General features: G+C 39.3%; 3 protein-coding genes and 2 long non-coding RNA genes across 14 annotated transcripts in view; 2 read left to right on the top strand and 3 right to left on the bottom strand.

Annotated features, from left to right (window-relative positions):
• FGF14 (fibroblast growth factor 14) overlaps positions 1–10,022 on the bottom strand; it is a 384,458-nt gene extending 374,436 nt beyond the window's left edge. The window contains exon 1 of one of the 2 annotated variants that reach the window (XM_085057036.1): positions 9,340–10,022. In XM_085057036.1, coding sequence (XP_084913162.1) covers positions 9,340–9,547 — 208 coding nt within the window. In that variant the 5' untranslated portion in view covers positions 9,548–10,022. The remainder of the gene's footprint in view (positions 1–9,339) is intronic. The other variant, XM_085057016.1, reaches the window with a different exon arrangement.
• A 49,278-nt stretch (positions 10,023–59,300) lies between these two features.
• On the top strand, positions 59,301–74,393 carry LOC146444548 (uncharacterized). 2 transcript variants are annotated; one of them, XR_014851119.1, is made up of 4 exons: positions 59,301–59,453; positions 60,737–60,865; positions 65,091–65,358; positions 73,285–74,393. It is a non-coding gene; the product is annotated as an uncharacterized LOC146444548 (long non-coding RNA). The 2 variants fall into 2 exon arrangements; XR_014851121.1 differs by lacking the exon at positions 65,091–65,358.
• LOC146444547 (uncharacterized) lies at positions 69,326–80,431 on the bottom strand. The gene is made up of 3 exons (XR_014851124.1): positions 79,805–80,431; positions 73,251–73,352; positions 69,326–69,586 (listed from the first exon to the last, which is right to left on the bottom strand). It is a non-coding gene; the product is annotated as an uncharacterized LOC146444547 (long non-coding RNA).
• Positions 80,432–80,443: 12 nt separating this feature from the next.
• TPP2 (tripeptidyl peptidase 2) lies at positions 80,444–132,445 on the top strand. 4 transcript variants are annotated; one of them, XR_014851110.1, is made up of 31 exons: positions 80,446–80,697; positions 86,912–87,040; positions 88,761–88,856; positions 89,264–89,368; positions 90,016–90,140; positions 90,844–91,007; positions 92,247–92,401; positions 93,521–93,597; positions 94,160–94,287; positions 96,123–96,222; positions 98,191–98,339; positions 98,468–98,583; positions 100,169–100,337; positions 101,994–102,151; positions 103,661–103,737; positions 104,553–104,659; positions 105,464–105,618; positions 106,751–106,867; positions 108,384–108,484; positions 110,428–110,524; positions 110,823–110,960; positions 112,756–113,000; positions 113,197–113,275; positions 115,165–115,203; positions 121,537–121,688; positions 121,782–121,878; positions 122,758–122,888; positions 124,194–124,401; positions 128,946–129,036; positions 130,810–130,929; positions 131,548–132,445. XR_014851110.1 is itself a non-coding variant. In XM_085056887.1 (30 exons), the coding sequence occupies exons 1-30, from the start codon at positions 80,536–80,538 to the stop codon at positions 131,635–131,637; spliced, it is 3,786 nt and encodes a 1,261-aa protein (XP_084913013.1). In that variant the 5' UTR covers positions 80,444–80,535; the 3' UTR covers positions 131,638–132,445. The 4 variants fall into 4 exon arrangements, 3 of the variants coding, with proteins under 3 accessions (XP_084913013.1, XP_084913021.1, XP_084913000.1); XM_085056887.1 differs by lacking the exon at positions 128,946–129,036 and having other exon boundaries at positions 80,444–80,697; XM_085056874.1 differs by lacking the exons at positions 115,165–115,203; positions 128,946–129,036 and having other exon boundaries at positions 80,448–80,697.
• METTL21C (methyltransferase 21C, AARS1 lysine) lies at positions 132,088–141,715 on the bottom strand. 5 transcript variants are annotated; one of them, XM_085056944.1, is made up of 5 exons: positions 141,189–141,715; positions 136,827–136,978; positions 135,389–135,531; positions 133,749–133,866; positions 132,088–133,203 (listed from the first exon to the last, which is right to left on the bottom strand). In XM_085056944.1, exons 2-5 carry the CDS (start codon positions 136,966–136,968, stop codon positions 132,809–132,811), a joined length of 798 nt encoding a protein of 265 aa, XP_084913070.1. In that variant the 5' UTR covers positions 136,969–136,978; positions 141,189–141,715; the 3' UTR covers positions 132,088–132,808. The 5 variants fall into 5 exon arrangements, with proteins under 5 accessions (XP_084913070.1, XP_084913044.1, XP_084913052.1 ...); XM_085056918.1 differs by having other exon boundaries at positions 141,111–141,712; XM_085056926.1 differs by lacking the exon at positions 141,189–141,715 and adding an exon at positions 140,952–141,047.
• Positions 141,716–144,179: the final 2,464 nt, after the last annotated feature.

The following is a 144,179-nucleotide window of genomic DNA, read 5'->3' as shown; positions in this document are numbered from 1 at the left end:
TGCCGAATAATGTCCCTGGTCAGCAGAAACCCTGGAGCACATTGCCATGAAGTGGCATGTTAGAGTCCTCTCATACAATAATGTCTCAAAACCAGACTATCAAAAGCAAGCTCAAAGGTTTTGCAGTTCTCTGGAATCTCTTCCACAGGGTGCCATGGCCACAAGATTCAAGGAGATACATAGAACCCACATGGACAGGCAAAGCCAGGAATGAACTCCCTACCAACTCAAATAAGAAATGCTCAGCAATATTATCCACAAAATTTCCCTGGAAGCTGAGGAGTCCTGCTTTCACAGCAGAATCTCACAGAAATCATTTTATCCTCAAGCAAGTATTATCCTCAAATGATCCTCAAAACAAATTAAAAGTATAACATTTGTTCTTGGGTCTTCTAAATGCTTTTGATGATTTTACTGTCTTTTCCCAATCAATCACAGTTGCTTTATGGCCTCTGCATTTCTCTACATCTGATATTGTTCTGCTACTGTAAATTAGCAGAAAGTGGGACAACAATAATGTATACAGCTCATGCCCAATAAAACAAAGGTAATCCAGCAGCCTACCCTTAATCCATCCTAAATACCTGTTATAACTTCAATAAAATAAGCCTGTGCAGTCGTTCTGTTCATGGTCACTAGCTAATTATTCAAAGTGGTGGAACGGACTTAAAAATATCTGAAAGAAATACAGTTAAGGGCCAATTTTCCTCAAAGACCCTATCCAAAGTAAAAAGGTGAGATACTTGTGCAAGGAGAAGTTGAAAGAAACTCAAAGACATGTAAGAGACCATAATGGAAATTACAGTTTGAGATGGAACAAAGTCATATTCATAGAGATAATAAACATCTGAGTAAAGCAGGAGACTAGCAAACGGTAATGTAACTGCATAACCAGATTTTTGATGCAGAAAGTCTCCTTCACATGGGGACAAACAGAAAGAAAAAAAAAAAGTATTTAAAGCCACAAGGGGCTAGGAAGAAATCTCTCAGGGGTCCAAACCTTTACAAACTTTAATCCCCCTGCTAATGCTACTTTAAAATATGGATTTTAGAGAAAGAGTCCAAGCCACAAAATTGCACCTGGGTTTTAGACATCCTAAAGGTAGTTCACATCTGAGATCTTGGGTTGATCTCCTAGTGGGATAATCTGCCTACACAACATTTATGTTCCGTTTCGCAGGAACTATTAGCTGTCTGGGTCTGACTTGTAATTTCCAGTTCCAAGAAAATCAGAACTGTAAAGTGGCTTTTTGTGTCATGAGTAGTACAAATTAATAGGGACTACTATTAATTTAATCCTCATTAAGATATTCCTGATATGTTACTCTATAAGATACTACTGTATTAATGATTTAACTGATTTTTTAAAAGCATTTCCCTGTTCTATAATTCTTCCACATCTTTTTCCACTTTTTTTTTATGTATTTTCCACTATGTTTTGCACCAGTTGTTCCTCTTCATCTTGCTCAATGTCAATAAATGTACCCACACAGCAATGAGTGATATGTGTGGAAACTACTGAGCAATGGTAATGCTCCATAGCACACTTCTCTAATGAGAGGCATGAACTGTTTAATCTGGACATTTTGTTTGATTGTAGCAGGACATGCTTAGTAATACATTTACTGAAAGAGTAACAAGTCTGGCAAACTTGCCTTCTTTAAATTAACATTTTCAGCTCAAACTTCATTAAAGGGCAATGAAATTCCTGTATATTTCCTTTGCTAGCATTGGTGAGAAGCAAGAGATTTATATGTAAACAGAAGTCTTTGCTTTTATATGCAAGCTCTCTCTCCTGTTCAAACTATTCAACAATGGTACAAAATTCTGGTTTTCAGTCACGCTAGAGCTTAATTCTTTAAAAACTTCTTCAAGAGAGTAATATTCCACTTCTTCCCTCAAGAGAAAGGACATTGTGAAAACATGCCCTTTCCAGGAGATACTTCCTTATCCCATAGGCCTAGAAAATCCATAGATATTAACTTCTTTTAGCTGGACGAAGGCAGTGTGTGCAAAGGGATGTGTCAGATGCTGCCTTATTTTTGTCCCCCAAAGCCAAAGATATCCTATACCCTCAGCAAAGGCAAGGAAGCACAGGAACCAAGATGATAGAAATGCCCAGGCTTTCAGGACAGTTCAAGGAAGGAGAAAGCTCCATGAACGAAATGCTTTTCACCTGAAAAGCTCTCCATAATCAGTAACCACGAACATGGAACAGGAAGAGCAGTGTTAGCTTCTGGTTTTCAGCAGAAGAACCAAGGAGTACCCACAGCAAGTGCAAACCCCTCCACATCCTTTCCACACAGCATGTGGTTATGTGGAGCTTGCTGCCATGCAAAGGTTTTTGATGCCCAAAATAGAAATGCTGTTTGATAACTAAAGGTGTGTCGCTCTTTCAGAAGCTACTACCCACAATGACCTGAATACAAGCTCTGACTTCAGACAGTCCAGTGACAGCTGAAAATGGAGAGGACAGATTAGGGAAGGATCAAACCCAATGATTTGCTCATGTCTTGCAATTTTTCTTACACCACCTAATGCCCAGAGATGGAGACAGGACATGCTCAACAGCTAAGGCACAAGTCCTATGCATTCTGTATCCTCACTATGTTATTATCTTTCCCGATGACAAAAGCCATACACAAAAAAATCATCGATGACACAATGAATTTTCAGTGAATAGTAAACTCTATTCCTCTCTCAGCTCAGTAAAATGCAAGCCTTTCGGGAATCTCCTTAGAACTTTTTTTTTCATAGAGGATTACAGTTTATTTGTATCATTGTCCTCGAGCAAAAGCCAAAACAATTCCAAAAGAATTAAAATGCTTAACCTTGGCTTGATTTTACTGTCTGAGAGGACCAGGTCCATTTTAGTGCCACAAAAAGATTAGGCCAAGTAATTTCCAAGACAGTGCCTTCTGTACACAATTGTTAAACTTGTTCAGCTCAATTCCTCACGCTGTTTCCAGTTAAAAGTCAAATAAGAAGGTGTCAGAACAAAAAGACGAAATACAGACATTAAAATTAGACTATCCATTTCTGCCAGCAACTGTGTGCTACCTATTGTCATTTGACCCAAACAGCCACTCAATATTAACTCAAAAACTATTAAAATGTTGATTATGTTCACCACAGTATGTTACCTAAACGAGTGCATTGAATCTTACTGCTGAAGGTGTTATTAATCTAGCTTGTCCATTGAATATTACTACAGATATTATTATTCTGACTTCTCAGTGTGGTTTCATCAGCAACTGTTTACTTTCCTTGCAACTATTTAATGTGAGTGCTTCTAACAGCATATGCTACAAATACACCAAGCCTGCATTCCATGCAGGCTTTCACTTAATGATTGTTGAGGTTTGGCGCTTAAAAAGTTCTTCTTCGGAGTCAGTGTGCTCCTGTTTTGGATAACAACTTTTTTAACTATTCACACACTATTTATCTTTGCTGCAGAGTATATTAAAAAGAATGCATCTCTTGCATTTTGCTTGCTGTGTGCTCAGTCCATCATGGTGCCAAGCACCATCAGTTCCCTCTGCAATTACTATTTTCAGTACTTCTGGGTGGATGCACTCTAAGGATCCACTTCAAGAACACGTTGGTTTTTTTTTTAATAGCCAGTCTGAAGATGAATATATTCTTTTGAGAACTTTGTTATATGGTTTCCAATAAAAAGATTTCCTTCCCAGCTTCATTTGCTATGACTATAAGTACACTCTGTGCAAAAAGTGGGTTCTTTCTGAACTGAACTCGGGTGCAGTCCTGCAAAGTTTACTTCCACATAAACTGTTCTTCTACTTTATACACATACACACTCTTTTTGCACAGTGGTAAGTAGCTCCTGGATACATTAATTGTATATCAAGCCTCGTGCTACACCTCAGCAATTCTTTTTCACAACAGAGACTGTAAAATTTTATGATTGTTCAATGTTTTGTTACTCAGTAAGCTGTTCAGTAAACTAGTAATTTATCTTTGAAAAGCTATCATTCACTGAAATGTGAAAAACAAACATAAGGGCCAACAGCACACTTATGCAATGTTCCGACATTGCCTGAAATTTCTAACAAGCAAGAAGGGAAGGCACAGGTAAGTAATAGTGTGTCCAAAACCACAAAAGCAATCTAAACCAGAACTAGGTACAGAAACAAATCACTGCTCCCAAAGTAACAAGATCATCCTTGACTGAATGAGACATGCTCCAGCAGGACTCACTGTTTACAGGCATATTTGGTAAACATCTGTAAATATTCAGAGTTTAATTTGTACACAACCACTTCATTTGTCCATCTGCAATCCAGACGCAGAGCATTTTATCCTACATCTTGATTGTTCATATGAAAACTTCAGTATTGACCCCAGTGTAATGGCCTGATTCCCACTTTAGATTTATGAAGTCCTCTTGAAAAACTGGTTTCCAATTTCAAGCAACCTTCTCATCTCCAGAGTATATTTTTGCAGGCATTTACTGGACAGAAAATCTTTACAAAAGGACAAATTCTGAATGTCTAAATCACTTCTTATCTAGATTTGAAGTCAATAGGAATTTTAGCTTAAAATTAATATGCTTAATGTAATCCAAGAAGGTTAAGTAGAATAAATATCAAGCTCAAACGAAAAATGCATACACATAAATATTTAAACCAATGATATCTGTAAATAGATTTATTGTATTTTCCTTAAGCCTAAGTCATTCTTTTTATATTTGAATTCATTTATAAATGGCCTGTCATTAGCAGACATTGAACTAGGTGCAAACATTTTATTACAGTAGAGAGATACATGAGCAGGCATAAATTTCACCCCTTAATAAGTAGAGAATGCAATTTAATTTGATCAAGAATAATTAAATTTATATAAATTCAGGAAATGTATTCCATAGAGGACAAAACTTCAATAGGTGAAATACATGTAAATAGGCAGTTTTACATTTGAGCAAGAGAAACAGACCATGGCTCAATTCCCCTTATAGGAATTACAGCATTTACGCAGTTAGAGCTGCTTTTTGGACCTACGTGGAAGAAAGTTCAAGGACCTGATCTGACAGCTCTTACTGCCTTTGTCTTTTGGTGGGAGGTTTGTTTTCTATGAGTAACAAAAGCAGTGGGGAGGCCAATTTTTTTCAGAATTCAGAAAAAGGCACATACATACTATACATTTTATGGGCAGGACACAAGCTTCCATTTCAAACAGATCCTTGTATGGCTGTGCTGAGAAACTTTTTCAAAATTATTAGCAACCATGAAATACCAGCTGAGCTATTTTATGGAGAAGGAAATTAACATGGGACTATGCAGAGATTCCAGTTCAGCCACAACATGGATTTCAGATGTATTGCTTTTTAAATAGGTTTTGTATTTGAAATTGATGTGAGATTGATACTAATTTCCTAAACTAAATTCCTCCATCAGTAATATGTTTATAGTAATGCCAATTGCAATCTACTCTCCTGTCAGCATCCCTGACTGTTGGAGAGATGCTTCTCCTTGGAAGTGAATGGAGAGGAAACCTGATCCATCCTCTGTGTGTTGGGTTGCCACCAGGAGTGAAATGTGATAGCAATTCCCACCATGGGGCATCTAGTACTCCAGCCAACACACCTCCCATGGGCACCCAAACAGTTGTCATTTGGTTAAAAAAAAATCTATTCACTTGCTGGACTTGCTTCAAAAAGCAACCAGAGATAATCTCCTTCCCCACTTCTCCTCAAGCCCCAAATCCTCCCCATGACTTTGCCATTCCCTAGCTGAAGATACCCAGTTTGGAGCCTGGGGATGATAGTGGGAAAGCCATGAGGACAGTATTGTATTATAACAAACCCTGCCTCAGAGCTTATGGTTTGGAGCAGCTTTTAACTGTTTGTAAAGAAAAGTCCCTTTGGTCTTGCACTTTTTAAAGTCCTCTCTGTGTGTCTGATAAGCAGGAAGGGCAGAGTTAGACAGCAATAATTGCAAAAGCAAGTGAGGCCCAGGAAACCTGACGCACTGCAAACATTTTCTTGCTGTACAGGACACTGCAGATATGTGGGGCTTCACTGGTTTTGGTACCATTAAACTCAGGAACACTCAAAAAAAATTCAGTAGCTGAAAACACAGCCCTACCTATGGATCCCCAAAGTTTTTCTCCTTATGAAGAAATGTGGAGAGGTAAATAATTGCAGCAATCAAGCACAGCTCCTCTATCGAGGATATCAAATTTGAAACCAAGGGGTTTCAGCCAACCATAAACCAAAGCCTCCTGATGCAACCCTCCCTGAGACTTGCAGACAGGCCTTCCAACAGACTCGCCATCCCTCCCTGCCCCACTCGCCCCCCTCTCTGGAGCTCCGACCGGGGCCGGTGACCGGGACTGGTTACCGGGGCTGGCAGGGGAGCCCGGCAGGGGGTTTGCCCATGGAGGGGGGCTGCCGCCAGCGATGCGGAGGAAACGCAGAGAACATTTGGAAAGGAGCCACCCAGTCCCGTTTCTGGAAACAGACCAGCTCCTGAAAGGGACAAAAAAAGTGCAGCAGGCCGAAAATAGCTAAATAAACTGCAATTACAGCCAGCGTTAGCTGCCTAACCTGCTGGATTTTCCGCACTGTTGGATCAGCGGCAGCTGCTCGCTCATTTGATGCCTTTTGAGACTAAAAAGCCCCGCGGCTGCCGAAAAGTTTGGCGGGCAAAGGGGGACGGGGGCAGTAGCGGCGCCCGGTGCCGCAGCGGGGATGGGGGTCCCCGAGCTGCCGCAGAGAGGGAGCCCCGCGGCCCGGGGGCACCAGGGGAGGCCGGGCATCACGGCAGCGGCTCTCTGCGCTCCCGCAGGCGACCCCAGCCTGAACGGAGATGATCTGCCGTCAGAGCAACAGCGCCTGTGACCGAGCTACCAGCTAATCCGGCCAAGCGGATTATTAGCCTCCTCAGAGAGAGATCCGCAGTTCGGCGCTGCCGAGAAGGGGGTGCCAGGACGGGGCGTGCAGCTCGGTTGGGCTCGGCGTGCCCGCTGCTCTGACGGGATCAAGTCGGAGCGGAGCAGATCAGCGCAAGCTGTGCGGGCGTGGAGCGAGGCCGCGGACCTGGCCGGAGCGCTGGCATCCGCCAGACCCCACTCCGAGCCCCAGCCCACTCTCCTCCCCACGTCCACTTCTCTTGCTTAGACGTGCTCCCCCCACTCCTTCAGAAGAGGTGTCAGCCCTCCTTGGGTCAGCCCAGCCCTTGGCGGGGTGTAGTGTCGCTCCTGCCACCCAAACCCACTCGTCCCGTGCCGAGGGAGTAGGTAAGTGCGGCAAAGTCCCCGGGGAGGTGCAAAGCTGTGCTGCGGTTGCCGGGCGCTCCGAGGGACGCAACTCGGCTTCAAGGGCCGATGTCTTGACAGCCTGCCCTCCGCAAGGAAAGGACATGAATCTTTAGGGGAGGACGAGGGGGTGTTCGTGTGTGGAGGGGTATACGCCTCACCTCCCGGTATGCAAACTGGAAGGTCCAAAAACCACCAGCCCTCTCCTCCCCTCCCCCCCTAAATCCCTTCCTCAGGAGCATCGCCTCTTGCCCAGAGCACCGCGGCCCTGGAGCCTAAGCCCCGGGGGCTGGTGGGCCACGGCAGCGGGCAGGGCAGGCAGGGCCAAGCCGCCGCTCTGCTCTGTCCCCGCGGTCACTGCCCCTGCTTGCGCCGCCCGGGCAGGCGGAGAGGGGCGTCCCCAGGGGCTGCGAGAAGGTGGTCGGCCGTCCTGATCCTGTTTGCCCCATCCCGCCCGGGGGGGATACACGGCTGGGAAGTGGCCCCCGGCTGGCCGCAGTGCTTAGGAGGGAATGAAGCAAAGGGCACTATGCAGGAGGCTGAGCCCAGCCTCCGGCGGGGCATTTCAGCCTCTTTGGTATGCTAAGTGGCTGCTTTTCACTGCTGCGGCAGCGGCGGGGGGGAAAGGGGCGAGACGATCTGGCAAACGGAAGCCGGGGGCGGGGAAGGGTAAATCCGCCGAGGTGCCCACCTCGACTCTGCACCGGACCTGGGCTGGGCAAAGCAGGAGCCGGCACCCCGGCTGCCCTTAAGGAGAAGGGTGCCGGCTGCCAGGGCTGCTGCTTGTTGATGTTGGGGTGTCAGAGAGGCAACGAGAGCCTATGATCTACTACACTGCAGTGCCAGCGTCAGGAGCCTCCTGCTCGGGAGCTGCCACTGCAGGGCGGCCGGCACACACACACCGGCGCTCACACACGGCATCCCTCCCCTCAGAGCCCGGGCTCCGGCGGCTCTCGCCTCCCCAGGCACGCAAGTGCTTGCAGACAACCTGCCGGCCGGGGTGAGCGTGAGGGACCAGAGGCGGGCGGAGAGGGCCGGTATTTCCCCTGGAAAGCTCCCGGCTCCCCCGCCCACCGAGCATCCCTTCTCGCCCACCTTGCTCGCCAAGCCGCGGGCTTGGCCGCGCGGACGCCCCGAGCAAGAGGGATGCAACAGCAGCAGCGTGACCCCCAGGGACCAGGCGGCCCAGAGCACCTGCATTTGCATTTCTTATGTAATGTACTGCAAGTTTCCCCCTCGGAGCCGAGCTGAACCGAAGCGCATGATCCCGGCTGCCAGGCAGACATAGAGCCGGACGCAGAGACACCAGCGTGTGGCACAGAGTGGTCATCCCGGCAGCGAGAGGCGTAGGAGCGGCGCAGCCAACCCGGAGGTGCTGCTGCTGCCACTCGGCATAGCTGCCTGAGTTGCCGTCTGGGCACAAGCCCCAAGAAAGTGTCCACCCCCTTTCCTCATCCCCCTCCACCCTCCCGGCCTAGAGTGCCGGGGGGGTAAGTGATAACGGAGAGCCCCCAGGCCGGGGGAGGGGGGTGTCTGCCTTGACTTTAGAAAGCCGAGCGAGGCGGTGGGTGGGTGTGCGTGCGTGTGGGGTGACATACTGCAAGCTATTCAGAAAGTGCTGTGCAGGACCCGAGCCCCGGCACACTCACCCACCGCAGGCAGGGCCGGCTAACACCAGCACAGGAGAGCCACTCTCCCCAGAACTGACTGGGGGTCTCCACGGGGGGCTTGCGCTGGGGTCGGGAGTGGGGGGCTCCACCGTCTTATCCTCAATATGGGTAGTGATATAAAAGTTTCCTCCTTGGAAATAGCTCATAGGAACTGGGAGATGCCGTCTGGGCTAGGGTCGCCTTTGATTTTATTTTTTTACCCTTTTTCGGTGGTGACAGGGGCTGAAGCTAACACAAACCGCTCCTTGCTTATTCATACACGTATGCACATGCATGTCCGTGCTGGCCTCGATATAACCCCCCTTCTCCCCTCAGCAGGATTGCAGATCTACCTCGGCGAGCAACAGACAGGGTAGCATTAAAGAAAAACAACGCATTGCAATGGATTGCTTACCAGTTGGGTTCTTGTTTTTCTTAAGACTCTTGCCACAAAGACACTGCAGCATATGCGATCCTTTGCTGAAAATGTTCCAAAGAAACCACATTGATTTGGGCGAAAAGCAATCCAGCAGCTTATACACCCTGAGAAAGAAGAGATCCTTGTGGTTGCATAATAATAAATTGAGATCAGTTCTCCTGAAGAGGGGCACCAGTTTTATCATAGAAAAAACGATTATATTCCGATCTTCTCCCAGTTTTTTTTCCTCACGTGGTATATTTCTTTGAGACTTTTCAACGGATGCTTTTTTTTCAGCCAGGCTGAACGGTTGTTCCCTCTAGACCAACACCGGATTATAACCAAAAGCGTGGAGAGCAAATACAAGAAATCCCTTTTTTCAGCGTGAAGCCAAACGAAAAGTAAGGTAGTGAAATCCCAGCCGAGGCCAAAACCTCATCGGAGACACCGGCAAAACGCGGAAGAAAGATCCCCAGAGAGAAAACCATAGCCTGGTACTTGACTGCTAGGAGGATGGGTGGATCTGCAGAACAAAAGCCACGGCAGGATCCATCCTACTGAACGACTGCCATTGTGCAGCCCCGCGGCGGGAGAGCGCACCGCCAGCACCCGGCGAAGCCCGGCTGAGGCGCAGAGAGCGCTGCCGGCCGCGGGCGCGGACCCCGCCCGCAGCCCCCGCCGATGCCCCGCAGCCCCCGCCGCCGCCCCGCGACGCCGCCCGCCCTCGCCCGCGCGGGCCGCTCGCCTCCGGCCCCGGCTGCCGCTGCGCCCGCTCCGCCGCGCAGGAGGCAGCACCCCCGCCCCGCGCCGCCCGCCGCAGCCTCGGCGCCCAGTCGCCGGCGGGCGCCGGGGGAGGAGGAGCCGCCGAGCCCCGCCGGCCCCGATCGCCGTCACGTAGCCACGTGCGGCCCGGCCCGGCCCGGCCCGGCACCGCCCGCGGGCTGCCCCGGGGCTGGCCGCCGAGAGCGCACCCCTGGCCCCTCCACCCGAAGTGCTCCGGCCCCTGAAACCTGTCCCTCCGCCGAGAGTGGCTCTTGCCCGTCTCGGCCGTGCCACGGTCTCAACGGCCACGAATGACCAACGCAGTCGCGAACTGAATAAACCAGCCCGAGAGGGGTGTTTCTTTCTGAAACCCACTGGCATCAGACCTAAAGAGTGTTCTGGTGAGGTTTGGGGTTTGCCCCAGCAGAGGCTAGCACCGTGTGGCTCATAGTGTGATGATGCCATGCATGGTGGAGTCCTGGGCCGGGACTGGGGTTCCCAAGTACCACAAATCCCCAGAGAGGCGGTGCTAACACAGCCCCTCAAAGCACCTGCTGCACAGCCGAGCAGACACGGCCACGGGCAGACGGACCTGCTGCTGAGCAGCGCCAGTCTCTGCTCTCCATAGGCCCACCCAGGGAGCGCTGCCCTCCCGCCAGTCCTGCCTAGCCTCTGCCGGAGGGCTGCACCAGCCGAGCCCAGAGCGGTTGCACCCACGCGTGGCAGTGGTGGCACTGGAAGAGCTGGAAGCTTATGCTCATGTGCTCACTCTCCCCTTTAGAAGCTGCCTGGACTGCTTGGATACTGGAAGATATTGGAAGATAGGACAGAGAGCATAAATAAATGAGGGAAAATACTATGAGGTAGTAGCAGAAAGGAGCTGCTGAGAAGGTGGAAGGAGAAAACAGGTGGGAGAAATCAGAAGGACAGCAAACAGCTCCCTCTCCTCTCCTCTCCTCTCCTCGCGAAAGTAATCTATGTCCACCTTTATGATCATCTTTACCTCTTTGAACAAAGGTTTGCTCTTTGAACATTCATGTTTTCCTGCATCAGAGTACAAACTGAAAGTACAAGGACACTGTTTTCATCTGTGGAATCTAATAATATTCACATTCCTTTAGACATTGTCAGATATTGGTGTTTTCTCCTGAACCTGTGGAAGCTGTCATTGCTCAAGGAAGTGGAAGACTAAATGCAGAGGTTTATGTGTGTGCTTTTTCTGTCTCACTAGGATCTGTTGTTTACCAACATTGGGAAATGCTTACAGTAAACATTTGGTCAGCACACTGAAAAAACCCACCAGGAAACAGAAAATTTCCAATAGTTTTAATTTCAGTAAGATTCTGGATTTATACTTATAGATCAGCTTCTTGGTTACTATATCTTCATCTACACTGTATTTAAGCATCATTGCCCTGTTTTACAAAGATGAAGAATTACACACAGGAATGATGTGCTATATTGTGAGAAATAGCCCATGGAGTTTGCAGAACTTTGGAGAATTCCTACCTCTGAGCACCCAAGTTTGTAAAAATAAAAAGAAGCAAAGCATGATTAAATGTGAGAAGAGTTAGAAAGAGAGTGAGGCCAAGGCCACAGAGGTGATATTGTTTATTGTTAAGAAGTGGCTTGGTCCCTTGTTCCATCAGCTAGCCTGTTGAGCTAATGCACTGTCCTGCCTGGTGTGTGAATGTTCCACAGGCTGCCAGGAAGACAAGCTGGCTAGGCCACCTTGCAGCCAGCTGGCTGGGAGTTCACAACAGCCCTAGTGCTATTCATGGCAGCTCATATGTCACAACTCCCTACAAACATAAAACTGATCGAGAGTATTCCCAAAATATCTGAGGTCTGTGTCTATCTTCTCTTGACCACAAGAGCCAACAATATATAGCTGGGAACAGTCTGTGATCTGTAGAAAACAAAAGGTTGTTTACCAGCTTTCCACCCAAGTAATTGCTATGTATGTCCCTCAGGCTAGCATGTAACTCCCTACTTTCTAAATGAAAGTAAAACTTCTCTTTAGCTTCTCATCATCATTCACTTGTCAGGAATTGTGGCTGTGGAACCCAAGGGGGCTGGTTCTGATGGTAGTAATATGTTTTTTTAAGGTTAACTAGAATTATAATGGAAGCAGGAATTTAGTATCTCAGTAGAGAAAACAAATATACACCTTGTCTGTCTGATAGCTTAATGCCCTTGAAAGGGTCCCCAAAGCATGGTAAGACTGTAAAGAAATACTTCAGCAAGAGCAGGAATTTATTCAGGATTCCTCTTTATGCAAAGTCAAAGTCATGGAAAGGTGAGCATTTTGAAAGAAGAGCTGACCTAACGTGAAAGAAAAAAAATAACACAAAAAACCCCACAAACCCAAAAGAACTTAAACCACTTAGACATCTAGAGCCATCTGGGATGTCCTAGGCTATCTTGCAACAAAAGGCATGGAAGATACGATTCTGGATCTATGGGAGACCAAGGCCCTTATGGAGCTTCAGGTGGAGACCACACAGTGCATCCTAGAGAATCTCAAAAGGACAGTGATTGCTCCCTATGCATAAACTATTGTATAGAGCTTCTAAATCTTTATTGATTGCACTGGAGATTGGATACTCAGCCCATACACAGACACAGACAGTTCAGTTTAGGTGTCTTGCCTGCAAGCACTACCCCAAACTTAATGTTCATACCTGTAGACTCTTGCTATGCTTGAAACCCTTCATCTCTTCCTTTTCTCTGCCAGGGGCAGTGTCTGGAGCAGAAAGGGAGGATGAACCCTTCATCATGCTTTGTAGTAGAGTTTTTTTACTATTCCACAGAGAGAACATCAGAAAAAAGTTTCCAGCTACCAGGAGCAAAGGAGATAAATGTATTGAGCCTTTTTGGAGACTTCACCTTGTTCCTAGAAGGAAAAGGAAGAAGGAGGGATTGTCAAGCACCCTTGATTCAGCATACAGGTGCATTTGCCCTGAGTAAATGAAGAGTATGGGTTTGAATATCAGATGATCTCAGAAATTTGAACATGCTGATCCACCAGTTACAGCCCAGTACCAATTTCTGTAGGACTAGAAGGGTGACATTTCTTACCTGAGAAAGGAAGAGACACAATGGGGAATAGACCATATTCTTACAATCAAATGTTGGCCAAATCCATTGTTACATATATACAAAAAGAAGTTACCAAATATCAGTATTTTCCTGTTGTTCCACTGATGAAAGTGCTGCAGGGAGTTCTTGTGGTAACTCAGGTGAACAGTGTCCTAAACTGGTGTTGCACTGGTGTCCTGTAGAGGTGATGCCTGGTTGAATAGCGTGGGTAAAGGTGAATATACACAGAGGACATGGGATTATTTCAGTTTACTAAAGCAAATGGATATTTTCATGTGCATGAGTGCTGTCCTCAATTGTCTGACTCTGTCCTACCAGCCTTGTTTCGCATGACAGCATTGCTTGTTTGGGAAAGAATGAACTAAGTGAACGGGAGAAAAAGAGTCTGGAGCTGTCTGCTCAGTAGAGGGCTAAGGTCCTGATGTTCAGCAGGAACAACTGTGGGAGGAATCCTACTGTTTCCATAGAGTATAGTAAGATTTTATGAGACGTTAACTGGGTGGTGGATGGGATAGGAGTGTGATGTGGATCTTGTGATACATGAAATGGTCAGTAATCTGGATCAGAAACCCCAGCCTCATACCCTGTTTCAGACTGGAAGCCCCATGAGAGACTTTACAAGGAGGTGCCAAGTTTGCTTTGCTGAGCAGTTTGTTGATTTTGACGTAGCAATGTGAAAGATGAGATTTATTCGAGGGTCAAGACTCTGGCATGCTGGGTTTGGTAAAACATAAAGACTGTGCGTGGACTACATCTGTTTTTGCAGGGAAGAATAAAAGACCTAAATTGGAAGCAGCAGCTGGATTGAGACAGTTCAGATACTGTCCCACATGAGACAAAATACAATCCATTCATTAGTCTGTTAAAAACTTGAGCCATGCTCACTGAAATGGAAATGCTCCTGCATGCCTTCACTGTATGAACCTCTTCCCTGGAAAATATAAGATCCAGTGGCCATGACCATGTATCAGTCCACTTGTGTGTACCACTCCTGCTTTCCCCAAGGGAGAGGCTAAATGCAGGTGAGCTCACAGAGCAGAGCCAGCAAACAGGGTAGTATATGATGCAGGAGGGACCCATGTATGTTTGCATGTAGGATTTGTCTTCAGAAAGCCTATTAAAATTCTTTCCATCAGACATGGAGCAGACTTGCCCAAGGAGATTGTGGTAGCCATACTTGCCTCTGCTTAACCTACGGCACCCACAGGGTAGTGACTGCCTTTAGGGCACAGGGCAGGGGCTAGAGAGTGGTGAGGGATTTACAGATTGAGTTTTCAGCCTGCAGACATGTCCTGGCTGTGCTGCTGGGGGCTGCCCTGGTACCAACTCCAGCTGGCTTCAGCACAGAGCCTCCTCAGTGGACTGAATCTTTGGGAGCAGAGCTCTGGCTACTCTGTGACACACAAGCAGCTGTAAAGCCCTCTGGTTATGGCAGGAGGCTGGGCAGCATCCCTGTTAAAATTGTGAGGCTAATTCTTCATTGTTTTGCTCTGTGGAAACACAAATCTGTCATTGCAGAGACCATACACTGCAGGAAATCTGAGATCGTTGTGGTCATTCAAACAAAATACATCTATGGGTAGTAGAGCAGAAGGAATTAATTTTTAAACAAACCTGGTTGAGGCACTGCTTTCAAAGGCAGATTGAGCCTCTTTTCCTTCAATAACAGCAATTTCATAAAGTGCAAGAGCATGTAGTACAGGGCAGAGGAGAGTAATTTGAGAAATCTAAAAACATTGAGGAAGCAGGTACAGTTAAGATAAATATGCTGCAAGAAATGTCTCATGGACTTAAGGACAATGACATTGAAGAAGCAATTTATTGTGAAAATAAGCAAATATTGCAGGTTTTAGGACAAAGGAAAGATTTAAAATAGCTAATTTGTTTAGATGATACAATGGTTTGGTATCTGTAGTTGCTTGATTTAATTTCAGATATGTGTAACAGCTATGAAGACTAACTAGTGAAACTTTTATAGTTCTTAAAGGACAAGAGTTATTTGTGTTACACCTCTGTGGCCAAATTAAAAATGGTGTCAGTGAAGGACAGCAAAATGCTTTAAGTGGTTAAGTGGAAGAAAATAATTCTGCTTCAGCAGAGCTTTTGTGTCTCAGTTTATTGTATTTGAAAGATGTGAAGAAATCAAACTGTTTGGGAAAGGAGAAGATACTGCAGGGATTTTTTCAGTGACCTGAGCAGTAGAAGCAACAAGGTCTCTGAAAGATCCTTAGAAGAGATAAACAGCAAACACTGATGAAAACATAAGGATAGCATGATACCTTGAACTTCATGCTATGATTCAACAAGGAAGCATAAAGTACATGTCAATCTGAATGAGAGTGTAATTGATACAGAAAGCAGAGGCTCGGTTCCTGTAGAGATACAGAGCAGTGCAGTGGTGACAAGCTCGAACACGTTTGCAGACTGTTTATCTTTGCTTTGGCACCATTTAGTAGAGCACCCTAAGGCAGCAGCTGCGCCAATTAAAGCAGTGGGCATGAAAGGTGGGCTGCCAGGCTATTAAAACAGATCACAGTGAAGTGTGCAGACAATGCAGCACTGTGACTGTGGGAAAGGGTCACCAAAGAAAAGAAGAAATCTGTTTGCTATCAAATAGAGGAGTGAAATTTGCAAACCTGTACCTGCTGGACACAGAGGACTTTTTTCCTGAAGTGTTTTAATCTGCAGTGTTTTCATATCCACACATGTTCTCAGAAACAATAATCATCATCCACAAGAGGAAATCACAGCCCCCTAAAGGAATAGAATTCAAACTGTTCAAAACCTAAATCAACTACATGTGTCTTTTCTTAGAATAAATTATTTTCCAGGCTTGACTTGATTATGTAGTGCATCAAACTCAGACAGCAATATCAAACTACCGTAAGATAAAGGATGCCCTTCAAGTAGACAAGTAAGAAATACTTGGAAATAGAAGTCAACTCACATATAAAGTTGCCTGACGTAGAAACTTGTCTCACTGAAAAATCAGAGTCTTGGCCATGAGAGACAAGAGGGAAAATTTTACCTGAGTATCTTTATCTTCCACTGATTATGCAGAGAACTGAATCCAGCCCACGTCCAAAATTAACCAGTGGCCAGAGTTGTAGACCTGGAAGCAAGGGGCTCTTTTCAGGATAAAGAGAGTGATTATCTAACCCCTATGTTCTGTCATTGCTATAATCTGTAACAGCAGTCCAATATAGCAAAGCACACAAAGCCAGGTATTACATCTCTCCACCTATCTCATGGTCTTCAAGCCCTACAGTAGATTCCGGCATTCTCTTCCCAGACATGTTCACAGTCGTGTCAAGCTCAGAAGAGAGCTGGGGCAGGTTTCTGGTTCTGCTTTCGGTTGTTTTGGGTTTATTTTCTGCCGCTCTGCAGGAACATCTAGGTTGTCCTAAGCTGAGCACAAATGAGAAGCATGTTTAAGCAGTCTGATGGAGAACTACGTGCCTGCATTTCTCAGAGTGAACCTTAAAGGGATGCAGTTGCAATAGCACTGTGTCTACAGATGTAAAGGAAGGGGGAGTTGTGTGAAGCATAGGTAAATGGATGAAATACCAGTGGGCAAAGGAAGGCATAGTATTAAACATAACTGAGGGAGGCAGTGAGGAGCCTTCCCTTTCATTTCCCAGGTCGTGACAAAGACTAATACCTTCAGCCAGCACCATTTACAAATGCAGAACTCTGCTGGAGCTCCCTCATTTAGAAGACGCTCCCTCATTTAGAAGAAGGAATCATAGAAATTGTGAGTGTTCCATAAAAACCTTTCATTGTATGGGAGAAAAAGGAGTTCCCTTTGTCCCCTTCCCAGCGTAGCCTCTGATGTCAACCTCCCTGGCATAATCAGCATAAAGACAGACTAGAAATTTCTATGAGTGTGTATTCATGAGTGGTAGGACAAAAAGTAGAAGAACTATCCACTAAACTGCTTGCTGGAAGAAGTTATTGACACTACTCCTCATTGTTCTTTTCATGTCCAAAATCAGGGGCTGCAGCCCTACCATTACATATATTTAGGTATTTCCCACTGAAAGAAGTACTTTGAGGACTTGATCCAAGGTCATAATGCTAAGGTCATTGACTGGAGTTTTTTCTTTGTTGTACATAATGTATATATCTGATGCCATGACAAAAAAAATTGTGAATTGCCCAGGTAAATAAGACCAAAAAAACCCACAAAGCAGATAAAGGAATTAAAGAGCTTAGTAAGCAGAAATAGTGTCAAGAATTGTCATTTGGGTTTTTTTCAGTCAGAACTCTCTACATGCCAGATTTTATTATCACTAATCTTTTCCAGAGCTGAAGTGATCAGGAGGAATAAAGATACTTATTCACCTTTTTTTTTTTTTTCCTCACCATAAAAGGTTCCAAGGATTACCCGAGACAGAACTAATTCAGATTTGGCTTGAATACCTTGATAGGCAATTTTGCTGTGCCACTGAGACACAACTGAAATTTGGAAATCTGTCCCCCCAGCTGACCCATTTCTCACTTTTGCATTTTCTTCCTGCATAAATAAAGAAAAATCTTTTCTTGGTAAAGACTTCAACACGAAATTTATCCATTCTTTGCCTCCAAAGTCATGCCTTCTACTGTGTGAGTTTTCTACATGCTCTGGTTCTGAAAGCGCATTCTGAACATATGATCATTGCTGAAGACAGCTGTAATAGGATTTTTTTTTTTTAATTTTTTTTTTTACATCTAGGAATGCAATTATTCTACAGTGGTTGTATAAAGAGACTATTCAAGACAGAATTAAAATTTTTACGCCTGATGGTAGTGATAGTGAGTGGATTTCAGCTCCCAGTTTAAAATACCTAAATGTAAGAGGTCTGCATGTATTTACCCATAATCTATATAAATATCTATGTGTGAGATAGCTGTCTCTGTTCTCAAAGTAGTCAATGAGATTTCCTCAGCACAGTGAATGGACTGTCTAGAATTTAGAGTAGACTGTAGTTGAGTGTTTTTCTGCTCCCCTCAAAACAGACACTAGGTCAGCTTTGCACTGCATCAGCTGAAAACCACTATTGATTTCCCTGACCCTACTGACTAGCTTTCCATAATAGAGATTATGTTTAAGAGCTTTAATCTGCAAGTTGAATCCAGTCCTTTGTTACATATAGGTGATATGCCAATGAACAGAGCATGAAAACAAGTTTGGTTAATTTTGAAAATTATCATACAGGCAATCAAGTGTATAAAATAGTAGGCAGTCAGACATCCACTCATGAAAAATATCCTCTGTATGGACATGCTGGTTTCTGCACGTGCAAGTTAAGCCACATCAGCTTCACTTTCTACTATGATCACCTCCCACATAAACAGCTTGATCTTCTGAGGTGCTGAGAATTCATGCTTTCTGAAGCCAAGAAAAGCTGCAACAGTACACCAAATCTGAAAATTGGGACATTTATTTAGATTGCTGTGTGGCAATGTTGATTTAAATACCCAGCTTGAAAATGTTAGCACAGCTTCTTCAGTGAGAAAAGAAAGCAAGTCCTACAATTATTATTCCTTGTTCTTCCAGTCAACATCTTCCAGTTAGCATCTTTTCTTTTTTCTGGTTGTTTTTCTTCCCCCTACAGATTCTGCCATTACATTCTACTGATTGATATCAGTGATGGTCCTTCTTTGACACTTTTGTCATTTCCAGATCTTTTCTCAATACTGTTATTGTTGAAGGTAGAAATTTGCAACACACATCCTCCCCTGCTTTTTTCCTTGTGCTATCACATACAGAGAGAATTGTAAATGATTGGGTAAGTCCAGACCTCTGATTGGCCATTACATTACGTTTATTGTGCTTAGGTACAAGTGGCTATACAAGTGGTGTACATTAGTGACCACAGAGCATTGGAAAGCAAGGTTTTTCAAAAGTCATTTGCTATCCTGATTTACATTCAGTCACTCTCACTTGTCTCTCTAGTGTATGAAAGGTTTTAATCTGGAAAGAATTCACTCTAACATTTTCTATTTTGCAAGAATAAAGTAGCAAGGCCCATCTATAAATTAGAATTATGACTCAAGGTTTTTTGGGGATTTTTTGCAAGATGTATTTCACGGGAAAAGAAAAGGGTCTAGAATGGATTTAATTTTGTTATTCCAATAAAAAATAGTAATTCCAATAAAAATTATGAAGGCAAAATAAACTCAATCTTACCTTAGAATGGAAGGAACCAAATAAAGCACATATAACTTCTTTCTTCATGTCTTTCTCTTCATATCATTATTTAGTAGATGTTTGTGCTGAACAAGCTGTTAATCTAGAACATCTTTCTAAAGAACTTTTAATTTTTTTTTCCCAAAGGAAAAATATTTAATTTGAGTTTTTAACTTACTTTTCATATTTTTTCCCCACCAAATTATTAGTTTTGAGTCTGATCTGGGCAGCTCACCAGCTTTTCAGCTACATTAACACTAATTTTTTGAGTAGCACTTGTACTGCACAGAGTTTGCACAGAAAGCACCCAAATTTTTTCACTTAAAAGCTTTACTTTGTACTTGGAGCATGGGCCTTAGAGGTAACAGTCTCCTCTTTAATAAATTAAAGTGCATAGTGATGTACTTTTGTACTGCAAATGAATGAGAACATATTGTAAATAATAAATTACAAGAGAGACTGACAACTTATCTACCGCATGTCTTAGATCTTGCATTTATGTTGCACTAAATGACTGCTCTGTGCCTTTGTCATGGAACTGTGGAACAAAGTACCTCAAAATGAGGTGTGTTGAAATGAGAGTGTTGTTGGAAAACAAACCCCAGGTTTGATTCCTGTATGCATCCTTGGTGATCTGGAATCATTGTTGAATCACTTGAGTTGTTATTCCTTATCAGGGATACAAGTTAAGAGCAGAAGGTGGCTTAGAATAATGGTTAACCAAAATTAATAAAGGTTCGGATGTTGCAGCAGCTGCAAAAATTCTGCTATTAGTTCTTCAGCTAAGGCTCATTTTCACATTGAATGGTGGCAAGATAAGGCATGCAGAAGTCATTTAAGAGTGAATAGATTACTGATTATATTTATTAATCCCACCTCCAACATGTATTAGGTTTCAATGGAGTTCTAGAAAGAATCCAACTTAAGTGACAGATGGCAAGAATGAAAATACTGCTGTGGAAAACTAGGCAAAGCAAAAAACAGTTGTGCTCTTTAATAAATAACCTAGGGTCCCATATTTTTTTTAATATATTCCTAATGCATTCTGAATCCCATTTCAGGACTGCCTGAATCTGGCCAGGAAAGAACATTTTCCATACTTTCCATTCTGCAGGGGTAGAGGCTGGAGAAGTATCTTCTGAGAATAAGACCATAGGAAGTAACAGACTTGCTTAGACATCTAGGATCTAACTATCTCTGGAATGTATTGGAATGACACAGAGGAAAGTACACAGTCAGTACAGGCTGGTTAATTTCCTACTCTGGTTTAAACTCATCTCTCTTTACACCACTCATAAACTCGTATGGAAACACAGAGCAGTGTAGAGAGCACTACATGTATGGGAAAATTTGAATATGCTTCATTTATAAGTATCTTCATAAATCCTTTATTAAAAAGAAATAAAATTACATTAGAACTGATGAGAGACCAAGGACCAAAAAACAGGCAGAGCCCTGCTGCAGTGTGCCCAGAGCTGGTATAGGCATATTGCCATTTGAAAATGGAAGGGGTTTGGTTTAGGAATGAGGGTCCTATTTCTTCCTTCTTAAAACATGCTTTCTAAGGAAGCTGAGTTAAGCAAGCACAAGAAATATGGTTCGATAAAAAGAATGTTTAGGTCATCCTAGATCTAAGCATAGAAATGTCTCTTTGTATTTCATTTGGAAAGGACAGGAGGTTAAAAAGTATTAGACAAGTGAAAACATGTTAGATCTGAAAATCTTTAACTAAACTACTAAAATTATAATATCTTAATTTTTTTTCACTATTTAGGCAGCAAATTTAGGTGTCATGGTGTTATTGAGGTTATTTCCATGTTAGTTGCCATAAAAGATACCATAAAATTGGAAGACTTCATTGCTTTTCTGCAGTAAGCCTATTTATCAGGCATCAACTGACAAAGAGAGCTAAAATATGGAGAGAAGATGAAAAACAGAACAAACCTTTCAGTTCCTCCCTCTCGTCACGCTCAATTCTGGATGCACTGCTTTTTGTCATTGTCCATCAACAGGAGTAAAAGATAACGTTCCACACAGCATTAAAAAAGGACACCATCAGCCTAGCTTTAATAAATTAAATCAAAATCTAATAAAGCTACTTTCGCAAAAGGGCACCTGCCTGTGAGATCATCTCCTCTATATCCTTTCTCATTATTTAAACTAATTTTATCTAATTTAATTTTTTTATTACTTCTGCATTGTCTGCTGCTGTGAGACCACTTCTTCCCCGTACACAGATGCAAGCAGCTTGAAAAGATTCATCTCAGGATGCCTGCAAGTGGGACCAAAATCTCAGGGTCCCCTTATGCACCCACCAGTTCATTGTTTCTCCTCTTCCTTAGCTTCAAGCTGAATGAGGCAATATTGGAAAAACCACACAACAAAAGATGAACTTGGGCATATAGCATTCCCATCTTGACTCTGACCTCACAACCCTGCACTCAATAGCTCAACCTCAGGCATGTTTATCTTCAATGTGATAATTATTTGGATCCCATACAAAGATCTGCTTCAATTACCACCTTCTTTACAAGATCTAAGTTACTTTTTTATATGTGTTTAATTTTTTAATCTGAGTTATCCTAAGAATGCATTAAACATCTTATTCCCAGACCTACATCATTCAGAACCTAGCCCACCGGATCAAGTATTTAATTTTCCATGGCAGCTTGGCAGTTATTCTGTGGGTTCCCCTTATGCCCTTTAAGTAGGTACAAAAGGAAAGCCCCTCCTCACATCCATTGGAATAGTGATGTCTCCAGTGTGATATTGTCTGTTCTGCTTCTTTCTCGGGGCATCACGAAGTCTGACCATGTGCTTCTGAGACAGGGACCAGCTTCTTAGATAAACAGTCCTTTCCCTAGCATCTGCAGGAGTTCAGATGAGAGAAATAGTACTACTCACCAGCTGTTACATGGACCTACACATTTTCTGAACACTTAGAAAACATTTACAGATTAACGAATCTTAGTGAATAATATTTTCCTACTATCGTCCTGCTAAGCTCTGCAATTAAAGTTCAGATGCTTTACATTTAAGTAGTCTTAAACCTATTTAGGTTTTTATCCTAGAGGAGACATGACTATTGAATTCTCATTTCTCTTTGGTTAAACTAGGGCATGACACTAACCGAAGTGACACTCATTTCATAGGCAAAGAAACAAATTGGAAATATTTTCTCTCCAACTGAGCAGTTCTGGTAGCACAGACCATATTTTCTGAAAGTGGTGCTTCAAAGAACATAGGCAGGACTCTGCAGAAAGCTGGACAGTGCCACTTGTGGCAGCAGTACTTGTCTCCAGATCTAAATCTCATCAAAAAAGCTAAATACCCTTTTGGCATAATTTCCTAATATTATTATATCTTCCATGTAAAGGATTTTGTGTCATAGCCATAAAAAGTAAAGGCTTTGGAAAATGGCCCTGCAGTGTTCCAAGCCATGATTCAGACAGCCACATTTCCTAATTCTCACTGTTTCAGTGTTTCTCTATTCCTTGCTGTCTGATCTTGGCCAGCTAGCCCAAGCAGGCTACACTACCAGTCTCTACTTCTGTCCGGAGATAGCTGATGTCATCTGCATGTACAGGCGCAATTAAGCCACTGAGCAGGTCAGTCTGAGTACCACACAGTGCTGACCCTCACACAACTCTCAGCCTTCCACTTTTTCTCCTAGGAAAGAGGCCAGCTTTCATGGGCCTTGCAGGTGCTCGCACCTCTCCTTTGTTGTTTCTGTTGCCTTCCCCTCTGGTCTGGAATCTTGGGAGCCATTTTGCTTTTCTGCCTTTCTGTCCAGTTTTCATTTCTAAAGAAGAGAACATTGTTTTATATTTGATCTGCTCCTCATCTTGTATCCTAGAAAATTGACACACCTTTCCTTTGTACAGTGCCTCCTGACTTGAAAATGTGAGTTTAATCTGCTTCCAGCGTAGCAACACCAGGAGCACCATCAACTATAGATCCGTGCTCAATTCTAATTTAGTTATTGTTGTGGTTTAACCATCAAAACCAAGACAGTTCACATATTCACAGAGAAAGCTGAGTTGGAAGGGACCCACAAGGATCATCAAATCCAACTCCTGGCCCTGCACAGCACCATCCCCAAGAGTCACACAATGTGGCCAAGAGCATTGTCCAAATGCTTCTTGAACTCTGTCAGGCTAGTGCTGTGACCACTGCCCAGGGGAGCCTGTTCCAGTGCTCAGTCACCCTTTGGGTGAAGGACTTTCTTTTATTATCCAACCTAATCCAACCCCGACACAAGTTCAGGTCATTCCCTTGGGTCCTGTCACTGGTCACCAGAGAGAAGGGATCAGTGCCTGCCCCTCCTCTTCCAGCTCTTGAGGAAGTTGCAGACTGCAATGAGATCTCCCAGAATAATCTTCACCGTAACTTTACCAGGCACTGAGGTGAGGCTGACAGGCCAGTAATTTCCAGTGTGTTCCTTCTTGTCCTGGTTGAAAACTGGGACAACGTTCACCAGGTTCCAGTCAGCTGGGACATCTCCAGATTCCCAAGACCACTCAAAAATCATCAAGAGAGGTTTTGTGGTGACATCAGCAGCTCTTTCAGGATTCTCTGATGTATCTCATCAGGCCCCATAGATTTGTAGGGATCTTGCTGGCGCAGCAGGTCCCTCACAAGTTCAGGGTCAGCTGAGAGTTGATCATTCTTGCAGTCATCATTCTCTAGCTCAGGACACTGAGATCCCCTTGGTCTGTCATCCGTGTTGAAGATGGAGGTAAAGAATGTGTTAAACTCCTCTGCCTTGTCCATGTTGCTGATTATGAGGTGACCATCCTCATCCTGTAATGGGCCTTACATAAAGCCATCAGATCAAAAGGGAGTGATCAAAACTCTCTGCTGGGGTTAGCAATGCGGGAGGCCAGGTGTGACCACAAAGCAACAAAGCCCTTTTACCAGTTTTAATCTACTGGCAGTTTAGAAGACAATTCAGTGGCATCCAGGAACATCTAAAGAAGTCAATGAAATTGAAACAAAATTTGTCTTTGATGGAGCTTGTTTCCCAAGTTGTCTCTATATACCTAAGAAACATAGCATATGCTCCCACACTTACATTTGCATAGCTGGCAAGCACACTGTGGTTATAAAGTAACACATGTGGAATAAAACCATTAAAGAACAATAAAAATTAGAATCCCATGAAGCCAGTGTACATGATGATCACTTATCAGAACATGGTTCTATTTTAACATATGGCCTGTAAAAAATGTTACTCAGTATATTTTAAAATCTAAAAGAATGACCTTTTTAATTGCTGATGAAATTGGCTTGCTCCCCAGGCAGTCCAGTCTTGATGAAGCTACAAAGGAATTAACTGTTGTGTGACAAAAAAATTAAAAATGTGTAACTTATATTTCCAGGAAATACCACAGATTAAAAAAGAAACTTAGAAATATGGTGTGTCTTTTAATTAGAATTTTTTTAATATTCATAGTGAAAAGAAGTAGAAATCAAAGTTACCACAAGCCACCATTATAAGCATTAATTCAACTGATTAAAAATTATATTAATAATTTAACCAATTTTAATAATAGAATAACAGACTAGGTTTGATGAGCTAATAATACAAAGATTTATCTACAGACAGAAACACATTATGCATAGGGTACATAATTTCTCATATTCATAGAAGATCCATTTCTCTTATAATGAAAAAATTGTAAGATTTGATCTATTGAAGCATCATAGGATACCCCAGTGTGACTGCTGTAAACCTATCAGGGGAGCTATACCAGACATGTTGATTCTTATCTTATTTTAACCCTGCTACTTTTCAAATAGTCATTTGTACAGCATGACATGGGGTTCAATGCTGCTTTTCTAAAACCTTTTTTCTTTTATTAAATGCCATAAAAGCATTTTCTTGGGAAGAAATCATAGCTCATTTTACATTTCTCTTAACAGCATTTACTTAACGACTTCACCACTTCGGAGTTACAGCTGGGACTGACTCATAAGATATTTATATAAAGGACTATTTTATCTTGTAGCTAAATTCCCATATACAGACAAACTCTAACCATAGATAGAGCAGGGCAAGATTGGTACCAAGCAATGTGGATTTATATTTAGGATTGCTGAAGACTCAATTTTACAAAAAAGCCTCTGAAGAGATCTCACTATTTATTCATTTCCTAATAGACTAACCTGAGCTTATTTGCAGGCAGAAAGTGCCTGTGAATCTTGAGGAAACAAGAACCTTTTGCAGTCCATCTGCTGCCCTCTTCTACCCAGAACATGTGGGCAGTGCACAGCTGTATGGATTCGTTCTATCACAGTATGATCATACTGTGTTCTATCACAGTATGATCAAGGAGGCCTCTCAGTTAGTTCCTAACAGAGCTAACTGACAAATGCTGTTTCTTTTCAGATATGCTCTCTGTTTAAATTGAAACAACATTTTTTATTTATCCCTGAAAAAAACAAAATAAAAACATTTAATGTTTTGACAAGACATATTTTCTTCCCCTCATCTACATTTTTTCCAGTGTGGTAAATAAAAAAAAGTTAAGAATAAGTATAAATTACTGAAAACCCCAAACTATTGTCAAAAGAGCCTTAAATATGAAATACTAAGGGGAAAAAAAAAAGTAATTTTGGGAGAAAAAAAAGGATGATTTTTGATATAAAATAGGCTGGACATTTTGAAAATTCCTTTTCCCTGCAGCCAAGTCAGGGGAGACAGACACCCCTGCTAGTATCTGATATTCAGCATTACTGAAGCCATTACTCTTAACAGAGACAGACTACTGCAATCATCCATTGACTGCCCAAGCCACACACTCGCTCTGAGGGCTCTGGGGTCAGCCTGGCTTGGCACCCTCCGAGGCTCCCAGCCCCATGGAGCAGGTGTGTGCCTGATCACAGCCTTTGCAGAGAGGCAGCCTGATCCTTTGAGGTACATCGCTGACTGCTGAGGATGCTGCCCACAGGTAACCACTCTCCAGTTTGACTGACTTGTGGGTTTATCCATTCTCATGGGCTTGGAGGAGGATTGGGATTTCCTCAGCTCTTGGGAGACCCTCACATCCTCCCTCTGAGCTCCATTGCCCACCTTCAGATGGCTGTTTTCAGTAACTCTTTCTCCATCCATGTCCACATATCCCTGTAGAGCCCATTAATGCAAACCCACACACAGGAGACTTTTATGACAAACTAGGTTCTATTTTTGACAGCAGGAGAAGGAAGGGAGGAATGACCCTCCTAACCTACAATCTGAAAATGATAGTTATATTTTTCTACTTTGCAAAAATAGCTCTGATTCTCTGCTTGATCTTGTTCATCACTGAGTTGCTGTGGAAAATGTTGTTTTATACACACCTCGGATATTATGATACATATTTCCTTGTATTCCTAATAGTCAGAAAGGCTTGAAAAGAGCCAGCTGATAAACTTGCAGCCAGCACATCACTACAAAGGGAAGAACAGCAGTCCCCATGGGGTAAGTTAGCTACCTCTGTTAGTGGCTAAAGATCAGGGATTATGTTTTACTCTATATATTATGTGCATTGTGCCCTCCTCCACCCTGGTGCTGTAGACCATTCATACATATTGGCAACTTATGGATGTGGCTGATCACACAAATAGCTGTTAAGCTATTTTTTGCAAGTTGGAAAGGGAGAAGTCTCAGTCACCTGGCATATCTGTGTTATTTCCAGGAAAAGAGGTGGGAAAGCATACCAAAAATGATGGAATTTACACTCAGAAATCCCTGGATAACAGTGTCCAAAGTACAAAACCCCATGACTGTCCTTTTTCACCTAGTACCTTTCCACATTACAACAACGAGAGGAAATATTCTCCTCTATCTAGTGCACCAGAACTTGTTAGGAGATCCTCCTTGGAAAAATGAAGACAAACTTCCCTGGGTTTATGAGGGTGCACAGCCAAGGCTGTCCCACTCTGGAGCAAACATTTATGCTCTGTTAGTATCTATGTGATAGAAAAGTGGGACACCATGGTTATCACTTTATTTTTCAAAAAGAGCTGGTCATGCTTTATTAGGTTGATATCTTCAAAGAGGACTATGTGGAGTGGATTCTAAATAGGCAAAGTCATCCAACATTTTAGTCTCTGTGCAATTAATGAAGAAAGATAAAGATGTGACTCGGTGAGGCTGCATTTCCCTTTCACTGTCTTCAGAGACACCTACCCAGCACCATTAACTCTAAATGAAATGTAGGCACTCTCCTTTCTCCTGCCAGGCCAAATACCTCAAATTTGTGCAGATTTTCTTAGATCAGTTAGACATATTGTGTCTTGCTTGCACAGACTCCCCTTCCACAGAACTTATTATGATAAGTACTTTAAAACTCCCAATGTAAAAGCATTTTGTGTCACATCAGATGGTATACATGGTTTCAGGATACATTGAAATGATTCACTGACTTCCAAGAAATCAAGGAACCAACCTGACTGTCCACTCCCTGCACTTTCTTTGGTCTGTTTGTAAAGCGCAAAGTGAATATAAAACACTATCTACCAGACTCCCTGGCTTTTTTAAGCTAATGCTCAAAGAATTATAAGTGCCTATGACATGGCAGTATTTTATTCAGTGCTCTACCTGCTCTAGCTCAAAGGAGTCTTGGGCAGGGAGTGAAGTTCTGGGATGCTATGACTAATGGGATTGCATATGAGGGGCTGTTTTTTAATCTCAAGATGTCGGTGGTTTTTTCCTCTGCCTGAAAAGTCTGTTCCAAGAGGATTTTAGTAAAAGCTTGGAGTCAAGTTTTGAAGGCATGACCAAAAACAAGGAGTAGGATTTTGGTCTGCCAGGGAAAGGGATGGAAAGAAATGCCTCCAGTTAGGGTGTGGATCATCCAGGTAAAACAGGTCTTGATAGAGGACTGGTAGGAATCTGAGGAGTTGGACAAATGTACAAGTTCTGGGCAGAAGTGGTAAAGCAGATATCCTTATGGATTGTTTAGCTTTCTGATACAGGCATGCTAAAGGTGCCAGACGCCTCTCCCCTGTATAAGAAGGATTGTTCCTGTGATTGCTTGTAGCTTCTCCATTTATCTTTGGCTTTTGAATGTATTTATAGCTTCTGGAAGGAAGCTCCTTTTCTTGGAACCATGCAGACAGGTACTTACAGCCTATTAGCTACTGGGGTCTTCCTGTTTTTTGTAGAATCATAGAATATGGTGAGTTAAAAGGGACCCACAAGGATCACTGAGTCCAGCTTCTGGCCCTGCACAGGACAGCCCCAAGATCCACACCATGTGCCTGAGAGCATTGTTCAAACACTCCTTGAACTCTGTAAGGCTTGGGGAGCCTGTTCCAATACCCAACCACTCCCTGTGTGAGAAACCTTTCCTTAATATCCAACCTAAACCTCCCCTGACACAGCTTCTTGCCAGTCCTTTGGGTCCTGTCACTGGTCACCACAGAGAAAAGATTAGTGTTCTCCCCTCCTCTTCCCCTCTCAAGGAAGTTGTGGACTGCAGTGAGGTCTCCCCTCAGTCTCCTCCAAGTTGAACAGACTGCTCCTCATATGGCTTCTCCTCTAGACTCTTCACCATCTCTGGAGCCCTCCTTTGGGTGCTCTCTCATAGTTTAATATCTTTACTATATTTTGATACCCAAAAGTGTACACAATATTCAAGGTTAGGCTGCCCCAGGGCAGGGCAGAGCAGGACACTCCCCTCCATTGCTGGCTGGTGATGCTGTGCCTGATGCACCCCAGGATATAGCTGCCCCTCCTGGCTGCCAGGTCACAATGACTCATATTCAATTTGTCATTGACCACGGCCCCCAGGCCTGTCCCATTCCAGGTGCAGAATCTGGTACTTGTTTTGATAAACTTCATACAATTGGTGATTTCCCAACTCTCAGATTTTTCAAGGTCTCTCTTCAGAGCCCCTCTGCCTTTGACGGAGTCAGCAGTTCCTCCCAATTTAATATCATAGGCAAGTCAAGTGAGTCCCATAAGATGTGACACCTTTCTCTGGGTGATAGCTATAAGTCTAAACCCTTTGGCTCCTGGTGGAGACACCAGCTCCCAGTTTTGGAGGGTGATTCTGGGATCTCGTACGCTACTCTCCAGATGTGGGAGTCACATTTGGTTCAGTGTACCAGTTTCCTGCTCCTGGCTGAGACACCGACAGATTCCCCTGTGAGGAGGCAGAGAGGAGCCAGTGCAGGCAAAGGTGGGCTGCCCATCCATGCTGGCAGGGTGCACACATCGTAGAAGAAACTGAAAGGAGATGGGGTTAAGAAGGGCCCAAAAGACTCAGTAATCAAAAACCTTTAGGGTAACAAATGACACCAGATGCCGAGATTTGATGCTGTATTTATGGGGGAGATCAATTAAGAGAAGTAGTCATTTCACCATTTTGTGGAGTATGTCATCTTCAGAGGCCAGAGATGACTGCTAAATTACTTTAACTGACTTCTCATGTATTAAAGGCTTGTAAATGTCACCCACACATTCCGTTCTGAACACAATGACTTTAATTAGACTTAAATATTTCAATCCTCAAGCAACTAAACCTTTTTGTACCATGGAGTGGGAACAGACAAGATTGAGGCATCAGTCTACAGTGAAGGGAATCTACTATATCTGAAAGGACCTGTTTTACTGAAATTGCAAAAAGCGCTGTGACTCCTTCCAGTATGGATATATTTTTCTTCCCTGAAGCATTTCTTTATCATCCCAAATCTGATGTTCAATTTGACTTTGAGTAAATGTCAATCATCAGTTCTTTGACAGGTGCATTTCAAAATACCAGTTCATCTGTTGTCCTGCTCCAGTCAAAGTCTGATGTCTTAGAATAAGGGAGAAAAATACAGAAAATAAAATTTGGCCAGTTGTTGTTCTTATTGAAATGAGGAGCCTTGGGAACATATTACAGTCATTTATTGCAGAACTGCCAGTTCTGTGGCACTGTACAGGCAAGACTGTCGTACCTTCCTCACCCTTTGGAATGTGTGGCTGGAAGGGGATGGCAGGGTGTTATTTTGAGCCACAAGATCCAAGGCAAGAAGGACCACAACCTCTTTGCCTTACTTTGGTACCTGCCTGTGCAGTCTTCATGCTCTCAGAAGCTGGATCAAATCCTATCTTTAGGATGGCAACTAACGTCACCTTCCAATTATAGTGACTGCACCACCCTCCGAAATCAGTGTTAATTTATCATCTTCCCTGTTAGAAAACTGCATCATATGTCAAGGTGAATTTTCCTGACTTCTGCTCATTGGATCTGGTTGTCTCATTCTCATGTTATATAATACTGAATAGACTTCCAGTTTTACTTTCTTTCCTGAAAGCCAGAACTACACACTCGTAAGATCTTTTTTCCCCTACATGTATGAGTAGCTACGCAAGATCTTATCTCAGCCTCCTTTTTATAAGCTGAATAGGAATAGCTTCTCATCTGAAGAGTTATTTTTAGCAATTTCATTTTATGACTCTTCCTCTGGAAGTGAGGATAGCAGAGCTGCTATGGTAGTCCAGCATATTACAGTAGCACAGCACATTACTGCAGCGCAGAAGTACAGCTATTGCAGAACTATTTCAGTGGCGTGTTGCTCCTATGTGCAAAAGAAATATTGAATCTCTCCCCTGCACTTTGATACTCCCTCTTTTTTCCTCAGTCAAGGAGCAACATCACCTTGATCAAGGGTGATGCTGATATCTCTAAGTACAATGTAATACTGAAAGCTGACAGTAAGGTGATGAAGATGGCCATCGAGTGAGAAAAAAAAAAATTAGTTTCTGAGATCTGGAAAAAGATCTTCCCACCTCTGGAAAAAGAGGTGGGAAGAAATTCCATTTGTAGTCATTATAAAAGTGGAGAGCAAGGGTGTCTTTACATCATAGTTCAAAAAGAAACCAGAATGGACTACTTAGCTGTTACATGTCATTGTGGAGCTAATACAGCTTGTCTAAAAAGAAATTACAACATTTTGAGATTCAAGGACAGGACAAGGAGAAAATCAAACAGAGAAGAAATATTGACTGCTTCACTCTTCTTCTTAGAGTGAGGCTCGGATCCAAAAGGAAGAAAAAAAGCTGAATACAGGCCATGTTTGATAGCAAAGATTTTGCCAGAGATAGTATTGAAAACACATTTCAAACCTGCAAAGTGCACAGCTTACAGGGAAATGTGTTTACCTGATGAAGCAGGGGACTTAAAATTTAGATGCAAGGCTCAAAAAAGTTCCAGTGTGTCCAAAATATATCACTTCAGAATGGTTTGAAGAAAAAAGAGATTTATGTTGGTAGAGATATTTCTCAAGATAATTTATAAAATAATAGTTTTATTAATAACAGTTATATCAGAATAGAATAAAATATTTTTAAATGCATATAGTTAACAAAGCTAGCTCATTGGAGATATGTGATAAAATGGATATATTTTACCATCATGAAAAACACAGAAAGTAATTGGATATTGCTATTCCAGAGAAGAAAAATAAAAACTCAAAGACAGCCATTTATGATAGATTTTTCAGAGCATATTTACTATCAGTTCTGAACATGGAAAGAACATCTCTCTTCTTTTATATTCAGCAGCAGCTACATGAAAGGACTATTTCTAGATTTAAAAAATAAAGTAGCCATATATATAGTTTATAACCATTTCAGGTTTCAGTACAGTATGTTGGCCTAAGTAGATCATGAAAATTGTTCATTTTTGCTGGCAAATTGCATAACCGAATATTTACTGAAGAGGAAAATTTCAGAAGATACAAATGCTAGGTAGACACATGATTTCCACCATATCTCTACAGAAAGTAGGTCCTTAACTGAGTTTTGCATGTTAAAAATCTTTCCTGCAATCATATGATCTAAAAAGCGGAAGTTTAGGATGTTTTTCTTTTAGAAGAATCAGTATTCTTTCTACCAAATTATCAGTGGAGAGTGTAGATCCACAGGATTTTACACTTCTGATGACATTTTCAGTTATAAAGGACGGGTCTCTATCAGGAAACTTTCAGAATGAAAGCTTATTATCTCAAAAGGATCTGATCTCTGAAACCAAATAAAAGCAAGACAAACCAAAATGATAGAGTTGCCTCTACCATTTAAATTTGAAGCTGAAGTATTGTAAGTGTATTGTGACTTTACTTGAGGAGGTAAAACCAGAATTCATGGAATTGCAGAATCATGGAATTGTCTGGGTTGGAAAGAACTTTCAAAGATCATCGAGTCCAACCCCACTGCCATGGGCAGGGACCCTTTCCAGTAGATCTGGTGCTCAAAGCCTCATCCAGACTGGCCCCAAAGGTTGTGACTAAGCTGGATCTGGATGAAACATGGAATTGATCAGGAACACAGTTCTTTCCCCTGTGACTTCAGTGTTCTGAGCTTGTTGAGTATGCTCCTCTAAAGCAGAGGGTTTCCCATTGAAATTTTCCAGTCTGTAAAGCACTATTACTCTTGATTCTTTCTGTTTTGCCCCCCACAGAAGCACCTGTCACAGGCTCTGTCAACCTACTGACACTACAGCCATTCACATAAATTGAGTTTCTTATTATTATGTAGGAATCTAAAAACTGGTGGAGAACTAGACTGTATAATTAAATATATTTATTCTTATGACGAATCTTAACACCATTTAGCCACACATTTTTCCAACCACATGAATTTTGTGCAGTTCTACTTCAGAGAAACTAAATTGATTTTTTCTTCATGGTCACTTGGATAAGCAGCAAGAAGATATATGACAGCAGCCTGTGTTTTAGCCATGGAGACGATCTCCTGTGATAGCAGCAAATCTGACAAGCCTGACCCTGAAGGTTACTCCAGTCCCAGCAGACCCTGGAGAAGGTCGATGTGCTATCTTTGGCCTTCAGCTAGTGCCAGGGCGACAAGCTACATTTACTGTTTACCAATCTGGTATCTTACAGAAGAAGAGATAGGTCAGAAACTCCATTTTTTCTGTCTATTTTTGTCTCATTGATGAATGCCATTCTCCTCTCCTTTATCGTCTCCTTGCTTTTGTGCAGGGGCTTCTCTGTGTCTCAGCCAGTTCTGACACAGTAGGGACCTGTACAAGAGCAACTAAAAATAAGCATCTTCAGTATTCCTTCAGCTACAAAATTTTCCTCTAGTTTGACTTTCTAAAAAGCTCAAGAAGTAGAATCAAATTTTAATTTTTAAATGGCTAAGATATATACTTTTGTGCAATGGCTCCTTTATAAGTTGAGCTCAGAGATAAATCCAGAAAGCCCTTAGTATTAATTCTGGTTCAAACCTGTCTTTCCTCTGGTCATCTTTCCGCTGAGGAAGTGTGTATTTCAGTGGAGGAATCTGCTGTGGCTGCCTGCAGCTTCTTGCTTCTTTCACTGCCAGATCTCTACTCCTGACCCTCTGCCTCTACTCAAAAGATCTTTTTCCCTTGAACAGATTTACAGATTCTTTCTGAAAACTGAGTTTGTTTCTGATACATGCTGCTGTGCCATATGGACACCAGGAAATGTTCAGAGTAGCTGTGTTTCTAAGAGCCTAAAGGTATTCTGGCTTATGCTGGTAAATCATCTGCTGGTAATGTCTAGGATTTGCTTGGGGAAAACTGTATGTACAGTCCCAAAAGATGAAACTCATGCACCATTTGTTCCTCTGCTACTGGTGCTGAAGTGCATTTTAGGAAACTAAAGGCCACAGAACTTTTGAATCTATTCTGGAAGGTTTTGGACCTCTTCAGCCCTTCACCACCTTCCAAGGAGTGAGTGAAAATTGATGTCAATAAAATGAGGTAATGGTGCTGTTGCAAGAAGTCTCACTTGATCATGTGGATTTTCCATTTTTCTTGCAGGACCCTTGGCTTGAATTGACTGACAGAGGTAGGTATAGTAAATTGCCAAGTGTCACTGCAGCTGGGTACTATTTGATCCTTTCCATTCTTAGCTGCTCAGACAGCCAGTTCAACAAACATCAGCAAGACGTAAAATTAGTAGAATCAAAACTGTGAATATTTTCATATTTTCAGGTCTTTCTATATTTAAACAGTAGTTGAAAAAAACCCAATTAGGAAGGCTGGAGCTCAAACAAAATACGATGAAGAAGTTATAAATGGCTTAAATGAAACCATGCTTAAGTGAAACTAATGGCATTCATGAACGGTAGGAAATCACGTTTTCTATGAATGAATGAATTTTGACTGCTTCACAGTTTTTGCCTTTGCTCTCAATGTGTGTGTATGTGTGTGTATTTGGGAATGAGACCATCCCTGTGGTAGTTACTTGCAGGAGCACCAAGTCATGCCTCTCTGTGAATTTAACAGAAATAAAAACACCAATTGCCACACGACATTGCCAAGGTGGATGGTGGGTAGGAGAAGGCCAAGTAGTAGGACACAAGTTAGTGGTTTGCCTTATTTTGCTAATTAAAACTACATTTCCTTCTTCATGGATGCCCTTTATCCAGGGGAGTACAGGAAATTCACAATTTTCAAATGTGACTATCATTCACCTCTAGTGGAATTAACGCAGAGAGCTGAGTCTTCCAGTCACTGTGGGTAACAATAGTTCTTTTCTAATTTGTTCTTATATTGAGTATTCATTCATTCTCCTTTTGTTTATTCTTTGAAAAATAAACAAGTCTGCAAATGTTTGAGTCAGTTTGATATTGATGTTGGGTCAGACTTCAGGTTTTGATATTTATCATTTGTTCAATGAAATGGAACTTTTTAAAGACAGTTAATAAATCACTTTGTCAGCTGAAAAGTGAACCACCAGAAAAAGAATGGAAGTAGTAAAAAGACTTTAAAAAAATCTTACACATATTCTGTGACTTCCTGTGAAAACTGGAAAGAGCATTTTCAGTATCCTTCAATCCGTTCCTGATTGTCCCCTGAAAATTTTTATGCAGGTTCTAGAATGAAATATATGTGTACATGCCAAGGTGAAAGATAAATGTAGCTCTTGGTCCTCACTCTTTCCTCTGGATAAATACAATATATTGTAATGGAAATACCTGCAGGACCTGCAGCTCACCTCTACAGGCTGGTGTGAAAAGACATATATACCAGAAACTAACAGAACCAACGTGGTTTCCAACAATAAGCTAACACCAACAATTGGCAAGTGACATTCTCCATGAAGTAATTAAATGCCCACTTCACCTGAAAATTTTTCTGCATGACAGAAGGTTCAAAGCATTAAATTACATGATTTGTGCAGTATGAAGAAAGGAAGCTTCCCTGGGATGGGCAGAGCTCATCTGGGGCATGTGGGCCGATGATGGAATGCCACCATGGCAAGGACAGGCCAGGACCCCTGAGCTGAGGGTACAGCTGCATCCTTTCATCTGGGAACACCCTCATTCTTGCATGGTCAACTCTGAGGATTTCTACACTATCAGAGTGTGAACTGAACCTTTGCTTAAAGCTTAAATACAAACTCCGCTACCTCAGGTGTGAATTTGCTCAGTTTCTGCTTACAAAATAATTATACAGTAATACAATAGTGTATCATGAAAATCTTGAAACCTTACTTCTAAATTTGCATCTCTTCTTCATGTAAAAGACCTCATCTGTGAAAGGGTTTAGTATGAACTCAGTATTATTGGTTAAATTTCCATATATAATAAAAAAAATGAAAGTTCAACAGATGTAAAAAACTCAAGCCTGGAATGTCTTTAATGACTGTTATTAACAGAAATAATTATATTCTGCAGCAAAGTCAATTTATTCAACATTTGCTGTATTGGACGACAGGCATCTTTTGTGCATGTTGGTGGGTAACAAAGTATAGCACCTTTAGTAGGAATTTTTTTTATATCGGTGACTGTTTTGGAGCATGTGATTGAGTGTGTGATATTCATGTCATCATTTTCAGCAATTTTATCTGAACTCTGGTGATTGTTATTTTGTAACAGCTGAAAAAGCAATTTCACTTTACTGGAATCTGTCATTGGACTGCTTTGACAATTACAGGATGTCCAACACACACAGGACAAATACAGAACAAAATCAGAACTGCTGCTCTTCTTTCAATTGTGCTGCTATCAATATTCATTCTATCGGGTGGTGGGACGTTGTGGTTTACATGATTCTTGTATTTCAATGCCTTCATAAAGCCAGAACTGAACGTTTAAAACTTAAGGGAGAGATGATATACAGAACCAACACGAGCAACCTTTTAAGATGTTATCAAGGCTCTCTTGACTGATGATGTTACCTTAATTAGAGCAGGTTAACTCTACTTTTATGTGCTGCTTCAAGAAGCTGTTTGTGACCATAACAAGCAGCAATGGGTCAGCTAGTCTTCTTGAAATATGGGGCCTTAAGCCATCCTGGCAGGGGTGTGCATGTGTCCTTAATGCCTTTGAGGAAAGTACTGCAGAAGAATGTAGAAGCTTACAGTCTAGTTCTCATTTACAACAGTTCTCACACTGTTCTCATTTACAACAGTTCTCACACTGACCCAACTGTTAATACAGGGACTTTAGAGCTTGATGAAGGTACAGCCACACTTATTATTTCTACTCTGTTATACAGTGAAAATGGAATTTCCAGATTCTTGCCCTGATGGGTTAATGTGGGCAAATATTATTCACCTCACTTGCACAACTAGCCTCATCATCTCTATACAGCTTCATCCCATGACTAAAGGGAAAGGATAGGTTTTAAATTTCACTGAACTCAATATAAAGGACTTTGGAAAACCAAGGTCCTGATCCTGTAAACATTTTCTTCTTTGGGACATTTTACTTTATTTTTCCCCTTGTATTCCTCCTTTGCCAAACCATTTAAGAAGATGGGTTTTGTCAAACATTGACCTCTCATGGGAAGTGCAGCATCCCTGCCAGGACCTTGGTTTTGGGGTTGCCCATCTCTCACATCCTCACATATAATAAGTCTTGACAGACATCTAGCTTTTTACACACCATCTTTCTCAGAGGTGCTCGAGAAAGAAAAGTAATGAGCATTTCTGCTCACTTATATAATATGGTTCTTACTCTCCACATTTTATTCTTTCTCTCCATGTTCCCCCCTATTTGTTACCAGTGAAGTTCATTGATTAGTTATGTCAAGTTAGGATGTAAGCTCTCCCAAGCACATGCCATCCTTCGTGTTTGTATAACACCTGATTCCAGGATGCTAAATGCAATGGATGCCAAATCCACATTTGGGCCACTCCTAGGTGCCACTGCCTTACAGACAAAAACAACATTCACATTAGTCATAAGAACATATGATTAGTGCTACATTTTTGTTTGTATAACCATGAATTACATGACTGTGTTTTTCTATGAAAAAAGCCCTGTGATTTCAGCAGCAGTGTAGGCTGATTTCATAAGCAGGTAGTACAAGACAAATTTATCCCCTAGTCCTGATCATCCAGCAAACCTTTTCCTTTTGATTCTCATGACATGATTCCTTTGTGTGGATATGAATTCTCTGAATACTTATTTTCAAGGAATAACTCCTTTTACTGGGTTGCAGGTGAAAATATAATAATATATTATTCAAACACAAAGCCTCAGTTAGGTTTTCAAGAGAACTATATAACCTTGATTTCAGTTGCTTCAGCTCATTCCATATTTCTTGAAGCTCTGTGTTCTCCAAAATGCTTCCTCCAACCAAAGAAGAATAAAACCATTTCCATTTGGCATTAGTTATTCTACTTCTTTTCAAAAAACAGCAGCAGCCTTGGTAGTGTTCATGCTCTGCTATTAAGGTCTAAGAAACCTTTTCCTTAATTATATTTTGCAGACAATGCCTTCATTTCACATTTCCCAAGGCAGATAATGCCATGCTGCAACACATCAAGTCCTGGTACACCAGCCATACACCTCATTATCCCAGGTCATGGGATGAAATACAACAAGCCTGGTATAAGTGGATGTCATGAAGCACAATGTAGGATGTCAGGGATGAGTCCTTGGCATGCAGTACTTCTCTGCAAATTGCAGCATGATAAAAGAATGCCTTCTCTTAACTCTCCAGCAGCTAAAGGCAACAAACTGAAAGTGTGTGCAAGCCTGTAAGGAACTCCAGAGCTTGCTAAAATGCTCCTTTTAAAAATCTTCTAAGTAGAAGTAATTATCTAGTTAAAGTTGCAAGCAAAAATGTTTCAATATAATAGGATATCATACAATAGGAGTCTCTTCCTGCTTCTCATCACTCAGGATCCAGGCCATTCAGCTCTGAGAGACAGCAGCTCTCTCTCCTTCTGGAAATCATAAAAGTCAAGGATGCACCTTAATTGTCTATACAGGAAAATTTGGCACTTACTTGAGAAGGATTGCCTTTGTTAGACACCCAAGATGTATGTACAAGCAAATTGCTAAATTACACTGACTTGATACAATCCTCCCTTTTATTTCTTATGTTAGAAGTATATTGGCCTCATTAATGACTAATTTATTAAATGTATGGAAATAGTTTACAGTTAAAAAAAATAATGAGAACCTCTAAAAATCATTTTTATTATGTAAGAACAGAATCCAATGATTTTAACAGACTAATCAGGGTATCTGCGTCAATCATTTATTAAAAAATGTAGCTAAAACTTCCTGTAATCTGAATGAAAACAGGAATTAATTTTGCAACCAGAATCCATTTTAAGCACTCACACATCCTGTAACCAGTATGGGCATGGTAAGCATAACAGAGGGACTGAACTGTAATAAATGAAAATAGCTTATACTTTGGGGGGGGGGGAAGGAAAATATATCAGCTTTCCCAGGGGGAAAAAAAAAGAAAAAAAGTACAAGAAATCGACAGAGCAGGGCTCCTCCATCTCATGTTCTATTCATCAGCCTTTCATTACCTCTGGCATTCTTGGGGCATATTACTATGGTGTTGTTTCCAGACTTGAAATGCATTGTAATATTTTGATGGCATGTGTAGTGTTCTGAATCCTGTAAGCAGCATTCATTCTCTCAAGGTGATGCAGCTTGGAGGCAGGAGAGTTTGCTATCTGTAGCAACAAAATTGAGGAAGGAAAGGATCACTCAGAGCAGACTACTCTGAAAATAAAAGTATTTTGTGCAAAAGCCCCCAAAATTGTCTTCTTTTGGCTTGAATGGGCTTGTATTTTTAAGCTGTTTCACTGAAGCCTGAAGTACACAAATGGAAGCAAATTTTAAAAGACTTTTGCTTTCTTGGATTTTTTGTAGCTGTTACATGAATTATTTAAATCTATCAGATAAAATGTAGTAGAGTGAAGAGAGTTCGCTTGCTGTTCAATGCTCTTCACTGAAAGGAGTTGAAATTCCCTCCCAAAACAAAAGCACAGTTCTTTTGCAGATGCATGACAGAGTGCAAAGCTCAGTAAAAGCTGTAGTTACGTGCTCATTTGCACAGTTTTCTCCTGAAAGGAAAATGTTTGGGCTACAATTCTCTGCTTCATTTCTCAAGGCCAGAATCCACATATCCACTGATGCTCTTACAAAACACTGTACATAGGCTGGTGCCACTCTCTCCTCCTCCCCCGCAAGCAAGAAGGGCTCTTGCCTTGTGCTCTGCTCCTCCCAGGCTCCTTCCTGGGGGCTGACCTGTGGTCAAAGGAGCTGTGAGAGCATCCCTGAGCACTAGAAGGCTCCTGAGCTCTCTGTGCAGCACTGAGTCAGGCACTTGGGGATTACCAAGTATTATATCAATAGAAGAGGTCTGTGTGCACACAGTATGAGTCTGTTTGTCTTCCCTAAAATTTACTGGTGTGACTCATGACTGGCTTGCTCGTTGCTGTTAATGGCATAATTGAAATACTTTTACAGTGGTCAATTTAACATGCTTTAAACCCAACAGTAAAATGAGAGGAATGGCAATTACACTCCCACACACATTTTGTAATTTTTAATATCCATGCACTGAGTGGAATATACTCTTGTTTTCTAAAGGTATGGCAGATTGCTGGTGTGCACCACATCACTACACTCTCCTCATGGCTCAGGCAGGATTTCAGTGGGCTGTGGGCTGTGGCTGGAATGGGATCAAGTCTGCCTGTGTGTTGATCAAGACAAGATGGAAGAAAGGGAAGGTTAAAGTAAGGTAAAGGTGAGGTAAAGGTGAGGAAAAGGTGAGGTAAAGGTGAGGTGAGGTGAGGTGAGGTGAGGTGAGGTGAGGTGAGGTGAGGTAAGGTAAGGTAAGGTAAATGTAAGATAAGGTAAGGTAAGGTAAAGTAAGGTAAGGTAAGGTATGGTAAGGTGGTAAGAAACAGCAGCAAAGTAATATGAAGGGACACATGGAAAGGAAATGTGATTAATGACAAAGCAAGAGAAAAATTCTTAGGGAAAGTGCAGTATGACATTCTACTGATAGGTGGAAAAGAGCTGATCCTGTGCAGAGGGATAAATGAGGAGGACAGACAGCTGAAGTGAGAGAGTGAAGTAAACGATGCAGGTTGGTACAGAGGAGGAATACAGGAGTGTTGCGAAGGATGTGCTGTATGGAAATGAGAGGCTGACGGTGTCCCACTGCCTTTCCTTTCATTACATGACAGCATTTGCTGGTTGCAGAGGAGCAGCCTCACAGAGAGTGCAAGTATTAGTCTTCTCTCCAGAGCTGGCCAGCCCCAGGCAGAGCTACAGGCATTTCACACTGCAGAACTGTACTTGCTGTATTCATCAGACATCTTAGCAGTCAGGTTTGTGGTGGTGACAACACACCTGGAGGTCGGTCAGCCTTGTCACACAGACAATGCTTCTGATGATTCAGATGTTGGTTTTGGGCTCGGCTAGGAATGGAATAATTGGAAACTGTTGCATTGATCATCTGAAGAGTAACTCTCTTTTAGGCAATAGCCTCTGTTTCTGCAGCAGGGACATGTCTGTGACACCATCTATGGCTGAAGACATTTAGAATATACATATTTCAGGGGTGAATTCCCTCCCTGGGACTGACTGACTAAGTTACAACAAATGCTGCAGTATATAAAGTATTTTATGCAAGACTGCAAAATGAGAGACTTGAATTGCACCTTATTCCTTAATGTTGCTGGAGAATTAGCCAGATCTGGGCTTCCCTTTTTCTGCAGTATTTCAGCATTCCTCGGTGCAATCACAACACAAATGCTTAGACTCCTCTCAAACTGTTATTTGGGTGCAGAAAATGGTAGTTTATGCTAGTGGGTGACGTGCTTTTATAGTCATACACCTTTTGTTTACATGTAAGTCCATTCAGACCCAGATCCAGAGTCTGTGGAGGATAAACTTTTTGACTCCCAAAATTTCCTTCTGTGTCAGCAGGGTTCACATGAAGGACGGATGCTAATGGGAGCTTTATAGAGGAGCTTTGCTGGGTAAAGAACTTCACCTAGTGATATTATGGTAGCTTTTTGGTTAGATATTAAAATAAGGATGGAAGACATATTTTAAAAAGTGAATATTAATATACTTTGAAATATATTAGAAAGTATTTTTTTATAGCTAGATGGAGTGATTATAGCACTTTAAAAATCAATCACTGTTCCCCATTTAAAAGGTTCTTTGCATTTACCAAACTGATGAATAGCCTAATTAAATTCAAAGGAGTTAAAAAAAACAAGTTCATAAACTGAAGCTTGCTGAAGTGCTATTTTGGGGAACACAAAATATGACTATGTCAAAACCCTGTTTGGTGAAGCAGCATGTGATGCAAACTGTCTTACTCAATTGCTCCCTTTCTGTCTCTGATAAGGCTTTTGAATGAAGAATGGCAGTGATGCACTTTGAGGATCAGAGTTCCTGTTTCAAACTCACGTTTTTCACTTCCAGTAGTGATGTAAAGCAGGAGGAAATTAGAAATGCAGTACTGTAAATTACTGCTCTCCATTTTTATTCTTTGTGGAATTATGGGTGTATAATCATTTTATGTCTTATTTCAGTGTCCAGGGGGAGCAGAATTCTGCTGCATGAGGCACTGTGAAAGCATAAAGTGGGACAAGTTACTTTAGTGTAAAACAGCCACAAAAAAAGTTTAAAAAAAATTCTCCTCTCTTGAATTGGGAGATTTAAGGGATAGGACTGCATTGCTAAAACGAAAAAATTTAAAATTTTATATCTTTAGTTATATAACTAATATATCGCTTTATTATGTATTTATGCATGCTTATTATTTTATCCATTTATGATCTACATTGAATTTATGTCTTCCTTCTTCATAAAATTTCAGGACAGTGAAACTACAGAAGGCTGCTACAGACATTTATGTTTGCTTGTTCTACATTTCTACTGAAGCCTTTTTAGTTTCCCAGGCTAGTTTGATTTTCAAATACAACAGCAGGAGTTAAAATTTCCTTAAAAATGGTCAGCGGATCTCCTATATGAGAATTTAGCTAATCTGGCACTTGGCGACTGAAGAAAAAACCTCTCTTTTCTGCACATGGATTAGTTGCTTCCCACCTTCCATGCAACACTTTTAGGAACCTGCTGTCTTCAAAATTTTGAAGTTATCTCAATTTAAATTAGGTGAAAGAAACAGATGGGAGAAAGAGCATTAGGGGTATTATTTTTTATCCCAAATTCAAAGACTGGCTGCAAAAGAAGAGCTTGGGTAGAGAAAATGATAGAGAAGAAAATATGATTGTGAATTGGAAAAAATGTACCATGCAGGAAATAGAGATAAGGTCCAGAAAGAAACTCAATGGGTAGGTGAGAGATGAAGTTGAACTAGGGCTGGGACTGAAACACAGCACAAAAAACAGAAAGAGTGCAGCAAGGGAGGAAAGTCAAAGGACTGGAAAAAATGAGAACTGCAGACTAAGTGCCAAGTCTAAGCAACACAGAGAAAGAAATGTTAGCAAAGAGCTTATTAGACCAGTCTAGTGAGAGAGAAAGGAACAAATAGTAGGCATGAAAGAGTAACATACAGCTCCGTGTTGGCCTCAAGTGTGGAGCACCACAGCTCAAAGCAAGGGTCAGGTGTCAGCTAATGTGAGGGAAAGGACAAAGCACTTTGTTACAGTGATAGATCTGTGGGTTTTAAACACTGTACTCAGTGAAATGTCAGTTGGCTTTTCTTCAAACTGTCAGCTTTTGAGGCACTTTCAGGATTACTCTTTACCTTGGAGGAGAGAGAACAAGAGTTTACTCTGATTTTCTAGTCATAGCTCGATGATTTAGCAAAATAAATAGAACTTCAAGCAAAAGGAAAACTACCAGCAGCTTCTTTTCTTGTTTGGATTTCTTTTTGCTAGCACATACTGGAGTTTGACATTACTTTCTCTTTGCTTCCAGATGCATTAGCACATACTATTCTACAAGAATAGTGTCACTGTCAGGTTTGGACTGACTTCTGCCACTGACTGACTTAGAAAGTGAGGCTTTCTGGAGGAGATAAGCTTATAAGTAGCTCCACAAAATTTCTACTTGTCTCGTTTTTTACATTGTGCAGAGGTTATCAGGCAGCCAAAGTTCAGTCACTCTCAAGTGCAGTTCATAGCTCAGGAATATACAGGTGCCAGAAGAATTTATTGCAGAGTGGCAGTCTGATTTCAGCGTGTGAATGGTGCCTCTGATGAAAGCACATACCATTTGGAGTTTCCAAGAAACATCTCATGATGAATAGCTGAAACCTGCTATAAACTTAGTAGTGTTTGTTAATTTTTTGGTTTTTTAAAATTCATGTGTCTGAGGGAAAAAAATCAATCTCCTAACGATTTTATTTAGACATTGAAGCTTTTAGTCAAAGCCTCATTTTTCTTCTTGTTTCTCTTCTTCTTTTCCTCTTTATTTACACTTGCACTTCAGTAGACAATGATCTAGGGCTAGTACGAACAATACCTGCTACCATAAATCCTGGCAAATGGATGATGTGTCTCCTTTGAGTCACAAGAACTGTTGCACATTTGGTCAGCTGAATTTTGGGAATTTATAAAGTCTTTTTTCTCTCCCATATGCTATACAATGTTTGCAAAGCTGTGTGAGGGTAACCACATTAACAGAATGATTATCATTCCCTGCTGCTGCTTTGTGCTGATCCCACAGGGTGTCCTGGTAATATCTATGTGCAAACAAGGCAGACATTGTTGTTGAGATCTGAATAGTGAAAGATGCCTCTGCCTGAATTAAGGTGCAAAGGAGACCATATGCCAAAGTCAGTACCAGAGATCTTATTTAACAATAGATGTGAGGTAGAGAGCTAGAGAGAAATAGAAAAGAGAGAGGAAGCTGGGGGAGAGAGAGAGAGAAAAGAAGAAGAAGAGGGAGAAGGAGAAGGAGAAGGAGAAGGAGAAGGAGAAGGAGAAGGAGAAGGAGAAGGAGAAGGAGAAGGAGAAGGAGAAGGAGAAGGAGAAGGAGAAGAAGGAGAAGGAGAAGGAGCAGAAGGAGAAGGAGAAGGAGAAGGAGAAGGAGAAGGAGAAGGAGAAGGAGAAGGAGAAGGAGAAGGAGAAGGAGAAGGAGTGAAGGAGAGAAGTAGTCACCACCTGTGAATCTAGCAGCATCCCATTGGTTCTTCTTCACCCTGGGCTTCTTGCTGGTGGGCCTGCCAGTGTCATTCAAAATTTTTCACTATTTATATGTTTTAGCAAACAGAGGAATTAATTCCCATTGGTTGCACAGTTCTCTTATTCTACTTATTAAATTATTCCCTCACTTCTAATGCTAATTCTCACATTCTAATGCTAATTACTCTGCACACTCACTGTCTCTCTTCTTTTGGGTTGTTTCTTGGGTTGATGTGCTGTGAGTCACTGGTCACAATCTCCCCCTGCCCGAATTACCTTTAACCCATCAGAACTGAATTTAGCACAGTTGTTGAGTTGGCTTTCCTTGTTTCCCATAAATTCTGAATTCTCTGTGTCCACCGTCAGTGACAGATTCTTCTTTCCAAGCCTTGTGAACCTCCCCCTAAGTCTGAGACAATACCTGGACAACAGCACCACCTTTTTTTTAATCTTAGATTCTTGCTGTGGCTTAACTTGCACTCTGAGTTCCAGGTATCCGCAGAGGCATACTCTGGGGGGCTTTGGCACTCATTGGTGGTGGCAGATGTCATCTATCTGTCCCAAAACTTGTGGGGATCTTTGTTTGACAGGTGATCCACTTATGAGCAGTTGCTTCTTTACACACTTTGCCACAGCGGGAATTTTTGTTGGGATGTGCTAACCAGGATGAGCTAACCAGATCTCACCTCTACTACGCCTGGAGTGAGCACCATCTTGTCACTCCATTCTGTGCTTATCTCATGGCAAAGTCCTTCTGTGGCCTTAATAGTGTTTAACTATTTAACAGGCAGCTGTACTGTTTAAGTCCTTACAATTAGTGCTTTTTGACACTTAATTTTAAAAGGTATGTACTGGTTGACAAAACTGCTTCTCTGTTCGTGTATTTTTCTTTTGGCTTGCTTCACTTGTAAAGTCTATGCTCTTTCTGTGTAAATAAGTTTTAAGTGATCTCTAACTTTAGTTTCAGATGTCTGAAGATCCCCTGCAAGGCACCCAGTTTCATCACAGCACTTTCATTATTCAGCTATTGTGTGAAAAGATCCTCAATCCCTCTTGAATCTCCCAAACTCCATGAGAAACAATTCTGGGAGAAACAGCAGAGAACTGCAAGGCCATCTAGCAGTGGTAAGTTTCACTGGATACTTGTCTGGATGTTTGGACTTCTGGTATGTTTGGTACTACCTTCATACCTTTGGTATGAATGTAATCTTTATTTTTTTTAATCTAGATTATTCTTAAAGATCATTATGGCTGCCGACCACCATCTCACTGTGGGTGGGAGAGTATATGTGCTAATGGTATGTACTGCTGTTTACATCAGAGCAGGATCTGTGCCAGGCAATAAGCAGGACAGGTAGGCAAAAGGTGGCAGCAAGGCAGAACCCTGACCCACCTGGTGGAGACCCACAGTGCACATAGAGGAGCAGAGCAAGTCCAGGAATAGTCACCTGGGTCAGACAGGAGCTCAGACGGCCAGGACAGTTCACTGCAGCAAGGCAGGTCAAAGTCAATCTAGGAAGATAAGCTAGCCCAGCAAGGTCAGGCCTTACGTGGTACCAGACTGAGCACTGCCTTTCTTGTTGTGTAGCTCAGTCTGGAACAGGGGGATAAGCATATAGCTCTGTTAACCCTCGTCTTAAAAGCAGATACCAAGTTAAGGGGTGGGTAGGACCACTGTCTGTGACCACCTCCTTCCCAGCCATCTGCTCCCAGGTGACAGAGCTGGGCAACGCCAGAACCTGTTTGAGCCTGTAGAGTCAAACCCAAGGGAGATGAGAAGAGAAAGTGGAAGAGGTTTCAGAGTCTATTTGTGCATGCAGGGACACGAAGCAGTTAATCATTAAGAGAAGGTCCCAGTTGTGCTTCCCAATCATCACACCAAACTACTGAGGTATCCTATGGCTCCTACCCTGCCTTTTCTTCTGCAGAAAATGACCCTGCGGAAAGGGAATGGAGGAAACACAGACAGAGATCTTATCTTAATTTAAAGGCCAGACACGGCTGGATATGGATCTGCCACTTAAAGCTGGAGGGAAATCTGGCCTTTATTATTTAGGCATCCGGGGGTAAAGTGGTATAAGTGACCACTGATTTTGGTGCTCAGTCTGAGAAAATCAGATTATGGTATTTCAAAGTTGTTACAGTTTTGCAGCCCATGGCATGCAGGCATTGGGGCCAGCTTCATTAAATGTGAGAGGCTATTGAAACAAGTTTGGGGTGCTAGTCAGAGAGTATTTTTCATAAAAGCATCACAGTGCTTGTTTTGGGTTCTCAATCCAGCATCTGTTTCAAAAGCGAAGCCACAACACTCATTTTGTGGGATGCAGAGAACCCTGCAGATCCATCTATCCAGTGCATTGTACAGGTAACATCTTCAGCCACTGCAATGCTAAAATTCTAATGCCTTACTACCCAACTGAGCATGTTTGGTAATTTTCTAAATTGTTTAAAATTTTTTAGATCCTTATAGGACAGAAAACAAACTCTGCCAACAAACTTGAATGTTCCTCTTTATAGTGTGGGAGCATTAATAAACTCTTCACAAATATATATTTCATTGCAGAAAGACAAAGAACTTGTCCCTAGGGTCATTCTTACTAAAATCTTGTAGGAAACTACAAATTCACAGCCTGGGGAAAGAAATAGTCCAGAACTTTTGTTAATCTTTAGCAACATTTTTAAATAACTGGAAACAGAGTCTTCTAAAGGAATGTGTCAGGAAAATTGAACTGTAGGAGGGACTGTCAGCTATGCCTACAATTTCTTATACACATCTCCTGTTGGAGATATCCCTGTATAAAAATCTTAAAATGTTTAGCATGAGCACTGCACTTTCCTAATAATTTTCTTTATTTGACTCTGGTAATTGTCCATTATATCACTGACTTTCTTAGCAAGGTTTGCTTTCTTTGTAGTTAAGTTTTACCTCAAGTCACAGCTCTTTTTAGTATCACCTTTAAGGTCTGGGAACAGCCTACTCTTCATTTCTGGTATCTTGGTACATGCACATCTATGACCCAAACTAAATCCAGGAGGAAATGTGATTGAGACCTTTTACCACTACCCAAGTGACATTCTGCACATATCTAGATTCTGAGTGCCTGAATTCAGGCAAAATTAATCCCGTCCCATGTAGAGTTATTCACTATTACCCTCCTCATTATCAGAAGAAGGGCAAAGAAACATGACCAATTCCAAAAATCTTCAGCTTCATGTCCAAGTGTCATCTGACACTTTAATATCATTTTACAAGAATAGTGAGGATACTATGCTGAATCTGAATTCATAGTAGGCAAACAAATAAATTAAAGGTTAATAGTCCATTCATATCCACCAATTCTGGACTAGCCTAAAATTTTCTCTTTTTTATCACTTCATATAAAACTGATTCAAAACAAAAGCTCTTATTGGTCTGAGGGAATATCAGGTCTCCCCTCCATAACATGTAGCACATGGATTCTTAAGAAGCTGTTGGCTTTTGTCACTGCTGGAGAAACCCTTCATTTGCATTTTTCAGTAAGAGTCTGATAAATAACAGAAAGCCCTTTCCCTCAGCTCTTCCAACTGCTTCAAGCCAGATGGAACGTTCTCTTTCTGCTTCTCCCACCTTTGGTTTTGGAAATGCAAAACTATTTATTGTTCAGCAGGAAGCCACAGCTTGTCTTTCTCTTCTCATCCTATTTTGTATTTCCTGCTGCTGTAAATAGTTCCAGACTGTGACTCTTCTTCAAAGCTCCTCCAAGCTTATGGAGGATGATTCTGACCCAAGTTCCCTCAGTTGCTCAGTTGTCCCCAAGGATCCCAGCATTGCCACTGTCCACAGCAATCCTGGCAGTACCAATTCATCTATTCTAAAATAGACATCTAGATAAAAGTGTCAAAGGACCTCATCCAGCCATAACACTTGGGAAAGCTGGAAGCTGCAGCAGAACACAGGCAGCTGTGTGCCTGTAACCTCAAGGAGGACAGCATTGCTTTGGTCATTCCTCCTTCATATAAAGAGGGTTTTCATCTAAACCACACAGGCTTGAGCCTGTTTATTTCCATACTGATATTTAAATAAAGTTAAATTGTGCAGAATTTGATAGCACTTGTTTGGAAGAATTGAGGTTAGAGAGGAGCTGTTTCGTCAAGTCTTACATATTTAGTAGCTGACATCTTCTACTATATTTAGCTTGTGTACTGAAGAGCAGATAGCTGATTATGCAACAAATTGAACTTTTTCTGGCCTCTTTGCAATGAGCAGGGCATTTAGCAACCTGATTACAACTGTAAACAGTTAATAATTATTGTAATAAGGACTGTTAGCATTCATTTAGCATTAAACTTCCGGTATTTTCAAAGCATTTTACAAAATACTAGAGACTTGTATCATTCCTGTGAGTTAATTAAGACCTGACATGCTGTTTCGAGAGAGATCTGAGGATTAAGGGTCCCATCTGGAAAGAAATGGAGATGATATTGACTCAGGTTTCAGTTTTAACATTAATAATAGTGATAACATTTAATTGAGTGTTTAAGCTCATGTAACTTATGTACCTTAATACAGAAACTGCAAAGTTGTATATACTAAGCTACCACTGGCCCAACTTTTCCAGAAGTTTCTCTTGTTATTTATAATGAAGGCACAATTAAGCTCTCTGTTAATGAACTTATAAATCCTGCTAGTGTAACATTTGTTAAATGTGTGAGGAAAAAGAGGAAGTCTGGAAGAAAATTCATGCAGAAGAAAACCATTCAGGTTTTTTTAATCCCCAGCTAATGGTGAATCAACTATGTAAGTATCAGACATAAGGAATTTTTTTTAAGAACAGTATTTTTGTCAGTGTTTAATTTCATGTAGTTGGCACTTTCCAAAGATTACTGAGGAAATGGGTGGCATCAGAACTTTGAGATATGAAGAAATTTCCCCAAATATCCAGGCCTTTCATCTCTCAGTACTCTCCTCTAAAAATTAAACCCTCATCCTTCAATGAAAGAATGAAACAAATTTCTGAAGCATCATTATTGTGCTTTATAACTCCACAAGTAAATCAGGAAAGATGCGTCACAAGAAACAAACAACTTAAACACTTTGGTTTCTCACAAAGTCCTAATGATTAGTACTGTACTGTATTATTATTCTTTTTGTGATCAATTTTTTAATTATTTAATAAAATACCATGGTAAAAGAATGACTTTGACAGGTTAACTTTGCAGTAAATTGGTTGTTATTAGTCAGCAACATTTCATAATATTTTGTTTGTGTATATAGCTGCAGGTGAATTGTCAAAGTAATATAACGTCCATAAGGAAACCTACAGTTCTTCTTCCTAATTTCACCAAAAAAAAGAGTATTCACTTTTGAAATAGAAAAAAAAATAAACAAAGCCTCTGTAGCTTATTTTATTGACTTACTTGATTCATTCATACCTATGCAAGGTGTGGGCAAAGCCACGGTAAGCCTTCTGATATTCACTCATTTAAAGATCGCAAAAGTTATTGTTGATTAAGTAATGTACATTTCATCATCTGCTAAAGTGTCAGCCCTGGGGAGATGGATGAATTCATATTCTGTATTCCCTAAGGAACCACACATTACCTGTGCATTAGCACACATTGGAGACAGCAAGGCAGAATGGTTTTATCTGAAACAAGCTGTACCTCCCATGACAGCAGCATTTTGTGTTTGAATTAATGTATGCTTGTGTATTACCACATGAAAAATTAATAGATTACTTTTGTTTTCCTTCTAATAAAGCCACAAAGTCTCACTTTCCTTCTCTGATTTATTGACATTTTGATGAATATTTTAATATTATCTTATATGTTCTTTCCCCTTTTATTAAACCAACTGCCATTATATTTTGACATTCTGTTTAACCATGACAAAAAGTAACAGCAGATTCAGTAGAACCTCAATTTTCTTCTTTAAACAGTGATATTCCATGATTTTGTGCAAGCCACTCTTCCAAAGGAAAATATATCAGACCTAGAGTGGCAAATAGAATAACCCATTTTTTATGTGATACCATCCCACCTTAACTATCCTACCTACAGGATCACCTATCAGGCTGTAAGGAAGCAAAAATTCAGCCCTCCAAATTAATGATAAAACACTACAGAACTTCTGTCCCCATTTCCAGTCTCATTCAGCCTCAAAGGAAGTTTTTTGCTTTTTTCTTTTTCCATCCATAGATGTTTTTAGATTTTTGTGTGTTTATTTGGGGTATTTTTCTCCTCATAGCAACTCTTGGGGTTTGGAGAGTAATGGACTAGTTTGCTGATAAGTTTCCTCAACTCTAATATCTGTGATTTTTCTGACTAGGCAAGAGAAGGCCTCAGATACAATGACTGAAGTCCTGAGTGTGTTGTGACATTAGTTGGGAAGCTGACACAAATATCAGCTCAGTGTCAGTGTCCAAGCTCAGACACAGCCACTGTAACAGCCAGATAGCTGAGCCACAGTCGCTGCCAAAAAACGTGTCTCAGCTCAAGAGAAGAGTGATGCAACACCATTTCATGGAGCCCACTTTGAAGGAGGACAGCAACAAGTGGATTCCTGCACATTGCTGTGGTCTAGGTATGTGTGCACCAGTGTCTCTTGCTTCTCAGCAGACATATACTAACACTGTAGCCTCCAGCAATCTGGTCATGTATCTGAGTCTAGCGCAGGAGGCACTGAACAAATCGCCAACTTAGAAGAGCTCAGCTACAGGTTGCTGGCAAAGCAAGAGAGAATATTTTGTCATAGTCACAATGTGATTGAAGCATTGTTAGAGGTTGTTTGTCATACCACATTTGGTTTCTGATGCGCACCTTTACCTTCCCAATTGTGTTCAAAGGCTCAAAAGTTTTGATTAAAGACTTTTATTTAAATTACTGAGCACTGGGAGCATTCAGAATTTTTTGGGTGACAGCTCTATTACTTATGTCAAACTGCTTAGTTATTGGTTAGTGAAAACTTTAAATTTATATGACACCAATGTATAAATTAGCTAGAAAACCACAGATCCACTTGGGAAGTCACTATCTCAAGAGTTTTGCTGAGATTAAAACTCAGCTTTGCATTATCATCTGAAACATAAACACCAACAGATCCAGAAACTTTACTCCTTTCAAGTTTATTGTTACTAGACAACTTTTGGTCTGTTACAAGCACCTCAACACACGTTAACCAGCACAGATTACCCCACGTTAGTATCTACTTGCTCATCATTCCATTTTTCAGCCAGTACATCTGTTATGAAAAGCTTTATATTACTTTTAATCTTTTGTGCTATTTTAACCTAGCACAACCCACTGCCTTTTGTTCACGTATGTGGCAGAATGTCACTATGGTAATAACTATGCTATTTTTTTCAGCTGTTTTAATGGTATGATAACATTTGTTGGAAGCTAGAGATTTGCTGGGGTGCTGTTTCTCACATCTGGAGCATATTGCCTACTGAGGTTTGTTCTGTTGATTCAATTTCTGATTATAAATCTAGCCCTAAATTTTATTTGTTCTCCTTGGCTTTCACTCAGTGATATAAATTTGTGGGTTTTTACTCTTTATGTGTAATTTTCCTTAAGACACCCTGTGAAAATCACTATGCGACCACAATTTGTGCGGCATGGTGTTATTAAGTATTCTCTTTTGAGCTGTACAGTGAAAGAACTGTATAATTCATTTTGTTGGAGCTTCCCAAAGAAATATATTTAGCTAAAATATTTTTGATTAAAAATTCATGTGTCATTTAGCTACTTCCCACTGATTTTAAGTGAACACAAATGGGATAGACTGGAGGTTTTTTGAAAGGTGTGTTCGTCTCATGTATTTTCTTCAGGTTGAATCTAGAAAGGCTTCCACTGGTAAAATACTAACTCAAAGCTATCACACCTAATTTCTTATGACAATGTTCATATGGAGGTCAAGATTTTAGAGTAAAATAATCAATAACAAAATGTGTACTTCATAGCTGAGGCATGTGAATCAATCTCCTGTTCTTACACTTTGAAGTTTAGTATTACAGATTATAGCATGGAGCACCCTGGTATGCAGTACTGCTTAAAATATTCTGCTGGTGAGAAGGCAATGTGAGAACTGCTATTTTAAATAAAAAATCCCATTTTTACGTCAGAGCAGGATGTGATTATGCACTGCTACTTTGCAGTTCACCATAATAGTAGTGAATAGTGGAAAATGCTGTAAAAACATGGTTGACTGAGTTTCTTGACAGATTTTAACCAAACTTCACTTCCCCAGGTGCCACCTCTGGTGCATTAGACTTGTAACAGGTTTTCTCGTGGAGTAAAAAAATTTGGTTTCTTTGGAGAACAGTTTTTAGAGAAGTTGTCTTTGATGCTTTGCAGAGGGATAGCTTTGTCTACAGAACTGCAGCCAAATTTTACTCTCTAATCTATATGATCAGCTTTCATTTTTCTTCATAGTATTGACCAATATATACACAAGCTGATCTAATTTTACTGTGCTATAGTTTACATCAACAAAAGAAGTTCAAATTCAAAAAAATCCTATACATTCCCTTCTTTAATGAGCACTAAATTTGAATGAAATTAGGAATATCTCAGATTAGGAATTAGGAGAAATTAGGAATATCTCCAGATCTCAATATGCACTGGAGTTTCACTAAAATTAATAATGTCACTGAATCAAATCCAAATGGAAATACCAGTGGGCAAGGGAAATTTAGAATTGAATCTGAGTTTATGTGACTCAAACCTGTCTTTAACAGTTTAATTATGAAGTTACAACTATTCCTTGCTTAACTGATATATCCAGGGCACAGAAAAACTTGGGATCCTCTGCTAAACTCTACTGTAGTCCAATTTTGACTTGTTTTTGAAGGAATTTTCATCTTTCTGAGCAATGGAGGTACAATAGTATCTCTTCTGCTCTTGTCACTCTTTTCATCAGCTTCTCTCTGTTTCACCACTCCTCAATGTCACATCCTGTCTGCTCTGCAGTATTTCCATTCCTCAGCCAGCATATTGCTGACATATATTTTTAATTCTCCTTCTTTTGTGGAATCTTGCTCCATAGACCTATGTCTACTCCTCTGCCCAAATATTGAGGAGAAGGGGAAAGGGGTGAGGTGCACAGATCTAGGCTTAATAACCCAGAAACCAGATTTTTGCCTCAATTTTCTGTTCCTAGCTCATCAGTTCTTGTAAATTGTATGTCTCCTGTATATCTAATGGAGTGAAGAGTGTACTTTTAAAACCCTTCAGGAGGAGGCCATATCTGCCTAAATTTTAAGTGCAAGTTAAAAGCCTGCATTAGCCTGCACTGTTTGTCATGATCTGTGACTCTCTGGATCGAGACATGGGAATATTGTTTAGACCTGTACTTCCTTAGCTTAAGATGACTAAAATTGAATGTTCTTTCTTCCTGTCCCTCTTTTATGTAATTGTCATTGACATTTCAGATGTACTTCCAGTAATTCAAATTTCCAGCTGTGCAGTTCTCTGGCCAGTCTTAGGCTTCTCATTGTCAACTTTACTTTTTCAACATCCTTCAAAATCCATCCTTTTCTTTACATCTCCACCAGCAAAACTTCATGTTGTTTTTTTCTTCTCTTGTTTCTTTCCAAGTTTACAGTCTCTAGTCTCTCTCACTGAACATTTTCTTCTTACAGTTTTTCAGCTTGAAACATTCATTCAGTTCTGCTCTAAACTACATTTAAAATCTGAGATCCTTGACTGAGTCCTTACCTCTTGCAAGATAAAGCATTAACTCTGCTCTCTCCTATTGAGAGAAGCAAAACTATGCTGCTGTATAACTGTGGGTCTTCTCCTCATTCAAGTGCCATTCTGGCTTGTACTCCCTCTCTGTTCTCCATCCATTTTCTTACTTTGTTTATTTCTTTGCCTTTCTCCCCCTTTCTGAAGTTTTTCATGTAGCTCTAGCTTAAGGCAGTAGAGGTGCTGACAATGCAAAATACATGATGGCAGTTTCCTGTTCTCAGCTGGTCTGGCAGGACCCTCTTCCTCTCTCCATTGACTATGGAAGGAAGCAAAGACAGCAAAGTACTGTTGGGAGAGCCGCCTACTGTGTTTCTTTCTATACTCTTCCCTCTGATAGTGATTTCCTTTGAGTGCATTAAGGAACATGGCTCCCTGTAACTCCAGCCTTCCAATCCAATAATGATTCCCTGGGTCATTGCCTAGTGGAGAGGGGCCACAGTATTTTCAAGCTGTATGGCTATGGAGAGCAATTTATCCTTTTAAATCTGAAGGATATTCTTAATTCTAGCACTTGTACAAGATGTTCTATGTGTTTGCTTCACATTTGTTTTTTCAAATTGTGTTTTTCATATAGCTTTTATTTCTACAAGTAAGATTGGTTTTTAATATCAAAGCATTCATGTAATGAGATGGTTTTTAACCTTCCTTGGTCCTATGTTTAAACTTCACTGAGAATAATATTTTTATTAAAATATTTGTCTTAGACTTGAATGACAGAGCAAATATTAATGAGTGATTCTGCAGCACAAGAGCTGCAGAGAATGAAACAATCTTTACAAAACACATTTTTCCTCCTGCTCACTTGAACACTAAATGACTATTCTACCTTCCTGGGAACAGCATTTTTATCCTAATTGTACTTCTAGTTTGCAGGAGAGAACACGGGATAGAAGACACCCATCCATTTTAGCATTTGTCTGTTCTAGTGGATTTCTGCTCCACGTGAAATAGCTTGAGCTGATCAGTCATTTTCCCCCACAAAATCATTGCACTTCCATGCATTGACTACCATGTCTCACTGACCAAAAATTCTGCCCTTGTTCAATTTGTATTCTGTCTGGAATACTGTTGACAGGAAAAACCATTCGAAGACTTTAGTTACCCACATCTTCCTTTTCATTCACAAAAAATCACCTCTCTCTCTTCACTAGCTTAATATGGGGAGAGGGATCCATCTAGTATTTATGATCAAGGTTAAGAATGAATTAAGAATTACAAGATGTAACTATACTATCTTTTTAGCTTATTTTTCTGCCACAACAGAACTTTATTGCTGCCACACCAAACTTGTGATGCTTGCACTGTCTGACTTCATATGATGGATTACTGAGAATGAAAAATTACTCAGTGGTAACACCTCACATCACTCCAGTGCAATCTCACATGATAAATGCTTCAAGTGCTCCGAGCTCAGACTTGTAGAAAGGAGAGATTGAGGATGTTCAACAAAAACAAAAGCCAACACGAATGGGCTTTCAAGGAAAGATGAGAGCAGAAGTACAAAATAAGATGTTATAGCGCTCTGACAGAGGGTACAAAGCCTCATTTGTGTCTGATCAGTAGTCTTTGCAGTCTGGTAATGAAGGGAGAAGAAACTTGACTATTTGACAATTTTATTTGAGGAGTGAGGTAAAGTAAAGCTAAATACTAGATATCCAGTTCCCTGGCAGAGACTAACAGGACTGACATAAATCAGCTTCCTTAAGATCTCCTCAGCAGTGGAAGTTTCCTTTACATGGATAGTTTCCAATAGGGAGTTTTTGTTTGCTCCACTGGTGTCAAAAGTCTTGGCCTCACAAACAAGTATCTGAGCCTAGGATTTACAATGTTTCCTGTGGTACCTTCTACTTCACCAACTGGTCTGGGACATCTCAACGGTAGAAGTGGCATAACCAGTAAATTTGGATCAGTTTTCTGCAGTGCTTCCACACTGAATTCAGGTCATAGCCTAGAGATATCTCTCAGAAATGCAGTAACAAAGGTGGGAAGTATGTTGCAGAAGTCAAGAAACTATATACCCCAAAAAGCTGTCTAAAGCTAACACTCAGAAGTAGTTTCTTCTCCAGACATCTATTTGCACACAGAATGTGCCTAAAATGAACTAGAATTTGGCACAGGCTGTGAGCACTTATAGACACAGAAGCATCTGAACACTGAGAGTGTGGTGGGCCCTGAGCTACATCAGACCCCAAAAGGCCATAAAGACACCCTGTGGATGCAGGGAGCTCCATGAAATGAAGTTGTTGAGAAGACTTGAGGGAGGGCCAGAGATCAGATGCCCAACTGTGCAAAAGCAGCCACTCTTCAACACTCACCTCAACACAAATCAGTCTCTAGTCCAACACAAGCTGCATGCAGTCATGTCCTGAAGATCATCTTGGAAATTCTCCCACCAGATGCCACAGACATAGCCCATTCAGTCCACCTCCAGCATTTCACATTTAGATAAACGTCTTTCTCACCAGAAGTAAAATCTGAAAAGCAGGTCTTTGTCTACAGTCAAGCAAAAAAAAAAAAAGGCAAGTAATAAAGAACTTCAATTCTGGCCCATGCAGGATTGTTTCAGGTGTGAAACAGCAATCAGTTACTGCTCTCCAGTTAGAGTACTTGTGGTTGAAGAAATTTTAACCTTAGACTTTGTACTTAAAAGAAATAATAAGCTGACATTGCTATCTGAATTTAGTTTCACAACAAGTAAATTTTAGAATATTTAAACTGACAGTCAAAATTTATTATATAGGCAACTGATGTCAGATCCAGCTATATTCAAAATCTAAAACTGACAGAAAAGTTTGTTATATTTGGATCTTATGACATGCTAGAGTAAACAGGATTTTGCCTGACAGCTTCTCAGGGGGGCAATCTTAACCATTCTTGTATTGTGAAAAGTATGCTAACAGTAGAGCACTGTAAGTGGTATATGCCAATATACAACAAAACCTGTTCAGAATTTTTGATGCCACTTGAAAATATATGATGTAAAGACAGCTTCAGCTTTGTTTATCTTGATGGACTTACAAGAGCATTAGAAAAATCAGACAGACCTGCTTAGAGTATCTAAATTCCTGAAATTACAATAACATTTTCCAAAGTGTTATATTTTCATTATTTTTGCTAATTTTCAGGTTAGTATATCTTTGACTTTGCAACATTTTTTTGTCATAGAAGCATCATTCTTTTTTTCCTGCTTTGTTGTCATTCTTTGAACTGTTTGTACTTCAGATATATCTAACAGTATATCTTAGTTACAATGAGGAGGCCAGAATTCATCCCAGTATTTATGTTAGGGACTTCCTAATATTCAATAGAATGCACTTTTTAATATATATATTCCGATTTTCCCATAAAGACTGGCACTTATAGCTCTACACAGGTAAGCTAGGCTTGTCCCAGTACTGTACTCTGCAAAATGACAAATTGTTGGATATCTCTATTCATCACCAAAGTGTCACCACTCTAATACATAGGTTCTGTAATTGAATGTAATTAAAGTATGCATTATTGATGTGTCTCTGCAAGAAAAGATGCTGCTAAAATGTACTTTTGTCATTGGTATAATTCTGAATACAATGGCAGCTGTGGTTATCAGTTTTACCTAGTATCTTACAGCAGCAGTACTGTTTTAATTAACTGTCTGAGGTAGTTCTTTCTTCTGTTCATTAAACAGCTTTCTCTGATTTCCCTATCACAATAACTCTGTTCACTTTTCTCATTAATCTCCCTCCACATAACCTGATAGCAACTTTATTTTTTTTTCTGTTACCCCAGTCTTTTCTCTCTTCATTTAAACTTAGCTCTGCTCACTATTTCTTCCCCTTTATCTATTCTTCTCCTATGAACTAATCATCATTTCCTTAAAACCATGCCTCTGTTTTTCCAACTGCTACAACTTAGACATTTCTAAGATCTCTTCCTTGTGATATATCTGGAACATTTGGTCATTCTGTATTTGAGGACCCTCATCTGTGAATGCTTTCTCTGCATTCTCAAGTGCTTCAGGACGACTTAGGAGACTCTGCTGGGCTCAAGGCTCATTGCAATGCATGATCCATTCTACAGGAAATATAAATGTCACAGTGTTGAGGAGTATTGCTTTTCACTGAAGAACTGGGGTGCAGAGATGACAGCCTGCCCAGGCAAGTTCATGGCAGAACTTGGACATAGTGGGCAATTTAATGTCTTTATTGCCAAACCACTTCATCCTCGTCACTGGTAAAACTGAGTCATGGTTATCAGTCACAGATGAGTACAGATGATTCAGAGGTTCATTAATGAAGCACTCTTTGATGTCGTTGGAGGCTGAACTAATTAGGTTCGGAGATACAGCCAGAATATTCAAGAATCTTGTTGTTTCCCTTTGTTTGCTTGTAATTGCTGTTCTGCAGTACAGCAGTTTTCTGCGCTAGGGGATTTATTTCTAATTTCTACAGAGTATTACATTACCCTTTAATGTAACTCCCTGGTGACATTTTTAAATGATTCATGCACACTTCATATGTACCAACTTTTTTTTAAATGGAAGGTGCAGAGGAAAATCTCAAAAGACACACATCTGTACAGGGAGCCTTGCTGAAAACTTTGCATTCAAGAAACCAGTGATCTTGGATAGGTCTCATCTGCTCTGTTGTGGCTCATACTTAGCTCTTGAGGAGCCCCCGTGTTATTAATATCATATGCAACTTATAATATAGATTTGGGAAAGGCAAACTCGACATGGATCAAGGGGTGGTGTGCATTGATCCTGACCAGGAGAGCACTGCTCATTGAGGAGGGAGTGAGCCACACCACAGATCACCTGAGCAGGCACAGGGCAGTAAGCACTGGGCTGAATGTCCAGCATGGCCTTCAGGCCCTGTTGTGCCACCTACATCCACTGTCTGCAGGATGAGCTCCACCAGCTCATGGTACCAGGGGAGCCTGCAGGCACCTCCCACCTGACACTGCTGATCACAGCACTTGTCTGGCCTTGACTTCATCTAAAGGAAGAGTAGCAAGAATTTAATGTGTGAGCACTGTAACACTGTAGGAATACAATAGTTTTCTTGCATACAGTACAATTATTGTATTATACAATTGTTCAAATGGCCAAAAAGGGAGACCTTCCCTCCACAGACATGATCTGCTCTGCATAGCATGACAGGGAAATTCTACTCAGTCTTAGCTCTGATGCTGAATGAACAGCTGTGCCCTGCATCTGAAAGAACGTAACATCTACTCACTACCTATATGTCCCTTTCTAGTCTGTCTTATTAAAGCAGTCATATTGTTGAGGCTTTTGTTGCCAGGCCCTTTTTATTGAGGTCCAGGAAGAGCCCTGCATGGGCTTGTTCCCTCTCTTGCCCTCCCCCAGAACAACATCTCCATCACTCCTACTGCTTAGTACAAAGTCACTAAGGACCTTAAATAAACACCATTCTGATTTTAAAATACAGCTGAAGAGGGAAAGCTGAGAGAAAAAGAAACATGAGGCAGAACCGAATTCAGGATTTGTCTCTGACTTATGAATTGTTTTGTGTGGTCACTCTCTATTAACAGAATGTTTTCATTCATGCAAGTTAGTAATAGGGGATAAATCATCATAGGGGAGGAAATAAAATCCATGGTATATATATTTCTAAAATATTATTCTCAGCCAGCACCTGAGGACTTTTGATTCCCAGGCAAGAAACTTAGTGAGATCTCTCTACACTTAGAATAATAGTTATATTTCTCAGTCAGAAAGTCAGATGATGATATGATTAAATCATGGGAGCATAAATCAAGACTCTCATCCAGGTGACTTTCATGAGAAACTTTAATTAAAATTTGATTAGGTGTAGATTGGAGAGGAGAGGTATTTTTGTCTTGCCTATCCACCTCTGTGTTCACCTCTCCATTTGTTCACTCTCTAATAATTTTTGAAGCTACCAGTCAATTTTAATTCATTATGACAGACTAGTTGAAGTCCTAAATATATCAGACACCAGGCAAACCAGAACCCAACAGTACTGCTGCTTGGAGACTATTTGTTTTTTCCTCTTTTCCTCTTCCTTTTTTTTTTTTTTTTTTTTAATCTTTATGTTGTATAAGGGATGGAAATTTTTCTGTCCTTTTTGATCAGCCCATAAAATCAGTTAACCTGTATCCTATTTCTAGCAGTGACTGGAAAAAGAAAAGAATTTGTGCAAGTTCAGAATTGCCTGTCCACAATAGAGTGGTCCCTCACAGTGGGATCTCTATTCCCATGCCCTCTAAGTTAATAGCTGTATCTTGGCCTGAATATGATTTTATATCCCTTCTCTTTCCTAGGTTGGCTTTCTGAAGGCAAAAGAAGTTCGCGGTTTCTCTGCCTACCTGCTTGCGCATCTAAGTGTGTCTGACACCCACTGAAAACCATTGAACCTACTGGGAATTTTTAGCAAAATCTGAAAAAATAAGGTAAGTCTGGTAAACCATATGAAAATTGGTGGATCTGTAAAGGAGATTATATTAATGTTCCTACTTGAAAGAGATCTGGCAAAATTTGGCTGCAATACACAGTTTGGTGATAGCTTGGGAGCCAGCCTGCAGATAGAGAACTACAGTAGTGCTGCCTCTGGCAAATGAGCATCGAGGGCTGGGGAACGAGAACTAGGACATACAGGGGAAAAGCATATGAGGGGATGAGGCATACAATAAATCAGTTGGATTACTGTTTACAGACAACTTGCTTCAGTCACTGTTACTTCTGTAATAAGAAAAAAATGGGACAAAAATATGACAATTTTTGTGTCTGTCTCTTCATGCTATTCTGGAGGAAAGGAAAAAAAGCCTCCCTGCCACCATGAGAAAGTTACACAGAGTATGTGCTCAGAGTGACTCCATTGTACTAGGAAATTTAACTGAGTGAAGTGTTTATGAATTTTTTAATCCATGTAAACCAGAGTAGTTTAATTACATATAAAAAAAGGATTGCATAACCTCTGTGAGGTGTTGAATATTTTATCTCAGCCTAAGGATGCAGCGTGTTCCATTAGTTGAAAAAGCCCTTGAGAATGTATGAAAGCACTGGATGAGAGTGTCTCTATGTTAGATAGGAAAGCATGCATACATGTATGTGTGTATCCATAGGGGAGAAGAGAAAATAGCTATGGGCAATGTAATATTGTGAGCAGTAGGTTGTACCTCATTGAGAGGAAGTAGGTATTATATAGAAAGATACAAGCATCTTTCATTACAAAATCCTATTTTATTAGTACAATAATTTTGACTTGAAGCATTGTTTTGCTTTGAGATGTGCCTTTGATTTCCTTCAAAGGGAAAAGAGAATGCTTATGTAAAGTCTGAATCACATTCATATACTCTTATCTGAATATCAGGATGTTAAATAATACCTTGTTTGTAATATATTTGGCATTTGTTGAGGTTGTCTTTGTTTTCATGCAATCAGCTTGTGCTGAATGTTCACGCTCCTTGTGGCTATTTGAAGAAAATAAGATTTAATTTAGCAAGGTATTTATTGTTAATTTGTTAGATAATTTGGTCTCCGCTGACATAAAGACACTTTACTCATTCAGCCATTTCTTTTGCTCGTGGCTTCAGCAGAAGCACACTATAAAACATATGAATTCCCCAAACTGTAGTTCAGAGATGGTATATAATACATTCCCTGCAGCTCAGGTTCACACCTTCCAAAAAGCAGGGATCTGAAATGCGTTCAGTGTCCATAGTGGATAAATGTAAGTTTGGCTATGCAGCCATGCTTGGTTAAACAAGAACATCCCTCTCCAAGTAGGTACAGAAAATTGATGCTAAAACTTTAGTTTTATCCATCTGTCCTTGCTATGTCTCCTGGATTAACCCATTAATAGCATGTAACAGTTTAGTAATTTAAAGCTGTTCCATATTTAGCTCATAAAATATAAAATTTGGCTTTTCTTGTCTGTCACAGACTTGGAGCCCAGGTCAGCTCTGGGTTAGACAGCCGCAATTTAGCAAGGTCCAGAAACAGGGACAACATTGATCTGTAGGTTCCTGGTCCGGAAGATGAGGGACACCTTGCCCAGACACACAAGGATCACTGCTGTGATGCAGCTGATGAGAGCGGGAGAGGAAGAAGCTGAGCAAGTGCTGTTGGTGCTTACAAGGCATGTTTAGCTAAGGCCTGTAAATGTCCAGGGTAAGGGTTAGGGTAATAAACAGCTGGTCTTCACCCATTTCCTTGTGAACGTAAAGAGATCTGAAAAGCAGTCACTCCCTTCCACTGCCGCCAAAGCAGATTGTTGGGCAAACCAGATCACTGCTTTGCTGTCTCCTCTTTGATTTAGTCCAAGCTGTCCACAAGGAGCCTTGGCCCATGTTTCATTCTACTCTGCCATGGTTTAACCTCAGCCAGCAGCTCAGCCCCATGCAACTGCTGCTCACTCTCCCCCAGAAGGAAGGGATTGGGAGATCATCAGAGGAGTAGAAGTGAGAAAAGACACAGGCTGAAATAAAGATAGTTTAACAGGTAAAAGAGCAGCCACCCATACAAGCAAAGCAAAACAAGAAATCCATTCATTGCCCATTGCGTGGGCAGGCAGGTGTTTAGCCATACCCAGGAAAGACGGGCTCCATCATGTGCAACAGTGACTTGGAAATACAAACATAATCTCTCCAAACTTCCCCCTTTCCTTCGTGCCCCAGTTTTATATCCTGGGCATGACACCATATGGTATGGGATATCCCTGTGGTCAGTTGGGGTCAGATGTCCTGGCTGTGTCCCCTCCCAATTCCTTGTGCACCCCCTACCTACTCCCTGGTGGCATGAGAGGCAGAAAAGGCCTTCACTCTGTGCAAATGCTGCTCAGCAACAGCTGAAACATCCTGTGCTGTCAACACTTTCCAGCACAAATCAAAACCAGCCCATAGCAGACACTGTGAAGAACACTATTGCAGCCAAAACTAGCACACAGTGCCACAAGATAAAGGTTACACTGGGCTGTTTACCAAGAAGACCTGGGCAGACCAATCCACTTCGTGTCCATGTGACCCTTCCTCCAGGCCAGGCAAGGTGACCAGCAAACCCCACTGAGCCCACCAAGCCCATACCTTTTGTGCTGCATGGAAGGCAAAGCCCACACTTAGGGGCTGCAGGGGCCTGGGCTTTCCCCTTTTACATGCCCCAAAGCTGCTTAAAACCCTGAGCCTTCAAGTCATGTTGGGTTGTTGCAGGTGCCAGACAGGCTCGGGTCCAAAAGGATGAGGGCCTTAAGCGTCAACTTGATTTTTTTTGACCAGTATGACCTCATGGTTTTATTATATTTGACAAGTTTAAACAAAGTTTTTAATGAACTTTGGCACAGGAATCAATCACAGAGGCAAGCTTGTCTGACGTAACCCTGGGAAATGGCATCAGCATGCCCACATGACAGAAACTCTCTTTTCCCTCTTCGTGAGGGGTTGGGAGTTTTAGCTCTCAGTGCTCCCAGTCAGCACCTGCCATTTAAACACACCCAGCAACAACTATGTCCAAACACTGCATTTCAAGGGTATATCCCCCCTCACAGACAGCTGCCCTCATTAATAGTTTCTCACCACCAAAAAGGAGAGGATTTGCTGCCCTGTCCTGCTCCCTTCTCATAACAAAACAGAACAAAACCAACCAAACAAACAAGCAAACAAACAAAAGCTTTGTGCTGCTGTAGCAAACCGAATTAGTTTCCGAAAGCTCAGCAGGAGTAGCACACATGCTGGAGAAGGCAGCAAGACAGACTGAAAAGAAGCAAGACCTCTCAGTCAGCAGTGGGGATTTTACATCTGTTCACCCCATCCTGTGAAAACTAAGTTGAGAGTGTAGACAGTGACTGGCTCCTAGCCCAGTGGCTTTAATACCTAACTGAAATCCAAGTTTAATGGCAATTTAACCACAAAAATTCAGTGCACTCATTTAAAAAAAAACTAATTGCAGAAAGTTGTTTCTTGAAATTGCTCAAGGCAAAGTGCATCCCTGTTTTAGGATTGCTCTGTCAGAGCCTCACCCAGCACACATAAGGAACACCCCAAATCCCATTTCTCCAAAATGGGTGATTTTAGCTTTCATTTTTGTCTTTGAAAAATGTCTATATCACTCCTGGTTATCACCTGGAAGATAAAATTTCACTCGATGGATTTTCACTGTTCCCATAACTCCTCTAGGCATGTTTCAAGAGATGTCTCAGCTTTAATTCTCTCACTGTCCTCTTTCCCCTAATCCTTTTCTTTAATGCCACATAATCAGGCAGAACACTATCAGTTAGTCAAATTACAGCGCAGATGACATGCCATCAGCCAGAAGGAAGAAGAGGGATTAGAGGCTGGTCCAGACACATGGCAATATCTAATTAGTTGACATCTTGTGAAATCCTGGGAGATTTTTGCAGAGTGGTGGTAGGGAGTAGAAGAAGGGTTGCCAATAGGTGGTGGTGATAATTTTTTCCCATAGTCTCCAAAGGAAGCGATTGATTATTCTGAGTATTTTGAAAATCAGCATGGGTAGAGCATTTTTCTATGTCTAAACAATTCATTTGGGCCTTTTAATACTGTTCACAGATGGGAAGGTGCACTGGGTCACATCATGTACAGTAGGACTTCAAAGAGTTTAGTCACAGGACTGAGAAAAACTGTTGGGAGGTGCTGAGATTTTAGCCATTGCTCTTGCTGGCAGGAAAGACAAACATTCCAAACTGGTGACGGAGCAGACTTCACAGCACACAAGGTTGGAAGATCCTCAGTGAGACACTTGGAGCTTTAAGCTTCCCAAAGGGAGATAAAAGGTACCCTTCTCTGCAAGACGTCAGACTACAGGCTTACAAACATGTCAGAAGCAGAACCCAGTATTTTGCTCTTCAAAGCCCAGGGCCTGCCAATAGAGTTTGAAACTTGTATTGAAGCTGTAGCGAAACTGGCACAGAGAATGTTCATCTCCCATAGAGGTGAGAAAAATTAGATCTGTTTGTTTTATGTATTCCCCCTTCTTCATTAACTTACCTGTTACACTAACAATTACTAACCTGTCACTAACACTAGCCTGTCACAAACTGTTACAGTAATCTATACTTGAAGTACTAATAACACACTGAGCCATGTAAATTTTTTATTTTGTGACAAAACTCCAGTTGTTCCCCATTTTATATCAAATTACATAACTGACAAAAAAATTCTTTCTGTTTGGACATCAGGAAGAATTTCTTTGCTGAAAGGCTTGTCAAGCATTAAAATGGACTGTCCAGGAAAGTGGTGGAGTCACCATCCCTGGAAGTGTTCAAGAAACAACTGGACATGGCACTTTGTGTTATGGTTTACATGACAAAGTGATGTTCAGTCCAAGGTTGAACCCTGGGATCTTGCAGGTCTTTTCCAACTTTAACGATTTTATGATTCTATTCTATTCTGCACTAGCATAGTTTTATAACAGGCATGAACAACAAACATGCCTGTTTGTAGCTTAAAGTAAAAACTGGGGCAAACATGAGAATGTCTCATTAAAAAAAAGATTCTTTGTTGATAAAATATCATAGGATTTGATATTTGGTTTCTATTTCATCTGAAATACAAGAAGATTATGAGACAAAAAAATCCAATAAAGATAACATCTCACAAAAATCTGAAAAGGAGTGACTCCCTTAGGACAGCAGACAATAAGAGTTCTGAAATCTGAGGGCATGCAGAGGTACAGATTAGTAAACACTGCAAAAAACTGAAGACAAAGAAACAAACATAATGGGAACATGTGGAATATTTCTTTCTAAATGACAAATTGAACCTTCTAAGAAAAATATGTATTTTTTTTACTGCAGTCAAAATGCTAAAAGGGAAGAATTGGATCAAAGAGTCATTTCCAACTGACAGACCAAACCTCTTCTTTTTTGGTGGAGAACCCGTAGAATTACATAAAGGGTTTTGCAAACCATCTTGGAAGCCATGTTCTAGTACATAGTCTGTATTCATAATCTTAAGGCAGCCAGTAGCTGATCTGCACTTAGTACTTTGAAAATTATTGAGAAATATAATTTTTGTTAAATTATATTTTTATTTATAAAGACAAGTAATTACTTGTCTTTATGACACTCTATTAGATCCTACTTTTAAAATGGATTTTTATTGTACAATCTTGTTAGAATTTCTTTTTCTTATAATGCCATTTTATAGGGACTTCAATAGTCAGGTAAGAAATAAACTTCTAAATTTGCATGAAGCAGTCTTTATAGAAATCCATCTTCATTCCTTCATATTATACATTTTTGTTAAAATGATGACATAAGAGTAGCCATACTGGCTCACACTGGAGGTCCCTTTAGCTCAGTACTTTGACCTTGGCAGTTAAAAAGGGAGGATGCTCAAGAAAATATGAAAGAACAGCACAAACACGTAGGATGTATCTCCTGTACCGTAAACTGCTCCAAATTTTTGTGGCCTGTTCACTTAGTGGTTTATAAGCATTAATAACTGCTACTTAACTAAGAACCATGAGGTCTCTGATCCCATAAATTTTTAATAGCCACAACATCCCATGAAAATGGTTTCTGCAGCTCAGTTGTACTGTGTGCAAAGATATAAATCCAGTTTTATTTGCTGCATGCTAGGTTTTGTACTTGGTGATACAGAGAAGAACCTATTCCAATTCACTTTCAGCACTCTACTCATCTGTTTAAACTTCTGCCATATGCCCCCCATTTCTCTCTTCTCTAGACTACTTCCAGCATCTCCATTTACTGAGAAATTCATGCACTTGATCATCTCTGTAGCTCTTCTCTGAAGTGTCTTCCACTTCTGTCTTCTTATTTCTCCTATCTGGACATTTTATTGTACTCTTCCCTTTCTGAGATGAAGCAAACAGAGCTGTATGTAATGAACCATACAGCTATGGCATACTGACATTCTGCCTTACTCTATGTACCTTCTAGAGTACATTTAGGTTTTTGACCTCTATCATGCACTGATTTGATGTTTTCATCAATGCATCCAGAACATTTAAAAATGGCACTTGCAGAACTTTTCAAAATGGCACTTCTGAGTAGATATTCATACACATATGTATAATCCTGCATTTTATATATAATATACACTCTTTCTTTGCCCTTATTTCCCTGAAGGATTTATATATGATGCACTCTTACTTCATTTCCCTCAAGAATCAAGTATTATCTGAAAACTCTTACTTTGCCACTTCCCCTTTCCAGGCACATACACATGTTTCACACAGATCCATGCACAACTCACTTACAAATTCCTTGTATCTAAACAGCTGAGAACTTATTCCTGTGCTGTGTTTCTTATTCCAACCAATTACTTGAACCAGCATCCCCTGGCAACAGAGACTGCCAAAGGCATATGGGGCTGCATCCCTGGAGCACAGCCAGGAGATCAGGGAGGCATTGGTTATCCCCTTCTGCTCAGCACTCACCGGCTTCATCTAGATACTGTTCCCAAACACAGGAAAGACATCAATAAACTTCAGCAAGTTCAGTGATGGTCAGGGCTGGAGCAGTGTCCCTGGGGCAGGAAGCTTGTCCAGCCTGAGGCACAGATGGCTTTGGGAACCCTGCACAGTTACCCCAGTACCTATAGGAAGCTTGAGGCGATGGGAGTCAGACTATACAATGTGATGTGTGGTAGGAGGATAGAAGACAATAACAAAAAATATTTAAAATCTGTGGACTGTGTTCACTGACTTAAAAATCAACATGTAATGCCCATTTCTCACACTGTCTTAAAGCTCATGGAAAGTAGATCCTTTATTTTTGAGGATTCTGAAGTTTTGGAGTCCCATTCTGAACTATTTTTTACCTCACAATGATTTGCAATTTCACTTTGTGATTCCACTTTGCTGACCATATATGTGTTCCTCACTAATTCATGGGCAGGGATAAATAGAAGATGAATAGATAAACAGAAGATAAATAGAAGATAAATGAGCAGGACAAATAGGCACCTCATTGGTGTGATGTGGAAAAAAAAATTAAAAATTATTGAATGTACTGTTAATTAGCCCTGAGGGTTATTTTGGAGTCAGAGGAAACAAATTAGCATGTGCAGAGACATGTTTTCCAATCTTCAGTTCTGTATGAACCATAAAATATATTGAGCATCTAATTAAACCAAGGAATGAAAAAAATATAACAGATCTTCCAGGCAAAAATCTACTAATTTACTTTTTCTATTTTTCTAGAAATAGTGTTTCTCTTCTAATATAGAGATCTAATGGTTAAGACTTCAAAATAATGAAATAATTTATTTTCATTGCTTTACAAATTTTAAGGTGTAATTTTTAAGAGAAACGCTGAATATTCAATGTACAGCATTAAGGACACACCACTAGGAAGCTATAGAGTTATCCCACAGCTGTTTTTTTAGGGGACTACTACCTAGAGCAGTAAATTATACTTCAGTCATGTATACATAGAGCAATAGTATCATCTAGTGGCCATAAAGTTAATTATTTCTATAGACATTGAATGGCTAATCTGAGATACATTTCTTATATTGAGTATCAAATGCTATTATTTTCTGTTTACATTGTATGCATATTAATAAAATATGAAATACCCATATAAGAAAGGCACACATATATCTATGCAAAAATCAATACTTAATAATTCTGAGTTATGTTAGAGGAAAAAATGCTTACCTCCCACTAATGGAGGTAGGGAGGAAAAAATGAGAAAGCACTTAATGATACTCATATGGGTACAGAAAACATTTTGATTTTGGCATGGTATAATGCCATTTATTAATCTAGTCAAATATAACATGTAAAATAGTAGAATAGCCAAAACAATCAAAGATTTGAGGTTTTTATATCCTTGAAAGCAGAGGCTTGCCATATATTACAGTAAGCAGACACATAAAACATTTCATTAAACTAAACATTCAACATGGGTGAAGAATTCATATATATGTAAACAACTTGGGGATTTGAGGTATTGAATTTGGATAATGCACATGGAATATATATTCTTGCCACAAGATTACGAGTAAGTACTCCTTGAGAGTGTGATTTGGTACAAACCAGATGTACCACACCACAGATAGGATGGTATCCAACTCTCCTGGGAGCTGGAAGTAAGCCGAAGAACAAGCAGAGGACAATCAAACTCCTTCCATAGTTCCCAGGATCTCTGCACCACTCTCCAAGTTTGAAGGCATTATGTTTTCTAGTACCTGAAGTAAATTCAAGGGAAGCAGGTCATTCCTGGGTCAGGCATACTTTCTGGGTCAAAAGCAAAGAGAAAAATCCTGAAAAACTAAGTTTCTATTAATAAAATCTAGGCAATGGTAAAATGAGACGTTTCAATGTGCATTTATAGCATTGCTAGTATTAAAGGTTACACTTACACTTGTCTAATTTAATCTTTTATCTAGCTTTGTCCAAAGACTACACAGAAGTCATAGTTATTTTCAGTAGCAAATATAGCACTACTTCAAACTTGTTCTTTTAATTAATGAATGAGGAAAGAAATACTGTTTCTTTACATTTGCATTGAATTTGCTAATGACAATGGAGTTTGCACAATGACATTGGTGCAGCATATTGACCAGCACCAGTAACTGATGTGGCAGGCTGACGGAGGGTGGCAGGAGCCGGCAGCCCCCTGAAATTAGGTCCCTGGACTGCTTATCTCCACCGGGTTCGGGGTGAGCAACTCCCGGGGTGCTCTCAGCGTGGCCTGAATCTTGGAGCCACAGAAATTCTGCAGGAAATGCTGTGAGATGAAGGAACGAACTGGACCCATCTCTGTTCTGCCAGGGAGGTTTATTTGGGGTAAGGGAGGAGGGTTGCAGGGAAAGGAGGGCGAGAGGAAAGCAAGGATGGGATAGGGGCTGCCAGCTCAGAGATGAGACCTCAAGCTGACGCAGACATTGGCTTATAAGGGAAAGGAAGGGGGCGGGGCTGGCTCTCTCAGAGCCAGTCCAGGAAGGAGGAAGGCAAGACTGGCAAGGGGTACACACCAATAGGTTTCAGCTACAGCAACATGCATATTTCAAAATGAACCAATAGCATACAGGGCAGGGGAACAAAGGAAGCCACATGGAATCCTAAAGAACCACATTGCTACAAGTAACCGTGACAATTGTTGCACTGAGGTGCAGAAATACTTCCTGAAGCCTGTCACAGGCCTACTGACTGCTGCAATAATTTTCATTTACTTGTTTTGCAGCATGAAACCTCACTGAATGAAGTCACATGGGAGACATACAAGCAATAAATAGGCAGACCCAGCACATATGCTAGTAGTTCTTGCTATCTGGTTCGCAGTTGTTTCCTTTTCTTTGTTTGGAGATATTGCACTACTTCCATGACTAAGACACAGTAGACAGAACATAGCCACAGGTGTCATTCTTCTTGGCTGGGCATGTGTGAATATGCTCATGAATCATCAGAGATGTCTAAGGCACCTGAGCTTCTCACACAGACTTTAATTGAGCATCGTTACTACAAAGCCATTTTTAAAAAGCTCATTTTAAACTTTAAGACAATGACTGTTGAATAGCTATAAGCTTTTCAGAAGAGGCAGGTGAAGCTAAAGAGGAGTACATTACAGAGTGTCTTACTGTACATTACTGTCCATTACAGAGTACTTTGATTGTATTGAAATGGGTAATGATGAAGATGACAAGGCTGAGTGCCTCTAGGTAAAGATCATGGGAGAAGTTCAGCAGGGCATATGTCATGGGGGTAGTCTGTTATAGACCACCCAACCAGAATGAACAGGCTGATGAAGCATTCTACAAGAAGCTGGCAGAAGTCTCACGATTGCCAGCCCTGATACTTGTGGGTGACTTGCACATCTGCCAGATCTCTACTGGAAATACAAAACAGCAGAAAGGAAGCAGCTCTAAGAGGTACCTGGAGTGTGTGAGACAAATTCCCAAGACAACTGGTGAATGAGCCTACCAGAGGAGGAGCTCTGCTAGACCTTTGTTTCTGAACAAGGAAGGACTAGTGGGTGGTGTGGTGGTCAGTGTGCATCTTGGGCATAATGACCATGAAATGTTAGTGTTTTCTATACTGGGGGAAATAAGGAGGGGAACCAGCGAAACTTCCACTTTGGATATCCAGCAGGCAGACTTTGCCCTGGTTAGGACATTGTTTGACAGAGTCTTTTGGGAGTACTGCCTTTTGGGCAAAAGAGTTCAGGAAGGCTGGATATAATTTTACAAGGAATTGTTTAATATTCAGGAGCAGATAGTCCCCATGTATGGAAAGATAAGTCATTGGAGAAAAGGGCTGATCTGATTTAACAGAGAACTTAGGCTGGATCTTAGGGATGGCAGTGATAGGTTGACAGTTGGACTTGATGATCTTAAAGGTCTCTTCCAACCTTGATGATTCTATGATTCTATATGTTTCTCCTTCTTGGTTACTCTTTTCTCAGTTGGTTTACAAGGTGAAGCCTTGATTTCATACGCTGTGCTTTTCACTTAAGCTTTCAGGCCTTGTCCTTTAGTACAAGAATTGTAGGGCTGTAAATGAAGCTTACTCTAAACCATGAGGGGCAAGGGACAAGCTAACTCTGTTATATTTCAAATCTAGGATATTCTTTATCACACCATTAAGAAGCATGAACGACCTTTAGTTCTGAATGTTTGCTGCCCTCAAGAGGAGAACTTTAAGAAATATCCAATTCCTGACATTACTCAAAAGCAATGACTGAGGGGTGTTATTTTTATGTTTTGCAAAACAGAAGCACATCCAGCCATTAAATATCCAGATTACTATGTTGTTTAAGAGATTGCAGTCTGAAACATTTAGCATTAGAGTTATTCATATCTTTTTAATCAGATACAAATTAAAAGCACATACTAGATAGCTGTCACCTCACCACTGTCAACATTGCATTTCAAGTCACAGACTTGATTACATACATATTTAGAAGACAGATCCATGTTAGGTTACTAAATAGACAAGTCCTGTCAGGTTCAGAAGTCCCCTGAGCTGAAAGTAGTTCGAGATTATTCACAAATATTTATGTCTGACAGATCTTATTCTTCCCTTGGTGTTTGCTAATGGGCTTTACTGGGAAATTATGTTGGATCAGATGGAGCCATCAGCCCCTCTCAAGTTCTGAAATATAGCCTGCAATTATTAGGTAAATAACCTAGGAAATGGCTCTGAGGAGTCCAGTGTCCTTATTATCTCCTGCAAGGAGCTCTGCACTTCTTCTTCCTGGAAGCAGTCAAAAACTTTCCAGGAGATTCCCCATGGTTTTCCTTTTAGCAAAACTCCACTAGTGGATCTATGAATTTCTTTGAAATTTCTGTTTAGCCACATCTTTGTTTTTCTGGGAAAAATGAAGAGTGACAAAAAAATGGAATTGGAAAACAACTTAAGAAAAACAACCCCCCAAAAAATAGTTTAAGTATCTAAGCTCAAACCAATAATAATAGCTCCAAGTGTCATTCAAGACTTCTTTAGTGAAATGCTTTCCGTAAATTCTATATATTCTTTTAGCCTTGTGCTGCCCAAGAAATTATGTTAAAGATTCATATGCCATATACAGTTAGCCCAGAGAGGGTGCTTGTAGGGGACGTCAATAGAAAACCTTTTACTTGCATATAACACACTGGAGAAAGACAACAATACCCTAAAAGTTAAGAATAGCATAAGTTATTCTGTTCTTTGTCTCTCACTGGAAAACAGAAAACAAAAGGCCACACCCGGAACAGGACCTTGTAATTTTTTTATTTGCTTGCTTTTCTCTTGTCAGTCCAGGCTGTCACATAATTGTCCCTATGACCCTGAAGAGAAATAGCAATATCCCACCGAAGGCTAGTAATGTGTTCAAGTATCCATTAAAAAAAAATTAGGGATATTACTTGCCACATTGACACAGATTTTTTTTTTTTTTTTATTTCAGGGTATGCTGGTCCTTAAAGCACATTCCTTAATCCTGACTACTGAAATCCAATAGCTGCTGCCCATTTCCTATTTGAGTAAGCCAAAGAAAGATTCTTGAGGTTCAAATTTATGCCTAAGAGATAAGAACTAGAACTTTAAATCTCAGATGATGTCTCCATTTCAGTGCAGGCTCACCAACTGAAAAAAAACCCCAAAACATTGCTGAAAAATATGGTAAAAGTGCTTACAGAAAAATCTGGAAATATTCCTAGTTGCCATATTGAGTATTTTCTGACTAAGAAAACATAATTTCAAATGTCTCCTATATTTACTTCCAAATGTATAAAGCATTTCTCAAACAAAAGCTCCTGAGTTCCATTATAGGGAATATGTAAATATTTCATACATTTATGCAGATACATGATGCATTTTTCAGCCTTTCTTAGGGGGGGCTTTAGAGTTTAAAAATATGTAGGAAATCTTCAGAAACAGCTCGTAAGGATTCCTATTCCATCATAAATAAGCATTAATTGTTGTACTCAAATTTGTAAAAGTGTGGTTTTGGCCAGGGTACAGTTAATTTTCTTTCTAGTAGCTGCCATGGGGCTGTATTTTGGATTTGTGCTGAACAGAGTGTTGATAACACAAGGATATATTAGTTACTGCTGAGCAGTGGTTACACTGAGTCAAGCCTTTTTTGGGGGGGTGTCTTGTGCAGCGTCAGAAGTTCGACTTGATGATACTTGTGGATTCCTTCCAATTCAGGAGATTCCTGTCTGTGACGAATCTGTGATTTGAGAAGGCCTTTTCTGCCTCTCACCCTGCCAGCAAGCAGGCTGGGGGTGCACAAGAAGATGAGAGGAAATACAGCCAGGACAGCTGATCCCAACTGACCACAGGGATATCCCATATTGCCTGGTGTCATGCTCAGCATACAAAGCCATAAGAAGGAGGAAGGGGACAACATTAGGAGTGATGTTTGTTTTCCCAAGTCCTTGTTATGTGCGATGCCTGCCTTTCCTGGAGATGGCTGAACACCTGCTTGCCCATAGGAAGTGGTGAATGAATGCCTTGTTCTGCTTTGTTTGTGTGCATGGCTTTTGCTTTACCTATTAAACAGTCTTTATCTCAACCCACCAGTTTTCTCAGTTTTATCCTTCTGATTCTTTCCCCTACCTCAGCAGTGGGGAATGACTGAGTTTCTGCTTATGGCTTAGCTGTCAGCTGGGGTTAAACAATGACATAGCGTTGTCAGCACAAGTGTATTTGTATTTCATAAATTTAAAAAGAAACAAAGTTGTGGTGTCTTGCAAAATTCAACTAATTAAAAGCTTAAAAACTTCAAAGTGACTTTTATGTAACAGAATAGCACTTGCAATACCAACTGCTTTGGCAATCACCCTATTAGTACAGCATTCTTGACACTGCAAAAACTTAAAACAACAAAAATCAGTGTGAAAACACCTGGAGGAAGAAGAAGATAGCTATATTAAACACAGCAAATTTTGATCATTTATATTCATTATCTCATATATTGTTCTGCATTCTCATGTTCACTTGCACCAAGATGTGTGTGTCCCAGTGGTGTGGTTAATTTCACTTATACATGACACAGGGACAGGGGATGTCAGCTATCAACTTCTAATTAAACCTCAGATTCCTCTTGCTGGGTTTAGACATAGGTTTAATTCACTTTGTGAGTTAATCACTATGGCATAAACTTATGCTTCAGAATCTTGTCTAAAGATTCCTCCATAAACTTTTTGTAAGATTGATACCCATGGACAGTGCATCCTCATTTGGGCATCTCTGTGGCTGCAACCTTGCTGTCATCCTGTTAGCACAGTTCAAGTCTTCTACCTAAGCATCGTCATGCTGTGGCCCCATGAGAACTTGGGCCTTCTGGTCTTGCTGTAAACAATGGATTCCTTGGTGTTCACCCCTTGGACTGACGTTAACTGTGTCCTTGGTTATCAGTACATGATGTTCTTTAACCTTTGTTTGATACTGTTTCTTTTGGTGCATTTGTATGTATATACAATTCCATCCGTAATTCATTCTCCTAATCTTTGTATTTCTATCACAAATCTCTGCAAGTTATATAAGGCCAAGTCTGGGAAAAAGACTGAACTCTGTTTTAAGCTTCAGAGAAACATGCAAAATGGATATGCATGTTCAGCTCTCAAAATAACAAGTATGTATTTATAGTCAGTAATTTCTTTGCTCATTTCTGCAGCATAGTTAAAGAAGTGCCTCTGTTCCCACAGAAATATCTTTTTAAAAAGCAACCCTACTAACAACCTTGCCACAGAAGACCACTAAATATTGGAGGCTCAACTGGTACTAAACTGCAGCTGCAGTTTTTTGCTGAGGCCAGTGCTAAGTGAACCCTATCTTCTTGAATTTTCAGGACTAGCAATTTCTTTGAGCAGCATTATTGAGAAAGTGTTTAAAGCAGTATATGAACAGCTCTCCATATGGATATAATTTCAGACAATTTCAAAGAAGTTTGTAAAAGAAAATACACCCTAAAACCATTAGCTGGGCCCCAAGAGTCTGTGACAAAGAACAACATGAATTCATTCTGGTAACTCTGAGACATATTTGAAATATGATTGCGTTGGAGAGTAATGCCAGCTGTTGTTCACTAATGATCTCATCATTTTACATGTATGAAATTATCTTCTTATTTTATATTTATCAAGTGAACAACATGGCAAATTGATCCAACCAAGTAACTAACTTCCTGAAGACAAAGCTGAAGATACATTGTCCATTAAGGAAGATTAGTTATGAAAACTAAAAGATTAGTAAATGTTTTCCTCTCTGTAAAGAAAGAATGTCAAACTGTTCACTCTGTGGATTTGATATCCTTGTCAATGCTGAACTATTTGCTAGTAAACAAAGAAAAAATAACTGGGATAGAGCTTTCTCTGAAAATCCTTATTAAATAGATATACACAAAAAAACTTACACAGGCTCATGGCTATTCAGGCACTTTGTAGAAGTCTCAATAGAGGACCTGGAAAACAAACCCCAAATCCTGTAAATCCAGCTTCCCTGACAGAGTGTGCTGTGGGCCACATGCAGTGGCCAAGTTCCCTCATGCAGTGCCTTAGTCCCATGGTCTGTTTAACTGTGGAGTACTGTGCTGGATCATCTCCACTCTGCACCAGCACAAGCATGGAAGTGGTGGTACAGGAACCTGTCTCACATATCAGCTCCCAACTACTTATGTGGGATAGTTTTCAGACATATTTATTCCTTTATCAGTTCCATCACAAAGCCACACCAGCACAATTGACAGTGGAAGCAGAAGAATGAGAGTGAATGGCCAAGAATCAGGCTGGGAGGGAGTGGGAAACTGTTTCTTCTGGAAGATTGTTGTTCTTTCATGCTTACATGGGAATAACAAGAGTCAATGTGAAAGGAAGGGAGACAGAAGGCAACGGCAGGAATTAAGTCACATCTTGACATCCAGCTCATTCATGGATCATCTATCCCCATTATTCCCTGAAGCCAGGCCTCTCTCATAAAGGGAGACGAGTCTCTACTTAGCACCTTGGTAATTAATGAACTCACTGAGAACACTGAAGTGCCGCCCTGCCCAATGCAATTTCATCAAACACATCCTCTCATAGTCTAACTGGTAGGATGATTCCTCCTCTCCACATATTGTAACTGAGGCAGGGTTGAAAGAAGGAGTGGGTGAAATCTGAAACACAGCAACTAAAGTAATTGCCTGCTACTGAAATTTAAAGAATTCATGCGCAACTCCAATTGACACTTTGAATAGAATAATTTCATATTAATTAGAGAAAGAATGAACAGCCCAGTACTACGTTCATGTCAATGCCTGTACTGGAAAGATATTAGGTCATGTTTTTTCGGGTTCACCTTCTGATGTTTCCATGCAAAACAGAACCACCTGACTCAGAGAGAACCCTGCAGCAGCTAGAGAATTTAGTTTGCAGAAAGATGCATGCTCAGACAGAAAAGAGATTTGAAGCCCAGCATGGAACTTCTGGGTGTAACATAAGGTGGAAGATGCAACAAATGTCCTCAGCCTTCTCATCCGCAGTGCATTAGGCTGCCCATGAAATCAAAGATGATTGCTGGCCGGCTCCACATCCTGAAGGGTCTGACACGTGAGCAATGCGGGAATCACTCAGGGCTGTCAAGACCGGACAGTTTTGCCAGGTCTCAGACACAGACCTAGAAGCACATCCATTCTGGGAGTACTCAGAGCAGAATCTGTGTGGAGCACCACATGCCCATGCAAATCTAGCTAACTGGAGACATTCCGATGTTGATAGAATCATAGAATGGTTTGGGTTGGAAGGGACCTTGAAAGGTCATCTAGCCCAACCCCCTGCAATGAGCAGGGACATCTTCAACTAGATCAGATTGCTCAGAGCCCCATCCAATCTGACCATCAGTGTTTCCAAGGGTCAGGTATGCACCACCTCTCTAGGCAACTTGTTCCAGTGTTTCCCCACCCTCACTGTAAAACAAAATTTTCATTATATCTAGTCTGAATTTACTCTCTTTTACTTGCCCTATTGCTATAGGTCCTGCCAAAAAGTCTTTCTGAATCTGAAAGAGGCTGCCCATGGAAGTGGTTTAGTCACCATCCCAGGAAGTATTTGAATAGATGTAGATGTAGTGCTTAAGGACATGTTTTAGTGGAGGACTTGGGAGTGTTAGTCCAACCATTAACCTAGCACACAACGCATAAGAAATCTGAAAAGCTCAAGATTACTTTTAAAATTGAAAAATTCTCAGTATGCTCAGGATCTGTAGAGTCTCAATAAGATGCACACTTTTAGGCTTAAGCTCATGTCCAAACACTGCATTTGTACTCATACAATTAACAAAACAATTACATTTTAAAGATTGTCACTGAAATTAGGTTTTTTCTTTTCACGGCAAAACTTTCAAGACTGTTAAAAGGTGATTGGCACACCTTCCTTAAATCCTGGGTTTTCCTGCAGAACCTGCCCTGCTACTTGGCAGTGCACATAATTTATACATACCTGAACAGTATGTTCCTGCTAATTAGATGAGTTGTTTTTGGTATAACTTTGAAACCAAGGCAACAGAACAGGGCAGAAATTCTCAGGATTAGTAATAAATGTTTCCAAACTATAACATACATCTTTTTCCTTGAATGGGATGTGAAATATTTTGAGAATTTGTTGTAGTTTAATGTCTCAAAGTATCCTAGGAACAGGATATGAGACGTGTGTTGGTTTCAACATGCTGCCAGAAATACAAGCTTCTCCCATTGAGATGCACTAGCAATGATACACAGAAGAAAAACTAAACTCAAGTGGGCAGTCAAATAGGTATTAAACAAGTGAGCAACCATCCTGTCAGAATAATTCTCTGCACTGTGGTAAGATCAGTCAAAGTTTTACATAATTTAAAAAAAATATCTGATTATGGCTGTCAAATGCCATCAGCATTCTAAGAATGTCAAGCACATGGTCTTCAGACATCAAAATGTAAAATTCTGATTTATGATTGAAAACCAAAGTGGGAAACAGATTGTGTTACACACTACGTTCATATGGTACAGCTTTGGCTTTTTTTTTTTTTTTAATAATGTGTATTTTTAAGGCAGTGCTCTTCAGGTTTATTTTAGTACTTGCATAAAAATCACGTGGATCTCTAAAGCCAATAGTAAACTGGAAGGCAATGATGATGGTAGCTCAGAAAATGGGAAAAATAAATGCAGGACTACGATTTGCTAGCAACCCTCTCCCACTTCTGCTAGAGAAAGAACAAGTGCCAGCTCTATTTCAATGAATATTAATGTCTGACAAACATTCCATGATAATCTCATCAGACCCACAAAACAAAAAATACACAAACAGAAAAATTCTCAAGAGTCAAAATCCCCTTTGCTATACAGTGAACATGTTAATTCACCTTTGTCCCTCAAGGTGACTCTAAACAGAAACTTGCCTGAAGAAAGCAAAGTGATCCCCCAGAAATCAACCAGGTTTACGCTTATTACCAGCCAAAATGGCTGAAGAGCCACATGTCAGACACTACAAACAAGACATCTTGTCAAAAGACATTCTGTATGTTTTCAGATATTCCACAGTTCAGGATTTTTTGCAAGTTTGTGTGTGAGAGTAAAAGCTAGAAAAATACCTCTGTTCAAAGTTGAGATTTTTCCCTTAAAAAATTCACAAAAGAAATTATTTTGAGTTCTCCATGGCCTTTAGGTAGTCATTTTGGCTTGGGTTGGGTTCTGTTGTTCTCCTTTTAGGTAGTCTTTTGGGTTTGGGGTTTTCTTTGTTTGTTTGTTTTGTTTGGGGTTTTCGGGCTTGTTTGTTTGGAGCTTTTTTGTTTTGTTCTAGGTTTGTTTGGTTTGGTTTTTCTTCTCCTCTCTGCTAAGCAGTTGCACTGGCACTGCTACTGCGGGACCTATTTATCCTGAACAATGAATCAGCAGAATAAGGAAAAAAAAATTCATTAAGTAAAGGTTTGCACATCAGTTAATTTAGTACAGGAGGCTCAGGGGTGACCTTAGTGCGCGCTGCAAGCACCTGACAGGGGGCTGTACCAGGTGGAGGCTGGCCCGTGCTCCCAGGCAAACAGCGATAGGAGAGAAAACGGCCTCAAGATGCGTGCCAGAGGAGGCTCAGGCTGGACATCCGGAAGACATTCGTCACAGAAAGCACGATTAGATAGTGGAGTAGGCTGCCCAGGGAGGTGGTGCAGTCACCGTCCCTGCGGGTGTTTAAGCAAAGGCTGGACTTGGCACTCAGTGCCATGGTCTGGTTGACACGGTGGCGTTCGGTCATAGGTTACACTTGATAATCTCGGCAGTCTTTTCCAACCTAAGTGATTGTGTTTCCAATTCAGAGGACCCCGCGCACCCCCGCACTGCCGCGTCCAGGGCCCGCAGCCGGCCGGGAGCCCCGGGGCGGGAGCGGCCCTGAGGCGGGAGCGGCCCCGCCCGCGGGAAGCGGAGCTGGAAGGTGCCCTCGGCTCCCGCCGCTGCCGTACGTGGCCGCCACAGCCCCGGCGCGTGCAGCACGTCCCTCCCGCGATTGGCTGCCTCCACGGCAGGCCCCGCCCGCCTCGGTGCCGTATTGGTCAGTTCGGCTCCGGCGCCCCTCGCGCCGCGGGCCGCGAGGGGGTGCGCGTCCCCCACGGGCCGGTGGGGAGGCACCGCGCATGCGCCTCGCTGCCGTGGCCTCTCAGCCTCTCTTTTCGCCCCGCCGCCGCCGGCCCCGCGCCCCGGTCTCGCGCCATGGCGGCTGCTGCCGAGGAGCCGTTCCCGTTCCACGGGCTCCTGCCCAAGAAGGAGACCGGCGCCGCCGCCTTCCTCGCCCGCTTCCCCGACTTCGACGGGCGGGGGGTGCTGCTGGCCGTGCTGGACACCGGCGTGGACCCCGGGGCGCCGGGCATGCAGGTATAGCGGGGCGGCGGCGGCCCTGGGTCACGGCGGCGGCCCGCGAGGGCCAACCCGGGGGGACGAGCACGAGTACGGGGGTGGCCGTGGCGTCTGGTCGGCCAGAGGCTGTGGTGGCGACAGCAGGGGAGGCCGCGGAGGTCTGTCCCGGGGACTGTCCCTGTGCTGGGGACTGTCCCTGGCCCGGGGAGTCGCGGCGGTGTGTTCGCTCGCGGTTCCCGCCCAGCACGCGTGAGCGGGGCTCGGTGCGGGAGGGCGGGGAGATGCCGTAGCCAGGGGCTCCGCTCCGGTCACTCCGGGTGCTGCTGCGAGGATCCTCCTCCCTAAGCCATCCGCAGGCGTGTTATGGCCCTTAAATCTCTTGGGCTGCCTTCTCGCACGCAGAGCTCATTATAAATGAACGCTTTGTGTTTTTGTTAAACCTTAGCGTTGCTTGGGCAGTAGGTAGCTCGAGGCTACACACAGCCGCTTAGGTCTTTTACATGAAAAGTATATATCTGGCACGATTTGCATACCCATCTTTCTCAGTGTATTTTTCGTGCGTTGTATTGCAATAACAGTCTGTATCAAATTGGATTCTGCCAGCTTTGTTTTGGATCTGCCAGCTTTGTATCTCCACCAAAATTTTGTAAATTTCTCTGTGTGATGTCAATTTGAACATTTCTCAGTACTTATTTCTTGTAACCCCTGTCTCTTAACATTTCTTTATCGTGTAAGTTTGCATGCTGCCTTTTGTGTCACTGCTGCTTTTGATTTCTTGTCAACATGTTTTCTCTGAGTGCTGGCAGAAGAGTCCGTGAAAGAATGGTTAGGAGTTGTATGCAACTCACTTGGATGCTGAATCATTTGTTTTGTTTTGACTAAGCAGGGCTTTTCTTGGTTTCTGCCTTTTCTTTGGTGTAACTTTTACTCCTAACTGACCTCGGTCAGGGACTTGATCCTAGCAGGTCTTAGTTCTGTGTTCTGAAATGACTTCTTATGGGATTTAGTTAAACAAAAAGATGAGTTAAGAGGGCATGTCGGGTGGAAAGAAGGGCTGGACAGCTGTAGCTTTGATTGATTTAAGCTGAAATAAAGCTGATGCTTTTGGCAAGAAGTTGTGGGTAAGTGGAATAGTAATTGGAAAGCTTAATGAAAGCTAGCCAAAAAGCAAGCAAGATAATACCATGGGCAGAGCAGAAGGTAGCCGTTAGTAAGATGTGAATATAAATTGGATGATACACATAGTTCTGAAGTTTCATATATAAAAGCAAAAAACCCCAAGATTAGTCTAGAGGTTATGAATGAGGAGTGGCCAACAACAACAGCAGAACCCCAATATGAATTTATGAGCAGTAGGGGGAAGCTTTGGGAAGCAGGTAACCCAAAGCTCATAAGGGTTATTTATGAACCATTGTGATCTCAGTGTTGACCAGATCAGTTTTCTCCAATTTATTTTCTCTATGCACAGGATAAAACTTCAGGTAGTGTGGTAAAAGATTTGTAAAAGAAGTAAAAGATTTGGAGGGTGGGGTGTGGAATTCATGTTGCAGTGGGTGAGAGTAAGTTTGCAGATTTGGTAGAAAAAACACGTGAAAAAGTTGTGTGATCTTTCCACACTGCCCACTTAACAGACTTGACTAAAGCCCCTTGCTCTACAGTCTGGGGAGACTTATTGCACAGGGAGTTAGAAAGGAGGCATAGGCAGCACACAGTCTAGAATAGCTTTGTTGGTGTTTCTTCAACAGGAGAATGCCCTCACTCTCTGGAGTCTTTGGCAGTTTACTTTTTGCCTCCGTGCAATGAATCAGTGTTGTAGGCACAGGCAGTGACACAGCAGAGCTGTACTGCAAGTAGTTTCTAACCTTGGGCCAATTTTGGGGATTTTTTTTTTTTTTACACCTCTGTCTTTGCTGCTGCTGCTGCTTTTTCTTACTGTCAGTGTTATTGTTAGTTCTTGGCCTGGCATAGAGTTAGATCAATGAGAGTTGAACCAGCTGCTGAGAGAGAAGAGGAGACATTATGTGTAGCTAGGGTAATAGGTAATACAACTTTGAGTTCAGGTTAATGACAATAATTATTACAAGGGGAATGAGCTGCCCTGTTTTGAATATAGTGGAGTTCATAGTCAAAACAAAACAGCTCATTTCTTTGCTGCTCCCTAGTGTTTCATTCCTGGGTAGGGTTCCATTGCTTTTTGATTCTGTGGCTTGATTTGTAAACACTGAAAGCAATTTTTGTTCCCTTTCTGAGGGACAGGAAGATTTGGGGACAGAGTTTAATAGGGAAATACCATTATGTTTATTTTCTTCCCTGGATTCTTGCTGCTATAGAGGGAATAGTTGTCAAGCTTAACAAACCTTAAGTCTTTTTCCTGTTGGTTGGCTTTCTTTGACACATAAAATGTTAATCTAGCTTCTACCTATTTTCCTTTTCTTTATGAATCTTTTGTAGTCAGTTCCCTCTAGGAAATTCCTTTCACCTTGTCTTACTTTGCTTTTCCACCTGTGGACTCCAACTGTAAAGTTTAGTTTGTCTGCTTCTTTCATATGAGTTTTTTCCCTTTTCAGTCTTCTTGGTAGAATATATTTCGTATTGTTGTCTGCCAAGTTGTGGTGTGTAATTCTTCATTAAGGCACAGTGACTGATGAAATTTCAGGTGGGCAGATAAGGTGTGTTTAGTGGAGTGTTGTGATTGTATATGTATAGTTTTGTTCAACCCCACCCTGTCCTTTCCCTGTTCCTGTTGTGGCTTCTTATGTTTAATGATACATAAGTCAGTTCATTTCACTTCTTGCGAATTTATTTATTTTATGAAGTGGCCTTTGGAATTATTACTTACTAACATTAAGTGGTACTTTTATGTGACACTTTTTTAGCAGTAGCATCTAGTTTGGTTTTACTTGCTTTTCAGCACTGAGTTAAAACAAATTGCTTGGAACTTGTTCATCTCTTGTTGCTGCAGTAGCTGTCAGTTGGAGTCAGTAATTGTATGGACTGGCAAAAATAAGCTCAAATGCATCTGACTTTCCCTTTTTCATTGGGATTGTCATAGATACTGGTGCTTCTCTACTTCGGTTATAACTGATCAGGTGCCAGGATTATGCACATAGATTAATTTCAGTGTTCTCAGTTCACTAATTTATCTGTTCTGCAAAGTCAGGACTAACGCAGAATTTTCAGACTTCAAACAGAAATGTATAAATAACAAAGCAATTTCCAGTTTTAAACCACTATTTTGTTTTTCAAATGCCTATAGACAAGCCATGATAATTAAGGTAGGATTTGGGGTATTTTTCTAAATACAATGTATGTATAAAAGTTCTTTTTTTTTTATTTTAATGCAAAAGCTACCAAAATGAACCCTCTGACTGTAATCAATTAATTACTCCAGAACTCTTCTGTTCACATAAGGGAATCAATCAAGTTCCCTTGGTTATTTTTTGTTTTCATTTTCAACTCAGAATTATAAGATTTGCAAAGGAAAACTGAGCTGAACTCTTGAGTTTCACTCTGGCGTTGCTGCTGGTGGGCAGTGCGCCGAACAGTGTTCATGGCATCGGGAGCCACCATATCGGTTACTGCTCTAAATTGCTGTGAGCCTGTCTGGATTTCTGCTCTTAGGAATTGAACCTTGGACCAGCTGAAATTCTGAGTTTCTTGTGTCTGACTGAAAGACTCTGATTTGGTGGTTCTGACAGTACAAACTCACGTGCATGTGCTGACCTGCTGGCTTTCAGCTAGGAGGCAAAGACCTGTAGAGTGTAGGAGTTGAACCTTGTCTTTCTGGCTAGGGAACAACTTCTGAAACTACACAAACTTGCTGCAGCATAAATCTGTGTTCTGGCCACCTGTTGCTATATAACTTCTCTCCTTCAAACAAGTCGCCTTGGATTACATTTTCATTCTTGGTTTCTTGTACTTTGATCGCTGAATAGTTCACTTTGAGTAGAGGCATACTGAAAAATGTCCAGTGCTGCTAATCTCAGGTTTGGCTTGCAGTCTCTTTAGTATTAGAGCAGCTCCTGAGGTCACCATTGAAGACATTAATTACAAGCACTCAAGAATTATATATGTTAGTGCCTCCAAACTGTTCCCCAAGTAAATTTTCACTACTGTGTGACATGTTAACATGTTCTAAAGATATTCTTCAGTGAACTTCAATTTCTATGAACAGAGTATCACTGTTGGTTTCTGTAATGAAAGTTCTTCCCTAGCAAACCTCTTCAAAAGCAGTATTTGTTACCTTCTGGGAAATGAAATTGATGCTCTTTTTATGGTTGCTATGGGTTTGGAATATTTGGGGTTGGGTTGTTTATTGGGTTTTTGGTTTTTTTAAATCTGTTTAAGCCTGTTTTCACTGGGGATGTTGCTTGTTATTTGTCTGGATTGTTTCTTTGATGTTGAGTTTTTGGGAGTTTCTTTTTTGGGTTGTGTGGGTTTTGCTTGGGTTTTGTTTATTGCTTGTTTTTTTTAAGCAATGAGAATTTGAGACCATGGAAGTATCTATCCTTGTTTGTTGAGATGTGATAAGAGCCTGACTCTTGTCCTTTTGGCAGCATCACAGTGACTTTTATGAAACAGTTTGAATGTGTTGTCAACTTCCAGTAGGTGGATTCACCATTCCAGAGCATTATTGGAACAAAACTACCTTCCATATGTTATGTTTAACATCAAAGCTATTAACAGAGAATAAAGACAACAATACCTAATATTTAAAAGGTAGAAAACAGCAAATATTGCTGCTTTTCTGAGTGTGAAACTTTTTTCACTTTCAGTGTAGCTAATGTATAGGAAATACTAGGAAGATTTTTTTTTTTTTTAAGATTTTTTTTTTTTTTAAATCAGCCTTTGATGTAGAACTGTAAAAATATGTACATATGATCAGTTCACATAATCATAGAATGGTTTGGGTTGAAAGGGACCTTAAAATGCCATCTAGTCCAACCCCGTGCAGTGAGCAGGAACATCTTCCAACTAGATCAGATTGCTCAGAGCCACATCCAACTTGGCCTTGAATGTTTCCGGGGGATGAGGCAACCTGGGCAACCTGTTCCAGTGTTTCACTGTTCTCATAGTGAAAAATTTCTTCTTTAGACTTATTCCATTAGTCTCCTTTAGTTTAAAATCATTCTTCCATGTCCTGTCACCGCCTGTGCCATTGTAAAGAGTTCCTTTCCAGCTTTCTTACAGGCACCCTTTAGGTCCTGGGAGGTCTTTCCAGAGCCTTCTTTTCTCCAGGCTGAAGAGCCCCAGCTCTCTCAGCCTGTCCTGATAAAAGAGGTGCTCCAGCCCTCTGAATTAATATTCAAGCAAATACTACTGTATCTGAAGTATCGTTTATGTGCTGTATAAACTCGTTTAGTCGCTACTAGATGAAGCATGTTAATGCAAGAAAGTAGCTTTGAGTGTTTTTGCTAAATGTTAAATAAATAAGAAATTCTTAATTGTACTATTGGTAACTGTGTAGAAGGCTCCTCTAGGTGAAAGGAACCTTAGATAGCTTCTTTTGTCATGTTTAGTTACCTGCAACTACTTTAAAGTCCATCAGGATTTCAGTTTTCTTTTAATGTGAGGAGGCTTTAAATTTATGCTTATAAACTGTTCATAGGTAGCTCTTCTTCTCCTCACCCTGGCAAAAATACTCCTTATATAAGTATTAGGTGTATACAGCCATAGGTACTAACAGTTCAGATAGATTTAAACACAAAGCAAAATCTTTGAAACAGGAAAAATAAGGTAATAGTAACTTGTATTCCTTTTTGGTTCCTTTAAGCTCAGTTAAGAGACTCCAGCTTGTGAGAGCTTGCACTTCATCACCTTTCATTTTCTTAGTTGTGCACTCATTACTATAAAATTTGTCCAGAATGAGGGGTCAAAAGCAACGCAGCAAATTATATGAAAACAAGCAGTAGTTCTTGCAAAATATGGTTTTTGCAAATTTAGGCTTTATTTTAAATTGAGGCTGGTTGTGCTTTGTTGATACAGTGGTTTTGCTTTTTTCTCTTCTAAATTCTTATAAGAAATAAGTGGATCTGTATGAATCAGAAAGATGGACATGTTGGTCTTAGTTCTTTAAAAATTTATCTGAGTTCAAGTTAGTTTTCTGTCCTTCAGTTAAAGGTTGGGTGTCTAAGAAAATTAGTTGATATTTCTAACAATGAAACTTTCGTGGTTTGTGTGGTAAAAAGGGTAATCAAGTACATTTTCAATTTTTCTGTGCTCGTATTTTCAGATTACAACTGATGGGAAACCGAAGATAATAGATATAATTGACACAACAGGCAGTGGTGATGTAACTACATGTACCATTGCAGAACCTAAAGATGGAGAAATTATTGGTCTTTCTGGAAGAGCTTTAAAGGTGAGTATTTGATGGTACAGAAACACCACTGGACATGTTGCTTGCTTAACAGCAAGTTTAGCGCTTGTTTGCTTTTTACAAAACTTACTTCCTTTTAACCAGATGTTGTGGTTTAAGCCCAGCTGGCACCATAGAGCTTCTCACTTAGCTTTCCCCCAGCACTATGGGGAGAAGAGAATCAGAAGGGTGCAATTGCGAAAACTCGTGTGTTGAGATTAAGATGGTTTAATAGGTAAAACAAAAGCCTTGCAAGCAAAGAAAAACAAGGAATTCATTCACCACTTCCCATGGGCAGGCAGGTGTTCAGCCATCTCCAAGAAGGCTGGGCTCCACACATGACAACTTGAGAAGATAGATGCTATCACTCTGAATGGCACACCTTCTTCATTCTTTGCCCAGCTTTATATGCCGACCATTATGCCATGTGGTATGGGATGTCCCTGTGGTCAGTTGGGATCAGTTGTCCCAGCTGTGTCACCTCCCAAATCCTTGTGCATCTCCAGCCTGCTCACTGCTGGCGTGGAAGAGAGAAAAAGCCTTGACTCTGTGCAAGCCCTGCCCAGTAACAGCTAAAACATCCCTGAGTTAAGAGTGTTCAGCACAAATCCAAAACACAGCCTCAAATCAGCTGCTGTGAAGATCAACCCTAGCCCAACCAGAACCAGCAAACCAGATCTTACATAAAACTAGTGCTGCACTTGTTCATCTTCATGCAGATTGCTTAGTGTTTCTTATACTTTTGATATGTCTTTATTTCTAATATTTTCTGTAAATAAATGAGGGTGTGTACAGTGCTTTTGGGGGGGACTTGATAATTAATTATTTGTTCAAAACAGTATCTGATACAGCTTTGGGAACTGGCTAAAGAAAATATGCTAATATTCTTCAAAAATGTCAGACACAGTTGTGTCTTTAAAACTGCTAGTATTTTCCACATTTGCATAAACTGCAAGAGGAATTGTGTTTAGCTCATGGTGAATAGTTTTAGAGACTGAAAAATCTGTGAGGACCTAATTGAAGACTCACTGAATTCTCAGTGAGTATAGGACAGAAATTGTGTAGGGTTTTCAGAAAGGACACAATGCCATCTAGTAGAGGTCTCAGGTACACAGAACTGCTGATGTTACTAACATTCTTTGTTTCCTTGTTGGATTGATGAGGTGATATGGGGGCATCACATCTTTGGATCTCTCCGTGTTGTCAGCTTTATTCTTAATTTTGCACAGAAGATGATTGCAAGAGTGAGCTGTTGTTCTTTTACTGTTATTGCTAGGATTAGTGGATCCTGATATACTGAGTTTAAATTGCATCAAGATGTGAAATGAGACATTCAGATGTTTGCATGACTTCCAGCCATACTCCCACATGTTAGGGTGTGTCTTTTCATTTATAGTACTATTATTTCCACAGACCTCTGCCCAGTAAAGTCAGTAAAGCTGGGGCTTTGTGTTTTAGAAGTAGACTATCAGGGCAATTGGTACTTAAAGATGTTGAATGGCAGTATCACATGAACTGTACTGATTCTTTCAGAACTGGATTGAAAATGCCATGTCATGTTGTTGAAACAGTGCAGTAGTTACTGTTATGGAGACAGGAAATTAAATTTACAGTATTTACGAGTTTGTTCTGCTAAGCTCTCTTACACAGTGTTAGGAGTTTTTGTTTGTGAGATTTTTTTATTGCCATTAATTAACCTATTTCTAAATTCACTTTTCTGTAGATTCCAGCGAACTGGGTAAATCCTTCAGGCAAATATCACATTGGCATAAAAAATGGCTATGATATCTATCCTAAAGCTCTTAAGGAGAGGATTCAGGTAAGGAATTATCTTTTGTTTCTGGTTTATAGTCATACTCCACTATTCGGTTTCTTAATTTGGTTAGAAAACCACAGCAAGTCATTTGGTAACACATTAAGCTGCTAACCAGCACTTGAGAGCTATTCTCTCTAATTTTCGTTACTTACATGATCCATTTCTTGTGTGATTTTTTTTTTTTTTTTCAGAGCAACAGGAGGTGGCTCAGTGGTCCATTGAGGCAAAAATTATAGAAATTACTGATAACTCTTTTTTTTTAAATGTGTGGCAATTTATTCTTATTTATACTATTGTATGGAACATTTTTAGCCATTGTCACAAATCAGGATTTTCAAATTATTTTTGTAGACTTTGTACTTTGACATATATATCTTAAAATATTGAGGAACCTCTGCTTTATTTTACAGAAAGAGCGCAAGGAAAAGCTCTGGGATCCTGTTCACAGACTGGCTCTAGCAGAAGCCTGTAGGAAACAAGAAGAATTTGATGCTGCTCATAGCTCTCCCTCACAGGTTTGCATTAAGGCTAAATATATAAACTTGTTCTTTGCAACTATTTTTTACTGGTTGACAGGATTAAAATGCTTCATTAGATGAGTGAAGGAAAGGTACTTGTGAGTATTTTGGCAGATAACTTACCAGTGTATCTTCTGATTAACTTTAGAAGTCTTTATGTGGATGCTTGTTTGGTTTGCTTAGTGTCGTTCATTTTCAAAAGTTGGTGTCAAATATGAAAATGGTATTACTTACTGAAAATAGCCTACACATTTTTTGAAGTTTAATGTGCTATTTTTTGAGGCCACCATCCTTGTTGTGTTCAAAGATGGGATTTTCTGAACATATTCTTTCTTTTGTAAACCGTGTACTATTTCAGTGAAGTACCAGAAATGCCTCAGGTTACTGCTTTAACAGTCTTTAAGAAAATGATGGCTTTAAATGTTATGATTACAGAAATCAGAAGTAGTTTTGTGTAATAGACCAAAAATAAACAGTGCACTGTTGAAAGCCATTGAAGTTCTAGATGTTTGGGAACTCGTAGGATAGTCTAACATTTCTAAAAAAGTAATGGAACAAACATACAGCATTAGAAAAGAATGTAGATTTACCAGTCTTGTAATAATTTTATAAATACTTTAACTGAATTTTGTTTGCCTTACTAGGTAAATAAGCTAATAAAGGAAGAACTTCAAAATCAAGTGGAGTTGTTGAATTCTTTTGAGAAAAAATACAGTGATCCTGGCCCAGTATACGATTGTCTAGTGTGGTATGATGGTGAGACCTGGAGGTAAATGACTAAACTTTTCTAAAATGTCCTGTTGGCTGCGTAAGACAACAGCTTGCATTGAACACTTGCTAACTTTTATATCTGCCTTCTTTACGGAGGTTTTAAATATTTTTTTGCTTTAAAATAATCCTGCTGTATCAATTGAGTTTCTTGACAAAATTCTGATTCCAAAATAAAGATGGGGTAGAATAAAGTCTTACTGAAGACAGTATGATATGAGTGTAAGCTTATAGGATTTTTCTTCTGAAGCGGAATAAAACTGTTTTGACTATCCATTGGTGATATGAAAAAATCCAAAACAAAACACAGGTGTCTGCACAGACTTCAGGATGTAACATGGCACATTTCTTGACTGAATGTGCATTATACAAAAGAGTAAAATTTCAGATGTTTGTGTACAAGCACTGAGCATCTAACTTTAGTAAAATTTCTTCCTTGAACTTGCCGGAATTTTCATATGCTTGCTTTTCAAATACAGATTTATATGATTTTAGTAGTGTTTGAAAATCAGTTTATTTTGATAACTTTGTAGTTTCTGAATCTGAAGTGTGAACAATCAAGCTTTAAAATAGTTTCTTAAAGAACTGTTTAAAGATACTGTAAACACAGGACCAAACTTTTTTGGTATGTTCAGCTGGAGGGACAGATAACTGAAAGTTTGTAGCAGCTGGGAAATTGCCCTTTTGTTTGTTTTTGTCAACAGAGCCTGCATAGATACAAGTGAGAGTGGTGACTTAACTAACTGTACAGTTCTGAGAACCTACAAAGAGGCTCAGGAATATGGATCTTTTGGAACATCTGAGATGTTGAATTATTCTGTGAATATATATGATGATGGAAACCTCCTTTCCATTGTGACAAGTGGAGGTAAATGAAAGTAATCTTAAAAACATTTTGCTGCTAAGTAGGTATCATAAGAAGCAGTAATTTGTATTAGGTCCTGATTCTGATACATGGGATGGCTCGAGGCAGCTGTCTTAATACAGTTTGTTATTATGGCTTTTAAGATCAATACACATTTCCTGAACTAAACCTGCAGTGACAGCTCTTTACCAAACTTGCTTGCATTTTTTTGTATGAAATATTGTCAACTTTATGTACATAAGCATGTATACATAGAACGTGCATGCTTAGGTACTCTGTAAAATGTTCCTGCATCTTGAAGCCCAAACTAGAGAGAGCCTTCTTTCAAAAAAACTTTTTTTTTTGTTTGTTTATTAAATACAGTGTGATGATTGATTTTAGGTGCTGTCCTTTGTGCTTGTATATTTTAAGAATCTTACATATACTATCCATGAGCAAAATGGGTATTGATCTTCATTTAGGTTTATACAAACTTTCTTATGTCAGGTGTCATTATAGCTGTACCTCCAACCACTCTGAGCACATTTTAGTGTATTCTTTAAATAATCATGGTTTGTTTTGAAGGCAAACAGAGTGGTTAGGATGGTATGGATGCATTTGCTTTGAAAAATGCTCTTAATTCCTCCTGAGACTATCCCATCTCAGTAGAACTACATAAGCATTTTAAATAGATGGTAACATTTTTGAGATGGTCCATTCTGTGTTTCTGTGCAGTTCTGTTTTCTGTTTTTTTTTCTTAATCCCTGCTGAGTTGTCTTAGGTGTAATATTCATAACTTTGAGTAGGAAGTATTGAGCATTCAAAGTAACTTTTGTTAGTGGGATTAAGTTAATACTTTGTTCCTCTCTGCCTGCTGCCTCCTTTCTCTCCTCAAAAAGCTGTTTGCTTTGTTGAATCTCGCACAATTGGCCTCAGCCTATTGGTCCAGCCTGTCCAGCTCCCTCTTTGGAGCCCTCTTATCCTACAGCTGATCAACACTCTTGCTCACCTTGTTGTCTGCAAGCTGACTGAGGATGCCCTCGATCCCCTTGTCAAGATCATCAACAAAAATATTAAACAGGGCTGGCTCCACTGCTGACCCCTGGTGAGCACTGTCACCCTTTTGGTATCAACTCCACTGGTGACTGGCCACTGTCTGGATTTATGTGCTTATAGCTCAATAAGCAAAAATTAATTGAGCTGTAGTGTATTAAATAGGTATAAATGAAGTCAACTAAAAATACATACTTTTCACTTGCACAGGAGCACATGGAACACATGTGGCTAGTATTGCAGCTGGATACTTTCCAGAAGAACCAGAACGAAATGGTGTGGCTCCTGGAGCTCAGATTCTTGCAATCAAGATTGGTGATACAAGACTAAGTACAATGGAAACTGGCACTGGTCTAATAAGAGCTGTGAGTATTTCATGAAATAAATTATTCATCTCAGCAGTGTAGAATGTTGTGAAACTTCATGCTCTACTTGTTTATAGGCTTTGTTTTTATGGTTGTACAATATTTCTGACAAAAATGGCAGTAATAAAAACAACCAAGCCACTCCCCCAAAAAAACCCCAAACAAAAATAAGCCAGCCAAAATCCTAAAACCAACTAGAATGTATTTTAAAGCATAATTGAAGATTAGTGTTTTAATAGAAAACAAGACTTCTGTTTCTTTAGTACAGAATTTAGTATAGAGCACTTAGAGAGTTTTTTCAGGCTAACAGACTTGCAGTAAGTCTGATTAGCTTGACTCATTAGAGAAGTTACTTGCATGCTTGCTTAAAGTTCTTTGGGTTGTGAGTATATTTTTATAGTTACTAAGATAACTGTAGAAGACTTAAATCTAGAATTGAAACTAGTATCTACTTATGTTGCTGTATTTGTGTTAACTCTTTTTCTTAAGAGGCAGGAAAAATATTCCCTTTAATGATGAAAGACCCAAGAGCTTTTCTGTGTAGTGATTTGATAGGGAAAAATTTTACACAAGAAAAGGATCTGAAAATAAAAAATTATATTTGTGCCACCACACACAAAAAACACCCACAAAAAAACCAACACACAAAACCAAAACACCAACAAACCCCACCACCACCCACCCCAACACACCAAAACACCAAACACAACAAAACACAAAAAACCCAAAAAACCACCACAGTCCATAGGATATTTTGATATAGCAACATGAACAATATTTTTTTTGCAACCTTTTGGAGTTCAACCAAACTGTACAGGAAAGAAGAATTTTATGTTATTGAGGACAGACATTAGAGACAACACTGATGTCTGCTGTCTGCAGTTTTCTCCTAGGGTAATGTCTTAATTTATGGCTTGGAATATGGCAAGAATAAGGCTGTTAATGGAGTAGGTTTTTTAAATTCTCTTTGTTCATTGGGGAAATAGTACTTATTTTCTAGAGTGAAAAGATTTATTTCTTAGGTAGCAGATCAGTTTAAGCAGATGTTTTCTGTCATTCTGTTAGTCACTTAGATTCTATGACTAGTACATATTTTGACTTTCATTTTTACTTTATCAGATGATAGAAACAATAAAATACAAATGTGATCTTGTCAACTATAGCTATGGGGAAGCAACACACTGGCCAAATTCTGGGTGAGTAGCACTGTGGTTAAAGTATTTTAATTTTACAGAGGTGGAATTGTCTTTGTTGGACTTTGTGTAAGTCAGCTGTAACTAAGTAGAATTATCCAGGTTTATATGATTCATGTTAGAAATTGCAGTTTAAATTTTAAACTTTCTTTGAAAGGAGTACACCCATAAAAAAGCTTTTAATTTATAATTATATATAAATAATATATAATATATATTTATAATAATATATATGCACACTAATATATAATACACAGATTTATAATACATATACAAATAATATTTTAGAATGATAAAGAACTTCAGTCCTTGCAGCACCACATGATCTCTGGGTTATTTTTTGAAGACCTAAGATCACTACATAGTTGTTACTCCTTTTTGAAACCAGCAGATATTTTTGTTCTCAGCTTCTATACTGGAACCGCCTCTGCTAGGTGTGGGAAGCAGGCTGCATAATATTCCTTGTTTGGTGAATGGTCAGAGGTTCTATTAGAAATGGGAGCTTTGTCCTGTGGAAGAAAGCAATATTGTTGAGTAACTTATTTATTTCTCTCTCTTATTTCAGGAGAATTTGTGAAGTGATTAATGAAGCAGTGTGGAAACACAATGTTATCTATGTTTCAAGTGCAGGAAATAATGGTCCTTGCCTGTCTACAGTAGGGTGTCCTGGTGGAACTACATCTAGTGTAATAGGTAAATAATTTGTTCTGAAAAAAAAATTTGACAGTATTCAGCTTCTGTCTTTTCAAACTTTGTACTTTGTTACATGTTTGCTGAACTAAATCTAAAAAATAGTCTGCTGGGCTACAAGGTTATTTCTGAGTGAGGCATTTGCTCTATGCGTAGATATACAAATTTAGATTGCTATCTTACAATTCAAGACCTTATTTATGTAGAAAAGAGGAGGCAAATGGTCTGGATTTGATGTGGCATTGTATAAAATTTGCAAAGGAAGTCTTTGGTCTGACTTACTTGAAGATTTCACGATGACTTTTTAAACTGTAACTGTCTAAGCATACCACTTTGCTCAAATCAATAGCTGCTGGTAAATGCAACTTACAAAAATACGATTCTGAGTTGGATTCTGATTAATCTTATGGAAAGTCTTGCAATGCATTCTGAATTGTCAGAACTACAGTTTTGGATCATTTGTCTTCATCAGATACTCTAATTTTCATTTTTAGTGAAACAGATGTTTTCAATTTGTATATAAAATTATCCCATGTCAGGACCTAGACAAGTTCTTGTAGGGGAGAAGTTCTTCCAGCTGCAGTGCCACTTCTGTGCAAGTCTATTACTGACATAAAAATTTTTCTTCTGATGGGCTACTATGGTTTTGATATTTTAGTGAAAAATTGAGTTGTAAGACTTAACAAAATGTCTGGCTTTCAAGGGTAACTTCCTTAGTCTTAATTTTTAAATAAATCCTCTGTGTCCTCACTAGTGCATTACACAATATGTTTTTAAAGTCTCAGAATTCTTATGCAAGGAGACCAGCATGAAGTCTTGAAAGCTGGAGAGCTGCTATTCCAGGACAGCTAGTAGAATTAATGCTGATTACTTTCTGAAAGTTAATCTGCTGTTAATTCACTACTGAGACCGGGGGTTGGAACTGGAACTAACAAGCTCTTTTCAGGTCTGCGCTGGCTTTGCTCTTACGGTGCCTCTACTCTGTCAATTCAACTTAGTTGTATCACTCTAGAGATGTGGGTGATTATTCATTCCGCATGCCAAGTAGCTTGCTCCTGTCCTCCATCTGGAGAGAACCAGATAGGGTTTTTATGTTTTTTAAGGGTAAAGCAAAATGCAGCTGACAGGTTGGCTTATTTCACGCAGACATGAGCCTCCCCAAAATTGTCAGCTTGGTGTGGTAGTTTTCTACCACCCTGGTAGTGCTTGTGCTGTTAACAAAGTGGAGTGTACCATTTTGAACAGGTAAATGAAATAGTTGCCATGTGCATCCTTGGCATTCTCTTCTAAAAATGCAACTTTACCAGGCTTTAACGTAGTCATTTACATACTTTATGCACTTGAAATTGATACCAGTAAAGACTGTGTCCTGTCTGAGATGTGTGGATGTGGCCATTTGCTCTGGGGGGTGTAGCTGTGAGCCACATGAACATGAACCAATTCCCATGGATTGCTCCAAAGTACAGTCGTAGTTCGTAGCAGAGCAGTGTAAACACAGGGAAGGGGTGCAGGAGAGAGTGAAGACATGTAAAATTACCTGTTGTGAAAGAAATGTAGAAGGTGAATACATTATATTCCAGCTAAATAAAAGTGAAACTTGGAAGTTTGCGTGGTATTTTAATATCATACAGTGTGGCCATCATCATTGTTCCTGCATAGCATGATGTTTTACACTTGCCTTGCAAAAATATCCGAATTTAATGAGATGGAAAATGTGTTTCCACTTCAAATGTCAAGCAAGAATTCTTCTCGTAATGAATTTAAACTGCAGAAATATTTTATTTTAGCTTTTAATAAATACTCATATTACATCTAAAATGCTTCAATGTTTTTTACAGGTGTTGGTGCCTACGTGTCACCTGACATGATGGTTGCTGAATACTCCTTAAGAGAAAAACTGCCAGCAAATCAGTACACTTGGTCATCCAGAGGGCCTAGGTAGGTTATATTCCAAGAACAAATTGATTACTTTGGGGTTCAGATTATGTAACTCAAAATCTAAAATTGGTCACTAATCCCAAAATAAAAATATTTCTTTCCTGTGGAAAGAGCATAGCTAGCCTACTCTTCTGGAACACCTTTGTACATTGGGCTCTAGAACTCCGGGGGGAGACGGAATAGCACTGAACTGCCAAAGACAGCCTGTATTTTTCAGGAAAGCATTTGGGTGCAGACCTCTTCAGAGATGATAAAAGCTGCTGAAAGGTTGTTTGGAAATTTGTTTGGGTTTTTTTTAATGTACTTTTTCTGTAGCATTTATTTCATTAAGTTAGTGTGGTGAAGTTAAACATTCTGCAAGTGTTAAAGATTAATGAAAGTACTGTTACTGCAGTGGTGTTACTTCTGGCTTCAGTGACATTGCAGTGATGGCATAACATACTCAAGGATTTTGAATGACTGCAGTAGTGGTGTGAGTAGGCAGACAAAGTTGCTTTCTGCCTCACACTACAGAAAATTTTCTGAAAAATCTATAAAAGAAAACTAAAACACAGTGTAAACTTGAATTTTTATTTCATGTCTCAGAAGAATTTGATATTAATGTGGTAGACAAAAGAAGAGAAAAATAGTAATATCTCTTCCTGCGTTCTTACCTGTAATTAGACTTTGAAATTGTTCTCTAGTTGTCACGGTGTTTGTATATTTACAGGCAAGTATATTGTTTCAAAAATCTTACTGTGAAGAATTGTCATGTCTCATGTAGGGAAAGGAGAAATGTGCTCTCTGCCTTCAGATGAGAAAGGGAGAGGGATTTATATTTAATTTTGATATATGTATACGCACACATATCTATAAATCACATTTTGTGTGCTTAGTTGCTGTGGCCTGTGAAATCGCCAGAATGAGCACATGTCAGATGCAAGGCCAAGTCTGGCCAAAGCAGGATTCTCCTTGAGTAGGGTGTGACATGCAGCTGACTGGAGAGTTCCTGGAGTTTTCTAGAGCAGTCTTGTTGCAGGGATCAGTCTGTGCCAGTTAGCAGAAGAGCCTTTCAGGCAGCTGTGCTGTGCCTTGTTTGTCCAGAAGTGTTGGGATACTGAACCTTTTTATGGGCTTATATACAGCTGTCATAAAATATGTCCAAACATCATATTGCTGTATCCTACTTGGAATATTCTGATTTCAGACAGATTTTAGACATATGAAGCTGTTAGTGTGACATATAAGTACCCTAAAATACCCTGCCTCTCCACAGAGCTTAATAGCTCAGGCACAGGGCTGTCCCTTATTCAAGCAGTGCAATATTTGTCTATCCAGAGCAAGAAAGATGGGATCCTAGTTGAGCTGTGCCATAGGCACACAGTTGCTCTGTTCTTAAATATGCTCATGAAACAAAAAAAATGTGGTTTTGGCCCAGCTGATCCTGATCTAACTCTTGAAATTACTTTTTGTGTATTCTGCCCTTGCCCTCTTATCTCAGGCTTATGATTCAGAACATGATCTGTTAGTGAACGGTCAACATGCAAAACTGGAAGTCTAGGTTTTGGATCTTTTCTAGCCTTCCTTTTCCTTTTACTATTTTTCTTTAAAAGTAATAACTATTGAAAATGCTATGTAGACTACTAATTTATTTATTGAGGTATTTAATAGGTTGGTTTGTGTGCAGGAAATCCCAGAAAGTACTCTGTTAGCTAAACTGATGCCTGGTGGAGAATAATGAAGGAATAAAAATTTAGAAACCTCTCACTGTAAAAATAGGCATATCTGGTGATTTATGTGCCATTTTAAATTGTTACTTGGTGGCATGCTTTTTCTTGGGTTTAGTGGGTTAATGGATGTAGTGAAGTAATAATGTTGTAAATGTTCTCTAAAGCTAACTTTTTTTTTTAATGTGCTGATAACCTTATGTTAAAATGTGCAAAAAAAAAAAAAAAAGTTGGTGTTTTAACCACTGCTTTTTAACACTAGCACTGATGGAGCCCTTGGAGTGAGTATCAGTGCCCCAGGAGGTGCTATTGCTTCTGTTCCAAACTGGACCCTGCGAGGAACACAACTCATGAATGGCACATCCATGTCTTCTCCCAATGCATGTGGAGGCATTGCATTAGTATTGTCAGGTAATGTGCTGCAATGTTAAACACAGATGCATCATCTAAAAGAGGTTAGATACTTTTTCCTCTTAAAATAAATGCTGTAGCTTTCAGATTTTTTGTTATATCCAGTAACACCTTTTTTTTAATTTCAGGACTCAAAGCTAATAAAGTTCATTACACTGTTCATTCTGTCAGAAGAGCTTTAGAAAATACTGCAGTGAAAGCTGAAAACATAGAAGTATTTGCACAAGGACATGGTATTATTCAGGTACTTAATAGCAAAAAAGCCAGTATGATATAAAAAACTGGCAATGAAAAACTAGCCCACCAAAAGAAAGCAGATTTGAGGTGATCTCACTCAGTTTGTTCCATGCTACTTGTTTATAAAATCTCACTGGGGGAGAGGAAGGAATGTAGTGGGAGGGGAGGATGAATGAGAAGGTTCTTCCAGTTTCAGCATGCAGTTACTCTGGAATAAATGTGATAACTGGACAGATTCTTAGACTGATCAGAAAGATATACGGACATAAAAGTGGGATGTAGGTTTTTATCACCCACATGTGGATTTGGGTGCCTAAATTCTGTTCTAATGTCTGAAATTGTTTTGATGTATTGTCAGAGAGAGCTGAACTTTTTCTGTCCAGACAAAAGCTGGAACTGAAAGTTCTGGGCAGTGAAAATAGATACCCACGCTGGTTCACAAAAGGAGTACAGCTGCAATTGTACAGTGACTTTGCTGCTGGCCTGCACTAAACAGTCTGAGTGTTCATTGTTTCCTGTGCACTTCAGAGTATCTTGGAAATCTGTGATGTGATCTGTTGTATGATGAAGGCATACTGACTATCTCCCTGTGCATAAGCTTACGTTCTTACAGAGTTTGGGCTATTTTTTGCCTACAGTCACTCCTGTCCTAGTCAAATAGAAGTACTAAGATTTTTCTCTTATGCTTCAAGATGCCAGATATTAAATGTGCCCTAGACTCACATTCTGGAGATGCTAGAACCTAGTAGGTAAATGTCTGCTAAGCACATCTGTAATGCTGAGTTCGAAGACAGCGGTAGTGGTGGCCATATCAAATGAAAAATTAAATGCGCCTGTCATACTTGGTGTTTTGGTAGCCTGTGATTAAATAATGTGTAAAATGTGATTAGAATTTATCTGGGAGACAAGGCTGTTGTATGTCCACTTGTCTCAAAGGAGAGTGCCTTAATCTTCCCTGGTGAAGGCACCTTGCTGTCAAGTGGAAGAGAATTTAAGATTTTTGTACTCTGTAAAATAGCAAGTGAGGTAGAAAGGTGTCTTTTAAAACAAACAGGTGAATTTGTCATGTGAGTTTCTTGTGACAGCTCATGAACTTAGACCCAGGGCTGGATTTCATTATCTGATTCTTTTACTTGATATCAGTATATAAAACTTGTAGAGGTATTCTCTTGCTTATCTCTCTTGAATTGCTCAACTTCTTATCGTGTAAGTTTTGAGTGTTTTAACTTGTGTTCTTTCACCTATGAAAAGGTCACCTAAATTAGAATAGTAGGTTTGGGCCTTGAAATCCTCTTCTTCAAATTTATTTCTAAATAGGAATCTTTTGATGGATTTATAGCAGAGGAGACTTGGCCTTCTTTTTTTTGTTTTAAATGTTCTCGGCTTTCTGGGCTCTCTGTGGCCATTGCAGACTGCAAAAGTTGCCTCATTTTCTGTGTTGAGTATCGTGCAAGTGCATTTGGCTCAGGTAGCATGTGAGGTACTTCACTGTTTGTTGCTGTGCTTGCTGAACACTTCATCATGAAGAGAATATACATAAATTGCTTATTGAGTTGAAATTTGCTAATTTAGAACTTGTTCCTTTCTAACAGGTTGATAAAGCCTATGACTACCTCATTCAGAATTCATCATTCACAAATAACATTGGCTTCACGGTTACTGTCGGCAGCAACCGCGGAATCTACCTCAGAGATCCGGCCCAGATAGCGGCACCATCTGATCATGGGGTTGGCATAGAACCTGTCTTTCCTGAGAATACAGGTAGAAAAGAGCTCTTATAGGTAGTGGTGGAGGGAAATAAAAGTGTGAACTTGAAACAAAAAGTTGTGATAATGAAGATAGGAATCTACTGTAAAGAGTCAGTGTAACCCGAAGTTTCATGGTGAATGAAAGCATGCAGCTAAACAACTTTTCCGTTCCAACCTCACACCTATAAGTGCAGGGCTTTCATGTTTTTTTGGGGAGTGTTGCTTCATGCTTTCTCTCACTGAAAAAAGAGATTTCTCTTTGTTCTGTAGAAATTTAAAGTAAAATTCAACTTCCGTTCAGTATGTAATAATTAATAAATATATGTAAGGGCAATACTGGAATTTATACAGATTTTATTACTAACAGGGTAAAAATAACTAGTGCAGATCAAAATAAGGTTTGACTTTTTTTCCACAAACCCTTTTGCCCTGCTTTACATTATTTAATAAAACTTGAAACTTCCTGAGAGACTGAATTATACTGTATTTAAAAAGTGAGCCATGTGAGAGCTTGTTACTGAGATTGTTCCTTTCCCAAAACCAGTGATCATCAAGAAGGTTGGCATGTGACAAAGGGATGAGTTTATTTGGAGGCAGAAAGGGTATGAATTTGGGGTAGATTAGACTCAGAATAACTTAATTGCTTCACAGCTTGCATTGCAATTGTTGCATTTTAAATTTAACATGTGACACAAAGTAATTATTCAGTAGACTTCTGCAGGAAATAAGCAATCTAAAAACAATTAGGCATTTGCGGTGGATGACTGGGACATAGTAACTGTAGATGGTGTTTCCGTAGTACCTGTCCTGTACTGTTTGGTGTCTTCAACAGGACTGAGTTTGAGAAACTGTAGTAAGAGCTTAAGAGAAGCTGATTGCTCAGTCTGTTGAAGCTCTCTTTGACCTTTTATTGCTTCTCATGTATCTATTATAGTGTGGTTTTTTTCTCTGCTGAATCAAGGTGTGATGAAATGTCTGAAAATTAGCGAAGTTTAATTAGGACTATGAAACTGGGAAAAACATTCAAGGGCTCATTAATCTTTGGAGCAGGAGAAGACTGTTAATAACTAAAACATTTCAATTGTGTTGGATGCTTTTTTGGAAGCTGTGCTTTAATACATAGCATTTTTGGCATAAAAGCTAACTTGCAGAATCTGCCAGATTGCCTGTTTGCAAAGTCTGACTAGATTATCATAGTAATTTTTAATAGACTTTACCTCTTGCTTAGTATGCTTTATAATGTAGTTTAGTAATTAGCATAGCCTTCAGAATCAATGTGATTTCTTTTTATTGCATTTCTCTGCATTAGACAACACTTTATCTATAGAAGGAAGTTTATATCTGCTTCCAGACTTGTGGGTAATTGAAGCATTGCTTCCCAGCCTGCCTTTGACTTTGTCAGGTTTGACTGGGAGGTTTCAGGGGACAGGAATTTCACAGTTGGGTACCACTGTTACTTTACTGCCTACTGCTGCTATTCTGTTCTTGTTAAATTAAAAGTAATACAGAACATTCTCCTTTGTGCAGACTCTGACATCCAGGGGCCCTAAGGAATTGATTTCTATTACATTTTACCAGTGTGTATATTTTAATGTCATATACTGTTTTACAGGGGACTATGTGCACATATTTGTTATTGAATTTTTTTTTTAAATTTGTTTCCTGCCAGAAAACACTGAAAGAATATCTCTCCAGCTTCATTTAGCTTTAACTTCAAATGCACCATGGGTCCAGTGTCCTAGTCATTTAGAACTCATGAACCAGTGTCGACACATAAATATTCGTGTGGATCCACGTGGCCTGAGAGGAGGAGTACATTATACAGAGGTATGGAAGTATTGGAGTTCTAAGCAAGATTGTGTTGCCCTTATGTGGTCTCTTGTCAACTTTTTATAGAAGTAATTTTTAAGAAAATAAAATCTGTGTGCTGTACAGACCAGAAAATAGTGCCATGATGCATTTCACTGTGCAGACTGAAGCCAGGGTTCAGCAACAGTTGTGCTATACTATGTTGTATAGCACATACTTGTAGAACTTCGAGTATCAGTATTTAAAATATAAAAGCAAATAGAAAACATAAGCCAAAAAAATAATCATTGACTAAAGTTCTTACCCTCTGGATATATCTTAATCTTTGACTATGTATCTCAATGCTGTATTATTGTTGAGGATAGAGATTTGTGGGTTTATGAGGTTTTAAATACTTATCTATTTTGTGGTGGCTTAAGGACGGGCTTGGCTTTTGTGGTGTTGCCAGGCAGTCTTGTATGGACCAGAGATTTTCCTTTACCTAGAGGAGTTGCTTGGGTACGGTGATGTAACAGATATTGTCTGGTTTCCTCACCTCTACTCCATCCCATTTTGGAAGGCAAAGGAGAAAAATGCGTGGTAATGGCTGTGTACAATAGAAGATTTTGCTGACTTTAGGCTTCTACATTCAAATTTGGTTACATGTAGTAAGGAAGCCATTAAATTTCTCATTTTCTCTCCCAGCCATCCTCTTTCAGTCCAGCAAAAGAAATCCACTGACAAAAAATATTTTTCAGCCCACTGTCTTCTCATCACAAGCCCTTATTTTAACACTGAAATGTTTCCATTGCATTGTGGTTGGCCATAATGAAGGTGACACCAGCTTGCTCCTTAAAAGTGCTTGCTTGAGATGTTCAGAATTGCAAGTCTTCTGTGGTACAACTGAGGACATTTTAGCAAAGTAACTGTGGGTGGGGTGAGGCACTTGAACAGGTTGCCCAGAGGAGGTGTGGATGGCCCATCCCTGGCAGTGTTCAGGGCCAGGCTTCATGGGGCTTTGAGCAACCTGGTCTAGGGGAAGGTGTCCTTGCCCGTGGCAGGGGTGTTGGAACTGTGTAATTGATAAAGGTCCCTTCCAGACTAAACAATTCTCTGACTGAACAAGTTTTCAGAGATAGATTTGAAGCTTGACCATGAAAATCATGGTAAATCAAACTGTATTTTTTCAAACGTAATTCTGGGACAGAAGGATAAAAGTATTCTTTCTGCAGCAATGGAAATGGCTGAACAAAAGTAAGTCTTTTTGGAACAAATTCTGAGTTGAAACAAGGTTGAGCTTTTGATACAGGGTTTAAAGCTTGAAAACTTTTGGGGAAAGACTGAAATTAGTCAAAATGAGATTTTTTTTTTTTTCTCAGTGATTGTTGGTGTTTTACTGTTTCTAGGGTGACAGCGGTCAAATGCCCTTTTCTCCTCATTGATCATACAAAGATACAAAATACTCTGCAACTTGTTTAAGCTGAATGTTGTCTTCTATAGTTTTAATTTTGACCAAAGGTTTTAAGTGGTTGTATTTTATTCTGTTAGGTGTGTGGATATGATACAGCAACGCCTAATGCAGGCCCTTTGTTCAGAGTCCCAATCACTGTTGTTATACCAACAAGGTCAGTAAATGCAGAACTCTGAGAGTTCCTGAACTTCCTACAAACACCTGGAAAGATTCTTATAGCAGACTTACGCAGCTGTGACTTTTTTTTACAATTTTGGTCATGACAGCAGTGTGTCCTGGTGGGCTTAGCCACAGCAGCAGCTTCCTGGTCCATCAGCATATGGATGCCTTGTGGCTTGTTGATCAAAGTATCAATCAATGTAATATTCATATGTGATGGTCAACTGGAGTTTGGTTTTTCATTTCTGCCTGGTGAACTAGAGTACATAGAGGCAGAGGGTATTATTTGGCCATTGTACATTGGGATAAGCTTAGATCTTGACTTTAATACAGTGAATTTAGAGTTGGTATTACACCTGTCAGTGGTTTAAACATAAGGCTTAAGTGATGTTGATAAGGAAGGAAAGTATTTTATTAAACCTGTTTTGTGGACAGTCTGCCCTGAGGGGGAAAGAAAAAGTAACTGCTCTCTAACTCATTCATGGAAATACTGCTACTTCCATACTTAGCTCACTTCAGTGGCAATTCACTCAGCTAGGAAAAGCAGGTCCCCTGAAAATGAGAATTCTGTGATACTTCTGTTTAAGCACTGTAACTTCAGGGAGGTGGGGAAGATGTTTATATAGTGTAGTGGAGCTCACATTTTAAGTCTTCTGTATACATTATGTTGTCAGATTCTGTACTAGTGGAATTAAAATAATTGGTGTTGAGGACTAACTATCCTCATTGTACACATTTTTAGAGTATTTTTGCATTTAAAAATACTTCCAAAATTAGCTTTACAGCTTGTGTTTTCCTTTTGACATACAGAGTAGATGAATCATCAAGCTATGACCTGACGTACACAGATGTTCATTTTAAACCTGGTCAGATCCGAAGACACTTCATTGATGTTCCACAGGGAGCTACATGGGCTGGTAAGGAAAATAACCACATTAAATAAATAAAAAATTGCATCTGTCAGACTTGACAAAGTTGGTTTTAAATAATTTTTAGTTCTGTCTGAATAGGTACTGAAGGTTTTGGCTCATTTATACATAAATATTTGTTTGATTTTTTTTTTTTTTTTTAAGCTTTTAGAGGAGTGATTTTGAGTTATTTCACAGTTTTCCATGTAGTAGAATCTTCTTTCTAAGTCGTAATGAACCCAGTCAATAACAATCTGAGGTGATTGTGTATACCTGGAGGAATACCATGGAAAAATATTATTGTCTGAGACTTACCTAGTTTCTAAGGTGTATGGATGTAGTGTTGAAAGAAGTCATGACTGAAGAAAATGTGATTTTCACAATGGATAAAAAGCTCATAATTTTGCAAGAGGGCAAAAAAAGGGCTTTTTTTCCTTGACTTTCTTTGTGAGATTACTAAACTATAATCCTTTCCAAGATCTTTTGTTTAGACTGAAGATAGTGATAAGACTCATAATTTCGAATTCAGCAGTCTGTCCTATACAAATTATACAGATTATCTGATTAATTTCAACCACGTAATCAAAACATGTTGCTCTTTAACCATCCTCTGAACTTAGGTGGTTTTCCTTTAACCTGAAAGGGCTTTTGAAATTAACTGATATATAAGCATTTTTCACATATGGAGCCACTTGGTACTGCATAATTTCTTAAATTACAAATTACTTGGAAAAGTAGTGTTTCTCTGATGAATCTATGCTTTTCTTCTAACATTCTTGTGTCTTCAATTAAATTTCTTTTTCTTTAATCTAGAAGTGACAGTGTGTTCGTGTTCAGCTGATGTGACTGCCAAATTTGTGCTTCATGCTGTTCAGCTTGTGAAACAAAAAGCGTACAGAAGTCATGAGTTCTACAAGTTTTCATCCTTACCAGAAAAAGGCTCAATCACTGAAGCATTTCCTGTCTTAGTAAGTTACCTTAGAGCGGGGAAAATAAAGTAATGCATCAGTGCAATATAACATAACTTATTTGGGATTTTTTTTTCCCGAAAGAACCCCAAACCCAAGACATCATGTGTTTGTTATGGTAGTGAACGCATCTGATTTTCAGTTTTGACAAGATTTCTGATAGCTTGCTAGTGTTTCTGAGCTATTTAGTGATATAATTCATGTTAATATCTTCAGTTTGTTTGTGCTTGTTTATACAAAGCAGTTTGTTTCCCTTTCAAGTAGGAGCTAGGACTTGTTGGGTAGTTCAGCATATTGTGCCTTTAGTGGTTAATGTGGTAATCTGGGGCATCTCCTTGATCTTGAAGCCAGGTGATAACTGGCTGGCTCACATTCATACATCCTAGGTACAGCAGTCTTCTTAGCTTGGATGATGCTAGCTCAAGAGTCCAGAACAAGCAGGGAATGAGCTAACAGTTCAGGGGTGTGGATAACAGCCTCCTTCTCAAGTTTGTCCCCTACTTTGCTCAGTCTAGTCGCATAGCTCTGATACCTAAGAGTAGTTATAATTTCTGTGCAATTCAGTCCCTTACCTTCTGTGAAAATGTCAGATGGAGGACCATAAGCTATATTGGGCCCATTGACATATTACAGATTTCAGCATGTTATTTAAAAAATGAAACTAAAAAAAAAAAAAAGAAAAATCACCAACCAGGCAAACCTAACTCAAACCTCTCAAGCTTTGTGTAATCTTACTTAGGCAGAGAGCAACATCTTCTTTTCTGATACACATTTTTTAGGAGACACACATTAAACTTATCTGTGAACTAGCATGTCTGCCTAGTTTGAAGGATAGTAATGAAAGACAGAACATTTAAAAGCTGTACTTTTTTGTGTAGGGTATACCCTGGCACTCTTTGTTTTGAAGCATTCATCAGTCATCCTGTTTGGTTGGAGCTGTCATGTGTTTTCTGAACCAAGTATAATGTCTTACTTGGTACTGTACAAATCCATACAATTGGAGTAAACTGGCCGTAAGAGGTCTTTTTTGAGCTGTACTATGATCTTTCCATTGGTTTTGGTTGAGGGAGGCTGGGGTCAATAGAAGAGGAGGATGGAAGCTTGAGTCTAACTTTGTGCTTTTGTTATCCAGGCTGGAAAAACCATTGAATTTTGTGTTGCTCGGTGGTGGGCAAGCCTTAGCGATGTTAGCATTAATTACACAATTTCTTTCCATGGTGTACTTTGTGCTGCTCCTCAGCTAAACATGGTAAGTTTTCCTGAGTGCTTGTATTGAATTATTGTACAGTCCTATGATATTGCAGAAAAAAATAGCTTTTCTTCCTTCTTAACTGTATTTAGAAACAGTAGAAGTATTTTTGTATATGAGACTTTCATATTCTGTCTTAAAAATTGTTCAATAGGAGTTCAGTCCCAGAGAAATGCCATTTACCATTATTTATTTTTTTCTATGCCTTTTCATTATAAACCAGTAGTGAAAAAATAAAGGGAATAAAAAACCAAACTCAGCACCAGCAGAAAAAAAGACACTAAAATGCTGAAAATGTAAATATACATTACTAAGTGTTTTATGTAAAGAAACTTTACTGGGACCACAGTTCTTGAACTTGAATATCTAGACTACCTTTGCTAAAACAACGGCATTCTCAATACCATATCCAGAGTAAAATTTCATTAAAATTGGTTTTCTGTTTAGTGTTTTGTTGAGGTGTGGTGATTGGTTGAGATTCATCACTTATGGCAGTTAAAGGTACAGTGGGTGGGGCAGTGTTGTGATTCCTAATGCTCTGTGATACTAAAGGATTGAAGAAGTTGCTTAAAATGTTTAAATTGTATTATTTACAGTACTCTCTCTTGGTCAGTGTGGCTTGACTTGACACTATCTCCCTCAGAGGAGCTCTTTGAGAGCAGATACCTACATGAGGCAACACGATACTCATCTGTCTTGGCTCCTGCCTTTTTTCAGCTGAAAGCCAGAACAAATTATAGCTGACCCATAGGTGAATTTGGATGTATTCAGGCTCTAAATGCTGAATAAATTGAGGAAGAAAGAGTGGGTACAGTGGGCTAAGATACCAGGTCTTGAACTGGTAGAACAGGAAAAGAAAGAGCTGCTGATGGTGGTGTGCACAGCAGCTGCCCCCAGCCCAGCAGGATTACACCAAATGAATAATGGAGAGTTAAAAATAAGAGAATACAAACAGTTTTGCCCTTCCTTTTTGAGCACCAGTAGCTTTCATAAAATAAATTTTGATAGTGCTCATATACCAGTGTCTCTGTCATGGGATGTTGCTAGAAATAGAGTTTTCAAATTATTTTTCCCATCACCAAGTCTATGTATTGTTTCTCTTTTGCAGAGTTAATCTGTTCTGTGATAATAGTCCTAGGAAGCACCATAAAATACTTGTTTTAATATTCCATATTGTATATATTGAACTACATATTGAAAGAAAATCATCCCAAATGCACAAACTAATCCAGTCCTGCATGAAGTATGACTTACCAGTTCTGTACAAAGTATTTAAATTAGGAAGGAAAAAAAAGGAAATAAAACTTTAACTCCAATTGCTAAAGTTTTGCAAGTCCCAGTATTATCTGCTGTTGTAAAATAGAGATGCACTTATGATACTTTCATAATCATGCAGTATAGCTTGTTAAAGTATGTATACTTACAGCTTACATTGTATTTTTGAGGGACATAATGGGTGGTCCCCATCTGATGCTGTAAGTGCACAGAACATAATCGTTCTATACTCTTCTTCTAGCATGCTTCAGAAGGCATCGTACGGTTTGATGTTCAGTCCCTGTTGAAATATGAAGATATTGCTCCATGCATAAATCTGAAAAGCTGGGTTCAAACACTCAGGTAGAGTTTCTGGGGAACTGTTTTGGGAGACTGGGAAAACTCCTCAGATGCAGAGTTAAAACAGTAATGTGTTAGCAGTGAAATTCAGGATTACAAAAATATTCCTGTCAAATTCAAAGTAGCTTTGGAAGCTTCAATTAATTTGTCAGCATTCTCTTTTTCTTAACGGTGGCTTTTTCAGTACAAATTACTTTCCTTAAGCTAATTTGGGAGAAGAAAAACTTAGAGATAAAAGGCACTTCAATATCTAGAGAAAGAAATCGTAGCATTACTAGAGTTATTACGTGCTACTGTTTGTTGTTTTGGGTTTTTTTGGGTTTTTTTTTTTTTCCTTTTTTTTTGGGTTGGGTTTTTTGGGTTTTGGTTGGTGGTTTTTTTTTCCTAAGCAACTGCTTGGGATCCTGCCAAGTTTTGACCTGGGAAGACTGTCCTCTCTCTCTCTCTCTCTCTCTTGCTTGATTAAAAGTGTTTTGTAGAATCTGGTGCATATTTTTTTGTGGAAAGCTGTGTTTACCTTGTCAGTTTGACACATGCTGATTTGAAGGAAAAACTTTGCTGGAAAACTTCTAACCAGTGCAGCAGTTATTAAAGTTGGTCACTTCAGAAGGATAAAGAAATACATGTGGTTTAAATGGTACTTTTGAGATGTGGGACAGACAATTTCACAGTGCTCAGTAATCCAAAGTTTTCCATAATTTGGGCTTGTCAGTGGAGACCTTGTGCTCTTTTTGGGGCTTTTGGCTACTTGTAACTGGAATTGATGTTGCCAGGAGTTTACTGTTTAATGAACGTATCACCTAATGTTAGATTCAGAAACAATCCATTTGATGTGCCCTACATGAGGAAATAAAACAGTCCCTTAATACAGCTTTGCCTAATTCTTGCTTTGAAAAATGGAATTAAATGCTCTTTACTCCGTGTATTATTTAAGGCACTCATCTGACAGTAAATTAACTGCAATTAAGTAAACAATGGAGAATTACTTATATATTTGCATTAAGGCATGAATATGTCTCTTGAATGGAGTAATGAGTCGTAACAGGAAAAAGTACTGAGTGCATTCTGCCTCTTGTTTCAAATGCTTGGAGGCAGGGTGAATGTTAGGAGAGCATATCACATGTGGTATTACTCAGTTCTTAAATCTTCTGTCAGCAGTCTGTCTAATGTCTGCCAGACTAGGAAACCTGGGTTAAATGGACATGTGGTCTGACCCAGCACCCATATCTTACTGGGTGACAAGTCTGTGCTCTTGGCAATGAAAGAGCTGAGAGAATCTTAGAGAAAAATTCTGATCATGTAGTAAAAGGTTGTCTGATTTAATGAATGAAATGTAAACTTAAATTATGCCAGAGCACCCTGATTCTACTATTCTTTATTTCTGGAGCTCAGATTTTCATATATCATTATTATTTTATTTCTATTCTTTGATGTTCGGGGTGTAAAATGTTTGGCTGCTGTGAACAATGGCTTTCCCCAACTGTATCTGTTAACATACACTCTATGTAGTGTACATTCCTCTGTGTTACTACTCAGATTTCTGTAAAACTACTTACACATTCTCTTAAGATATAACCTTCCACAATAAGAAATTATCAGTTGTTCTGTCTTCTAATTGCTGTGCCATTAATCTTTCAGTTATGAATACAAGTGCTGATTTCAGCATGGATACTAAAAACATAACTTGATTTTTTTTCCTTAAACCTTTAATGGCCTTTTTTTTTTTTTTTGGCAGTGTCTGTATTGTCACTAAACCTTGGTTTGGGACTGATATTATTTTTAACTGAGGAATTTAAGCTGCCTGGATAGTTACAATATATGAGATGTTATGGCATGTCCTGAATTCAATTGTACATCAGAATGTGCTTCTACTTAAGCAAGATGAATTTTGATAGAGGTGCATGTTTCTCAAGAGTGCCATTTTTGTTTTTTATTCTTTACTGCAGACCAGTGAGTGCAAAAATAAAACCTTTGGGCTCCAGAGATATTTTACCAAATAATCGTCAACTGTATGAGATGATTTTGACCTATAACTTTCATCAGGTAAGGGTTATGGTATTTTATGGTATATGGTTAGGTTATTCGCTTTTTTTTTTTTAAAGTGATTAATAAATACAGCATGTTTTTTAAAACCAGGTTTTAATTTTCACTAGCTTTCTCCCAGAAAGGAGGTCTAGATTCACACTCTAGACTCTCTACAGTCAAAATTCTGATTTGGTCCACTTTGAGCTACTGTTGCTTGAAAAAGCCTAGAGTTCAGTTATCTTTGTGAATATATGTGTAAGGATTATACTTGTTTTATTCTGTAGTAGATTAAATGCTTTTACCTTTCTTTTAATAGCCTAAGAGTGGAGAAGTAACTCCAAGCTGTCCACTTCTTTGTGAATTGTTGTATGAATCTGAATTTGATAGTCAACTCTGGATTATTTTTGACCAGAACAAAAGACAGATGGGTTCAGGAGATGCCTATCCACACCAGGTACAGAGCAATGTATTTATTTTGCCTTATGTTTGCTGCAGACTGTGAAAATGTTCATTCTTGTTCACCTTCCACACCTCCTGTTAGTTATTAACATTTTGTGATGCATAGTTTTAATGTTCTTACATGTTCACAAGAAGACATACAAGGTTCAATGGTGATATATTTGTATCAAAAAAAGACAGGTGTGTGTCCGTGAAATAGAACATGATTTTTTTTCCTCTCCCAAGGAAGGAGAAAGAGGAAAAGCTGTTAACTTCTGATTTCTTGTGATTTTGCCTGATGCTTCTCAAGAAATGAATTCAAAATTATGTTGTCTTTGTTTTGGTTTTTACAAAGATGATATCTTAGATTTTTCTGTGCAAGGTGGAAAGGATCCATTATTTCTCCTGTAGTCTGACTTGTGTGCTGATAGAGCAGAAGCTTCTGTATTCATGAAGGCTGTCCTCTGTGCTGCTGGTATCTTCAAACAGCTTTTTTATGCTTCAGTTTTGTTTGCTTTGTGTTGCCATCTTTGAAAGGGAGTCTTTTGCACAAAACTTGTAGGTGCTGTACCCTCTGTGGGAATCTCTTCCTGCTGTAACAGACTGCGTGTCTGGATCACGGGGAGAGTAGGGAGAAGTAAAGAAAAAAAAAGAAGAAAGGGAGAAAAGTCATAAAAGAAACATTTTTCATATATTTTTTTGTTTTGAAACTTTTTTACCCATCTATAAGCACAGCTGAACATCATCAATGTAATGTTAATTTTGACAGATTGATCATTCTGGAAGTGTATAAAAGATAGTTTCAAGAGACATGCTTTAAAGTTTATACATTTTTTCAGAAATTGCATCGTTAGCTTCTATTCCTTAATTTGCACTTTTAAGATGCTATAAAATGTAGACATCACCATAGTGCTGTGTTACTTAGACCTGGTGGACAATCGTGCTGTAAATCTCTGGTGTTGTGTATCATAGGATAATTCTAAAGCAATTCAAAATTATTTGAATTTTGAAGAAATACTTACAGGAAGCATGACTCCCTAACCCAGGAGATGAGATTCTTGGAGCAGGATAGTTCTGAGTTATTGGGGCTGCCTTTTGTATTACTGCAGCAGCATCAGAAATGAGACTTAGCATACTACTGCTCAAAACAGCCACATGTTGCCCTGTTAGGTTGATAAAAAAGAAAGAATGTTTTCAAAACTAAAAGTTAAAGAGTCTGGAAGTTTTTTCTCTTAGGTGATTTGGATTGGGGAGGGGTTCCTAGTTTTGTTTTGGTTTTTTTGCTTGTTTTGCTTTTTTTGGTTTTTTTTTGAGAAATGGAGATGATGCATATTCCTGAGTAATAAGCTCAGGATAAAGAGTCTGTCAGCTCCTTAAACTGCATCTGACAGGAATACTGGGTCCCTTTCATGTGAAAATTGGTATAGTGTTTGGGACAGGAGATGATGTTCTGTGATCTAAACTGCAAAGCACCCAAATATAGTAAAATGAAAGTGTATCAAGGCAAACCTGCAGGGGTTTTGAATTGAAAGCATAACAGGAGTTCTCATTACTATTTGAACAGTTAATACAGTATTAAAATAGGAACAAATCATGTCAGCCTGTTTTGTGGTCTGAAAACTTAATTTTTTTTTAGCCAGTACAAAATGGGATTCCAAAACCAAGCAATCTAGTATAGTTTAAATGGCTAGAGCTATATGGATCATCAGGATCCTGACAGTCTGATTTTTGGGGTTTGGGGTTTTTTTTGTGTGAATGGTGAAATATTTAATCTTGACATTTAGGAGAACATCTTTCTTTCTTGCTTTCAGTATTCTGTGAAACTGGAAAAAGGAGATTACACTATTCGGTTACAAATTCGTCATGAGCAGAACAGTGAGCTGGATCGCATCAAAGACCTGCCATTTATTGTTTCTCACAGGTTGTCTAGTACCTTGAGCTTAGATATTTACGAAAACCATAGCCTTGCTCTCTTAGGGAAGAAGAAATCCAACAGTTTGACATTACCACCAAAACACAGTCAGCCATTCTTTGTTACATCTCTGCCTGATGACAAGTAAGTTACGCAGTTTTTCTCATCTGCATCTAAGCAGCTGCCTGTGCACCTCACTAAACTGATACTTTGATGGTGTTTACCTGTTCAGGCTTGGTAATTCCTCGTGTTGCTCTTCCACTGCTTTGCTTCTTTATTGTAGTTTCCATCGAACCTTAATGAACCTGGTTTTAACACTTAACTTACTTTCTTTGAACAGAATACCTAAAGGAGCAGGACCAGGATGTTATCTTGCAGGAAGTCTTACTCTGTCTAAAACAGAACTTGGAAAGAAAGCTGTGAGTATATGGAATGGATGACGGGGCTTTTTTCTGAAATTTTTCTAGCAAGCAAATGGCATGTCAGGAAGTGCTGTATTGTATGGGACTAGTACTTTAAAGGGCATTAGGTTTGGTTACATAATACATTTTAGAAGCAGTTGTTTCATTATAAAGTTAGCATATCATCTAAGTAGTTCTATTATTTTTTTCATCTTCTAATTTCAAATTTAATTGCATTTTCTAAATTTTGAGTTTTAAGCCTTTCACTCTGGAATCTTTTATTTCTAGAAACAACTGCTTTTTTTGGTGGTGTGGAGCCTTTAAAATTGACCTTATGTAACTCTCTAGGTTAATGTAATTTTTGAAATGAAAAATACGTGCATATGTAGTGTTATGTGCATGATGGGTCTGTAATACTCTTGGTTGCATGCATGCAATTTTCAGCAAAAACATGTGCTTTCTAAACACATGTGTGGTTACTGTTACCAAGTAGTCAGAATTTTGCTGACTCAGATACATAAACATATTTTCTTAACTGCTACACACTGATGTTGTCAACCACTAGTATGACTATATGCTTCAACAGAATGGTATAAGATCTCTGTGTGTGATGCTAGAAAAAACAGCTGTAGAATCTTTTTGCTCATAAAATAGCATTCTGTGAAAAATGGTTTTTAACTTTTATGACTCTATAATGCAACAGTGATTATAGTAACCATTTTACTTTTCTGTGTATCTGATGCTACAGTGTTTAGAAGATTCCCTTAGCTGTTTTTAAACAGATGGTAAGCCTGAGACTAAATTTGAGTCAATCTTAGTGATTGTTAGTACTCAGAGGTAGTTGGTCTATGTCTGTGTATCACTGGATGTGGCTGAACAACATGTATAAAACTAGAGTGTGTTTTCACAGAAAGTAAATTTTTGTGAGTAGGTTGGCATGTACCTTTAGATCTTGTTGAGCACAGAAGTTCAGTTAATTCAATCTGAATTGGTTGTAGCTAGTACTTTTGGGGCAAATGCATGTAACTGCAGGTGAAATTGTATCAGGAGAATTTATGTATCAGTGAGGAAAAACCCAGTAACTAGGAGCTCTAGAATACCTAATTTAATATTTCTTTTTGATTCCTGTGAGGTGTCCTTTTATGAAATCCATGATAAACCCATTACACTATTGTAGTTTAATTTCCCTAGCTCGAATTGTGCACTTCCTTGAGCTATTGGTTGCAATTCTTGCCCGTTTTATTTTAAAACCAGACTGAGTGGCTAAGTACAGTGGTTTCTGGGACAGGAAGTAGGAGATAGGTAGATACAGACTGTCAAATTTCACCTGATGAAGAATTCTTAAGACCTTACACAGAAATTCTAGCTGAAGTGTTTCTCATGTCATAGTCTAGGGCATTACTGTTATGGTCATATTTCACTGGAAAAAGGATGGTATCAAACAGCATCTGATACTTTCTGCTGCCTTTAGTGAACCTTAGTATGTACCAGGAGACAAAAAAGGAGGACTAGGCAGTAAAGTTGTCTCTAAGTCAGTGGGTGGATGCAAGGTAAGGGAAAATGTGTCTGATTTGTGTATATTTATCATTAAATAGAGCAATGCCACTAAACAGTCAAAAATCTAAAATTCTGCAGGTGAATTTCTGTAATTTATTAATTGAAGCTAAGTGGTTAACAACACTTGCTTATATTGCAGGAGTAATGGATTGTGTATACAGTGATGCATTGGTTTATTAATTTTAAAGACATGAAAGAGCGTGCTTTAAGAGCATGTTTGATCATAGATGTGACTCTCTACAAGTTGGAAATCTGTAGGTTGGAAGTATAACTATAATTGTGCAGAGAAGGTGTCTCCATCCTGTGTGGTGTGTGCATGTTTTCTTACAGTATGTTATTCTAACTCCCAGGGGCAGTCTGCAGCAAAGCGACAAGGAAAATTTAAAAAGGTACTGAATGTTAGTTTTTGAAAAAGATATACTTAAGTCTTTTTGCATATGACCTAAAGAATTTGTCTACCAGTCTTGGTTTTTAATTTGTCTCCTTCATCTACCTGCTTAGATCTGAGTTATTTACTTCAGCACCTTAAGTATGTTTACTGGTAGAATGACAAAACACTACTGTAACACATAGCTGAGAGGAACATGGGCATCTGTATACTTCTGCAATAAGTGCTGTAAAAATGCATGTGGTGTTAGTGGTCTGCAGTTTATTTTGTTATTAAATACTCAGGTATGTTCAGTGTTTGTGGTCAAGATCTTTTGTGGCAAGTGTTTCTGCCTATTCTGTCTGCAGATTGAGAATTGAATATGGGCCTAACACTTTCATTTGAATTGAATATCTAACTGTATTCCCAGTCTACTAAAGTGGGAGTTGGCTTCATTACAGTCATAAAAAACATGCAGTAGGAAGCAGTTTTTTCTTTAGGTGGGATGGACTTGGTGGAAAAGTCTCTCAATTCATTATTCTACTCAAACTGAATGTATCTTATTACAGGCTAGAGTTTATACAATCATGTAGCAGTTGTAGTATTCACAGAATGAATTTTGGAGCACATATAATATAGTTTAGATGGGAGGTGAGTGACTTCTAATAAAACAATATTTAATGTTGTGCTTTCTCGTATTTTCACATCAAGTAATACAATAATTTGACAGCAGTCAGAGAGTGAAACAGTTTATTTAAAAGCATGCAAAAAATATTTTACTAGACTACTTATATAAGGTTATTGTTCTTAAGTTTAAAGGGTATTTACTTTCTGTTGATTTCAAGGTACTTTGTTCTGAAGTGACATGCAGATTAGTCAGGATTGTTGTTAGAAGTAAGACCTGATAACCATGAATAACATAGTTTATAGTTGTATTCTGTTCTTTTGTTAATAGTGAGCTGGAAGCTGGACCTGCTTTTTCTGGTCCTGTTGTAATAACCGTGTGGGAATGTGATAAGCTTTTTCAAGAAGGATTTTAGTGTACGTTGCTGAGTTTTATTTTCATATCTGAAGATCATGCAGATCACTTTCAGAAAGATAATTTAAAATCCCATGTGAATGCATGGCTTCCTGGTGAATAGGGTATAAGATCTTCACTAAGTGCATCTCTAACAAGGGAATTAAACGCTAATAAAAATGTCATTTGAATAACAAAACCTATTGAACAGATTCCAGAGGTTGCCTGTTGTGGGTTTTTGGGTTTTTTCCCTTTGGTTTTTAGAACAGGTATTTGTGTTCAGATCTGCGCAATAAAACCACCCAAAAAACCAAAATAAAAACTGTCTTTCTTGTTACTGCCATCTATTACTCACCAGTGTACTAGCAGCAAATAAACTAGTGGATTTCTGCAGCGCTCCATCTTCAGTGTGCTCTTCAGCAGCTTCATGCTCTTCAGCATCTTCATAAATGACTTGGACACAGGACTGGAAGGGATACTGAGGAAGTTTGCATACAATGCTAAATTGGGAGGAGCTGTTGTCTCCCTTGAAGGCAGGGAGGTCCTCCAGAGATACCCTGACAAAAGAGGGGCTGGGCAATCATTAACCACAAAAAGTTCAACAAGGGAAACTGCTGGATTCTGTAGCTGCAAAGGGGCAACCCTGGATGTATGGTACAGACTGGGGAATGAAGGGCTGGAAAGCAGTGCTGTGGAAAGGTACCTGGGGTCCTGGTTGATGGCAAGTTGAACATGAGTCAGCAGTGCCCTGGCAGCCAGGAGGGCCGGGTGTGTCCTGGGGGGCATCAGGTGCAGCATCACCAGCTGGGCAAGGGAGGGGATTGTCCTGCTCTGCTCTGCTCTGCTCTGTGCTGGGGTGGCCAGTAGTTGTGTCCTGTGTGCAGTTTTGGGTGCCACAATGTAAGAAAGATATTAAACTGTTAGAGAGTGTCCAGAGGAGGGCAACAAAGATGGTGAAAGGCCTTGAGGGGAAGCCATATGAGGAGTGGCTGAGGTCACTTGGTCTGTTCAGCTTGGGAGAGAGAAGACTGAAGGGAAACCTCATTGCAGTCTACAGTTTCCTCATGAGGGAAAGCAGAGCCACAGACACTGATCTCTTCCCTCTGGTAACCAGTGACAGGACCTGAAGTGGCCTGAAGTTGTGTCAGGGAGATTTAGGTTGGATATTAAGAGAAAGTTCTTCACCCAGAGAGTGGTTGGGCACTGGAACAGGCTCCCCAGGGAAGTGGTCACAGCACCAGCCTGACAGTTCAAGGAGCATTTGAACAATGCTTTTGGGCATATGCTGTGACTCTTGGGGATGGTGCTGTGCAGGGCCAGGAGCTGGACTTGATTCTTGGGTCCCTTCCAACTCAGCATATTCTGAGAAATAAAACACAGTGTATTTCAGTGCATTGTTCTGTAAGAGCTCCATTAGTTAATGCATTTTTGCTGAGAATGCAACTCAGCGTCCTTCCTAGTTTAAAAACTTTTGTATTTACCCTGCTCTGTCATAAGTTTACATGCAGATAAATGTTTTCCAGCACAGAAAACTTATTTATATATTTCTTTCGTGATGCAGTCAGTCAAAAAATATTTGTAGATTTTTCTTATTTTTCAAAGACGGGTCCAGGCCCTCTTGCAAGACTAGGGAGCCCCCTGTGTCACAAAGACACACTACTGGCTCATGTTCAACCTGGTGTCCACCAGGTTGCCAAGCTTCTTTCCTACTTGATGGCCCCCAGTATGTACCATGCCTGGATTTATTCTTTTCCAGTTCATGCACTTCTCTTTGTTGAACTTCATGAGGCTCCTGTTGAGCCCATTTCTGCAGCCTTTCGAGGTCCCTCTGGATGGCAGCAGACTCCCTGGCATATCAGCCACTCCTCCCAGTTTGGTGTCACTAGCAAACATGCTGAGGGTGCCCTCTGCCCCATTGTCGAGGTAATTAATGAAGACATTGAACAGGGTTCAATCCAGAATTGACCCCTGGGGGGTCACAATTAGTTACTAACCTCCAAATGCATGTCACTGATCGCCCTCTGGACCCAGCCATTCAGCAGGTTTCAATCCACCTGACTGCATCTCTGTTTTACGTAAAAGCAGTTTGTGGTTATGCCAGGAAATAGCAGCCTAGTTTTCCAAAGATAGTTAATTCTTTTATAACTACAAAAATGTCAAGGGGTTCTCTCCATATAATTAACAGGTGTCTTTGGTTTTGTTTGTATTACAAGCTTAATTCATTTTCCATTAAATTAAGAGTTACTATAAAAATAAGACACACTACACAAATGGTATGCATCTTAAAGCAGATTCAAATTCCATATCTATACTCATCTATATAGGCATTAACAGATACATGAGATAGGCATTAATATATACAGATGCGTATTAAATGGAAGATGAGAGCTGGGATGTGTTTCTAGAAGGAGCTTTTTTTTCCCTGTGGTTAGTTTTGCTATGAATGCTTTGAAGTACAAATAAAAATAGTTTCATATGCATTTTCTGTATAAAGTACTAGATGTTAAATCACCAGACAGAAATCTAAATTAAAATTTTGAAGCCAAATGAACTGTTAATTAAGCCTTTTGAAGAGGTGACTGTTTTGAGGGCACTGTGCTTGTTGTTGTGTGCAGGTGGTAGTTCAGTTAGAAGTAAACCCAGTGAAGCTTTTGAGACTGCACAGAGTACCCTGGCTGAAGTGCTTATACTGAATGCTTCCCAAGTTTCCAATACTGCATATGTTTTTAGAGAATAAATTTGAAAGTTTCCTTTAAGTAATTTTTTCAGTGGATAATACATTCCCCTACTGTCTTTCTCTGTCTATAGCTCTGTATCTTTTTCTAGGTATATATACAATGAAATCCAGTACCCTACTCTAGGAATTCTATTCCTGTCAGAGAGAAATTTGAATAAGAGAACAGATTGAAATGCTGAATTGTGAAGAGCTGCCTTAGTCTCTAATGATGAATATTTCTGTAATGGCAATGACAGTGCCATTCTGAGATCTTCTGGTATCTAGGGAGTTGCCAGGTATTATAAATGATCCTAGTGTTTGCAGATAAAATAAATAAAGAAGCCTTCAGTCCATCTTAAGGCCTTGTAATAGTTTAGTTAAATGTGATAAGTACCTAAACTTTATTTATCCCAAGTAATAAGTTTGAGGTCTGTAGAGAACTGTGTTTCTTACTCTGTAAGCTCTTTTAAGAGCCTAGGTCTGAGGCTCATTGCTTTCCTTTCAGTGGTCTTAGCTTTTAATGCTTGCAGAATCTCATGAGACCAAAAGCACTTAGGTGAGAGACTGGGGAGATGACATTTTACTGTTTATGGTTTACCTACATAGGATTAGTCTCTCAAAATGCAAGTGTTGATTAACATAAGTGAGATTTTGTTAATCCAATTATGTTTGGTTTGAAACTTAAACCGGAATTGTAGAACCTTCTCATATAGACAAGGCTTGAGAATACAGAGATCATTTAGATATCTAACTCCAAAAATATGTTGCCAAGTGAAATATAAAAGGGCTTTGAAGAAGGAAATCCTGACCTATTGGAAGAATATTACTTAGGCAGCTTGCTTTCTTGGGAAAATATTAGATTAGGTGTCATCAATAGAGGATATGTCATTTAGAAAGCATTGTAAATTTAGATTTTTCTGCTGAACTAGCTTCTTAGACTTTATAAATGTTTGGTTTGCTTTAATGGACTATATTGTTGCTTTCTACTGTTCTGACTACCTTAGTGAACCCCATACCATGTTCCTGACATCTGTATCTTCCTGTGTGTACTTGCTTCCATGACCTGTTTTGTCATGCTCTGGCCTATGTCTTGCTGGAGGCTCATTAGGTGTACTGACTGGTCATGCACTTCATAGTTGAAATGCATGTGTGCAGGATACTTCCTGTGAAAGCTACACTTTAATGCAGATTAGTTATCTAAACTAGTTTTCAAAAAAAATATTTGAATGTTCATGTTATGGCTCTGTGATTACATATTAAGTAGCTGGAAAGATTGCTTTATGGGGCTGTTGAAGTCACTTTTTTTACCAGTATTGTGTTTGGTAACCCATAGCAAGATGCTGGTCTGTTTGAACTGTAAGTTCAAATAAAATTTTTTTGCACCATGGTTTTTGAATGTTTCAGAAGTGTAGTGTTGAAGTCCATTATTGCAGTTTCTGTCACCCTTTTACCTCCTGTTTAAGTAACTTTAACTCCATCTTGTAAACAAGCTTTCATTTTATTACACAGCACTGACCTAGTTTATGGGAAGTAGTCCCATAAATGTATGTTGGAATAACTGGTAAGAATAATTAAATTGCTGCAGTAGTTGAGCATGCAACTTAATATTTTGCACCATGTTTTGACAGAGTAGTGGTTTCTAGAGGATTTAAACTTACGTGATCTTCTCTGTGAAATATCCTATACATCAAGTAAAGGGACATGTGCCCTCACTGTTTAGGGAGAGGCTTGTTTAAAGAGTGCAACATTAAAACCAAAGAGAACAAAACAGCCTCACCCAGCAGTTTCGTGTTTCAGAAGCAATGAATGAAATCTAATGCTACCTTATTTGCAAACATACATGTAAATTGTCAGGAAATGGACTTCAGAACATGGTCTGAGTTAGGATTTTCCTTTTAAATAGCTGTAACTGATTTTCTCATGGTGGTTATTGACTAGTGTAGCATGAACTCAAACTATAGTGATATTTCTATGCTACTATATAGGATTTAAAAAAAGATCTTGCTGTTATGTCTGCTAATTAGAACATGGATACAGGTGAAACTGGAAAGTCTGTGGCAGCAAACTGGAAGTCAGTTGACTGTGGATGCATCAGCTAAATCAGTATGCACATGGAAGAAATAGTATCTTGGGAGGAATAAACTTATATCCTGTGACATGTTTCATGTTTATCCTACTGTGTTATTATTTTTTAGAATTCAGCCATCTGTATTCATTTGTTTATTGCCAGATTTGTAGGATAGATTCTGTCTTTTTTCCCTTAGCCTTTTAACCAAATAATTTGCTTTTTTTAATCAAAAAACTAACAGAAAGCCACCTTTCTTATTCCCTAACTAATATTATGTCAAATTATGTGAGTATAAAACTGTCAAAGTGGCTACATTTTAGGCTTTCTTTTATTATACCCAATGTGCTGTTTTAATATTTACATCTTTGCATTGCTTAGAATAAAAACTTTAACCAGTTCCTGAATTTTTACTGTCTTATATCTTTCCTCTCAGAACTCTTACTCACTGTATGTGTAGCTCAGAGTAGTTGCTGGCTATGATTTAGCTTTTATATGACGTCAGAAAAAGGTGTACTGTATCCCTCTCAGTATGTGTCTCTTTTCCCACCTCCAGGATGTCCTTACTGTTCACTATCACCTGATACCATCACCATCAAAGAGTAAAAATGGCAGCAAAGAGAAAGAAAAAGAACAGGAAAAAGAAAAAGATGTAAAAGAAGAATTTGCTGAAGCTTTAAGAGACCTAAAAATACAGTGGATGACCAAGTATGTCTGCTATCATTAGTACACAAGCTTGAAGCAGCTTGATGTTCACAAACATACTCAGAATCTGTACTTTCATATCCTCCTCTCTTCTAGGCTGGATACTACTGACATGTATAGTGAGTTGAAAGAAGCATTTCCTAATCATCTTCCTTTGTATGTTGCAAGACTTCATCAACTGGATTCTGAAAAGGTTATTTAACCCTTCTTAAACTTGATTTGTCTCAATACATCCATGTAGCCTAATCAGTTGAGTCTTTCTTTGTATACATTGGAACTTGAAGTGACTGTACTCGGTATTCAAAAGCAGAAATTTCTAATTAGAGTGACAGCTGCTTCCCTTGACTGTAATTTACTTAATCCCTCAGCAGAATAAAAGAAAGTATGCCTAAACAGAGTGTGTTTGTTCATCAAGTTACGCCTTGTTCAATTGAACACATTTTAAGTTTTCTTACTCATTTAGTCCTCAACAGTTTTATTCTGAATGGTGGCTACTGAGACAAATGTACCTCCCATTCTGTTCCTTTACTGGACTGGTAATTTCTCCTAGCAGAATGACTCACAACTGAGGACAGTAACCTCCTAAAGTGACACAGCTAAATCCAGCTTCTCTTAACTGTCCTCAAAAATGAGAACTGTGAACAGAAGAGTTGGCATCTGCTTTTTTTTTTTTATATTGAAGACAAACACCTTTGTGCATATGCCACTAGCTAGAATATTTTCTTTTTATTTGGTTCTGGTTTTATATTTATTTCTGAATTGAATAACTGCTACATTATGTAAGAGTACTGATTAGTGCTGAAAGGTGATTTTCTTTCTGTAAACTCTGCATTTTGCATATACCAACCTTATGTTTCACGTTTTGTTTTCAGTGAAATTGACTAAATATGCAGGAAATCTTGCAGACTTTTCAAGGTTTTTTAAGCAAAATTCGAATGAAATGAAGAAAACACATTGAATTATCAAATGTTATTTCTGCATAGCTTTGCAATCACCCTAATGTTAGTAAAATGAACTATGAAATAGTGTGCTTTCATGGTACTGGACATCTTTTCTTCATTCTTTTTTTTAGGAACGAATGAAAAGACTTGATGAAATCATTGAAGCTGCAAATACAGTAATCTCTCATATTGATCAAACAGCATTAGCAGTATATTTTGCCATGAAGACTGATCCCAGGCCTGATGCAACTACTATAAAAAAGTACCTACCCAGTAAATAATTTTCCTGCATCCTTTTTCTGTAGTCTATGTATTTTGTCTCTGCATATAAGAAATGGAATTAATGTAGCTTTTTTGATAACTTGTATTATTTTTTGTGGCACAGGTAATTTCAAATATGCCTACACAATTATTGTGTTCTGTTATTATATCTCCAGAATGCAGGTGCACTGAAACTTCCAATTTTTTAATTTATTCGATAAAATAAACAAGGGTGCTTTCAGTATTTAAATGTATCCAAAAAATGGGTTATTAAGTCATTGTATCAAGCTTAGTCTGATATCAGAGGGACTACTGGAGTATCAGTAGAAGTACCTGTTTTGAATGCTACCTGCCTTTTATGTTTTGCAACCCTTTAAATCTTTGTTTGAAGACAAAATTGACATCAGCCTAAGAACTAACTGCTTGCAAAAGATTTCATTTGTGATAAGCGTGATGACTGTGTTTCAGAGTATTTTTAAGACCCATTGTTCTTTAGTTTTAGATTGTCCCTCTGAATTGTTAGTATGTATATCCTTAGGAAGACAGTATCTTGAAGGTGACACCTTAGTCTGAGGAAGAAGTGATGGATTTTGCTGTGTGTAGTATAGCACTGTTTTAGTAACAGAGCGGCAGATCTGAAAACTAGGTCCTTAAATGGGAGATGCATCTTTAATTATCTATAAAATACCAGATTTCATTTGTAGAGGTAGAATGTCTGTTCTAGCTATCCCAAATTCAGATTTGTATAGAATGTCTGTTCTAGCTGTCCCGAATTCAGATTTGTATGTAATTCTAGAATTGCTGATATAAAAGCAAAGCCTTGACATAATAAACTTCATTCTAAACATTTCTTGGCAAATTGATCCATTAGGTCATGTGGTTTGAGTATAACATCTGAAATTTAACACCAAATTCAATGGTGCTTTAAATGGATGCAATTCCTTTGAAGTCAGCAGAATTGCATCTGCTTATGTTAGTGGTGGATTTGACTCTGTTTATAATGCCAGGAACTATAAAGCTGTATTTCTGGGTGCTGGCCTACTTTTAGAATACTGAGTTTGCCCTTGCCTTTAGTCATCATTTCATACTTAGAAGAATGATTGAATATCTTTAATGCATGGTGTCTTTAGGTAATCTTTTATGATTAGTTTAATTTATAGTAAATAGCCTTGCTTTAAAAGTTACCTTTGTGCTTATTTTCATTTTGTGTGTGCTAACTACTGTAAACTTTTTTTTTTTTTTTCCTTAAACTGAGTTAGCACTGCTTCTGTTATTAATAAATACTTTCCCTGGTTCTTCTCCCTAGTGAAATGGAAAAACAGAAGAGTACTTTAGTGGATGCACTTTGTCGAAAGGGAAGTGCACTGGCTGACCAGCTTCTTCATCTGCAGACCCAAGAAGGGGCTGCTTCCAGTGATGCAGAAGGCAAAGATGAGGATCATGAGAGCTGCTCAGAAGCTTTGACAGAGACATTCTGGGAAACAACAAAATGGACTGATCTTTTTGACAGCAAGGTAAGAGACCAGAAAAGATTTTTTTTCACTTGCATGTTAGGTTTTCTGATGGTTTCTCCTGGAATTATGCCCTGCCTTTGTGTGCACAGCCTTGTACATTCCTCTCTTCTACTTTTCCATGATGTCCCTGTATGTTGTGCTTCCTTTATGACCTTTTTCCACAGAGATTTTGCCAAGCCTGTCAAATCCATGGTAAGCCATCTCTGTGCAAGTGAATGTAGAGGTTAAGGGAAGGGTATAAGACAGCACCAGATTTCCACAAAAAAAGCTGCTTTCTTTATGGAATTACTTCTTTCTGTACTTTCCAGGGAATATTTTTGATTACCCTCTGTGCTGTTGTAGCTGTACACACAGAAGTGTGCAGCATCTGTGCACCCTGTTTAGCCCTGCATGCTGTAGCCTCTTCCACACTATGAACAAGAGAAGTTTTGTGTTTTATTGTCAGTAATGTCTGTAGGGGTAAAGGAAGAATGGAAATAATTACACGTGGAATTAACCCTTGGAATAATTACCCTTGGAAATAATTACACTTACGTATTTTTTAGCACAGACTTCCCAGACATTTCAGAGTTCCTGATCCTAAGAGCTGAACTTTTGTCGCCTTCATTCAAGACAGCAATTCTAGAAGGGGAAAAAAAATCCATTGTAGATGGTTAGTTATGTAGCTTTTAATTTAGTGAGGTTATGACTTTGTAACTGGTGAGCTATTGATGTTAATTAGTTTCTGTACTTAACTGTCACAAATGTCTGTGTTTTAGTGGACGATGGAGTGACCAGGGTGTTTGTTGGTAATTAAGTAAAATTATCAAAACACTTCAGATAGCTACAAAAGAAAAACTTTGAAAATAGAGAAAAAAAACAATAAAACGTTTAACTTCCTTGACAGTAGATAAATTTCCTGTAAGAACTTGTGATTTACGTGGAGGCCTGGTCAAGAAGGTTGATGGTGCTTACCCTCACTTTAATGTAGATGTCCTTGTACACATACATCTTTTCAGCATATCTCTTTTAATCATTAACTGATTATAATACCATGTGGTAGCAGATTTTGTGCTTCAATCATATTGTTTGGCACATGATTTTCTTGCTGTCTGTTTGTAAATGCAATACTTTGTTCCAGTATAGTAACCCCTGGTTTACTTTTGTCTCCTAGTTTTTATTTTTTAAGGCTGATGGGAATAATTTCAGGGGAATAATTTCAGTGGAATAATGCCAATATAGACTTTTTGTTGGGAGTTTTGCTCTTTGGCTTTTATTTCAAGACAGATAGCATTGTTGAGCTATATTCTCAGGACCTGGAATAAGTAACCCTGATTTGAGAACGCTATGGATTAGGAATTGAAGCTCTCTCATTGTCTGGCTTAACCATGGATTTGTCAAAGTGCATATTGCGGTTTTGCTCTGAAAATTGATTCTTCTGTATTGTTAAATTGATACTAAAAGACCAACAAAACTTTTCTAGATTTTTGTAGCATTTCATATGGAAGTGACTTCCATCCTGTTTATGTTGTATATTTGTCTTCTTTTTCCTACTTTTTTTGAGTTTTACTACTCAAATTGAAATCTAAATTGATTGCCTCTAGACCTACAGAGCTATTTGTTCATCCATGGTGGAATGAGGAGGAGAATTAGAAGAGTAAAAGTGAGAACCTTCAGGGTGCAAGAATGATAGTTCAGTAGGTAAAGCAAAAGCTGTGCCCACAAGCAAAACAAAACAAGGCATTCATTCACCACTTCCCATGGGCCAGCAGGTGTTCAGCCATCTCCAGGAAAGGCGGGCTTCATCATGCACAGCCATGACTTGGGAAGACAACTGCCATTACTCCAAATCTCCCCTTTCTCCTTCTTCCCCATCTGGGGGTCAGTTGGGGTCAGCTGTCCTGGCTGTATCTGCTCCTAATTCCTTGTGCACCCCCAGCCTTCTCACTGGTGGGGTGGGGTGAGAGACAGAAAAGTCCTGGACTCTGCAAGCACTGCTCAACAGCTAGAATATCTCTGAGCTATCAACACTGTTTGCAGCACAAATCAAAAACATGGACCCATACCAGCTGCTGTGAAGAAAATTAATTAGCCCAGCTTAAACCAGCACAGAAATAAGAGGTTTGAAAGTGGAGCAGTCAAGTCAGATCAGGGATAGACCTTTTGCGAATGTCCTTCAAAGGAGAGTTCTCGAGAGACAACCAGCTTATTCTAAAGCATAGTGTGTTGGAAATGAAAATGTTTAGCTCTTCTTTTACGTAGACGTGGCTGTGTGATATTGGCACTTAAAAGATGGAACATCTGGGTGAGAAAGGATGGAAATTGGGCATTTAAATACTGCACTGATCATTCAAGTGTGTATTTATATATATATGACTTTAGATAGAAGCATTGCTCTAAGTGTTTTTAGTTCTAACCTTCCTATAAATCAAAGTTCATCCAGCTGTCAGTAGTTAAAAGGTTAAGTAAATTTTTGAAAACCAAGAGAGACCATGTTTTCTTTTAAGTTGTTTTTAACGATGAATTGGGAGCATCACCACTTTCCTGTGCACTTCTGCTTACCCTCTAGTAAATCAAGTACTGTGCTTTGTTTCACCTCTCCTCTGCAGATGCAGCACCCAAGCACCATAGGGCATTTGGTAGTTTCTTTGAATTGCTTGTGTGTCATTGATGTATCCTGCCTGTCCCCATATTGTAGCAAGTACGTAGGGAAGTAACTTTTGATAGTAAATACATTTGTTCACACTTTCAGCTATTGTCTGAAGGTTCGTTTTAAATGAAGCAGAAAAGAAAATACTTATGTCCCCATGTACACAAAAGTGTTTCAATTAGACTCCAGTTAAGACACCTTTATGCAGCAAGTATTTGATTGATTGAGCTAACATTTTTCTGGTAGCACTTTAGTTCTTTTTCATAGAACATGGCTTTAAATTTTGTAGGCCAAAATCCTCAGTTTTTAACAAAGCTGCTACAGGAGAGTAGAAGGATATTATGTGTTTTTTATTGGGAATGACCAGTCTGTAGAATTTAATGCCCCTCAGCCTTTATTAGCTATTAGCAAAAAGTCACATTTAAAAATAAGTTTAAAAACAAGTAAAAGGCCCATACCTTTCCAGCTTATCTTGTAAACATTTTTAGCCTGGATTGTTTTTCCTGATACTGTTTGCATTTTCATATGCAGCTGTCTATTCCAGCTGATTTTATTCAGTCACTGCCAAAAGTGTGTTGCTGGATATTTGATTCCCTTGACTCCCCTCCCTCTCTTGAAAATGAGATGAGTCAATATTTTTTATATTAATGTAGTTTTTCTTGTAATAGGGTAGTTAATAGAGCAGAGAAAAATCAGCAAATGTAGCTAAGAAAGCTTAGTTTATTACCACAGATATATATGAAACTGAAAAAGCTCCTTTGTTGGGAATTGTAAACATTACAACTTCAGTGTTCTTACAAGTAGCTGGAGTATGTTGTCTACAGATTATATTGTTTAACCTAGTATTGTAACTACCTGTAAATGTAGGTATATGTTAATCAACTCTTTAAATGATGAATTAATTGATTATAAAACTCTGTTTTCATAGGTAACAGCATTAGAATACTAGAAAATTTTCATTAGGTGTTTCAGTATTGCTGGATTCAAATATGCTTTTTTTTTAAAGATTTTTTGGCTTCTTAATACATCAGCCCCACAAATCTCTTGGGAGAGATCATTTCAGCATTTTACTGTTTTATATGCATCTTTATAGCCAACGGTGAGTTAGGCACCTAATTAGGAGGTGGACATCCAAACACTTTCATGGGTCTGGCTCCTAGCACACATAGTATTCCAGGCCGTTAGCTTGGAGAATAAAGTATCTAACAGTAATTTTTTTGCTCCACTGTCCTAGAAGTATACATTGCCTTTTCTTAGTACCTTTTTTATTGCTCTTTGTACAGTTTCTGGGCTATATTACTTGTTATGCAAAAGCTGGACTTCATTATATTTATTATATGATTTATTATTTTGTTATATAACTATGAAGTCATTGCTATTTCATCTAACAATTTGCTTTTGGATACTACAGATAGGTTTATTTGATGGTTTTATACATTCAGATAGTAGCTGTTTTCTCTGTTATATCTTAATAGCACTACAGTTAACATTGTGCTTACACATATCAAGGAATCATAATCTTTACTTCTGTGATCTTATAAAGCTTGCAGTATTTTAACCATAAGGCTTAATTTGACCAATATGTGTACAAGTTGTAAAATACTAATAATTATCTAACATCTTTTGTTTGTAAGCAAATGCTGATTTTAAAGCAACTTATGCATTGTTCGTAACTTCTAAAGTGCTAATGAATTTTCAGGAGTTTTGCTGAACTTTGTATACAGTTGATTGGGTTTTTTTTTTCCGAACACTAAGACAGAGATTATTGTCTTTTATCAAGAGCTCTTGGAGCATTGTTTTCAACCTTTTGGTTCAGCAGAGAAACTTTTTCTCATTTAGAAATACCCAACCTTCTATTTGGCCAGAGCAAGGGTGTTTCGTAAAATGCTTTGTTTTCTTGCCACAAAAACTCTAGGAAGCCCTGTTACGAAAGAAATGCTGTCAAGTGGCTTTCCTCCTGCCTTTATCACTGATGTTCAATAACCATTCAAAACTGACAGGGTCAGGTAAGAGCTTTCTTCATAGAGCAGTGACATAATTTCTGGTTAGCCTCCGATATGTTATATTTGCTGAGAGCTCCAATGCATTTTTCATTTGATTTTTTTTTTGTTTGTTTGTTTTTTTGTTTTGTGGTTCTATCATCTTTTACAGAAGGGTTTTTGTTTGTTTTTTTAAGTTTAGTTTAGCCAACTAAGTCTGCTAATGGATCCACTGAGCAATTATTCAGAAATATTTGCTAATGTGTTTTGCTTTAGGAAAATATCCAAAATAATTGGATTGAGAATGCAGCATGCAGAGTATTTTTCCAATAGCAATATTTGGAAAATCGTATGTGTGAATGGTGCTGTATGCTCATTGTTGCATATATGTGTGTTTTAAGCTACAACAGCTTCAGTGAATACTTCAACACAGCAAAATAAGTATTTGAAGACAGAAGAATAAGCAACTCTTGAGTACTTGGCATAGTATCTTGGAGCTTCAGAATTGCACCTTGACTTGCTTGATAATTAAGTTTATTTCTTTTTATCTTTTAACTATTTATTGATCCTGCAAAGACTTGTGCCTGTGATTAACATGACATGGAAGTGCTCAGGCTGCTCAAACTAGACAGGTTCTTCACTCCTTGCAAGATTCAGATCTTTGGTTCCTTAATCTTTATATTCTTGAGAAATATTTAAATTTTTTTCTGCAATGCAAAAGACACATTTCTGAACATCCTTGAAGGGGTTTTTTTAGCTTTTCGAAATGGGATATCTTAAGTGGGAAATCTTCAACCTTTGTTGTGGAGTCAGAGCAAAGGAAGAATTCTGTAATGAATGAGGGGAAGCAAATAGCAAGCTCTAATAAAAGATTTCATAAATGCTGCCAACAACAGACGTGCCATGATATTCACCAACTTTTCTGCTATGTCACTCTTCAGTAAAAAATAAAAAATATCTTGTTTACTATGAGCATTCCAAAGGAAATATATGAAAGTGTCTTGATTGCTCAGTGCTGCAACTGGTGAAATGGTTTGAACCATCTTGCAACACCCTGAATGCTGTGAGCGTTCAGGTGTTAAGAACCTGATGTATTTTACATTAGCTCTTAGGTAGACATACTCATTTGCTCATGTGAACTACTGCTTTGGTAAGCACTGTAAACTGGCTCTTTAGAAATAGGGTTATCAAGAAGGAGCTTTTTTATAATCTCTTCAAAATAAATTACCAATAGTGAGGAGCTGACCTAAAACCTGAGGCTTGTCTTCATGCTTACCTGTCTTCATTTCTTGTTTGTAATTCTGTGCATTTCTCTGTCTGTGTCTGTATATATCATTCACTGTGTACATTCATATTTGTTTCTGTAGTAAGTTTGTGACTGCCTGGGAATTAAAATTCTCAATTGGGTCTTTGCTTCTCTGAGTCAAAAATATAACTGCCTGGTTTGTGATTCTTTAATTATCTTTTTAATATACCATACAGTTGCCTGTAGAGAATGAAAATCCAAAGAAGCTAGAAATGTGACAAAAAGTTAGAATAGTGACATTTGTGTTACGTAAGAAGTTCTGAAGTCAAATATGTTTGTGAAGTCAGAAATAGTCTCTGGGAAGTTCATGTTTATGACTACTACTGTGAATCATCTGTTCTAATGTGAAGAGAGAAAGCTATCTTGTGTAAATGTTTTACTTTGTTTAAATCACTTCTGCTGCCTGAACAAAATTTGATATTAATATTAATTGTTAAGCCTTGTAAAATACTAAAATATCTAACTTGTTTTGGTTTTTTTTATTTTCTTTGTAGGTTTTGACTTTTGCCTATAAGCATGCATTGGTAAATAAAATGTATGGAAGGGGCCTCAAGTTTGCCACAAAACTTGCAGAAGAAAAGCCAACAAAGGACAACTTAAAAAACTGCATTCAGGTGAGGATTGTTTGGTCAAGTAATGGGACTGAGTTCATGCTGCATAAGCTTTCAGAAGTAAGATATAAGTCTTCTGGGATTTTTTTACACTCTTCTCATTTTAGAAAGCACTAAATATAATATTTTAACTTTATCCAGGCTTTTGTAGCTTGGCCTTCATTTTAAGTAGTGATTTTTTTTCTTCCTTTTTCTAGACTAACTCATTTGTGATTAACTGTTTTAGCAGATTTACTTTCTGGAGTTTACTTTGGAGCGTAAAGGAAGCAGAGACAACTTAGTCAAAGATATCTGTGTAAAAATTCCTTTAGATGGCTGTTTAACCACTGTTATTTTTTACTATTATTGATCATAATTACTGCTAGTAGAATTTAGTGGAGAATTAATGAGGATTCCTAGGACTAAATTTTTGGGCATTACACTGAAAGAATGTGGATCATACAGAATGGGGAGGAGGGATCCACCTTTCAGGACTACGGAGTTCAAAATCAGATCTCCAATCACTTGTCTTTCTGATAATAGACATTTTTAGTAAGATGTTGATATCAGTGCAGTGTTTGTTTATATTTAGACATTAAAAAGAATAAGACTAATTTTTTGATGTCTGTGTTTTTTCTTCAGCTGATGAAGTTGCTTGGATGGACTCATTGTGCAACTTTCACTGAAAATTGGCTTCCTGTCATGTATCCACCTGATTATTGTGTATTCTAGAAAATCAACAATTGTAAAGTTAAAATGATTTTATATGGGACAGGATAGGAAAAGATAAGTTGGACTTTTTATTCGATCGCATGTTTTCATTACTGAATGCTGATTATTAAATTGTGTGTATTTATCAGTAAAGGCACCTGGGTACGGCTTAATACCTGTTAACCTAACTCCTGTCATCAGGGAGTTTCCTTATTGTGCATCCCATTGCTGGCAATGGATGTGCCAGAACTGCCAACATCAAGGATTTGGAATTAGTTTGGAAAGAATTACTGCATGCATGTTAGGTTCTGAATTGTTACTTTTAACTGCAAACCTGTAAAAGTTCTGTATTTTTTACGGTAAACTGAATTTTAACATGTTTGATCTTAATTTCAATTGTATGAAGGCCTTAAAGCTACTTCAAGAGTAGCTAAAATCTTACTTATTAGATGAAAATAATGGACACCTGTATTGTTTGCCAGAGTTTACATTTAATTTTTTTAAGAAAAATTCAACCTCTCAAACTGTTACAATGTTTTTTGGAATTGCTGATGCATAGGTGCTCTTGTAAATCTTTATTTTGGAGTGATTTCAGGCAAACTCAAAAATCCTGGTGAAGCTGAGTATCAGGACAGGCTGATACATGTATAAAAGTGCCAGACAGTTACATCTTGATCAGATATTGTAAAGCTATACATAGATGTTTATTAATGTTAAAAATATAAAACACAGCAGAATAAATGTGCAAAGTTGAAGATCAAAAAACCACCATGTTCACTCTGATACTTTAAAAGATTTTTATAATGAATAAAAATACTGAAGCTAAAAATTGTATTGGTTTCTGGATGAGTACACAAACAAAACTTGCTGAAAGAAGGCACCTTACAATACAACAGAGGTTCAGTGCAACCCAAATGATCAATGCTTTTTGTTAAAGCCTTCTTACTAATTATTGCTATGAACATTGTTCTTCAGTGGAGGGGAATTGGTCAGTTTGAACAGGTCTCATGTATCAACCAGAGCCAAATATCTGTATCTTTTGCCTTGCTGGTTTTTTCATACTTGCAATGCAAAACTTAGATGCAACTGCAACTTTACAAGCATAAATGGACAGAAGGTGCAACATAATCCTGGAAAGCATTGCAAACTGTGAGGTGCTGCCACTAAATCAAAATCATCAATAGTTTTCTCTTTAATTCTCTCTTACTGTGGCTTTAATTAGCTTGACATTTGATTCTGGAAATTCTGCTATAATGGTTGTGTTAAATATATTGCAAACTTTTTCCAAAAATTCATAGTCGGTACTGAATCTGAATTTATTTGCCCATAGTAATACTGTTCCTGGCTTACAAAAGTACTCCATTGTTGCTAGCAGGGGGTCCAGAGCTGCATGATGGTACACAACGTCAGTTGCCAGTATGAAATCATAATGGTAAGTTGATACAGGAAAGTCTTCATTGAGGCCTTCTCCCCATACCAGTTTTCTCACTTCAGGTTTGTGCATATTCAAGTTCTGTGTATTTCTTGAAATATTATATGAGAGATTCTCAAGAACTTCAGGCAAATCAGTAGCTGTAACATGAGCTCCTAAACAAAACATGAGTTTGTTTCAATTGACAGAATCATTGAGGTTGGAAGAGACCTTTCAAGATCATCTGTCCAACCACAAACCCAGCACCACCCTAATTGCCCCTAAACCATATCCCCAAGTCCCACATCCAGATGACTCTTGGATGCTTCCAGAGACAGTGACTCCACCACCTCCCTGGTCAGCTTAATCCAATGCCTAACCACCCTTTCTGTAAAATAAAAAAAATTTCTAATATAAAATCCAAGCTCCCCAGTACAACTTGAGGCCATTTCCTCTTGTCCTTCCACTTGGGATAGGGCAGAATTCATAGGTATGTAGTTAAATATGTATAAAGCTTTATCTACATAACTTGTCCAGCCTCCCCCTCACCAATAACTAGGGTAGTTACTTAGTTAACAAAACAGTATTTTACAATAATTTTCGTTAAAAACAAAACAGTGACAAAGTTTACTTCAACTATTGTTTCATTGCCTTAAAGTTATAATGGCAGAGCTAGATCATCTTTCACTAAAAATCCAGAAGGAAATACAAATTTACCAACCTAAGATACAGGCCACAATGGAAAGCAAGCCTGTTCCAGCACCAATTTCCAAAACTTTTTTGTCTTTGAGGTTGAATTGTTCTTGATTTGATTCCAGATATTGAGATAAAGCCAGTGCCTAAAATGGTTAACACATATCCATAAGAGGGTAACAGCTAAATTGCACAAAAAATCATTAGATGTTTTTATAGAAGGGTGGTTTTTTTTTAGTATAATGAGAAACACTGAAGGGTGTAACATAAAAATGTAATATGGGAAGAACTGCAATGTCCTGGTTTTTTTATATAAAAAGATTAAAGCAGTTTATTTTTAGTTCAAAGTTCATGTAATATGGATTTGCTACACACTTCTACATGAGTCCTCTGACAGCTCAAGACAGAATTACAGAATAAGCTGAGTTGGAAGGGACCCACAAGGATAGGCAGCGTTAAGATGTGAACCATACAGTCAGAACAGCAAAGTTTTACAATATGTAGAAAATAGTGTTCTGGTTTATTATCATAAGTGTTATGCTTTACTATCACTATCATAAAGTAAATTTGGGCTTCAGCAGAGATTTTTGGAAAACCTTTGTTTAGCAAATTTTTTTAGCAAAGTATTAAAATTGGTTATTTACAAACTCAACATTTGTTTATTGATAACAGTATAAACTTTGAAAAAATAAAACAGCACTGTATGGAAATATCAGGCCTTTATAAAGATCTTGTCAGTTAGTAGAATATAAATGGGCTGTTTATAAACAACACAAACTGATGCCAAAGAAACTGTCTTCCCCCTTTTACTTCTCTTCTGTAGAATTGTGTTACTGTTTTAGCTCTTGTGCGTTTCATAATGCAACACTGTCTTACCTGCTCTGGGAAAGCTGACAGCTAATGAATCACCAGTCCAATTTGTGCAACCTCTCGATTTTCTTGGAGAGTTTTGCCATCTGCATTCTGACACTTGATTAATGTGTGAATTGATGATCTGACATTTCAAAATAAGATACTGTTTCACCCACCCATATGCACTCTCTCTCTATTGTTTCGAAATTGTCTGCAATTTTTGTGAGCTTTTTAAATAAATGTGGATCTGAAAAAATTTGAAATCCTAATATTCATGTCTTTATCAGTTGACCCTCTCTTCCCTCAAAGGCAGCTTTCCTAGTGTGCATAAAATTCTGGTTTTAAGAATAGGAGAAGCAGAGACTAAAGAACTGTTTACAAGTATGATTTTCCATACTGTAATGAAACCAGCCTGTTCTTTAATAGAAGCATATTTAATCATTATAATCTCCTTTGTTTATTTAATCTCTCACAGTTTTCTTTTTCAGCCTCCTTTTTGTATGGCTGATTTTTCACTTCCCAGCAGTGACTGATTGGAAGTATGGAGGAAGCTGAATGTTTCTTCCCAAATTCCCTTACTGAATTTTTTTTCAATCCTTTCATCCAATGTAAAAATGCTTCAGTGCCGTAGTCCTTTTGGCATGAACTGGCAAATTACCCTAAGGCAGAGCTTTCTGCTGAAGGACTTCATTCTGTATAGCAAAGCCTCTGTTGTCAGAAGTGTCATCTAAGAAAGCTTCCTTAACATTTGTGTGCTGCTGTCTTGGTTTGCTGCTGTGTCATGTCAGCTTTCTGCATGTGGTCTCATGTACTTACCCCTGGCCACACCACGGCTCCAAAGTGTTCTATGGATTCCTGAATGACGATCTGGTGGCCAACATAGGTATAGTGCTCCTTATCAAAGTAGTGTGAAACTCTGGGAACCCAGTTCTGCAGTATTTTAAGAGTTACTGGTGAGCCTGTGAGAGAAAAGTTGAAATTTTGTGGGTTTATGTGCAACTTGTGAAAGGGTAAAAAGTATTTTACAAAAAGTCTGTGGGCACATGAACTAGAATAACTCTCATGACATTTGCCTTGAATCACAGAATTGTTAAGGTTGGGAAAGATCTGTAGTATCATCAAATCCAACCATTAACCAACCCAGCACTACCATGTTTATCACTAAAACATTTTCCCAAATGCCACATCTATGCATCTTTTGAACACTTCTATGGGTGATGATTCCACCACTTCCCTGAGATGCCCATTCCAGTGCCTGACTACTCAGTGAAGACTAGTTGCTGTCCAACAACACAGTCTGGCTGACCAGAGAGTGAAAGGAACAGTGGTCATTTCCTGCCATTCTGAGTATTCACATGAGCAATTTAGAGATAGAAATGAGCCTTTTAGGAAAAGCTACCAATTCAAATACTAAACTCTGCTAATAACAGCTAGAAGACTTTCAGGACCAAATTACCTTGTGTTTTGGTGTTTGTGCTGCAGATTTTATTTGTGGGGGCAGCAGCTCTAGAACAGCAAGCTGCTTTTTACATAAGGATTTAGGATTTATGTCTTACATTGAAGAAAATCTAACTCTTTTTAGTGGTTGTTTTTAAGCATCCTTCCACAGAAGGAGAGTTGTAGGATGCTTTTTATGTTGACATACACAGTGGTACAGCAAGTCAGTGCTACAGTTGTCCTAAGGTGTCTCATCATAGCAAGGAGCCTTGTTGGTGAGGTTTGTCAGGAGGTCTGTGCTGAACTGATTCGTCTGATCTCATTGAAAACAAGGACATTGTTCTGAATGACTGAACTTTTGTTAGAAGCCTGTTGGTAGCATATGTGTAGAATTAACTGCAAGGGCAAGTTTTGCTCTGGCTTGCAGGGATTTTAATTGATGCCTGCCTGGAATCCTTGGTAGCTGTTGGAGCAGTTTATACTGTTGAAATTTGTAATACCACTGCTTCAACAGTGCCAGCCCAGTCAATGCATATTATAACCCTATCTCTGATTATAATTGAGAAATAATTCTTAGATGTCTAAGTAAAATCCAGAGACCTTTTTAAATATACATCTTAATTATGGAGATAGAGGTTTGTGGTTTTTGTTGATTTGATCTGGTAATATATTCAAATATAAGCAGAAGTATTAATGGGCAGAATTGGATATCAAAGGAAAAGTGACATGATGACATCTACTATTTGAAGACTGACAAAAATCAAAATATGATATGTTAGCATGCCATAGCAATTGTAGTATTTAAATTGGATTAAACCTGCATCAGATTCTGCATGCTTGGAGCTGCAAGTGCAGTTTTCAGAGTCATAGTCTTCTTCATAGGTTTCTTCTTCCTCAGATTGGCAGTCCATTGTACTTTGAATTTTGTTGGGGAATGGTGGCTGCTGTGCAGAGATCATGGCTAAAGAGCTGAAATGGAAAGGGAAAAATAACATAAAACCTTGTATGCACTCTCTTCATATGAAATATGCCTAGGAAAAGACAGTGAGTAGTTTGGGTGGCCTTTGGTGGCCTTTTGGGGGTTTTATTTCAGTTGTGGATTGAAGGGACATGATGAAATGTGACATCCCCACTCCACTGGTATGAGCAGTTTCTGGGAATGTAGTAATGCTGTCAGAATTTTTATTATATCTCATTTATCATTTCTATTATTGTGTTTATAATTTATGCAGACTCTTAGCATTATGTCGCTGAATTGATACCACTAGTCAGTCTGAAAATTGAGCAACTCATCAGTTGAAGCAATAGCTGAGAAAGATCTTTTAATGTCTGTGACTTTTTATCTGTGTAATTTTCCAAAACACTTGGGACTTGTGATTCCAGAGATAAAACTCTTTCATTTGCTGCAGTCCGTGCTCTTGATCTTGTCTCCTTGCATAGAGTTGCCTTCTCTTCCCTGTCTTTTCCTGCAGAACAGCTAACTCAATTACTCTGAAATGCAGTGAACTGCAGAGTATGCAGATGGCAGTCAGGAAGTCATTGTAGTGAGAAGATTGAATCCGTAAGGTTTTTTGGATGACTCTCTGTTACGAATGACTGTGCATCCTCAGTGGGCAGCACCCAACCTAAGAAGGAGCTGATTGATACCAGCTTACATCAGTAAAAGCACGAATAGGATTTGACCTAGATGTGCCTGGGGAGAAAGAGGTCAGTGAATTTTTTTGCTTGACTAGAAGCACCTATATACAAGCACATATCTGTGAGTGTGTGGAGATATATATAGATATAGATATATACACACAAGCATCTATATGTAAAGAGCAAAAGGTTCATAACTTGCTCTGGCCAGAGGCTGTACACGTTCACCCTTTCCACATAAGATGATGGCTGGAGTGAGCTGTTTTTATCCATGATAAAAGCATTTATCCATTTTGCTCATTCTTGAGACTGCGTATTTGCTCTCTCCAGCCACAGGCACTGCAGACAAAGCATTGCATCATTTGTCGGGGTTGCATTATACTGCAGGAGGCTGTTCTAGATATCCTGACTGGAAGGGGTAAATCTTTGGCAGTGGCCAAGAAGCAGTGGCCAGGAGGTTAAGCAATGCCTGCAGGTAGTTTTTTAAGGAGCAGTGTGACTGCTGATTTATGTGAATGGTTTAATTTGCATGTGATACTGACACCATTGCAGTTCTACTGAAACCTGATATATTCCTTATTGCTGCTCTGTTTATTCACAAGGACCAGGATTCAGGTTCCAATTCCTCTGACACTGCATTTACTCAGTCTTGGCACTTATTTTGTGCTGTTACAGAAAAGAGTGCTTTAAAGTGCTTTAAATGGATTTTTGCAGACTTTTTTTTGTCAGAGGGCCTCCATATGGCTAGTAACAAGATCTGGCCATGCATCTTTTGTGTGTAATTTGAGGTACGATGATGGTAGGTAAGAGACTGAAATTAATGCTGCAGTTACTGCATTCCCTGACATGAGTGCATCCATGTTCACATTCCACATGTGACAGTGTGCCTCCTTCCAACAGCAGTGGTTTCTCATGTAGTCAGAAGTAGGCTTCTGGATTTGAGCAATGTCTCCTTTTCATGCCTTAAGCTGGAATAAAATCTGCTCATGTTTTAGGAAATCTCTGTGAAAAATATTTTCAGACTTGTGCAATTGGGAAGGTACATAATGAAAAGAATCTGTCAGAACTGGTGATGGCTATAGCCAGAAAACACTTGGTTGAAGACACAGTCTTCAGATAATTTTATGTTGAAACATGCAGAGCACTACATTCTCATATTTGGGGGTTGTGGAGCAAGTATTTTGTTTGTTTGTTTAGGTGGGGTTTTTTGTAAGGTTCTTGTAGCATGACATTTGTGCTATTTAAGTGGAAAAGCCAATACTGAAACTAAACAGCAGGAAAAAACTTTACCTTTACTCTACTATGTATAAAACCAGAAGGCTTGTTTAATGAGTAAACTGTTAATTTGTCCACTTGGGTAGAAAGTGATCCCTCCATATTTTTTTCCTCACTTAAACAAATTCTTACTACAACAGGCCAAAATTTCAGTTGGCTGTGGGTGGCAGTGAATTCCAGAAAATAGCTTGAAAACATGCTTAATAAATACAAATTTGTTGGTCAGCTATTAAGTACCTGCAGCAAATAAAACCTTATCTCTGATCCTGATATATATATGTATACCCTATTATCACTCATTCACACTGAGCTCTAACTCAATCAGACATGTTATGGTACATTTTCAAATTAAAAATTGTTATGCTTCCCCTCACTTTGTCCTTTGAGTTTCCCTAAAATGGGAGTCTGCTGAAATATTTATAAAGAAACTTTGCTGGTTTTACTAAATCCCTTAAAATTATCAGGAGGCCTAAAAACCACACCAGCGGTTGCCCTGCTGCTGGTGTGGTCCTTAAGTCCATCAGTAGCCTGAGCTCTTAGGTGGTGATTTGGGGGGATAAACACCATGTGTTTGTATGTCACCTGACACACTGGGCTCTGGTTTATGGCTGGAGCTTCTAGATGATATAATAATATCTTGTAGAGGTGTAGCTTTTGCTAAAGAAATATATACACATTCATTATGCCATAATTATTCAATTATATATTTCATAGGAGTTAAAAGTAAGGCTTTTTTCATCTGCAAACTACAGGACAGTTTTATTACTATTAATTCAAGATTTCAAGTCTATTAGCCTCTTGGCCTTAATGGGGCACAGCTTTATTTTATCATTTTAAATGAGGAACTGTACCTGACGACTATAGGCACAATGAATATTGAGAAGCTATTTGCAAATAGGTGGTGTTTGCATTATTACATTCTCTATGTGCAATATATTCAGGTTGCTGCTGTGCTTCTGGAATTACAAAAAATGACATTTCTCACTGTTTTGACAATTTTCCAATCCATATTTTACTAAAAATTGTATTTCTCTAAAAGAATTTTGGCTTGCTAATGTTGCAAGCAAAATCTGTTCCTTTAGAAAGTGTTGGCTCTTTCTGAATGTGATCAGTCAGATTTTTTTCCAAATTGGTCCTGTTGGGAAATAATTATCTAAATTCTTTCAAAGTTTTCAAACCAGTATTGACTTCATTTGTAGTCTTAAGCTGTTGTGAACAAAACCTACAAAATCACATTGGATTTCTTCAGAACCTGAGGAAGAAAACATAATTCACAAAACTATATCTATTTGACAATATTACATAAAATTAGCAAGGTAATTATACACTTAGGGGCAAATAGTAAGATGATGATAAGCCTTAAGGTAGCAGTTTATCCCCTACAAGAATTACCTTTGTGCCTCTTAAACTGCTGAAATCGATTGCTCAGAAAGAGCTTTTCATATCCAGCAATGTGTCCAAAAACAAAGTAGGTTAGTGAGCAGTGCTGTGTCACCGGATCTTCATCTGTAAACATAACTCCACTGAAATGTGTTTCATCTCAGCACAAAGTTACACAGCGTAGTCTGGGTTAGTCTGAAATACTTGGGCAAAAGCCAATTTCATTTGCTCACATGCAAAATGCAATTGCAGTCTGTTCTTTGCAAGATCAGGCTTAACCACAGACTTATCATACATAAACACCTGTGTTTCTTAGAGCTCATGCAATTTTCTCATGTTTTCATGCACTAAATTAAAAAAAAAAACAAAACCAAAACAAACCAACAATAGAAATGCTAGGAAATAAAGGAAATGTCAATGTTAGGAACATCACTATAGTAAATCTACATGGTATTTGAATCTGCAAGGTAAATGCACCCAAATACTGCAAGCCAGCAGAGACCGTCACTCTGCACGAAACAGAAAGCTGGATCTGCTTGGCTCACAGAGCTGACCTGAAATACAAGAATTCAGACAAAGGTGTTTCTGCTGTTAGTTAGGGAGCATAAAGGCACATCAGATGAGATTAGCTGGGCAGCTGTGTGGGTACCTGATGTGACAGTGGGCATGGGAAGTTTCCTGTGGGTGGATGCACGCTCCAGAGGTTTTTTATACAGGCGTGCACCTGAAAAGAATAACTTTCCCCTCCAGCCAGTCAGATTGCAGGTTATTTAGAGTAACATTACCAGGCAGCGCTCGAAGAACTTACCGTGTTACACTTAAGTCTTCCACATGTGCGGTACAAAATCAAAACTGTGTTAGACTTTGAAGTCCCAAGCATACAGACCTTTCTTGGCTCCTCCAGACTCTTGTTCTGTTTTTGCAGATGAAGCGTTCCCTGGGTTCGCCTTACGTCAGCGGAGCTGAACCAAGCAAGCAACTCGCTGTGGGCAAACTAGCACATAAATAATGAGTGTGGCCACTTGGCAGCAGCCCAAGCACAGGGAAAAGTTCATGAAGCTCCCTCTGCCAGGAAAAGGTCAAGTCTTCCTTGCCCTGCTGGGCATCTGGCTGGGGAAGCTCTGGGTATCCTCCCTGCCCTGAGTCACAGACAGTATAGGGAGGTGACAGTCCTAATGAAAAAACAACTTGCTCATTGTCTTTAGTGCAGGTCATAACCATAAGAAGTATATCACTGAAAGAGGATGAAAAACAAAATCATGAAAACCCCACTTCCATCAGAAGATCTTCCAGTTGATTTTTTTGAAACAGATGGATGTCATAGATGTAGAAGATGAACTGGATGTGTATTCTTTACACATTTCAAAAATTGGAGAGGTTTATATGCATTTATTCCTTTGCTGCCCTTCTGCCCTCCCTTGTCCTTCTTGGCACAGATTCTGCCAAAAGAAATTAAATTCCATTAGAGGACAGAAAAATTTAAAAGCAACTTTGAAAGTCATAAAGCTAGAAAATAAACCCTGGCTAATTAATGAATAGCTGAAGGCAGGTGAGAAAAATGGGGAGGCAGGGGGAATGTGGATTTTAACTCAATTTATAGGCATTTGCATTTTGGGGTGAACAGCTTTTGAATACGGGTAATGCTCTCCTAAAGAGTGGCAAAGTTTAAAAAGTGAACCTTTTGTGTCATGGCAGCCATTCCATGCATCGGCTGCTGCATGTCTCTAGGAGTCACACCGAGGATAGGAAACACTTGGCTCCGCCTTCAAATGCTCATCAGCTTATTTCCTCTGAAATTTGATAGTTAAAAGATACTTTTTAATGTATACTTGGGAACTAGTATTAAGATATTAACTGTATTAAACTGATATCTAAAGCATTGCATTCCACAGACCCACCTGACTTTACACATAGTGCGAGTGGTCCAGAGGTAGGTCAGTAGATCTTATTGGAAATGCAGATATGCTGCTGTTGGAATGACTGCCATGTCTTTTCCAAAAATGTGGTCTTTTTAGCAGGCATGTTCCCCCTGTCATATTTAGTGTGTATGTCATCAGGGCTGAATGTAGCTCTGACTGGTGCTGCTGTCAAAGTTCTGCGCTCAGCTTTGGAATGGGACTGATGCTAGGCATGAACAGTTTATTTGTTAAATTAAATCAGAGGAATTGGCTCACTCTGTCTTGTGTTTCTTGTAGCAAGGGTGCCAGCCATAGGGACAGTGTTGCAGCTGATTTATGAATCAGGCAGGCATGGCTTCATTTCTTGTTTATAACTCATAGGGGAATCAAAATTGATACTCTGAAATGTAGCTTTTGTTGTCATATATTTACTTTATAATTTCTATAAATACTTCTGGTTCTAAAGTCAATCTCCAAGTATTTCTTAACATTTAAAATGAGGGTTGTCTGGAGGGGTAGCCCATGGAATTAAAATTTCTCCAGACTTCTGTGAATGGGCAGGCTGAGGGTAATACAGCACCTCAGTTCTATGTGTAATAGGGCATTTTTCAGTTATTAATTCAGCATCCAATTCCACAAAGCTCTGAATTATTTGGTTGGCTTTTCTGTTTCTCTAAACACTCATGGGAGTTTTGCCATCTAGACCATTGGTGGAAGACAAAATGCAACAGGCTGCCAAATGTGATGAAGTAAAGCAAACTTCAAATATTTTTGGAGTGTATGTATTTTATTGTGAATTGTGTATCTTGGATAGGTCTGGGGGAGGTGTTAAGTCTGGTAATGTGAAGCCTAATTGGTAGTGTGAGTGTGTTTCCCATTTAGTGCTATTAAACTATTAGGAAAGCTGGGAAGAGTATTTTTCCTGACTGTGTCACTGAACTCAGCATTCTATTCAGTGTATAGGCAGAGTAAAACTATATTCATATGATTGGATTATAGATTACAGTGTTTCAATTTTAAAACAAATTTATAAATTCCTCTGCTTTTAATACTAGTAATTACAGCATAAAAATGGTGTGAAATTATTAAAACTTTAAAAGATTGTGATAAACAGGAATGAAAATATGATGGTAATTTGACCCATCAGCATGGATTTGTGCCAAAAGATGGCAGAGTTAAACTAGAAAAGTTAAATTATATTCTTGACAATTAAATTGATAACCACAGATGAACAGAACCAGATGGTAATTCCTCAGAACTCCGCAGTGGTATTACCAGCTCCAGACCAAAGAGTGGTGCCTGCATCATACAGTAGGTTTGATACCCAAGCACAGAAATTTGTACAAATGTGAAGTGTATTTCTGAGAGGGTCTTGGAGGGATATAGGGAACAGTGGAGCAAGTAAGTCTGACATCTGTACTAGTTAAACTGAGAGGAACACCAGCGCTGGTGATAAATAAGAGGTGTAGTGAAGAAGGTTTTGTGTGTTCTTAATGTCTACAAACGTGTCCTGAATGGTCCTCCAGTTTACAGTGTACATGGTTTTCCACAAGTTTTCATAGATCACACACTAAAGATCCTTACAGAAACTGAGTTTTATCTTTTGTTTTAATAATTTAACAGCAAGGAGGCAATAAATGGTCAGGTTTGCAGTAACCCAAGAGGACCTGTGTTTCTGAGAGTATTCCTAAAAGCTAGAGGAAAATAGTGTGGTGACAATAATGTATAATTATTCAAGACAGGGAAAAGAAAAATAAGCTGTAGAGTTCCAAAACGATCTCTTGACATTTTGTGAGAGGTGATAATGTGATAAATGAAATTCAGTGTTGACAAGTACCACATAATACAGTCTCTAACTGTACTACCTAGGAATGAGATCTTAATGGCGCCAGAGACAGCTATATAACACAGCCAGATAGCTGAAAAACCCTATCAATAATGAAAACCACAAAGGGATTATTGCATTTTTATAAGGAAAT

This window comes from Lichenostomus cassidix, chromosome 1, assembly GCF_008360975.1.
Source record: "Lichenostomus cassidix isolate B80296 chromosome 1, HeHo_3.0, whole genome shotgun sequence".
Lineage (NCBI taxonomy): Eukaryota > Metazoa > Chordata > Aves > Passeriformes > Meliphagidae > Lichenostomus > Lichenostomus cassidix.
This window is presented reverse-complemented; position numbering and strand designations above follow the sequence as displayed.

Coding starts and splice junctions, on each gene's coding strand:
- TPP2 (XM_085056887.1), top strand. CDS start 80,536: ATGGCGGCTGCTGCCGAGGAGCCGTTCCCGTTCCACGGGCTCCTGCCC. Junction 115,204..121,536: donor GACAAGGAAAATTTAAAAAG/GTACTGAATGTT, acceptor TCCCACCTCCAG/GATGTCCTTACTGTTCACTA. Junction 121,879..122,757: donor ATCAACTGGATTCTGAAAAG/GTTATTTAACCC, acceptor TCTTTTTTTTAG/GAACGAATGAAAAGACTTGA.
- METTL21C (XM_085056909.1), bottom strand. CDS start 137,004: ATGTTATTTTTCCCTTTCCATTTCAGCTCTTTAGCCATGATCTCTGCA. Junction 135,532..136,826: donor GCATGCAGAATCTGATGCAG/GTTTAATCCAAT, acceptor TTTCTCTCACAG/GCTCACCAGTAACTCTTAAA. Junction 133,204..133,748: donor CATTGTGGCCTGTATCTTAG/GTTGGTAAATTT, acceptor TGTTTTGTTTAG/GAGCTCATGTTACAGCTACT.